The 144,179-nt window shown below is 38.9% G+C and overlaps 1 protein-coding gene across 8 annotated transcripts; it reads right to left on the reverse strand.

Moving 5' to 3' along the window:
- Positions 1-8,018: 8,018 nt before the first annotated feature.
- Positions 8,019-91,665, reverse strand: PUM2 (pumilio RNA binding family member 2). 8 transcript variants are annotated; one of them, XM_037812493.1, is made up of 21 exons: positions 91,543-91,665; positions 73,944-74,012; positions 66,038-66,146; positions 62,668-62,855; positions 61,907-62,076; positions 58,710-58,980; positions 58,380-58,473; positions 52,733-52,855; positions 50,621-50,769; positions 48,946-49,084; positions 35,187-35,330; positions 34,775-35,065; positions 30,919-31,155; positions 20,176-20,443; positions 19,007-19,136; positions 18,172-18,300; positions 12,915-13,052; positions 12,108-12,233; positions 11,740-11,861; positions 11,003-11,195; positions 8,019-9,685 (listed from the first exon to the last, which is right to left on the reverse strand). In XM_037812493.1, exons 2-21 carry the CDS (start codon positions 73,992-73,994, stop codon positions 9,554-9,556), a joined length of 3,204 nt encoding a protein of 1,067 aa, XP_037668421.1. In that variant the 5' UTR covers positions 73,995-74,012; positions 91,543-91,665; the 3' UTR covers positions 8,019-9,553. The 8 variants fall into 8 exon arrangements, with proteins under 8 accessions (XP_037668421.1, XP_037668419.1, XP_037668420.1 ...); XM_037812491.1 differs by having other exon boundaries at positions 18,166-18,300; XM_037812492.1 differs by having other exon boundaries at positions 52,733-52,858.
- Between the last annotated feature and the right edge of the window lie 52,514 nt (positions 91,666-144,179).

Genomic DNA, 144,179 nt, shown 5'->3' on the forward strand with positions numbered 1-144,179 from the left:
AATCCATTTCTGGTATTTTGCATAACAGCAGCATTAGCAAACTGGAACAATGGGTTTACATCATTAGTCAGTTGATTGCACCCACAATCAACAAAATATTGCCCTCAGCCATGAGGGGTGTCTCCTTATCCAATCTTAAAGAGATCTTAAAGCGAAAACTGGGTGTCTCCTTATCCAATCTTAAAGAGATCTTAAAGCAAAAACTGGGAATTTCATAAGTCAGAAAGCAGAATTTCTGCCTGTTTTGCAGCCAGCCAGCTTCTCTTGGGGAATTCAACCTCACTTTCATCAGAGTTTCCAGCTTGTAGCCTGTGCTACAGAATTCAGACTTGCCAATTTGGACCCATGGTCACAAGAGCCAATTCCCATAACAAATCTCTTAATATATCCTATGGGTTATGTTTTTCCGGAGACCCCTAATACACTATTTAAACGTTAACAATTATGCCAGTGGTCAGTGGCTAGAGTTTGGGAAGTGAAGAGAGCCTAAGGAGCCTCTTTTTTAACACACCCACTGTTGTTGGAGCCTGGTTATGTCAAGACTGCAGTTAGGAGCTTGCTCTGTCACCTTTGGCCGAGAAGGGTGACCTCAGCTTAACATCCCGCCGCCACCAAGCCCAGGATGCTGGCCCCTCAGGAGACCTTGAGGGACCCTGGAGGGAAAGGACCAGCCAGCCTGGGAGGTGGGTGAGAAATATGTGACCCTGAACTTCTCACAATATGTTGGTCAGATCTGGAGCTTAGCACTGCTGCCCCCACCCCCATACCATGGGAGCTCAGTGGACTTTGTTGAATGAATGAGTGAGGGATGAGGAAATGGACTGAAAAAGAGTCGTAACTTATCAGGTAATCATTTCTATTTGTCATTTGACCAATAACTGGAGACAACAGGAAAACCAACCACATCATTTATTCATTCATTTACCGATTCTCCCAACAAATATTTACGTGTCCACCACACTGTGAACAAAAGAGCCCCTGTCTTCATGGAGCGCACGTTCTAACTGGGACAGACAATAACAGAACAAAGGAAATAAAATACATAGTCTATCAGAGTGAAAAGTGCTTTGGAAAAAAATAAAGCCAGGAGGATGACAGAGAGGGCTGGGTTGGGGGGCAGGGGTGGCCCTTTTACACGGAGCTGTTTTAGGGGAGGCCTCACTGAGTGGCACTTGGGCAAAGACTTGCAGGAGGGAGGGGGCAGCACATCCCAGGAAGAGGGCACGTCTTGGAGCTGTGCCTGGTGAGCACCAGGGACAGGAAGGAGTCTGCATGGCTGGGGCAGAATGGGGGACAGGAGGACAGCAGGGAGAAGGTCCAAGAGGTAAGGGGCCCAGGGAAAAGTGCCTGGCATGCCCCGGCAGGACTTAGACTCTTTCTCTGGGTGAAACACAGAGCCACTGCAGAATTCTGAGGAGTGTCTCTTTCACAACTTGCAACTTATTTCTATGTCAAAGAAATTGGGTTATCCCCCTAGCTGGATCCTGCTGGTTGCAGCTCTGTGCTTTTTAACTTGTTCTTCTGTCCCCTGGATTTCCTGTAAATTGCTGGGTAGATTGAAAGGCTTTGCCAGTTTCATCAGGCAAATGCCTCAAAGGTGGTATCGTGTACTTCCACCAGAAGGCACGTGAAGTCCATTGTTCTTTCTTTGTGATGTTAGTAGCTGCTGACAGTCATTACTTCAATCCATTATTTCGTTAGGGGTTGCAGAATGGTGATGCTCTAATTCTATTATTTCTTCTTCGTTTATTAACTGGATTACTTCATCAAGAGGGACTTTCCCACATCAACTGTTTGGCTACCCTGAGGCTTATTTTGTACAAGAAAGGCTGGCTGAATGTTTGATTCTTTCCATTGTTTTCTAAATAAGTTACAGTTTCCCTAACACACTTGAAAAGTGATCCAGACATAAGTATCTTGATGACCTTGTGAACTTAAACATATTTGATGTGAATTAATCGGTGCCTGAATTTTCCTATTTTGGGTCAGTGCGTGCTTCTTCCAGGTTATTTCCCAAGTCCGTTTGTCATGATCCCACTAGTTTTTGATAGCTTGCGTTCATCTTATGATTTGTGTGTGCACTATCTTTGTTTTGTTTTCAAGGTTGCATAGTTTTGTAGAATGATTGGGAAGCTTTCATTGTTTTCCATGCTCTGTAAAATCTTATATAAACTAGGAATTATATAGTCTTTAAAAAATTTAGAGTAGAACTTGCCTCAAAACAGTCTAGGCTGGTGCCATTATTTTAACTATATGTATGTCTTTGACTACCTTTTACATTTCTTTTATGGTTATTGGTCTATTCAAGTTTTCTACTCTTCTTGAATCAATTCTGAAAACTTACATTTCCCTAGAAATATATCCATTTCATCTGATTTTTAATTTCTATAATTAGAATTTTTAATATAGTATTCTTTTGTAATTTTTTAAAGCACCATAATATTACATGGTAATACTAATATTTGTGTCTTTCATTCTTTTTTTAAAATTCAGATTTGTCAAAAACATTGTTTTGTTTTTTTTTCTAACTAATCAAGTCTATTATTTTGTGGGAGTTTCAGTTATTAATTCCTCCCCTCTACTTTCTTTGTAATTTGTTATTTTACTGGCTTCTTGAGTTCATTTACCTTCAGATTTTCTTGGCTAACATTTTCCCTGACCCCCTTTCTCATTCTGTTTCACTATATTCAGTGAACACACTTGCATTATTTCAGCTTTTTGGAATTTATTGGGCTTTTCATTATGGCCTAATAAATATGAGGAAAGGGGTCTGTTGCATGATTAACCCCTGAGAGAGGAGTAGGATTGAGGAGGGCAGATGGTGAGGGAGGCTTTTTGTTTATTTGTTTTTACCGTCTATGCTTTTGGTTGGTTGGAAAAAAATTATCCTAAGAATTCATTCAGTTACAAGTTTTTTCAAAAGTAACTCAGTACCTGGCAGGTTAGGGTGCAGAGGGGGTCAGGGAGCCGAATGGAAGAGGAGGAGGAAGCCAGAGAGGGGCAGGGTTGACAAATTTAGCAAACAGAACCACCAAGGATGCCCAGTTAAATCTGAATTTCAGATCACGCACGATTTTTTAGTATAAGTATGTCCCATGCAATATTTTGGATATACTTACACTGACAAGTGACTGTCTCCACCAAGGGCCTTCGAGGCGACCTGTGCTTTCAGAAAGGGGAGAGGACAAGGAAAACAAGGGTTGGAGCGGGAGGGTGGGCTCCGTTTGGGACCCGTTGGGGGAAGGGGCGTGTCGGCCCCGCGGTGGGCGCTGTCGGGGACCGCCTGGTGGGGGCGACCGGCTAGCGGTGGCGGCTGAAGCCACTGGGGGGCGCGGGTAGGGATTCTTTCCTCTGTTGAAGGAGGCAGGGTGTGTTCTGTGCCCGGGGCCGGGCTGAGCGGGAAGGCGGCGGGCGCGACCCCCGGGAGCTTCCCGTCTCGGCGCGGCGCGCAGGGCATCCCCGCGTCCCCTCCAGGCCGTCCTCCCACGGCTCCGTCTGTTTTCCAAGGCTGGCCCTTCCCCTGGGCTTTCCCGAAGTCTTCGACCCCCAGGTCCCTCGGCTCGACCCCACCCTACTCGGGACTCCCCTCCTCCGATGTCGGGGGCCCCCCACGCCCTCACCCCAGAGGCCAGGCCAGAACTGCCTTGGGAAGGAGTCAGGGCGGACGCGTGGCTCTTACGCCCTGGTTTACAGTCGACCACAGGCCCGGAGGGGGAGCGGGGCAAGAGGCCGGGGCTGGCATTCGCAAGGGGGACCCCTGAACCCTGCGGTTTGCAGTATTGTTACCCCTGCTTCCAACGCGCTGCCCCCTGTAGGTGAACCCCCGGAGCGCTGCGCTTGTCGGATCCCGCCCCTGCTCGGGACACCGCGCGCACCCCTGTTCCCGCCGGTGCTGATACCGCAGAGCTCCGCCGGGGCTGGACCCCCGCACAGAGGTGCCCGAGGAGGGCGCCGGGGGAAGACGCTGGCTGCGCGCGGTCTTGCTGCCGACCCTCGGGCGCGCCTGCTCGCCCCGGGTTGTTCCTTCCCCGCGCCCTTTCCCGCCCGGGCGCACATCGCCTCCAGGGCGTCCACCAGGACTTGGCTTTGAAAAGTCGTGTGCAGTTAAAGATATTGAGACAGGAATTGTATTTGTTGTTGTTTTTCTAAGGCTTACACCTTTTCCCAAAAAATAAATAGAATAATGATGCTCTCACCATGATCCTGTTTCATCATTTGCGATGAATTTCTCTCGTTTGCTATTTTTTCCCACAAAAAAATGGTCTTCAGCTGGGTGCTGTGTACACACTAGACCTGGTTCTGGCCTGATCTGAGCCTCCTACTCAAGGGCAGGGGCCCCGGGACTGCTCCCGAACGTGCCCCGCGGGCTGCCGAGGCGCGCGAAGCCGGGTGAGGACGTCCAGGTTTCTGATTTCTAAATACCTGCTGCTTGGGGGAGGCTTTTGTTGTCTTAACTTTGCTGTCCGACCAGATGCTGAGCGAGCGGTTTAGAAGACCGGTAGGCAAAGTTCTCTCAATTCAGCTCTTCCCCGGCTCTAACGAACGAACCCGGTGGAGCTCCTCCCGGGAGCTGCGTGGCCTCCTGCGGGGTTCCCTCCTTGCGCTCTGTCCCCCTCTCAGCTCTCGGTCAACCAGGCCCCTCTCTCTGGCTCTGAACTGTTGCAGGCCCCTTTTACTAAAGCATAACCTGGGGCCAGGCCTCTTCAGCGTGCTTTCCAAACCGAGCAGTGACAATGACGCAGTGATGGGTGTGGAGGGGAGGGAGGCAGAGCAACCAGTCTGATCTTCACAAAAGCTCAGCAGCTTGAGTCTCTCATATGAGGGAGCCACACCTCACTTCCTTCTGTTCCCTGACGCTTCTCTCCATCCTGACACCAGGGCACATATACAGTTCATTTATTAGCACCAAGAAAAAAAGGGCTAAGAACAAAACTGCTGCTAAATTAAATTCCCTAATCATCTTTACTTTTAGTAGTTTCCCTATTGACTTCTTGGGCTATTTATCTGCAATTTGAATCAGTTTTGCTCATTTGGATAAAGAAATGAGCTCCAAACCAAATGTTCTGTGACTACAAGCTAATTTTAAAAGTCTTTAAAACAGCTACTATAACTTTAAATGACACAGGAGTGGCCTTGTCAGCTAACACTGAGTACCTGCTATCCATTTCTCTTCACCCAGTCTCTCATCATGCTCACAATTTTAGGAGGTAGGTATCATTACCCCTCACCTACAAGTGAGGAATCGAGGATGAGAGAAAGAGAAGTTAGGCCAGGGTGTGGAACCTGGGCAGACTAACCCCGGGCCCAAACTGAGTCATAGCTATCTTCCGACGCACAGATAGAATCAATCTGAATTGAGCCAATTTCTTTCCCCGTAAACTACCAAATACAATACAAGACTATCTCATCCAGTTAATTCCTGGTAGACATAAATAACAGTTCTGTGACTGGAATGTGGGTCAAAACATGAGAATTAGAACTGGAGAAATGGTCCACAGGAGCATGCAAGTGGTCAAGTTCACTACAAATCCCACCTAATACTGAGTTTCCTGTAGGGTTTATCCTGTAGTTGTAAGTACTTTGACTCAGGTACTCCTCAGATAAGGACCCAAGACTCCTCGAGGATGAGTGAAGCTCGCCCAGGCCCACCACCCACGGGCCTCGGGCTTGGCCCGGGCCCACACGTCCTCCTGCTCCCTCAGTGCCCTTCCTGTAGCCCTGTCCACGTTCGCAGGTGAATGCTCTCAAGGTCTGGGGTGCTGAAGCCCCATCAGACATGTTAGACCAGGTCCTTTTGAGCTAAGTAGGTAAGGTGGGTGTGGAACGCTGCTTCTTAAGGGTTTCTCCACCCCTCCCCTACTTCCACCTTCTTGGAAAAGCGCTGTCAGAAGGGCAAATAGAACAAATGCTACACTGTTTCTTACACTGGTGAGCTAGGGTGGGAGGAGGTGATGCCTTTCCTTTTTAGGTTCTTTTGTTACCACAAAGCAGGGTAGATCAAGAATTCTAGAAAGGTTGCTTTTAGCTCAGAACCAAACCAAGATAAAACTAAAATTAATGATTAACTATGGGCATGAAGATCTTCATTTTGGATTTTATCAAATTATTTAGCCATTTGGCTTTTTTTTTTTTTTTTTTTACTGCTCACAGGTGAAGGACAGAAAAATGGACACGCAACTAGCATTTGTTGAGGAATAGGTTCCATGTATCTTTCCATTAAGCCTTGATTCTTAAAGCCTCAGAGCAAGGCAATTCTACCCCATGGAGCAGACAGAGGCACTGAGGCCAAGTTCTTAAGGTGTGTGAACAGGGAGGTGAAAAGGAAATCCCAGCTAAACCTTCCTTTAGACAGCACTGCCTCCAAAACACCTGTGGAAGGGAAACAAGCACCTATGGGTAAAGATATGTGATTTAATTTAATCTTCAAAATAATCTTTAAAAAACTATTTTATCAATAAGGAAAGAGGATAAAAAAGTTTCATCCTATGAAGTATGGAATTACTCTCTGGAATGTGACAGAAAAACTGAATATTCATCAACAGATGGAATTAACACCATCCAAGGGATTGGTGGTCCCAGAACAGCTTCCTTGAGATCAAAATATTTTTGTTTTCCTTAAGTCAGAATACACTTGAATGGGCAATCTCAGTTAAAACCGAGGTACAGAGGGGTATTTTATCTAGAGAAAAACACAAGACCAGGTTTATTTCATACAATGTTATTCACACATTTTTTCACTTTCTAATTTATACATAATATACAAAGAAGTGAATATAACATTATTTCATATGAACCAATAAGAGCTAGGACTTAAACTGGTCCAGAAACAATCCATGTCAGAAGGAGACAATCAAAAGTAAAGCCTAAGTGGTTCTGCCCAAATCTATTTCCTTTATTCTGAAATATCATCTTCAGATCTTACCAAAACTCCAGGTCAACTTACTAAAAGGTGGAATTTAGCGGGGGTGGGCACCAAAAACAGCAGACCATAGATTTCTACAGTAACAGTTATTTTTCTAGAATAGGCCTAAAAGTAATGAGACGATTGGGCTGTCAACACTGGGACACATAGGGTATCAGGACCCCGAGGAAAGCATTGTTTCTGCTGTAAGATTCTCTAGGGGAGCAAAAGAGGGTAAAGGATGAAGGCAAACAAGTTGTTCAGCTGCGCAAATAAAGGAAATGCAACAACAATCTCCAACAAGGACAGCTTTGATCCTGACACGTTGGGCTGATATTGTGAAGAAAAGTTCAACATGAGGCCAAGACACTCAGAGGTTGGCAAACCAAAGCAGCAGAGAAGGGTGGAAGACACAAACTTTGTATGGCAAAAAGAAAACAAACAAACAAACAAACAAAAACACCAGCCCCCCCTCCCCCCATCACTGGGACATGCTCATGAAACAATGTAAATAGAAGGGACCAACAACCAGTAGCTGTGTTTAATGGTCTCATCAAGGAATGCTGGGTTAGAAAACTGAACAATTTAACTCCAAACATGAAATTAACTGGCACCCCAAATTTTATGTCATTACTTTAGGTTCATGAGATGAATAGCTAAATGATAAAACCTCTGTATTCCATTTTGTGCTCAGAACAGTCTGCTGTTCTGCAGACTTCTAATAAAAAAAATTCTTGCATGTTCAATTGACCGAGATAGCATGTTTGGTTTTAGTTTTCAGCACTAAACTTAAATGGGTCAACATAAATGTATCATACAAAATACTGACTTCAACAAAATACAAAGCACTTATCTTTATCTTTCAGAAACTGAATATACAAAGCAAGTTTTTTTTTTTCAAAATATTTTCATAGGCAAAGGATTAAAAATGATTTTAATTATACACATATGGTCACATTTTTGCCTTAAAAAGATTGTTGGGAAATGTACATAAGGCCGCTTGTAAATGTACATCATATGTTACTGTTATAATGTCTTATGTCCAGAGAAAAAAATGTTATCATACAGATTTGCTTTTACTTGGGAGTAGGCTATTCAAAAATACAGTACTCTTCTGTACAAAGAAAAAAGTCACATCACATTTAATAAGATGGAAAAAGCATTGGCCTCCATGGTAACCAAAAAATCTCAGTCCAATACTTTCTATTATGCACAATACCCTGACTTCAACTGAAAGCGATCCAAAATCCTAGCTTGTCCATATTAACAGTCAACAACTATGTTATAAAACAAAATGTTTCTCACAATAAAAAGAAAGCTGGTTCATACCTCTGAAACCATATAAAGATAAAAAATTTTTAAAAAATCACTCTCGATTTGGAGAAATCAATTTACATTATACAACACTATATGCCAGGTCAAAGAGGGCAGGGACATAAATGTACACTAAAATGCAAATTTTTCCAAAGAGATAAAACAAATTCCATTTACAGCATGAAGGTTTACAAATGTACACCTGTACAACCAAGGTTAAGTGTCACCACTAAATTAGGAAGGTTTGTGTAATAAAACACTGAAACAAGATTTGCTTTCAAAGTGTAAACTTACATCTATTGCTACACACACAATGCATATATTTATAGGAAGCAAAAAAAGCTATCTGAATATGTAATCATGCTTAAACGTTGAGCTATCAAAATTCACTTTTCAGTGGCCCCTTTTCACCTTTATCTCATTCCCACTTTCTGCATCTACTATGAGAAAGCAAAGTAAAGCTCAACACTTCCTCAATCTGTCTTTGTAATTCTATAAGCAAAACATAATACAAATTTCCACTCTTTCTCACTGCAAACCAAACTGAAAAGTTAACATGGGACTTAACTCTTCATTTAGTGCACTTAACTGGATGGAATTGTCACCATGATTTTGTTTTTTTCCTACCTCTTACAACTACTTATGTAGTATATACATTTTTGTACATTACCAGAGACATTTTAGGGCAGTATTTGTATTAAAACCACATCCACTGTAAATAGTGTAAGTTTTCTTCTCAAATCATTTAATTCTTGTCTTACTTGCTGAGTTTTTCTTTGCATGATATTGTGAATTACCAAAATACAACTTAACTCTCTCTTTTAAAATATTAATATTTATGCAGTTGATTGTTAATCTGTTATAAAAGGCTTCACACAAAGGAAAAAAACCAAAGGACAATTATTCTATATACATCTCTATAAACCTGTTGTGCTATGGGGTCATAGACCTACCAGACTGCAAGCCAGTTTATTAAAATACTGTACTTTCCCCTTTAAAAACTATTTTTGTGACTTTACAAGGTAAAAATTTACAAAATATGTGACAGCATTTTTTTTTTTTTTTTTTAAAGTTACATCATATACACGCATTCTGTGCTTTGCCAGCAATCCAATCTGATAGGTCTCTGTTCAGGGCTGGATATAATTTATAATTCACCTCACCCCCCCAAATATACACAAAAACCTTAAAAAATTTACAAATGGATGAATAAAGTCAATAAATAGTTTTGCTTTAAAAAAAATTTGAAGATTCATGGTTGAGTTGTGTTTTGATAATTCACAAAAAAAACTTTTTTTTTTCCCATGTGGTTAAATCTTCTCCTTTCTCTTTTCCCCTTTACAGCATTCCATTTGGTGGTCCTCCAATAGGCCCTAGATCTGGGCTATTTTTCAAATAATATTTTTCCAACTTGGCCAGTATATGCTTCCCATATGTGTATTTGCGCAAAGTAGTAATGTGAGGTCGAATCTGAAAAAGAAATAATCGGTTTAGAAAATAAAATCCATTTTAGTTATTTTACTTTCTGATTTCCTATTAAGCAACCCAAACCTGGGTAATCTAAAAGAAGGAAAATTGCAATTTTAAATTTCAAATCCAAAGAAAGCTACTGTTCACAAAAGCCATTCAGTTCCACTCAGTCTCTGCAAACCTCTGCTTTCAAAATCGTTCAATGAATAAACAAACCACTACTTCTAAAGTATTTTATACGCTAGTAGTAGAGAGGCTCCAAAGAGTACTGAGGTATCACTAGTGAGCCACTAAACTCAAACTGTTTAGAGGCAGAATTTTATATCCTGGGGCGGTTGGACAAGAATTGGATGCAGAAAGTCTGAGAAAAGTCTTTAAGTCTGAGAAAAGACTTAAAGAACACTGAGATGTACTGAAGGCTAATAATTTTAAGACGCTCAATATCTCAACAATTTTTAAAATGCTTACTAAAAGAACCCTATCAGTTTCTTTCCATCCAGAATGGCAAAGATTTAACAACAAAAAAAAATAATAACTTGTGTTGGTGAGGCACTCTTCTCATACATACTGGATGGATGTGTAAAGTTGTGCAAGATTTTTTTAGAGCAATTTGGCAATATATATTAAAATGTAAAATGTTCACACACTTTGACTCAGCAATTCCATATCTAAGAATGTATTCTACAAAAACACTTGCCTAATTATGCAAAGACATTAATACAAAGCATTAACCATAATCGTTAAAAAAATTGTAAACAATCCAAATGTCATAACATGATACTGGTAACGTGGCTGTTAAAAAAAAGATCAAGAATGAGTATTCAAATATTACTCGTTCCAGTGTTCTTCTCAACAATCTTACTATGGCCAATTAATAATCTTTTAAAGAATCATTAGATTCTAGGAAGAGGGTACAGAGAGAACGGCATAAAGACAAAAGTATTAAGAGTTACTGCTACCTGAAAAATCAATAGTATCAACATAAACTCTTTTTAAATTCTGTATTAAACTCGTGGAAAAATCTGATTTTTTCGTTGCTCAACCCATGGCAAATAAAAGTACACTTGAATAAGAAGGGAAAAGAACAATGCTAAAGGTAAGTAAGCAGATAAGAAATGAAGGTAATTTTACTGAGTAGATTACCTAATAAATTTAATAAAAGTGGAAACCATTCTAACATCTGCCAAAGGTTATCAATTTTAGATTTTTTCTTGTTATAATATATATGAGGAAATTATAAAGTCTATGAAAGTTGCTTAGCCTAAAGGGAAACCGACAAGTTGGAGCTGCCTACTAAAGTGCTGTAAGTGGCATCACCTTGTGCATGATTATCTTTCTCTGGGCAGGCTCGGCCACGTCGATCATCTTCTGGACCACGTAGTTGGCGTACTGGTCCTTCATCATGGTGTATAAGGCACTGTGAGGACCATCGTTCTGGCAGCAGACCTCGTCGATCAGCAATGCTCTCTCGGCACGGGAGGCATGAGTAACGCACTTTTCTACCACATTGCTAAAAATTACAGTACATCAACAAATCTTTGTTTTAATTTGTAGCAAAACTGCCTTGGTTTCTGAATGAAAGCTCACTTATTAGAAAACAGGAGAAGAGTCAAGATGGGATTCTCTTGTCTTTGTAATTACTGGTATCACAAAAGTGAGGATCATGGAACCCACATTTTGACATCTTCAAGCTTAATGCCAGGTCTCTTAAAACCATAAAACCATTAAAGAAAAAAAAAGAAGAAGGAAATAAGGTCTGGGATTTCAAGAACATGCATTAAAATAAAATTGGCATTTCCTCATAGGTCTTGGGACAAAAAACCTTTTAAATAGAGTTTTTTAAAATGGAATAAATGTGGGTAAAATCAATTTGTCATGCAGAGTTTTAAGGAATAAAAACAATGTTCTGTATGCTTTTTTTGCCACAAGTAAAAAAGATTCTAGTCCACTGTTACATTCTACACACATTTCTGTGCTTCCTAGAATAATGAGCTTACTAATAAAAGCCAAGGAATTGAAAGAATTGGTCCCTGGAATGGCAAAATATTGAATACCTGGCAAATTTGTGTTGACTTAGGGCTAAGACTTTTCCTCTGATTTCAGAAACAATTTTGCTCTTGTCTTCAGGTCGACCATGTTCCAGTACATGCTGAATAACATAATTGCCATACTGATCCTAAGGACAGATATTTAAAAATTACTTTCCGTAAGAGAAGAGCAGAATGATTATTCTTTAAAAATATGCTAACCAATTTGTTTAAAAATCCAGTAGTGTACTCAGGAGAAAAGTTTTTGTCCACTGGGCTATTCTTTATACTTTTTAGAGTGTGTGTTCATTTAATGATAAATTATGTTTCCTTAAAAAAATCAGAACAATTAAAAAAAAGTTATAAACATTTCAAATGATTAGGGAATTTTATACCTGAACCAACTGCTCTGTATGTTGATGGAGTTCTTCTAAGATAGATAAAGTCTGTTCTGCAGTGCAGTGCTCTAGGATGCGCTGAATTACTCTGCAGCCGTAAGGATGAGTTGAAAGCACATATACCTTAAAACAATAAGAAAAATTAAAATTCCCATTTCCTGACTTTTTGGAAAGGTAATACGAAGCAGACAAGATTTTTTACCACATACTGAATTAGATGAAAACAGGAGGGTGTTGGATTCTCATTTAATATGACTAGGACCATGTTAGCAAAGACTGGGAGCAAGAGGTGGGGGAGATGTGGCTCAATTTAGGAGCTACAGGTATTCTGAGCAAAGGGAACCTACCAGAAGAACAAGGGCATGTAATAACAGAAATGAATGGATTCAGGGAAGGTAGTGTAGCATGGTAATTAAGAGCTATTAAGTACCATGTATTGGTTACTAATTGCTCTTTATTTTTTGGTCTTTTTTAGTCTTTTATCTTCTTCCCTCCTCCCCTTCTCCCAGGAAATTTGGAAAACATTATCGTTGGGTTTATAATTCTAATAGTGGTGACCTTCTTAAAGTAATTGCTTTAAATCATACAATCTAAGTTTTTAGCTTCAGAAAAGAAAAAAAATAAATAAACCCTTCTATTGCCTTACCCTATGAGAGAAGTAGAAATCAATGCACACTTATTATTTTATACCCTATTTCTTATGAAAGTGCAGGGAATTATCTTGTAATTTATGAAATGTGTGCTAACACTCAAATTCTAAAATAATGTCTTGCTAACTAATCAGAAGCCAAAAATCAATCTTACTTGTCCTTTGAAAGCATCAATGATGAACTGTAGTGACTGCGGCTGAACACACTCAATACATTTTTGTACAACATGGTTTCCATTCTGATCTTTTACACATTTGAGTACATGACCATCTAGCTCCTTTACCATTTCACTCTGCAAAAGATACGATGCCATTTAAATAATTAACTCACTTAAAAACATAATTAAAAATACTGAGAGAGGAACTAAAGCATATTAAAAAATAGTAGTTTGCAAATTTTTAAATATATGAATGTTTAAATTTTTTCCCCTAAAGTATAATTAGCAGAAGCAACTGAAGTTGAGAATTACTAAAACATTTTACAGGATTATACTGTAAATTATACTTTGTGACAACATAAACTAGTTATACTGAATTTGCCATACTTAAACTATCTTCTCAGTATACATCTTCCACTCATTTTTTTTTTCAGCTAAGTAATATAATGAATTCAGAATTTCATACCTTTTACCTACTTAGTATTTTCAAAGTTTAAAAAAAAAAATTATTCTTTAATGGCTGCATAAATCTACTAAATAAATGGAAAAGAAAAAGGAATTGAGATGTTATAGGCTATGGGATTTTCACGTATCTCAATCATTGGCAGGAATTATTGTTGGGCGTTTTTTGTTCTTCCTTTTTAATGCTCTTATAATAAAGAAATCTGCTTTCTATAGCTTTTCTTTATCTTTGATATCTTCCTCCAGAATAGATTCCCAGATTTAAAACTTTTGCTCATTTAACAGGCAAAATGACCCTTCACTTTCAATTTATATTTCTTTGATTATTAACAAGGTTAAACTTATAGTAAGGTCTATTTACCAACTGCATTTTCCCTCTTACAGATTCTCATGTCTTTTAGTCTTTTAACTAACGATTTTAATATTTTTCTTATATATTTGCATTAACTTGTTAAATGTATTAATCCTTTGGGGAAAATATCTGCTTGCCTTATTAGAGCAACAGGGAACAGTATTGTGGAGAAATGGAATATACTTAAGTTTAAAGGCATTCATATTTAAAGACATTTAACTGGTTCAGCTAAGACTTATTCCCAATACTTTATATATTTTCAAATATTAAGGACATTTAGAATATCTTAATGATATTCTACCAGTTTGAGACTTCTAGTAGAGAACTTCTAAGTGCTTATATAACCAAATTTATTGATCTTTCTTCAATTACTCCAAAATTCAGGATCTCTTCCAGGGGATAATACTATTTTCTTAGAGATTTCCAATGACGTGATTAAAGCACAGGCATTTATTTCCCATCCACCCATACGCAAATTATTATTGTTGTTTTTAAATCTGGAATTTAGTTTAGTAAGTATGTGTGTCAACCAACAGTGAAAGCTGACCTCGTGCAAAATTCCTTACTAATTACCTATACCTCTTAAGAAATAACTATTTCCTTCACCCTTATTATGTTTTCACTGTAAAAAAAAAAAATCCGTTATACAGAAAATAGTAGGGTTATCAAGTCCATATAAAAAGTCTGTTTAATCTCATATGAGAAACACAATAATTAGCGTTACTTCACAATGTCTTAAAATCAAAAGGATCAGGACTCAGGCAAGATGGTGGCATAGAGAGGAGTGGAAGCTAAGTAGTCCCCCTGGAACAACCACAAAAAACCAGAAACAACTAGTAAATAATCCAGAATAACTGCAGGGGGACAAACGGGACCATCCATTCATCATACACCAACCTGAATTGGGAGGAAGGCCTGAGAACACAGCACAAAATCTGTAAGTAAAACCTGCAGAACCAGGTTGGGAGAGCCCCTCCCTCATAGCCCGAGCTGTGGAGCCTCGTGGTGCCAGAGAGAAGCTCTCTCCCAGCAAGCGAATACAGCTCAGCTGAGCTCCAACTGGGGTTTTAAGTAGCGAGTGTGAACTGCTCACTACAGGTACGCAGCCCCAAAAAACAGACAGAGGCTTTGGGTGACGACTGACCTGGGAGAGCCGGAGGATTGTCTTGGACTGGGTCTGAAGGGGACTATCTGTTTCTTTTTTGGCTCAGTGGAGAAAGCCCCAGTCATTTTCAGTTTCCAGGGCTGTGACTCTGGGAAGGGTGGAGACACCACAAGCAGAGAGAGAGACCATTGAAATGCTAATGACCTCCACCTGGGGGGTCTGTCTTCTCTAGGAGGAAAGGGGTGGGGCCCTTTCCATTCAGAACCAGACCCCAGAGCCTGGGGGAACACGGCCATACCTCCTCACACCAGGCAAGAATTATAGGCTAACAGGCGTCACCTGCTGGGCAGAAAAGCACAGTGACCCGAGACATCAAAGGGTGGAGCAATTTTCTAAGACACACCCACAGGGAAACCAGATACTGAATATTTTTTCCCTCTGGGACCTGAGCCTCTTCTGGTCTGGGAAAACCTGATTTGGATAACCAAGGAAACCATGCCTAGACAACATAAAATTACAACCTACACTAAGAAAAACAAAGTTATGGCCCAGTCAAAGGAACAAAGTACACTTCAACTGAGATACAGGAATTTAAACAACTAATGCTAAATCCATTCAAAAAGTTTAGAGAAGATATTGCAAAAGAGATAGAGGCTGTAAAGGAAGCACTGGGCATGTATACGGCAGAAATCAAAAGTTCAAAAAACCTACTAGTAGAAACTATGGAAATGAAAGGCACAACACGAGATGAAAGACACAATGGAAACATACAACAGCAGATCTCAAGAGGCAGAAGAAAACACTCAGGAACTGGAGAACAAAAAACCTGAAAGCCTACACGCAAAGGAGCAGATGGAGAAAAGAATGAAAAAATATGAGCAACGTCTCCGGGAACTCAAGGATGAAACAAAGTGCAATAATGTACGTATCATTGGTGTCCCAGAAGGAGAAGAGAAGGGAAAGGGGGCAGAAGCAATAATAAGAGGAAATAATTAATGAAAATTTCCCATCTCTTATGAAAGACATAAAATTACAGATCCAAGAAGCGCAGCGTACTCCAAACAGAAGAGATATGAAGAGGCCTACGCCAAGACACTTAATAATCAGATTATCAAATGTCAAAGACAAAGAGAGAATCCTGAAAGCAGCAAGAGAAAAGCGATCCATTACATACAAAGGAAGCTTAATAAGACTATGTGTGGATCTCTCAGCAGAAACCATGGAGGCAAGAAGGAAGTGGTGTGATATATTTAAGATACTGAAAGAGAAAAACCACCAACCAAGAATCCTGTATCCAGCAAAGCTGTCCTTCAAATATGAGGGAGAGCTCAAAATATTTTCTGACAAACAGACAATGAGAGACTGTGTGACCAAGACACCTGCCCTACAGGAAATACTAAAGGGAGCACTACAGGGTGATAGAAGACAGGAGTGTGTGGTTTGGAACACAATTTTGGGAGATGGTAGCACAACAATGTAAGTACACTGAACAAAGGTAACTATGAATACGATTGAGAGAGGAAGATGGGGAGCATGTGAGACACAAGAAAGGAGGAAAGATAACGACTGGGACTGTGTAACTTGGTGAAATCTAGTGTATTCAACAATTGTGATAAAATGTACAAATATGTTCTTTTACGAGGGAGAGCAAGCAAATGTCAACCTTGCAAGCTGTTAAAAATGGGGAGGCATTGGGGGAGGGATGCAATCAGCATAAACTAGAGACTGTAACTAATAGAATCATTGTATTGTGCTTCCTTTAATGTAACAAAGGTGATATACCAAGGTGAATGCAGATAAGAGGGGGGGATAGGGGAGGCATGTTAGACACTTGACATTGGTGGTATTGTCTGATTCTTTATTCTACTTTGATTTAAGGTTATTTTTCCTTTTGCTGCTTCCTAGCTGTCATTTTTTTGTTTCCTCTTTCTTTTGCCTCTCTACCTTCTTTGACTCTCCCTCCTGCCTTGTGGAAGAAATGTAGATGCTCTTGCTTAGTATGAGCAGAATGTTCAATTAGGATGAACTTAAATGTTTGGAAATGAATAGAGGTGTTGGTAGCAAGATGTGAGAATAACTAAGAGCGCCGAATGGTGTGTGGATGAGGTGGAAAGGGGAGGCTCAGAGTCATATATGTCACCAGAAGGAAAGCTGGAGGTCAAAAGACGGAAATGTATAAAACTGAATCCTATGGTGGGCAATGTCCATGATCAACTGTACAAATACTAGAAATCACTTCATGAACCAGAACAAATGTATGACAATACAATTAGAAGTTAATAATAGAGGGGCATATAGGGAAGAACTTTATACCTATTACAAACTATATACTACAGTTAGTAGTATTTCAACATTTTTTCATAAACAGTAACAAACGTACTATATCAATACTAGGAGTCAACAATTGAAGGGGGTTGGTTAGGGATAGGGGAGGTTTAGAGTTTCCTTTTCTTTTTTTCTCTTTTCATCTTTCACTTTATTTTCTTGTCTGGAGTAATGAAAAGTTTCTAAAAATTGAACAAAAATTAAGTGGTGATGGATGCCACAGCTGTATGAGGGTACCCAGGCGCAAGTGATTGTACACTTTGGATCTTTGGATAATTGTATGGTATCTGAACAATCTCAATAAAAATGAAAAAAAAAAAAAATCAAAAGGATCAGCATTTTTCCTTGTCTCCTACTCTCCTTAATGTTCTCATCTATTTAAAATAATTTAAAAAATTATTTTGATTAGTTACAAGAAAATTCTCAAGAGTACACGCTTGGAATCACATTAATACTTTATTAACTTAAAAATATTGAGATTTCCATCCAGAAACATGGTATATCTCCCATTTAACTTATGTGTTCTCTTTTCTTTTTCTTAATGAACTGTAAATCTGTTCAGAAGATTCTTAGGTTACTTTTCCTGTTGACTGAGAGTTTAAGAAGAGAGATATTTTTAAACTGGTACATATGAATACTATTGGTTAAAGAAAATTATTCTTATAGGAAAACAGGACATTTCAAATAAACATTGTTAACGGTAAAATACATTGCTGATATTACAAAAAATAAAAAAAGCAGGTGATAGCACTCTGCCTGCCACATGGTACACCCTCAAATGTCTTCATTTAGAGATGAAAAGATGTCGAAGAGAATGGATATGGTAGAACAAATTTTAATTATATAATTATAAAGTAAATAATGTGCTATTTGAAACAGTTAAAAAATATTTTAGTCTAAGTGCAGAAATATTTACATCATTTCACTTCAAGATCATTGTAAGATAAAAAAGTAAGTAATGTTTAAAAAATTTTTAAAAATACAAAAATTTTGTCTTAACTTACAATTACCTGCTGGTCAGATGAAATAGATTCTAATGCTTTTTGAATAACACGGCAGCCATACATCTGCAAGGCTAAAGGTAGAACATGACCACGAATACGAGTAGCCAGGGCTAATTTTTGATCCAAACTCCCAAACTGACAGAAAAGAAAATAATATTAATAGAAAGTGATAACAATATTACTTTAACTTGTGTAAGACACTGTTCAGCCTATTGAACTATTTTTAAAATATCGCATTTAATAATTATGGTCGGGAGGAGCATTTAAGTAAAGCCAATTAAGAGGGACCAGGAGATGCCTGAAATGACAATTTTATTGCCTTTATTTTTGGTGATTCTACCTAACATTTCCTTGTTGCTAATATATTAACCACCAATACTGGTATTCTTTTTAAATAAACATCTTTATTCTTCATTTCACAGAAACAAAAATAATTCATCTTATAATATACAACTTCTGAACCATACATTCAGACCACGAAAACACTCTCATCCGGATAATTCTCAACCATATTCTGATATAATTATGGAGGAAACCTGTTAAGTCAAGCTACAATACAGATGTTTAGTTATAAACAAAAAATTAGCTAAATTTGCAAAATTACAAAAAATACCTAAGAAAACAAACTAAAGACTATAAAAATTAAGTGGCTTTTAAGACTTGCTTCCAATGCTTTACATTTCTAAATATTAATCAAGACTAACAGTAACAATAAACTTATTTAAAAGTAGATTCATGTATTTTTTATATGAGAATGAATATTGCTAACCAAATGTTTAAAGCACTCCTCAGCCTTAAGCCCATCTGTTGAATGGATATACAGATAGGCATGCACGCTTACCTCAAAAAATTTCTGTATAACATAGTTGCCGAAAACATCTGTCATTAACTGATAGGCTGCTTGGAGAATTTCATTAAATACCATCTGACGCTCAGCTGGAGTAGCTCTTTCTAGTTTTTGCTGTATGAATCTATACAGGGAAAATTTTTTAAATGACATGACAGTAAGTTGAAAGCAAGTTCCTGAAAAATCTAATACTGACTTGAGTGTAACACACACACAGACACCCACATTTATACACACAAAAAATCTGGACATAAAGGTATTTAATCCTTCTTAGGTTAATTCTGTTGCATTACAATCAATGAAACAAAAACCTACAAATGTTTTGCTGATTATTCATTTATTTTTCATACTACACACTACACACACACACACACACACACACACACACACACACACACACACGTATTTAGAATATAAAAGAAAGAAATCCTTAGATATAAAATTTATCAAACACTACTGAATTCCTAACTAACCTAGCCATTAAGGGTGATAAGATTCATTTGCTAATCTTAGGGAACTTTCAACTATAGAGAGAAAATCTGTATGCAACTACCAAATCTAATTTTTTTTTTTTTTAAATTTCAGGTTTACTTTAAAATAAGGCTATAAAAAGAGAAACATCTCAAGTTCAATCAATATGCTAGAATTCTATTCCTCCTTCTATGCTCCATCTTGAGAACACAAATTCACATGTACCTCTTAAGCATTAAAGCACATTTAATGTGTTTAGTATATAAAGGCGCCAACTATTTAATCTGAACCAAGTCACATTAAATACTAACCTATAAAGCAACACAAAAACCTATTACTTTGCTTTTTGTTATTTTTTGAAGACACATTATATATCAAGGACACTTAGGTTTACAAATGTAATTCAGAGCCAATATAATAAAAATAACCCAATAAAAAGGCATTACTATATTTTCATTGTAAAAATATTCTCAGCAGAACCCTGGGCAAGCACTAAAAAAATACACAAACCCATATTTTTTATATTTATCCTAATATGAAGGAGAAAAATACAGAACTCATATTAGCTGTTATTTTTTAAAAGCTTCCAATTTTTATGTTTATTAGCTGATTTTAGTCAAGAAAATTTAGGCTTTTAAGAGGTGGCAATTTTCAAAACAAAAATGAAGTGGAAAGTAATCACGAGTACCTACCTAGAACCATGCTGGTCTTGAGAGAACTCAACTATGTGTCCAATCAAGTCTCTAAGTTGAAGGTTTGGGAAGCGGTTGTTTCTGAAATCTTCCAATAATCTACTGCGGCCAGAAGGCATAATATCAGACCTATTATAGCGAAGCCGAGAAGGAGGAAAGAGCTGGCTGCTGGAGCTAAACAGACTGGAAGTGCTTGAAGCACTTCGATATTTTGCTTCTGCTCCGGGTGCTGCGGAGATATAGCGACCACTACCATTTGTCAGTCCTCCTACAACAAAGCAGCTATGGTCAGCAAGTATTTTTTCAGCCATTCCTCAAATAAAAGCTACTTAATATATAAATTCAGTCAATAAAGAAGTATATCCCCCACTAATTTCTTCCCTAACTCATTTCTGTGATAGAAAACAAAAACTGGAGGTGGAAATTTCACACATTTACTTAGTATGTGGCTGCATGAAAAAGACTAGAAAACATGAGAAAAATAAACCTGTAACTGTTCTTGGCAACTTAGTCTAAAATGTAATTTTAAGATCTAATACCATATACACTAGTATCAATACCAGAATACTGAAAAAAACCAACAAAATTTTCAGTTATGTTAACAAGCAAGTTCTTACGCTGTTAAATTTGTACTTTTTGGGATACATAAAAAATATACTAAGTCATTTACATTTTAATGTAAAATAAACCTTTCCTTAAGCCACTGATTAATGTGTAAAGCAAAAAAAAAAAAACAAAAAAAAAAACAAAACAAAAAACCACAAGAGTAAATAATAAATCTAAATTATACACCAATTTAAAGTTTTTTAAAAAATTTTAATTAAAAATACACTCCATAACAAATACGATTATTTTACAGACACAAAATAGTAATAATAAACAGCAGTTATTATTCCTAGAGCCTTAATATATTAATTACTGATTTAAGACAAATGAATAAAAAGCTTCATTAATTTATATCCTGTTCCAAACGAGAAAATGAAAGGGCGGTCAACAGAACCAAAAATACATACAAGCAGGAAACTTTTTTTATTACAAATAATTTAAAAGTACTTGACAGTGTCCTTTTAAACAAGAAAGATGTATGGCAAATTGTAAAATGCACATTTAGTAGTTCAAATAAAATCCACCATTAGCCATATGCTATTTTGTATCCCATCTCTATGGAGAGTAGTGCTATGTATTCAACCTTAGCCACAGGGTAGAGATGATCCCAAGGACACACTGTCAGTGCAAAGTGAATGCAGAGGCATTAAAAGCCCAATGAAGCTGCAGAAATAGGGAGCAGGGGCCCAGTCACAATCCCCATGAGTGAACTGAGCTAGTTAGCACTTCACTTTCTGTTCCCATTGCTCTAGATTTATTTTTCATCACTGTACTCCCATCATCCAGCATATTGTATACTTATGTCTTTGAATCCCCAACCCCTTCTCCAATGCAAGTACCATAAAAGTACATTCGTCTACATGCTATATCCCACGGGCCCAGAACAAAGCCAGCCAGCCAGTGGATGCACAATAAATATTTACTGAATGACGAGGAGAGAGCATGAGCATTCTACGCAGCCTCAACTGCCTAAGGTTCAGTTATGGAAGAGCCTTCTAAAAACTTAACAAGTGTAAATTAACAAGTCATTTCATACACTGAAATCACCAACACCAAATTCTTATGTTCTTTCCCGGTCTACATAACCATCTCAGTATGAATTATCCAAAATGTGTAACAGTTTCAGTGTTTTAACACTGTCTCAATTTCTGTACTACTACCAAATGTTTTCATCCTCTCTGATTGTATAGTTCCACCAACTGTTTGCACCAATAACTGATCACTAGCCCATTCAGTTCTTTCCTTCACAAAATAAATAAATAAATCTTTAAAACCCAATTTATAACGTACATTAAACATTTAAAATTTGATCATCTAACCACTGCAAGCAGGTCATCCAAAACCTGTTTTGAGATTGACGGACATGCTATAAAAACACTTCAAAAAACATCAAGGTCATAAAAGACAAAGACTGAGAAACAGTTCAAGAAGAAAGAAGAATGAGGACAAATGTGCAGTCCTTATCTGGACTCTGGGCCCAGAAATCAATCTCCCTACCAAATCCTCAGTCCTCTCTCTTTCTTTGTAAGACAATAGGCCAAGTCTGAAGTGTCTGCTGATTTCACAGTAGTGTTGTAAGTGTTAATTTCCTGACTCTGATACTTGTGGTTATGTAAAAGAATGTCCTTGCTTTTAGGAAACACACCGAAATGGGAGTAAGGGACATCATACCTGCAACTTCCCCCCAAAAAATCTCAGAAAAAAATAGTGTGTGGGGGGCGGGGTGGGGAGGGAAGTGAATGAAAAAGTTAATGTGGTAAAATAGTAATATTTGAGGAATCTGGGTAAAGGGTATCCTGGAATTTTTTTGTTCCAATTTTGCAACTTTCCCACAAGCCTAAAAATGTTCAAAATACGTTAAAAACAAACACACACAAAAACAAGTAACCCATATTCATAATACTGCTGCTCATAGTCTACAAGTTCAGTAGGACTGTACTTGAAATCAGCTGTATGACAGATTTTGAGGTTATCGGAAGCTCTAATTACATAGTCTTTGAAACTTTTTAAGATCAGTATAACTCTTAGCAGTTATACTTCTACAAGCAATTTCAGTGATCTGGTTTTTTTTTTTTTTTTTTTTTTTCCCTTCATTTTTCCTACATATTGACTATAGTTGTCAACTTTAACAGTTACAATAATTATTAGGTCATCACCTTTGCTTGGAAATCTTTGTGGCCGCAGAAATATGGAGGCTTCTAGTTAACCTAAGGAGAGTTTACATAAATATAGAATTTTAATGTGTAGGGATATCAAGCATTTTCCTCTTAAAATTTATAAGGGATGATTTTGCTGCACCTTACAAGTTCATTTTTTTTGTCTCTCTACATTTCTAATTCAAGCTCTGCCCAGTTACTTTTTTTTGGCACTGCTTAGTGTAGAGGAGGCCAAGCTTGGATGAAGTCACTACGGTCTGAAAGTGACATGCCCTGCAGCTTGAGAGTTATATTTAAATAGGTATCTTTCAAGGTTCCCTCATGACAACTGAATGAAGGCAAACATCTTAAAATTATCCTAACGGGAAAAGGATTTTACAACCTGTCATTAATTTCTCTGATTAGCCATTGTTTTAGAATCCTTTCCTTTTGAATATGAGAACTCAAAAACATTATTTAAAAATACTGGGAAAGGAGTGGTTGCTTACTATGAGCAGAATGTTCAACTAGGGTGAACTTAAACATTTGGAAATGGACAGAGGTGATGGTAGCACATTATGAGAATAACTAACAGTGCTGAATGGCATGTGAAGGTGGTGGAAAGGGCAAGCTCAGAGTCACATATGTCACCAGAAGGAAAGTTGGAGGTTAAAAGATGGGAATATATAAAACAGTGAATCTTGTGGTGGACAATGTCTGTGATTAACTGCACAAATATTAGAAATCCCTCTCATGAACTAGAACAAATGTATGACACTATAACTAGAAGTTAATAATAGAGGGGCATATAAGAAAAAACATATACACCTATTGCAAACTATATACTACAGTAACAAATGTACTATACCAAAACTATGACTCAATAATGAGGGGAGATGGCTAGGAATATGGGAAGATTGGAATGTCCTTTTTGTCTTTCTTTTCTGGAGTTATGAAAATATTCTAAAAATTGAAAAAAAAATTAATTGTGGTGGTGGATGCACAGCTGTATGATGGTACCATGGGCAACTGATTGTACACTTTGGATCTTTGGATCGTTGTATAGTATGTGAACAATCTCAATAAAAAACAAAACAAAACAAAAATACTGGGAAAAACATGGGGAGAAAAACAACGGAACTACAGAACCACCACAAAATAAATAATAAATCTGTCCAGCCTTTACTTTTCATTACTTTCTACCCCTCTTGGATATGGAACGACAGCTCCCAAACCTGAATTTGTATCATACCTGTGTTTTCTTTTGAAAACAGATTCCTGGGCCCTACTCAAAATCTATAAATTACCTAAATTGCTACCTCCAGATAAATTTTATTTTTGAAAAGCTCCCTGAAGGAGTATTTGTGAACCAATAAATCAAAACCAAAATAATTTAAGGCTTCATTTCATAGCAGACTGACAGCCATTAATTTTAAATAGAAATGGTAATAAAAGGGAATTTTAGGTCCTGAAAAGTGTATAATTACATATAAGCCACCAGGCAGAATCTGTTTCAGAGGACAAGGTTCTGGGAAAGCTCAAGAAATGGGAAGATGATAATGGAAGATGGCTAGTTAACTAGTGAAGTGAGGATAACCAATCAATAACATACACTGGATAGCTGGAAAATAAAATGAGGGCAGTCTATTTTATGACATAAACTTTAGTTATTTCTAGCCCATTAAACAGGCCTCCTTTAGAGCTTTTTGTTCAGTAGTTTCTTTCTGATCACTTTTAGGAAGAAATATTTGTAATGCTCAGAGTAGACTGGCAAGGACAATGAATAATCTGACTTATTACTATACTATATTTACTTGCATGTAGCTTGGCTATAGTGGGAAAAACCCAACCGTGAGATGAGGAAAAAACAGCTCGGAGCAGTACTTCCCAATGTACACACAAATCACCTTGGGCTCTTGCTAAAAATGCAGATCCCGAAAAGTATGGGTGGGCCTAAGATTCTGAATTTCTAACAAGCTTCCGGGTGATGCTGATGCTCTTGGTCTGCACACCACACTTCGCGTGGCAAGGATAGAGTTTATAAATTTTAGAAAACACTGAAAATATTATAGCAATGGTTACATATTTCTAATAACTGATTTTTCACAGGGCAATACTGGTTGTATTTTTGTTCTACGTTCTGGTATCTAATTTTAAACAGGCTTTATATGTTCAACTTAATCAGTATCTTTTCATGACTTGATATTCATAGATTTTACTATTTGCTAAACCTTAAGGGTCCACAGCACATAGTCATTTATTATTTTGTCGAGAAACCAAATGGAAACAGAAAGGCAACTATCAGGGAGCCTCACTCAAACTACCATCTGCACATTACTATGGCCATGTTATCCTTCTGTACACAGTAACAGTTTAAAAAATTATTGAACACCTATTCTGTATCAGACATTATGACAGGCAAATTTTTAATAATATGCCACCTCCTTCACAGCCCTACAATATAAAGATATTATATCTCCATTTACCTGTGAGAAATTAGGGTTAGAGAACTAAACTCAAGAATGCACAGCTAATAATTAACCTGGGTTATGATGGTGATGGGAAGGGGGCTGATCTGGGGAGGACCGTGTGAAGGATGTTATTTAATCCAGATAAACCTGGGTTAATGGTATTAAAAAACAAAATAAAACCAAAAAACAGCGCCCACAACTGTAATAAAACTTTTCAAAGTGCAGTATTCTAAAGAGTATGATTCTAACACGCTGAACAGAGAGCACACTGTGTGTAAAGATAATGCTTTTGGGCAGGAATCTCCGTAGGAAAACAAAAATTTTTTTAAATGCCCATTGTCCTTGATCAAGGATACATTCATCAATAAAACAAAAGGAAACGAAACAAAATGTTCAATTACCAAATACTTACTGTGACGTGAATACTTTTAAAGCTGTGGAGGAAGGTCTGGGCTCTCTTGCTCCTAATCTAGTGGGGAAAATAAACCCAGAAACAACTCTAAAATAGCCCAGCCTGTGGTAAAATTTGGTACAAAAACCATGAAGGAAAGACAATAATTCCAAGAGAGAGACTATGTTTTTAGGGAACGAAATTATTAAATAAAGTACAAGAAGGCAATAGCATTATAATCATTGTATTGTAGCTTCTGGTTTACTTGTCTGTATTCAACACAAGATTATAAACTTGAGGATGGTAGACAGGAATGGTGTTTATTTTTCTCAACACTATCTCTAGCCAAGCAAAGAGCTGACTTGTGAGCATTCAATAAATACTGGTTGAATGAATTATAAATAAAAATTTTGATCAAACAATAATTCTTAAAAAAGAGGGTAATAAAACTACGCATAAAAAACAGAATATAACAACTGGTTTCAGTAATTTTAAGTTAGACTTACTTATATTGTTTTAAAATATCATATTAAAAAGATCCTTATCTGCTGTTTTAATTAAAAATCAGTATTAAAATATTTTAAGAGATCTTTGAGGTAATAAGTAATTAATCTAAAATTAAAGGCCAATTGTTAGCAACTGAAAAATATCTTAAGAAGCTCAATTCACTGACATTCAAAATCCACTTTTTCTACCAAATCACAAAAGCTTAAATTATAGTTCACCATTATCCTATAAAAAAGTTTACAAAGGTACTAAACCGAAAAGGTCTTTTTAATTCACTCAGACACTGGGTGGAAACAAAAAACATCATTTGGGAGGCAGATACACTTGGGCTCAAAATTTCTGTTCTGCCCCTTACCAACTTCGGAACTATAAGCATTTACTTCATTTCTCTGAGAACGGAAATTTGTGTGTGTATAGCCTGAAATAGAAGTCAACGTTTATTTCCCCAAATTTGGTTATACAACTGCTCCAGCCCAATTTGCTGAAAAGACCATTCTTTCCTCTGCACCGGAGTGACCCCTTGGTCACAAATCAGGTGAAAGAAGTGGGTCTATGCTGGCTCCTCTTTGCTGTTCCAGTGACCCACCTGTCAATCCTGGTGTCAGTACCATACCTTTATCACTGCAAGTTCCCAAGTTTTGATACCTGTTAAGTGTTAAGCTTTCTAACTTTGTTCAAGATTGTCTTCACTATTCTTGGCTCTGCTTTTCCTCATACATTTTAAAAAATCACCTTCTCAATTTACTTTTAAAAATCTGAAGGATTTTGGTGGAGAATGTGTTAAATCTATAGAGCAATGTGAAGACAGTTGCTTTCTTTTTAAACTGAGTCTTTGGATCCACAAACATGGCATATCCTTCCATTTATTTAGGTCTTCCTTAATTTCTGTCACCATTTTATAGTTCACAGTGGAAAGATCCTGACCTTCTTCCACTGGGACATTCCAAGGGAAGAGCCTCACAGGAAAATATCTTCCACATGTAAAACAAAAGTCAATTTTCAATGTCCTCCCATGAGATACATGCTGCTCCTCCCACATTTCCAAGTTATTCAGCTAAAGCTAAAGATCTCTCATGAGGCATGGCTGTCTCTGTTTTAAAAGCTATTACTTGGTGTAACTCACAAACATAGTATCATGATGTAAATTCCAGGTGAATGCTTGTTAGATTAAAAGAATTTTTAGGGAGATGAGGAGGGAGGACAAAATCAAAGGTTCATATGAACACACAAGAAATTCTAGAATTAGGAGTTAAAAAGCAAGTGTGACACTGGAGTAAAGCTGTCTATAAATTATAAGTTCTTTCTTTCCATTCAGAGTCTCTCCTCACGTGGGTGTTACTAAAAATTTCAGTGGGACAATCCTTTTTTTGTGTGCTGAGTACAGGTTTAGCATTAGGCCCTTCAGCATTTACTATCAATAGAATCCCCACAACCATTGTGAAGCAAAAACTCTTGCAACACATTTCCAAAATGTTCACTTCCTTATGAAGCCCAGTGCTAGGTATTTTGAACAAGTGCCCCAAGTAATTCTGATGCCAAACCAGTGGATCAGATCACCAAGTATTTTCCAGTTATAAAACCATGATTATCTAAATTAACTGGTGAAAGCATTCTCAGTCATCAGAACCACAAAGTCAGAGATGACTTTTACTCATTAGTATTGAAGAATCATTACTATTAAAGAGGAATGAATAGAAGCTAAGTGTAAAATTAATCACCATGACCAAAACTAGCACAACTAAGATCAACAAACGTGCATACAGAAACCCAATATAATAAATTCCTCCGTAACAATGTGGGAAATTCAATAAGAAAAAGTTTTTTTGACAAATAAATGGAAAGAACAAAAAAGAGGAAGGGGAAATTGCTACAGATTAAAATACATTTCAAACAAATTAATGTATACCCTTATCAGAGGCAAACAAAACTGTAAAAAGGCATTTGAAACAATTAGGGAAAGTAGAATGATAATGAGAAATTATTAATTTTGAAAGGTACAATGATGATAGTTAAAATTTAACAGGGTTGCAAATCTGAAAACATTTTAGATTATAATAAATAAACAAAATGCTCAAAACCTATAAATTGAAATTCTTTTGATCTTCAACCAAAAAGTGACTAGTCATATCCTGTTGAAAATATATACACACCGATCAAATGCCTACAATTTTAAAATTCAAAAGATCTTTTTGGAAAGCCGGAAGTAAATAATGCTGCTATCACACTTTCTCTGTGAATTCCAAATGATCAACACAAGCAAAGAGAGCAGGTAAAAAAAAGGTTAATGTTGCATCAAATACTTTGGGAATCTAGATCTCAAGTTCAACTGATAATCATAATGGATATAATGTCCATGTCATAAATAAAATCTCAAAAGAAAATAACTTGGAATAAATTAATTCCGACCAATTTTTATAAGGAAGAGAACGTATGTCTACCTCATGATTTTATATTCTTAATATCTGAGCTGGGAAAAATCATTTTTAGAAAAGAATATGCAAATTCCATTTCAAAGTATATTATATACCAGTAGTCTTCCAAACGTGATTCATGAAGAAATCCATTTCAACATTAACAATTTAAAATATTTCTTAAAACAGAAAGCATGTAAGCCTGGCATCATGATTCAATCACCGGAAAGAGCAGGACAGAGTATTTCCACGACCACTACAAAAGAGAATATTTATGAAATCTGCTGAATTATCTCAACCTGGTGGTGTCTATTCATTGTTAACAATGTTGCCAGTGGTAAACTAAAACTAGAGGAAACTAAAACTAGAGGAAATTAGGGATTACAAAAGAAAATAATCTACAGATAAATTCAATTTGGACATACTATAAGCCATTTTACAATCAGAGAGGTGTATAAAAATTTCAGATTTCAACCCGAAGCTAAACTAAGGAGTTTTAACTATGGGTGCAAAAGTATCAGGGCATAATGTTAAACTGTTGCTCCAAATGACAATTTTATCTCCTGACAACAATTCCTTCCCTAAGCTTCTATTAGGCTGGATTCTTGACAGTCTAAAGAAAAGTAGAGATACACATACTTAGATTTCTGTTTAATTATAGAGACATCTAAAAAGTCGTTTATATCCAGTTTCTAAGGAAGCTATATAGAACAATAATTAATGCCAGTTTACACAGGCTCTAAAGGACAACACAAGCAATAACAGGCTGAAAAGGAATCTGATCTCAAACTTACCTATGAAAAAATGACAAGACATGACAAATGTAATCTTAACGAATAAAACACAAAGCTATTATAAATGTCTATTCTTAGGTCTGTTTTGTTTCAAGTTTCAGTGTCCATTTCAAAGTTTCAAAGGCATGTCTTAGGTAGGGTTTGAGCTGTAGCAATAGAAACGAGGAACTGAGTAGCTCCTGTGACTAAGAAAAGATGATAAATGAAAGATATTAGGCTAAAAACTGGTAAGTCTACATGAATAGTGCCACAAAGCAGATCTTAGGACTCCACCCAAAGAAATTAATTTTGTTGTACATATTCAATAAACAAATCCCAAATAGAGCAAAGGCCAAGAACTGGGGTGGAAGACCAGGATCTTTAAAAAAAGAAAAGCTAGCCCACCTTGCAAAAACATAAATCTATATGACAATCATTACAAAAGACAACTCTGTGTTAATGGACATTTACTCCATTAATGAGCTTTAGGAAAAAAAACATATGATTGAGGGTCAAACACAATCACTGACTTGTATATCTGCTTAATGAAAGCTACGTTACCTTTTAAATCACAAGCTGATTTAAATCTTTCCAAGCACATAAAAGTCAGCGACAGAATCCCTCAGTTTTAGTTTAGGCCATTAGGATTACAAACACTTAAAATCAGCTTTTAATGAAATAATTTATTTGAAGAGAGAGGGACTCTTCATGGCCTCTGATACTTAAAAACCCTTAAAAATATACTGTTATCTATATGGATAAATACACCAGGAGTGGGGAAAAAGGTAACCACCAATTTAATAATTGGGGATGGGACAATTTTGAATATACAGATAAAAACAAAAGTCCTGAACGTTCCCATTTCAGGATATCACAAGCCTAACCATTTTTCCTCAAACTATGTGACATTCAAAATTTGGAGAAGTATTTGGACAAAACCCACAAGCTTCTCTTACTCAAAAACGTACTGAATTCATATTTCCTAATACAACCCTTTGGTAAGATGGCCAGGCGTTCAAAGGCCAAAGCAAAAACCATTGTTTTAAACTAAATGATTTAAGTTCAATAACTGGATGACTAATGTTTTTCTTCTGGTGTGTAAAAAACTTTTGATAATCAAATTCCTTTTTTACTATCAGGTATAAATAGTTCACTTTTCAGATGATCTAAAAAACACACAAATCAAAAGCAGAGACAAGAAAAAACACACCATTGCATTTCATAAAAGAAACATAAGATACAACAGGGGATCTTTACTGCACATTAGACCCTCACTTTGAATTTTCAAAAAAGTAGAACTTTTTCAAAAGGCTAGTATCTAAAGACAAGTAACTTGGCATGTTTTATCCAACATTAAATATTTTACATATATTATAAACACACACACATACACACAAACACACATACATGTATACATACAAAAAAAGGGTTGTTGTTGGGTTTTTTTACCTAAATGCAAACTGGATGAGGATCCATGTGATGAAAGTGATGGCGGTGGCGTAAGTGAATGTCCTGGCGTTTGGCTTGGCAGAGGCATGCCTATTGGACTTGGAGAGGAGGAAAATCCCAGACTATTGTAAAATGGTTGCCCTATGGGTGCTAGGCTGCTACTAGATCTTTTGTACAAGTCAGAGCTAGTAGATAGAGACTCTCTCCTTGTGGCACTACTACTTGCAGAACTGCCAACTGAAGAAGAAATAAAAAAAACCCTAATTACATACAGTGTTAACTGAATAAAACCTATCCCCAACTCTTGCTGGGCAATAACAGAAGTGATCACAATAATTATTTTTAGAAACATTATGGGGAAGATAATTACTGTGATAACTATATATACTAACTTACTAATCATAAAAGGGTATAAATGCACCCCAATAAAGTAACTAATACTTAACAGAGCAGTCATGTGTTTCATTATTTCACACATATTTACCATTGACACATATGATTACTGTGCTTTAATACCCTGGTATGATTATAAACCCTGGAATTGCCAAGTTGTCAGCTTTAGGACATACTAGTGATTAAATTCCAGTAAGGTTGGCTGTTGGTAGTGTCCTAATCTCTGGAACCTGATTCTTAGACTTCAACTCAATGCCAAAATAAAGATTATATTGATTAACAGAATATTGATACATTTCCTTCACCATTCACTTTGATTTGGCTTCTGACTTGTGTTCAAACCACAGCCCATATTGGCCCAAATATTAGAGACGGTTGTGAAACAGAGATGGCAACTAACTCCTCAGTAAGTTACTCACTGCAAATTTCTCCATATTCTCCAATAACTAAATACAAAAGTACTTTCTTTTAGAAAATTAATACCTCTCATTACTGTTATCACAGCAAAGACATGCTTTCACCCACTCCTCAGGGCTCCTCCATTCCTAATATTCTATTACTGGCCTCCTGTGTCTCTTATTCAAAGGAAGAGTGATCAGTTTTTTTTTTCTCTTAGGTAATAAAACAATTTATCTTATCTCATATCCCTTAATGCACTACATACTAAATTCTTTTGATTTAATCCCAAACTTAACCTTCTAATCCCTTTTTCCTTTTTGTACTCCAGAAAGTCATAAAAGAATTTAAGGATCACATTATCATGTAGGCCTTGGTGAGCTATGCCTGCTCAGCAGAGCTACCCACATTCTGGCTAACTGACATACTTCTGGATAATCACATTCTTTACCAATGTGATTCAGGGCTGTCCAAAATCTCCAATTCTCAATTCTCACATAGAGCAAGTATGCTTTTTTCCTATTTCTAAGCACTATCCACTTTTAACTAAATGCCTTTTACATCCAAGGGAATTTCACTTTACATTTTTTTAACCCATCAAATTTTTTAACAACAAGCTCTATATTCGGACCAATATGGCTATTCTTCTCAAGAGAATTTAAAAATTTCTATTAAGTCGTGGTTTTTAAATTAACAAGTCTACCATAAGTAGGTCATATAGGATTACAGATTAGAGAAAAATTAAGCAGTTTGCATGGTGGGTAAACCCAAGTTAAACTTATAATACGGATGGGAAACTTGAAAGTTTATTACATTTTTTTTTCAAATTCAAAATTCTATAGAGGAAAAAACAAAACAAAACAGGCTCATACTACTCTATTAGGGAAAAGGTTACGCTAGTCAACCTTTACACCAGCCACTGCTGTTTCTGATAGACTGATCATATGATTTAGCGACAACTGCACATTTTAAAATATCATATAATTGGAAAATAGTAAACAGCAATATGTACTTTAATAGCAAAAACAAACAAACACTAATAAATAGCTCTTCTAGTTTTGGTTCTGGCAAAACTGTCAATGTATGCTACATTTAACTATGTTAATTTAAAAGGACACTGTCAAAGTGATTTTTTCCTAAAACATGGCTGCATTTAAAATTCCTATTTAATTCAGAAAACAACTGACCAGGAAAAGGACAACAGCTCTCTAATGAGAGCAGTAGCACTATCAGTCCCCTGGCAAGTAACCAAAGAAACCTGAGTTTTGACATGTGCAATACTGTTTTACTCCAAAAAGGAAAAGCCAAGCCAAACATTTAAAATAATTCAGAAATAGCTATACTTTCAAACACAAACAAGTTGGCTCTTTAAGTCTTACTACATGCCTATATTATCTGCAACAATGACTAAGAAATGTAAAACAAAGTATATCTAAAATATCTAAGGGACTAGTCACTAATCATTCATCAACAGCATACAAAATGTTAAATTACCATTTTCAATTACAACACCATTTTCTAAATGGGCCATACAAAAGATGATTTAATTACTATGTTACAATGGCTAAGCTTCCTGGTCAACTGTATTATGCTGTGGTACCTACCACCTTTAAACATTAATGATTTCATCATATAGGTAAGAGAGTGACTATGTGTTTGCTAATTGTGTACATATGTACACAACTATATTTAAGAGATCATAGAGGTATGCATTTGCCATGGAAAAAGGCAATGGGATAGACTTTTTGTAAGAGTACATATATATAACACTTGAATGAACTCCCACAAAATGTCCAGGAGAAGGAAGAAGACGACAGACTATCCATACTGGCATTCAGGGATGGCAATGACTAATGCCTTTTGAAGCATGGTAAAACAGAGGCACCCCAGGTGCAAATAAGAACTGAATAAGTGGTGCTTACTGATAAGGGAGGCATGAAAAAGTAAAGATCAGTTTTGGGGAAAGAAGCATCTGGAGGTGACATTTGCAGGGGATTAATGTTCATGCCAACCAGTTCCTGAATGCTGGGGAAAAGGTCCTAACAACTAAGAAGCAAACGGTAATCTGAAAGAAGAATCAAAGCTACATCAGATCGACTTTTTTTTTTTTAAAGAAAAGGTTACATGGGGTTTATCAATGCTCTTTTCTGTTTTTCTTGAATTACTGAGCATCTGCAATCTATACTTAAGAAAATAGTTATTCCCACAAATTTTTTTTTTTTTTTTCTTTCAAAGTTATATGTTCTTTTGGTTTTCCTCTGAATATCCAGGATTCTTTGGGAAAATTCTTGTCTCAATTGTGTTGAAGCTAAAAATGAGTACTGTACGAGCGCTTGAGCTGGAGATAAAAACACTAAATTCCAAAAGGAATGAAAAAACTCAAGCAGGAGAATTAAAAGATTAAACGGTCTCCACATTCACTACATTTTCCTTCAGAAGTTCTTGTGCCCATGCTTTAGGTCACTGTGTTAGGCAAGTATGACATTTCCCTATTGTATTTCTTTATAATCAAGAAGCATCTAACAGTTTACAGCTGTTCTAGACTATTAGTGTTATAAATATAAATGCTAAAAGTTCAGAAGATACTTTATTAGGAAACTGGTAAGCATAGTTAAAAAGTGGCAAATGTTAATTTTGCCATTTCCACACCAGAAAAGAATATAATTTGATATGGTGGGTAAAAAGATCAGAAGCAGATATTAAGGATTCTAGGGTGTTATAGAAATAGAAAATTCCTTGAGGCCTACCTAAATAAATAGCCCTGCCCTCATGAAGAAAAGGCCACCAGTTGTACCAACAAAACTAGGGTAAGCCAGTTTCACTCATGTTTCTGAATACTCTGGAAACCATGTGTGTCAACATGGAGTCAACTTGAGCCTCTGCTGACTTTGCTTAGTTATTACTCAATCAAAAATCTAGGGATGAGTTTGTGAAGGTGAAGTATTATTTTTGGAAGGTATTTATAATTGGATTTCTTAAGTGTTATAAAGTTAGGTTACTTTAATTTTCTAAAAGAAATATATTTAAATATTTAATAATACATACAATTAGCAAAGTGCAAACTTACCTGATGAGCCAAATCCACTGAGGGCTGAGCCTAAAGCAGCACCCAAAGAGCTGCTACTTCCAAAGCCAAGAGATGTATTTCCAGGTTGACCAGGTCCATGAGAAAATAAGGAACTGCTCTGGGAGCTATTAGTCAAAGAACTGCTCCCATAAAATGAATTAGACTGCAGATTAGTGCTTGGCTGTTGCTGCTGCTGCTGCTGCTGTGGCGGCTGAGTGCCAATCGGCCGAAACAGACCATTTGTGGTGCCTGTGAGACTATTTGCAGTTCCTCCAGCTGCTGCTGCTGCTGCTATTAAAATATAAATTTGAGAAACTTCTTAAAACTACCCAGAAAACTATTCTGTATTTTAAAAGTGGTATTTCAAACAATACTAGAAAAACTAATCCCTGAAAATGTCAGTTATACTTACCAGCTTGTGCTGCTGCTGAACTAATTAAAACAGGTGTTGGAGCCATTAATCGAACTGGAGCTCCCAGGCCCGTTCTTGCTCCAGGGCCAACCACTAAGGCACCGGTCTGATCATAATAGGCAGTTGGGGCTAGTACCTGATAGCCTGGATAAAAGTGAATGTTTACTAGTGAAAACATTTATTATAGAAAACATGGATCATTATTTGTATTTCTGTGTCAACCAGAAAAGTTATTTATTTATTTATTTTTTAAATTCAGTTTTATTGAAATACATTCATACACCATACAATCATCCATGGTATACAATCAACTGTCTACAGTATGATCACTTAATTATGCATTCATCACCACAATCTATCTCTGAACATTTTCCTTACATCAGAAAGAACCAGAACAAGAAAAATAAAAGTGAAAAAAGAACACCCAAACCATCCCCCCATCCCACCCCATTTGTCCTTTAGTTTTTTTTTATCTTCATTTTATTGAGATATATTCACATACCACGCAGTCATACAAAACAAATCGTACTTTCGATTGTTTACAGTACCATTACAGAAAAGTTATTTTATACCACTAATATAAAACACTTAAATAGTTACCATATGAAAAGCCAACATACTTAATACATGAAAACGTAATAGAACATAAAGTTGATTTTTTTCCTCTAAATTTTAACAGATACATTAAACAAAAATGTCTTTTACTCATAGACCACAATATGAGGAGGTATTTTCCTTGGTATAGAAACTATAGGCTATCATGCTTGATATAGGGGAAGTGAAGTAAGATACTAAAAGAAATGGCTATTGTGCAATTTTAATAAATTTCTAAATCAAGTGCCTCATCACCATCATTCCCTTAGATTTTCACTTTTAGCAAATCTTAAAAGCTAGTCTACTTGCAAAGGACCTCAAGCTAGAGTTTGAATGAAAATCATACAGGCATTAGTTTTATTATAGCCTTCAGCATAAAACAAATAACAAATGGCATTCTTCAGAACTACAGCAGAGTAAAGTTTCTTTAGATTTTAGCAGCCTTTCTCAATGGGGAGTTCTCATCCGAACCACATAATATAGAAAATGATTCTAGTGACTATTTTTTTCAATTCTTCCAAGGATGGTACGTAACTAGTACCAATCTAGATACATAAGGGAGACGTTAACTACATATTTAAGATGCTTAAGGGTGACACAGCTTAATTAAGGTTAGAAAGGCTGCTTTTTAGTGTGCCAAGGACTCAGGCTCACTAGCCTGACAACCACCTACAAAAATGTACTGGCAGGATTACGAATACTGAATCTTTATATAAATGTGTTTATTTTATTTTCACTTTATTTTTTTAGTTGCTAGGGTTTTAAAATAGCTAGAAGAACTGAAATGGTGGAACCACAACCTATAACATTCTTTGAAATTTGCTCTATAGCTACTGATTAAATTGTACTTTTACAGTTATCACCTTTCTGTATATATGTTATATTTCACAATAAGGAAATGGCTGAAACTGTAGAACTGTAACCCATAACATTCTTTGAAATTAGTTATATAACTACTTGTTAAATCATACTTTGGAAGTTATCACCTTTCTGGTTTTTTGTAATATTTCACAATGAGGAAATAAATGAAATTGTGGAACTGTAACCCATAACAATCTTTGAAATCTGCTCTCTAACCACCTGTTAAACTGTACTTCGAAAGGTGTCACTTTTCTGTATATGTTATTTTTCACAATAAAAAAATACTAAAAAAATGTACTGGCAACTTCTGATATTTAAAAAAAAAATTAAAGATAATATAATAAAATATATTCCAATGATAAACTGTGGGTTTTATTTGTTAAGAATCATATAGAAGTAAAAATCACAGTAAAATCACAGTTATAAAAGAGCATGCAAATTTTACTGCTTTTAAACTCAGGTTAAATTCAGTTCAAGCATAATAAGCTGCAGGGGTAAACACTTAACATCATCATTAAGACATTTTCACATGCAAAGGTTACTTTTAAATAAATACAGTAATTCTTGACTAAGAATAAGCACTGGCATCTTGCTAATGAAACATCCACATGACTGGCAAACCTCAAGCTATAGATGCTCTTCAGTGCTTTTAACCAGTGTGTGCAGTACAATCCTGAGAACAAGACATGCCGAAAACACTCTTGCTTAAAAGCATTATTATCTACCTAATATCTGAATCTGAATTAAGAAATAACGTTAAGCCATTTGGACATATGGCAGTAAACATCCAACTAAAGAATCATACAGAACTAAACTGCTATCCAACTAAGTAGCCTAATAAATTCCCAAAAAGAATTACCCCACAGTCAATTCATCCCCTAAGACTTGTCCATTTCACCTTCTAAATATATCTCAAATACATCTATTCTCTTGATTGTCACTATCCTGTCCAATCGGATCTAAATTATCTGCCCACACTCTCGTCTCACTCCTTAGTCTATTCTCCAGAATGATCTTTTAATATCCAATCTAATACTACCTTCCCACCCCCCCCCCAAAAAAAGAAAACCTCCCAAAGGGTTAAAAATGAAAACCAAACCTCTTAATAGTGGTCTACAATGGTCTACAATGTGATCTGGTTGGTACCTGGCCATTTTTCCAATTCATCTGGTTAGCCCCTCTTCTTAAGCATCATGCTTTCTCTCAGCACAGGGCTTTGGTGTATTGTTTTCTTGACAAAAGACTGTTTTCTTTTCCTCTCCCATCTGCTACATATTTTGGTTTGCGAACTTACTCACATGTGCATTCATTCATTCAGCAAATATTTGTCAAGTGGCTACTACATGCCAGGCACTATTCTAGGTATTGGAATACAGCAGGAAACAATAAGGAGAAAAATCTTTACTCTCAAGGGATTATTTTCTACTGCAAATAGAGACAAACAAAAAAAGTAAAACAGAGTATGTCAGATAGTACTAAAAGGTGAGAAAATTAGGCAGGGAATGTGAATAGGGAGTATTGAGATGGTGATAATTTTAAGTTGGGAGTCAAGAAGAGCCTCTTGACTCCCAACTTAAGGTGACATATAAGGGAAATATATATAAGAGAATAAGTCAAGCAGGTATCTACAGAAAGGTATCTACAGGTATCAACAGCTAACAGAAACTAAGGCACTGTGGCTGAAAAAAGAGTAATCAAGACAGGCAATGAGCACCTAGATCCTCCAGGGCTTTACAGGCCACTATAAGGACTTGGGCTTTTACTCTGAGCAGGTGAGAAACCATTAGTAGGTTTTGAGAAGAGTGAGGTAATCTGATAACCTTTCTAGCCATGGAGAATGGATTCCATGGAGAGAAAGGAGAAGACAAGATGCAACATGGAAACCCAGCTGAAAAGCTATTCCACACTCATGTGAGATATAATGGTGACTAGGTTCAAGGGAGAAACAGGAGAGGTAGAAAGAGGTAGTTGGATTCTGAGAGCCAACAGGATATTTGGAGATTGAAAGTGGGATGTGAGAGAAAGAGAAATCAAGAATTGCTTCTATTTTTGACTTGAGCACTGCAAGAATGGATCTGCCATTTAATGCTGGGTAAGAACTGCAAGAGAAACATAGCTGTGGGAATTCAGTTTGGGACCTGATTTGAGATGACTATTAGATATCCCACTGGAGAGGTCAAATAGGTAGCTGGATATACAAGTCTGGAGTTTAGGGGAGAAGGCCAGGCAGGAATTACAAATGTGAGAGTTGTCAGCACAAAGATGGTATTTAAAGCCAAGAGAGGATGAAATTAAGAAAACAAAAAAAGAGGTCTAAATACTGAGGGTATTTCACATTACAAGGCTGGAAAGAGATGGAACCAGAAAAGAAATTGAGAAAGAATAGCCACTGAGAATAACAGAATACTGGAACAATGTGGCATTATGGAGGCCAAGAGAAAAAAGAATTTCAATGAAGAGTGAGTAATTAGTAATGTCGTATGCTGCTAAAAGTTTTTAAGGATTGAGAACTGACCAATGGATTTAATAATTATGCTAGACATTGTTTTAAGAAGTAAGAGCCAAACTGTGGGTTTGGTATTGAATGGAAGGTACAGACAATGTTTCTGAACAGTTTTGCTGTAAAAAGGACCAGAAAGAAAAAAGATGGGAGCTAGAGGAAAAGTCGTGTTCTGACTATTTTCTTCTAAACTAGAAAAGGCACTTCAATAGCAAAACATGTTACTTTATAATAAATTTTTAAAATTTTATTTTGATAAATGGCACATACAAGTGAGCAAAAAAAAAGTACAAGATGATAACTATAACACAAAAAAGTGTAACAATACAAGAAACAAAAAACTGCTCAGCACCCCAAGAAACCTTCTTCCATATTCCCTGCTCTACCCACAATCTTTTCCTTCCCTTAAGAGTTATGTACTGTGTACTACTATACATAAATGCATTTCTCTAAACTATCTTTTGGTCTGGATTATTTAAAAGTTTTGCATGTGACTCATCCATATTGCTCTATGTAGATCCTTTCTAGTTCATTTTCCAGCACACAGCACCTCATTGGGTGGGCACCATAATGCATTTATCCATTTTATATTTGCATTGTTGCCAGTCTGGGGGCATTTCCAAAAGTACTGCTACAAACATTCTTGTACATGTATCCTCCTGCATCATGCACATATTTCCCTAATTTAAGGGTATAAACACCCTTGACACTGAGTCATAGGTTAGGCATATTTTCAACTTCGGTAAATGTCAATCTGTTTCAGGCTGCTATCAGAACTCCCACTGTGTCATAATCCCAACAGTGGTACTGTCAGGCTTTTAAATTTTTGCCAATTTGGAAGATACATAAAAGTATTTTGTTGTGGTTTTGATTATTTGCTATCCCTGATTATTAAGGAGGATGAGCACTTTTTCATGTGCTAAATGGGCATTTGCATCTCCTCCTGTAAAAGGCCCACTCCAGTCTTTTTGCCCACTGTTCTACTGAGCTCCTTTTTCTTATTGATTTCTAGTTCTTTATGTATGCAAAACATTTACTGCAACATCTTCTCCCATTCCTAGCTTTGGTCTTCCATTCTCTTCATGGTGACTTTTGGGGTAATGTGGGCAAATTTATCATTTCCTATATTTTCACGACACAATTTCCCTATATTATCTACTAAGAGTTTTAAAATTTCACTTTTCACGTTGAGGTCTAAAATCCAAATGGAGTTGACCACTGAACACAGGGTTGATTCCCATAGAGACCGTCAATTTTCTACACTCCATTTTGTTTATAAAACAAGCCATCCCCTCCTACTGCTTTGCAGTACTTCTTTTGCTATCTATCAATCACGTGTTTGTTTCTTTTGAGATCTTTCTGTTGAGGTCTCTATTCTGTTGTCTGTCTCTCTGTGCAGTAAATTAACTGAAGCTTTGGAGTAATCTTACTACACAGTAGAGCGAGTCCTTCTAAATTCTTAACTCTTTTTTACATTTCGGTTTAAATTTTAGCATCGCTGTCAAAATACAACAAAAAGACCCCATTAGGAATTTTGATTAGGAGTTCACTGCAATTACAGATTAATTTGAGGAAAACTGATGTGTTTAAAATACTGAGTTGCCCAAGGGTATCTCTCTTTCAGGCCTCCCCTAATGTCTAAATAAAGCTTCAGAATTTCTCCCAAAGAAATCATTCCCAATGTCTTATACTTCTAAGTACTTGATATTATTTTAAATAGAATTTGTTAATAATAGCTTTGTTTACTGATTTTTGTATGCAGTACACATGAAACCTTGTTAAAACCCTTATTAATACTGTTAATTTAACTGTAGAATCATTTAATGCATACTCAATCACATTTTCTGCAAGTGACGGTTTTGTTTTTTCCTTTACAAATTTTTTCATTTTATTTTTATCGCTCTTATTACGGCACTGGCAGGACCTCAACCAGAAAGTTGAAGAAAAGCAATGTTAATGGGAATCTCTGTTTTGTTCCACTATCATAAGTTTTCAACATTTGCTAGAAGTATGAAGTTTGCTGTGGACTTTTTTTTTTTTTTTGGTCAATTCCCCCTCAGCAGATTAAGGAAGTAAGGAGTTTTAGTTCATCAGTATATGACTGTATTATGCTTTTCCTACATCTGCGAAGAAGTTATGTGATTATTGTTTTTTCATCCTTCAGTGTTGCAAATTATACAGTGATTTTTCTAGTGTCCACCTTGCAATCCTGGGATAAAATCAGCTTATAAATGATATATATTACTTATACATTGCTGGATTTGGTTTGCTAACATGTCGCTTAGGATTTCAAAACCCATGCTTTTAAGTGCAAACAGCCTATAATTTTCCTTTTCTGTACTGAATGCCTTTGACAAGTTTTACAAGACTATACTAGCATCATAAAATGAGTTGGAGAGTATATTCTCTTTTTTTCTGGAAAACTTACTCTTTATTCTCCAGAGTAACTAACTTATTTAACACTGTAATTATGTCTTCTTTGAATGCCTGGTATCATTTACCATGAAGCTACCCGCCTGGAGTTTTCTTGGTGGAAAGATTTTTTGATCATCCAACTGATTACTTTAACGGTAACAGGACTTCAGATTTCCTATACATTCTTTTCTAGTTACGTCCATTTAGTTTTCATTTTCCAATTTATTAACATGAAATCATTCCTAACAGCTTTTATGACTGTTTGATTTTCCAGGTATTGGTTTTTTTTAATGCCTTCTTTCTCTTTCTGTTTTTCATGAGCTGCCTAGAGGTTTATCAATTTTATTAGTCTTCTCAAAGAAGTAACTTTTGAGATACTGGATCCTTTTAAATATACGTTTGCTAGTGTATTTCATTCACATCAGCTCCTATCTTTATTATTTGCTTCCTTCTACATTCTTCAAATTAATTTTCTTCTTTTTATAGTTTCCAGATGGATGCTTAGCTCATTAAATTCAGGCCTTTCTTACTTTCTAACATATGCACCTGAGCCTTGTATTACTCCTCTAGGTTCTGCTTTAGCTGTAATCAGCAACTTTAAATATGTAACGTTTTCACTATCATTCAGTTTGAAAATTTCTAATTTCCATGGTATTATCTTTTTATCACTGAGTTTGTGAGTGCTTTGGTGAGCATATGGGGATTGGGGGAAGGAAGGAGGAGTGGTGGAGGTAGAAAAGAATGGTATAGAGAGGTAAGAGATAAGGAAGCTGAAACAAAACTCTACCATCTTAGTTTTAAAATACCACCTACCTTCAAACATAAAGTAAGGGTGGTAGAATCAAAAAAATAACCCACAAATAGCTCAAAATGCAAGGCAGACAGAAGTACTAAAGAAAGGTACAAGTAATATGCCACTGGAAAGCAGAACAGGTATTATTAGTGAACAAGCACTGGGAAAGGGAGATCAGAGAAGGGATGATACCAACTACCTTAGGAAAGATAATCACAAAATGTTACAAAAAAGCAAAATGTAAAACTATACACTCCAATTTTGTTGGAAATTTATAAAAGGGTATTCTAAGCTAAAGAAAGAACATTACCTAGGGCTAGAGGCAGAAAAGTATATGGAATATTTGGGGAAGCATATGTGGTCTAAAGTGTTAAAGCATGGACTATGGAGGGTTACAACAAATTAGGCTGAAAAGGCAGTTTGGGTATAAGACCACAAAAAATGGTATAAACTAACCTGTATTTCTGAAACTATGAAATGAACAGAACAGTTAGTAGGAGGAGAAGAGGCCAAACGAGCAGTAGATATGAAAAGAAATAAACAAGATAGAATGATCAAGCCTTGCTAAATTATTGAAAAGTGGGATATTGAAGGAAAACAAGAGTTAAAGATGACCATGAGATTCATCCAAGAGGTTCTAGATCAAGGGGACAGTGGTGCTAATAAGTGAAATAAGGTAAACAAAAAAATAAGCAGATTTGGGGAGATGAGTTCATTTTTGATATGTTCAGTTTGAGGAATGGCTGCAACATAAACATGGTAATGTACAGGGCATAAGTAGAGATTTGTTGGGTATTTAGAAAAGAATCCAAGATGCAGATGTAAACCCATTAGTTTCCTGGCATCGGGATGATAGCTGAAATGATGAAAGTAGATAGACTCTCTCCCAAGCAATAAATGTAAAGTGAAAACAGGAATAAAGAAACAATAGTAGGGGATTCCAGACAATATAGCCACATTAATTTAATTCTACACCTATTTTGACAAGAACTGTTCTCTCATAATTTAATCCTTATTAACAACCCTACAAAGCAGGCATTATCTCCCTTTTACCAGTATTGAAGTTCTAAGTTCAAACAGCAAAGTATCTTCATGTGGCCAAGGTCACATAACTGATAAGTGGTAGAGTAACAATGTAAATCTAACTCTATAAAGCATGGGCACAAAGCCAGGCTGTCTTCTATATTAATAATGTACAAAGAGGAAACAGAAACTGCTAAGAAGCAATCAGGAAGGTAGAAAAGCCAGGAAGTGCAAAATATCATAGACATGACAGCAGAAAGGAGTTACTGAGTTACTATACATCATCAGTACGGTAAATAACGGAGAAAAATAAGGATAATGGAGAGGAGGTCATACTTCACAATCATCACCAATTAATATTAGAAGTACCACAAACGAATGAACGAGGAAGGGCATTAAAATATGTCAGAATATAAAGTTAGACAGTGTACTCCATGAGGGCATCTCAACTGAGAGAAATCTTTTTAGGATTCAGCAAAATGGCTGGGTAAGGAAAGAGGTAGCAGAGGGGAAAGACTGAAGATAACAGACTAAAAACCTACAGGTGGCACATAGGATTCTAAAGGGTTAAAAGTCTATAATCAATATAGCACAATCACCAGGAATTTGAAGGGACACAAAGGTGAAGAGGTATAGAAGGAAGAGTTAAGAGGTATGAGACTTGAAGGAAGAGCAATTCTTTATAGCTATGTAACTATCTGAATTAGGAAAGTGAGAATTATTTCATCACAGTCCAGGGCAAAGTGAAGAAGAGAAGACAGATAGTTTTAGAGTGAGGGAACCACGTGAAAGACTAACCAATCAAGTCACTTTTACGTTTATATTCCAAAGGGGTAAAATGTTATAGCTCAAAAGGTTAAGTAAAATAGTCTTTTAAAACTTTCTTGAAAGTTTTCTTTATTTTTAATTTTATCACGACTACGAAAAATGTTTTTCAATAACTATAGTATAAAAAGGATGCTTTCCTTTAGAATTTACGTCTGCAAAGTTCATGGCTAGGCAAAATGAAAAAAAGAAAGCAATAAAGAACCTTCTCATAGAATGGACAAAAGAAATGAGTAAATAAATTCCGAGTAAAGTTGATAAAATAGGAAAAGAAATAATAAGGTAAGAAATAAGAAATAAGAAATAATAATGTAAGAAATAAGAACATAAACTGAATATGAATAAAGGGATCAAAGGCTTCTGTAAAAAATGAATAATAAGGCCAAGATCAACACTATGTAACATGACAGGCAATAATGAATACACTCAGATAAGAAGCACTGTCATAACACCAGGTTACACTGAGACTCTAATAGGGCGGACAGTGATGTTTCCATGATGGTAGAATAGGATGCTCCAGGGTTCCACCACCCCCCACAGAATCTTTAAACAACTAGCAAAAACTGGCAGAACCAGTTAAAGGGCAGGTAAAGGCAAGAGTTAAAGGGTTGCAGTAACTGGGTAAACATTGAATTAAGAAAAAGGCAACGTAAGAACAGTAGAAAAACCCTGTGGCACAATTGCAGGCCCTTCCCCCAACTCCTCCCCACCTTGGTGCAGAGCCAGCCTGTGCTCTAGGTGCCAGGTCTCTGGTCCCAGTTCCAGAAAGAACAGAATAACCCTTAGGTGCATTCTGGGATGCATGTATGTCTGTACCAATTTATCTGTCTGAAGGACTGAAACAGGACTCCTATCTCTGGTTGGTGTCCCAGAACTTGCCTGCAACAGAAGCAATTTGCAGACACCAAAGTCAGTGTAAGGAACAACTGAATTACAGTGGCCTGAGGCAAAGGATTACCAGCTTTAAGGCATACAACAGAGTGCTGTAAAGACCATTTCATAAGGAAAATAAGGGGCAATCAGATACCCATAAAAGAAGGGATTCCTAAGGCCATGAGCCCATGACCAGGACAAGAAGCATGCTTAGAAAAGACCAGGGAGGACAGTGTGCTTTCACCCCAGGATGACATACAGATTCTCTGTTAGGAGGGCTAAGCTCTGAAGGAGAGGACTGGCCAACATAGAGCCCACCTGCAAAGACTGTGAAAAAAAAAAAACTTTGTTTTTTTATTAGCTCCCAGCATTTGAGGAATATCTGCATATCACTAGCAGGATACAAACTTAAGGAACAGACATCTCAGGGAATAAATCCCAGAGTTATCACAACATTAAAATGCACAGTATAGAACAAAAGATTACAAGACACAGGAAAAGAAAGATTGTTCATCCAAAGGAGTAAGATAAAACATCTGAAGCTATCAACAAAGACCAAACTTTGAACATTCCAGATAAAGATGTAAAAAAAGATAGAAATTATAAAAAGGAACCAAACAGAAATATTGGAACTGAAGACCACGATAGCTGAAATAAAAAATTCCCTAGAGGTGCAGCAGCGGATTGGAGTTGGCAGAAGAAACTGAGGGTATGACAAATGAAATTATACAGGCTGGAAGAGCAGAAAGGAAAATGAATGAAGAAAAGTGAACAGAGTCTAAGAGACCTATGGGACACCATGAAACATACCAATATACACATTACAGGAGTCCCAGAAGAAGAAAAAGTCAGAAGGAATATTTGAAGAAATAATGGCTGAAAAATTCCCTAATGTAATGAAAGACATGAATATACACTCATGTCCAAGAAGCTCAAAAAACCCCAAACAGGAGATCAACACTCAGATGTGTTATAATCAAGCCATCAAATGCCAAGATTCAAATGCCAGACTATATGGCTAAGCTAGAAACTGCTACGGTGAACAATACTCCTAGGTTTAGGTTGATAAGTGAATCCTAGTAGCTACAAAAGAGAACCTATGTGTCATGTACAAGGGCACCTCAATAAGATTAAATGCCAATGTCTCATCCGAAATCATGGAGGCAAGAAGGCAGCTGGATGACATATTCAAAGTGCTGAAAGAAGATAACTGACAACTGAGAATTCTTTATCCACCAACATTGTCTTTCAAAAATCAGGGAGTGAATAAGACATTCCTAGATTAAAAAAAAGTTGAGGGAGTTCCTCACCACTAGACCTTCCCTATAAGCAACACTAAAGGAAGTTCTTGAGTGAAAGGAACGGACACTGGACAGCAGATTGAAACAGCATAAAGAAAGAAAGATCTCCAACAAATCTAATCATACAGAAATTATAAACCCCAGTACCGTTGTATTTTTGTTTTGTAACTCCGTATTTTACTCCTTACAGGATCTAAAATGCAAAAGTATAGAAAGCAAGGATAAACTTATGGGTTTGGATACATAAGGCATAAAGACGTAAATTATGACAAGAACATCATAAAAATGTGGGGGACAAGAAGTATATGAATACAGTCTTTGTATGCTACAGAAGTTAGGTTGGTATCAAATCAAATGAGACTGTTATAGATTTAGGTTGTTAAATTTAAGAACCATGATAAACACAAAGAAAATATCTGAAAAACACTCACAAAAGGAAATACAAGACTCTAAATGGTTCACTACAAAGAGCAAGTAAATACAAAAGTAATTAATAATCGAAGAACTGAGGGACAAAAAAGGAACAAGACTTACAAAAACCAATAACGAGACGGCAGAACAAAGTCCTGCATTATCAGCAGTTACTTTAAATGTAAGTGGACTAAACCTTCCAGTCAAAAGGCAATGACTGGCCAAATGGATTGAAGTGCATGACTCAACTGTGTCCTGTTTACAATAGAGACTCAACATAAATTCAAAGACACAGCAGGCTGAAAGAGAAAGGAAGGAAAAAAATATTCCATGTAAGCAGTAATCAGAAGAGAGCTGGGACAGCTATACAAAAACTGTTACAAGGGACAAAAGACTCTCTGTAATGATAAAAGGGTCAATTCATCAAAAACATATAACAATTATAAATATATATGCACCTAAGAGCAGAGCTCCAAAATATAGGAAGTAAATACTGACAGATTTGAAGGGAGAAACAGACAATTCTCCATTAATTGTTATATTAACAGGAGACATCAATATAGCAGTTTCAATAATGGCTAGAGCATCTAAACAGAAAAATCAATAAGGAAATAGAAGACTTTAACAATAGTATAAATCAACTGTAACTAACAGAAATTATGCTACACAGAACACTTCACCCAACAATAGCAGAATACACATTCTTCTCAAGTGTGCCTGTATCATTTTCTAGGCAAGCCTCCAAAAAGGCAAGACTTAATACTATAGTATTATTTGACTCCTCTCCCTCTTCTAGCTGCAGCTAAAATCTAAGAGGTATCCAGAGTGGTCTTAGGAGTGGAGCCATAAACTCCCAGCTCACCTTCTTTTAGGATATGCCTCTATGTACCTACAACAACGTCAACTTTAGGGTCTATTTCTCAGAGGGATGCTTTTGCCAAGGTCTCTAATCCACAATGGCTCCAGGATAGTGGCTTCTAGGAAGCAAGTACATGGCTGGGATTGAGAAAGAGAGAGAGAGAGGGACAAAGGAAGAGAGAGACAAAGGGAGAGAGAGAAAGAAAATAGTCCCCACTCTATCATTTTGTACTTCAGGGACAGCAATATTAAAATCTTCTCTTCATCTATGAAATAGGCAAGGTGATAAATCCAGATCTTAGAATTCCAGAGAGACCAGAATGAATGCAATTAACACATAAATCCTCAAAAAGTATTTATCAAGGCTTTAACACATAAAAGAAACCCTTAATCATGTAGCCACACACTTTTCCAATATACAAAACATGTTTCCTAATGTTTCTATTCTATCTGAATAGAAAACTACATTATAATTAAATTGATACTGGAACTTGCGTCTCATTAAAAAAATAATCTACACAGTTACAGGAAAAAAGTTAGTCTTCCATGTGGACAGAATGAGGAAGCAGAATGGATTATCTACTGATATTCAAATGTGGCCTTAAATCTCATTTTAAAAACAATACAAGTGCTGTGTGTTACAGTTTAAGTAAAATACCTTCCTTTCACCTTCATTCTTTTTTATTAAAACAGTAATTTTACATCTAGTTCCATAATCTATTTTGTTGGCTCATTCTAAAAGTTGTACAGTGGCAATGACCAGAGATTTTATAGAACAATTTTCTGCTTTTTGGGTTTTCATAGGAATATTATAGACACAGCTGCTAATAATTTATAAATATCAATAGTTTAAAATGCCCACAAATAGGCTAAACAAGTCTGAACAATGTTAAAGTAGAAAACGTTAGCTGCAACTTCTCAATAGTAACTAAACAACTATTCTAATAAAAAGGCAAATAATTTTGTCTTGCACACCAACTCTAACCAACTGGTTTTATTTCTAGAATCACTGTGTAGAGGCTTCTGGGCCAGTTTCAGCTAGAATGATGCTATGATTTATTTGTGTCTAAGAAAAACTGGACATGTTGAGAATTCTACATGCACCGTGTATTTGTCATCCCTGTCAAAGTGAGTCTCACAAAGTACTGGTTTTGATTATCAGCATTCAAGTTCTCGGTAACTTAGTACAAAGTAGGAAAGATTTTAAAGAGATTTCTTGAATTTTTTTTTTCCACTTTTCAGTGTGAGAATTCACATATAACATTTTCAATTTATTCAAATCTCTACAATTAACCAACAATATACCTGGCATGCCAGTGGCAAGACCCTGACCAAAAGCCAAAGTTGGATTTGCTGCTGCAGCTGCTGCAAGTGATTCTGCTTGCTGCCCTTGCTGACCCTGACTGGGAGTAAGAGGGCGCTGACCCGCTCCAGCACGGAGAACCTAAAAAGACAAATGATACTCTTTCTTTAAAAACGAAATTATAAAATAATAGATAAATAAGTTTATCTTGGACAACTTTGTATTATAAAGAAGGTTAGCCTCTGAAAACTCTCTGAACATAGCTGCAAGCAATGAAATGTAGATTTAGCATAAAAAAACACAAAATAACATCAAAAACACAACACACAGTTGAATGGCTCGACAACTAGAACTACCTATACAGCAACATGAAGCTTCTAGAAGGTGTCTGGAAAAGAAAAAGTATTCTAACATTTGTGCTCTTTAACTTACCAAAATAATACTTTTAAAAGGGCTATGCTTGGGACTGAGTCGGGAACGGAAAATATTAGCCAAAAATAACACAGACTTAATTTAGATTTTGTTAAATTGTTTTCTGAGGCTGAAAACTGAAATACAGAAGGCTTAAGGGAACAAATTAAGCATGACCATCGAGTAAGTCGTAATGAATCTAGTGCAGAGTGAAAACTTCAGGTTTACAGAATTCAGATGATATAAGAAAGGGGGGTAAAATCTACTTTCTAACTTAAAACCTCATGGTAAAAAACAACACAATATTATATTAAAACAAGTGAAAACTCTTGAAGCCAGTCAAATTTTACTACTTTGTAATACACAGCTGTTGCTACAACATGGTAAACATTAATTTCACAAAGACAAAAATTTATACATTTCAGGACAAGGTGGAGTCATTGTAAGTCCCATCTATGTACATAAGTATCAGATGCAGGTGTGGGTGTAGCTAACACAGGGTGATATTTTTATGTTTCCCCCCAAAAAATATAGGTTAAAAAATAATAATTTATTTAAAAATACTATGGCATGATCTCCAAGGTCTGAGGCAAAGGAGCGCTTCAACAAAGCATCAATAAAGCATTAAACTAAAGTAAAGGGAAATTGAGAATAACATTTTACTCCCAACTAAGTACATCATACGTGTCATTATATTGCTTTGTTGGTGTAAATACAATGAATATGGCAGCAAGGATTGAGATATTTTTCAGCAGTGTTTTTACAACTTTATCAACATAATTCTATGAAAGCAGCTGAAATTTAAAAAAAAAAAAAAAAACTTCACAATAAGTATTTTTCATCCTGTTTTAAGAACTTAAGGTAAACTTTAGTGAAAATATTTCATCTTTTCTCGGTTAAAAATACATAGTAATCTCCTTTATCTGGTCAAAAACATTAGTATTTAAAATAGTAATTTAAATATCCAGAAGAAAATGAAGTGGTATTTATTTTGATAAGAACATTAGTCTACCTTAAGAAATGACGAAAGAAATTTCAAAACTGCTAGAGACTTCAAGACAGCAAACCAACAAACACAGAAATGGAATAAAAACAAATTTAAAAAACATGGCCATGCAATAAATACTTGTGTACCAACCATATGCCAGCTACTATGCTACATACTGAGGAAACAAAAGAGAACAGACACAGACCTTGAACTCGAAGAGCTCATAGAATTTCAAAAATTCAATATTCAGACATTATTTAATGAAGGAAGGACTATACCTGTTGCTGTCCAGGCTGAGCCTGTGAGGCTGCTTGCTGATTAGCTGTGTTGTTTACCGCAGCTGCAGCTGCAGCTTGTTGCTGAAATAAATTGGCGGGATACACCCCCCATGGAACACCATAATACTGAGGTGGAACCACTGCTGGACCTAAATACCACCACCACCAAGAACAAAAGAAAAGAGTCACTAGATTTTATAGACACATGAGATCAGTTACCATGAGACTGAAAAAGGGGACAGTGCATGAGACTCAGCAGAACTACCCAAGCCTGCTATAACTGTATTTGAACTGCAAATCCTGAATTTAAAAATCTTGTTCATATTTGAAACAGAATTATGTCACAAAGTCTCACAAAGCAACTGAAAATCACACAAAAACAAACGAAACAACAGTGTATATGTGGTTAGGAAAATAGGACTAGTGAGTCTAGACAATAAAGAACTAGATAATTTAGCATAGAGGGAAAAAGTCTTGGTTTCACTTTGTTTTGGAAGAAAACAATACCCAGTATGACTGACTGAATTACTAAAAGGAAAATCTCTAAAATGTTTAAAGACAAAATATTACATTTCTAAAGATAATAAGGCATATACAACCTTGTATTTCTTCTACCTAAAAGTGCACTAATACAATGAAGCCAGGAACCACAGGTGGCCTACTGAACATTTAAAATGTGGGTCGACCAAATTAAGATGTGCTTTAAGTACACAACACACTGCATTCTGAAGACTTGGCTTGGAAAAAAAAAATACAAAAATCTATTAATTTTTAAAATATTGATTAGATGAAATAATATTTTGGATAGGTTGGGTTAAATCAAATATATTATTGAAATTTATTTCATGGTTATTTTCTTTTTACTTTGATGTGCCTACTAGAAAATTTAAAATTACATAGCTGGTTCACATTGTATTTCTACTGAACAGTAATGGCCTAGAAAGCCTAAGTGCAGAATGCCTAGAATGCTTATTCCCAAACTAAATAACCTTTTAATGTTATTCCTTTCAGTCCCATAATTAATGACTCTCTGTATGCACAATGTATCAGCATTTTACATTCTAACATCCAGTTAAATGGCACCAAGAAAGCTCACATCCTTAGAGAACCACATGCAGATCTATACTCCAAAGCTACTTAATGTGTTGGGTTATTGTCAGTCTGCAAGCTAAGATATCAAACAACAATTTGAAATTAGTATATTTTTTTCACTTTCTAAAACAAAGTTCCCATACTCCTAGGAAAAGACGGACTATTCTATAGTCATGATAATAAATAACTACCAGAACTGGTAAACTAGTCTAGTGGATCAGTGACAATTCACTTCAGCAGACATATCTCTGAAAGCCAAAATCTTAGTGACAGCCTCAAAGCTGTGTAAGTCAGCCAATGAGGAGACTAACTCTGGTATATACCCCTCTAAGGCTCTTCCATCAACCTATTCCACGCTTAAGACTTAACTCATTTCTGCTCCTGTAACCAACTCACCCTAAAACAAATCGTATGTCAGGTCGGCAAACTGCTTTGCTTTAATGACATTGGGCCCGACCAACACAACTCTCCCTTACTTTAGTAATAAATTCAGACTTGGTTTTTATTTCAGATTCTGAGTGGTGGTCTCATCCTTTGACAGTTTTACCATATTGTCTCTCAGCTTGCTTTGTACTTTGAACACTGATGTACACATTTGACTTTTTAAATACTTAACTCTCTCAAGTTTGCTGAAGCTCTTTACCTTACACTCGCCCTGACCTGGGTTTCACACTAGCCACCCCAGCTTATTTTCTTTACTTTGCATTGTTTCTGTGGGTAACAGGTATGGTCACAAGAATGGAGATATGGGGTTGACAATTCAAGATTCGCAAACGTGCAAAACTGAAATGTAAACTATGTATACAAGAAAAAGTGTTACTGCTTAGGCTTTCTCTTGTAGCATTACAGTTGAAAATAAACTAACCCTTCTGGAAATTTCACATCATTCTGGAGAAATGTTTCTATTTTTCCTAGGAATTTCAAATTGTACAAATAGACCAAAAAAACAAAACAAAACAAAACAAACACCAAAATTAAAACCAAATCCATAATAACCACAAGGGATGAACAGTAAGTTACCTGCTAATGTAGCTGCTGCAGCCAATCCTGCTGCAGTATAAGGGTCAGTCCCTGGAGGAGCAGCACTAATAATGTAAGGATTTGGCACAAATGCAGCTGGAGCAAGGCCTGCTGAGAACACACCTGCTGTATTTAAAAAGGGTAGAAACAGTGAACAAAAAGATAAAGCATGGCTTTCTTTATTAGATAAAAAAACATTTCTACTCTGAATCTGGGGAGAGGTGGGGTGGAAAGTGCATCACACTGGGTAGGCATTTTCAAACTGAGGGCTCATCTTTTCTTAAATTATGGAAAATTCCCAGCTATTCTTCCTTTTTCTTACATTCTCTCTGTTGTCTCCTTCAGGTACTCTTGTTATATATATGTTGGTGTTTCTCAATCTCTACTCTAGTCCATAGCTTTTAATTTCTATTTCCCATCTCCTTATTACCATGAGCTATTTCAGTGTTCTGGGAGACTTCCTCAGTTTTATCTTCCATTCATTTAACTACAGATGATATCCAGTCAATTATGCAGCCCACCTATGATGATTTTTCAATGACTTTCATTTACAAGACTCTGAAATGGTTTGTTTTTGCATCATTTTGTTGTTTCAAGAGCTCTGATCTTTCGTGGCTAAGACCTTTATCTGTTAAGATTCCAAATACACTGATTTTAAAGTTCTTCCAGGTTGTTCTCTTGTTTCTACCTCTTGGGTATAATCTCTACTGTATGTCATATATGACTTTTCTGGCTGATCATTCTGATTTGCATTGTAATTTTTGTTCATATAAGATACCATCTTATATGAAACTTTCTCCTATACTCACCTCTCTAGCAGGTGGTATTACAACTGCCTCAACTACATAAGGTCAAGACTCCAAAGTAAATCTTTTATTAGTTACTTGGGGGCTGTTACCCTGCATGGTTAGCATAACTGTAAACCCCAATCCTAGTAGTGTGTAGGCTCTTTATTTGTTTATCCCACTCTTAGCCCTCTGCAGTCCACATGGCTTTATTCCTAATTTACTTATATGTATTTTGCCTAAATCTCCTGGACTGCAGAAATTCTCCATCCAGGTCAGCACTTCTGCCCTCTTCTTTCTTTCTTTGAGTGTGGATGTATATTTTAAAACATTAAAAAAACATATTGTATCTATTATCTCTTTCAGTTTGGTTTCAATGTGAGCTCATTCCACCATTCCAACTTTTATCTACTTACATTTTAAATGAGAAAACATGAACCAATACTCTTTCATCTATACTCAACGAAAGAGATGAACAAAAATAAAAAATTCAGTAAATAAACACATGTATGTGTACAAAGACAGGCTAGTCTCATTTCTTTGGCTGAGAGGCTTCAGGTGGGATTGAACAACCAGAAGTCCCTTATGCTATATTGTTGTTTTCTTACCAAGTAGACTGGGGAATTTTGTACGCCGAGATTAAGCCTTGCCTTATGTATAAGCTAACACACAGGGTTGGGCACAAGAGGCAATGATCAATAATTGCTGAATTACATGTATTATTACATAGGATTTAACTTTGTTTTGGGATTTGAAGGCAGACAATCAGGTGAAGGATTGCCTCATGGCCCAACACTGTAGATATTCACCTCTAAAATGAGTCCACCATAAGTTTCTCTCTACTCCAATATGATGGTTCCGCTTGAATGAAACTTCAAACTCCCCACAAGACCATAAACTTGAGAAAATAATCATCTTTGTAACATAGTGCATTGCATAAAAAGATGACTAACAGATAAATGAATGCAGAACGAATGTGAAATTATAGGAAAGATATAAGTAAAAAAAAAAATTAAGAGACTATTTCAGATATTTTAAGTTCAATGGATTGATAAGCTTAGTCTTCTCCATCAAATAACAAGCCTGTTCTACTATAACTGGTTAGCTGTTTTCTTTACAAAACATAGCTGGTCAAAATAATGGCTTTGAAAGTAGAAAAAGATGTTAGGAGACACTTAGTTATTGCTCCTATAAGAATTTCTATAATAAATGTGGTTTTCACTCTTTTAAAATATGTACAGCTATTAAAATCTACTGAGAAAATCCAACAAGAACTGCAAGTAGGAAGATACTTGTGCTGGTTTGAATGTATTATGACCCCCAAAATGTGATATCTTTGATGCAATCTTGTGTGGGCAGAAGTATCAGTGTTGATTAGATTGTAATTCTTTGATTGACTGTTTTCAAGGAGCTGTGACCCACCCAACCATAGGTGATAACCCTGATTAGATAACTTCCATGGAGGCGTGGCCCCACCCAGTGTGGGCCTTGATTAGTTCACTGGGGCCCTATAAAAGCTCAGACAGAAGGCGCAAGCTTGCTACAGCCATGAAGGACACTTTGAAGAAAGCATAGGAGCTGCAGATGAGGGACATTTTGAAGACAGCCACTGGAAGCTGACACTGACATTTTGGAGAATGCCATTTTGAAATGCAATCTGGGAGCCAGGAGACACCAGCCACATGCCTTCCCATCTGACAGAGGTTTCTGGACACCATCGACCATCCTTCAATGAAGTACTCTGACACTTTATGGCCTTAAGACTATAACTCGGTAACCAAATAAACCCCCTTTATAAAAGCCAATTCATTTCTGTTGTTTTGCATTCCGGCAACATTAGCAAACCAGAATAATACTCAAGAAAACGAATTGAGAACCAGGAATTTTATAACCAGTCAGGGCTATGACTTGAAATACAAATACTACAGACAGTTTTGAACATGAGAGAACTCAGCGAATATTGTTCCCATAACTTTCTAGAAAAGGGGTTGGTAAACTTCAGCCCATAGGCCAATTCCTGCCTGCCACATTTTTGTATGACCTGTGAGTTAAATAGTTTTTACATTTTTAAATGGTTGGAAAAAAATACCAAAACAATAATTTGTAACACATGAAAATATATATGAAATTCAAATTTCAATGTCCATAAGTAAAGTTTTATTGGAATATAGCCACACTCATTTATGTATCGTCTATGGCTGCTTCCATGCTATAACCTGCAGAATTGAATAGCTTTGACTGAAATCATATGTCCCGCAAAGATAAAAATGTTTATTATCTGGTCCTTTTCTATGGAAGAATGTGCCAAATACCTTCTAGAATTCTGGAGAGTTGCACTGTCAAATACGGTAGTCAATACTACTGTAGGTACTACATGCACCTACTAAATAACTTGAAATGATTGGTTTGAATTGAGATGTGCTACAAGTGGGAAAATATAATAGCTGATTTCAAAGACTTAACATGAAGAAAAAAGGGTAACATTTCTCACGAGTAAGCTTCATATTGATTACATTTTGAAATGTTAATATTTTGGATATATGAGATTAAATAAAATAAAGGCAATTTTACCTGTTCATTTTTACTTTTTAAAAATGTAGCTACTAAATCATTTGAAATTATATGCAGCTTGCATTATACACCTTATGGACAATGCTATTCCAGAGGACTGATGATGAAACAATGAATTTATTTAACTGTGGAGTTAAGACTGAAAAGCGGGGCAATTTTGGTAAATTATATTTTAAAAATATTTCCATTTTATTAAAGCTTTTGATTTTATTTGCATAGAGCTGTACACAGTAGCTATTTAAAAAGTTTCTCCTGCTTGTAAATGAGTTTCCATTGTCTTTTCCATATAGGAAATGATTAAAACAAAACAAAACAAAACAAAACAAAAACATGTATTCCCTCTCCCCTCCAAAAAAGAGGCAGGTGTAACTGGCTTCACAGTGATGGTCTGATAAATCTTTACAGATCGCGTGAGTTCAATGTTCTCTAAAATATTCTGAGGTATAAAGAAGGAGTATCTCTAAATTCTTCTTTCTGTCAATTCTTTTTTCTGAAGCAAGTAAAATGATACAAAACCTGACAAAAACTGCACACACACATACACACAAACCTAGAGCCTAATTCTCACTTACACAAATCAGGGCAAGAAGAAATAAAACATAAGCAAATTGAATCTAAGAGCACATCAAAAAGAATAACAGTATATATAAATACAAGTCTTTTTTTATTCCAAGATGCAAGGATGATTCAATTATCACAAAATCAAGAGTCTTAACGGATACCAATTAAAAGATATAATAAAAGAGAAGTTATTTACACTAGTAACAAAAGATAAAATACCTAAGAACAAAGTTATCAAGAAATATGCAAACGTGAAATAAACTTTAGAGTGTCATAAACAACACAAAAGTAGACCCAAACAAAAGTAAAGCTACACCATGTCCTGGGATAAGAATACTTTGTCATAAATATGTCAACTTCCCTTAAGTTAATTTGAAAACGTAACTTCATCTTCTCAAAGTAGATAGGTTTATTCAAAAATTCACATGAGAAAGCAAACAGGAAAGAACGGGGGGAAAAAAACCATAAAGGGAGAAATAACGGATGGACTAGTCTGAAAAATATTTAAACATACCACAAATCCTCAATAAACAAAGTGTTGTACTAGCCCATGAAAGGCAGGACTCGGTACACTTCTAACAGTGAGAGAGGAAGGATTAAGTAGAGGGATAAGGAGAGTTTAGGAGAAAGTAGAAAGAAATAGATCTGGAACACATGCTGCTATTAGAGATCATCTAGAAATGTGAACTTCTTTGATTAAAACCAAAGATCAAATTAAGGACCTGGGAAATCTTACTGGATAGATACACAACAATACAAAGTTAAGGGAAGAGAATCAATTTAGTACATAGCCCCTTCTGCAGATTCTGGTAAGAGTATTCTCAACTTTTCCTATCAACATACATTCAAATTTAGCTGAAATCAGATAGACATAAAAATGGATAAACAAATCTACACGTGTGACAAAATGGCACGAACTATAACACACATTGTACCAATGAAGTATTTCTGATTTTAATAGTACAGTATAATTATGTAAGATGCAGTCAGTAGGTGAAACTGGGTGAAGGGTATAGGGAACCTCTGTACTTTCTTCGCAACTTCACAACAATCTATAATTATCTCAAAATAAAGTTTTAAAAATTGCCATTCAATTCATTTTACTCCACACTCTACTACAGGAAGGGGAAGAACCACAAAGGTAGAGATAGGAAGGAAAAAAACGAATACAACTAATCATGAAATGGCAACCAGCAAGACTTATTTGTATGACACTAAACAGAAAGATTCCTAATTGATAGGGGAAATAAAAAGCAAAAAACAAACAAGAAATCCCAACACTGATACCAAGCATCAATGCTTGGACTCGAACAGTAACAAATTTAGTCTTTCTTGTAATGTGAATTATTAATTAGAAAGATCAGAGGCCACATGCCTTAAGGAAGTAAGGAAGAAAATATATTTTAAGAATTTTCCTTGGAATTCCTATATCTAAACAATTTTTAAAACAAACATTCTGACCTGATAATGGACACAAATAACCACATATGAATTTCCAACTGTTTTACTCCCTCAACTTCACACTGGAAAAAGGTAACACTTTTTTATCAAGTTATAATTTTACCCAGGTATAATTTTTTAACTTAACCAACAACGCAAATAATCAGGAACAATTTTTTCCTATTTCATCTTTACCCGTCATGTCATCTATTACTCTTTGAGAACATTTTCAACACTGGAACACAAGATTTTCTAATAGTCTAGTCAAAAGAAAACTTATAATGACTCACCTATATGTGGCTGCTGAGCTGCAGCCAGTGCATATTGCTGCTGTTGAGCTGCAGTTAACTGCTGAACTGTGAGTGCATTAGTCCTCTGAAAGAGCTATTAAGGAAAATATTTAATACAAAGATTAGTCTCAAAACATGTGACTTCTAATTAAAAAGCTGGGAATAAATATTTTAAACACTTATGTGAATCACTTTCTTAACTACAGGATGTTTTCTTCAATAAGACATTAGTGCTCAAGAATCCCTACCATTAATGTCATTGCCTCATGGCACTTCAGGTTACCCCAGTGTCAGACAGGAGGAGCCTCTTACAGAAGGAGCATGCTTTACCTGCTGCTGAGAATTGTAGTCGAAAAGGCCTACAGTGGCTCCTGAAGAGTCCATTGGTACTTGATTACCAGGATAGTCAAACTGTAAGGAATCCAGACCAACTTGTTCCATGGCATCCAGATTCTGGGTTTCAGGATTTGAAAATTCTTCAACAAGTGGTTTGTTAGCTGTAGGATTAGGAAGAGGCCCCAATCCTTCTGGAGGATTAGTACTGGGGCCCAGGCGCTCAACTACTTCAGTTGGAGAGGCTTGACGACTTCCAGGAGTACGACTACATAGAGCAAACAGAAAAGCATTATAAATAAAAGTAACAAATAACGAAAAAGTAAAATGGAGAAGTACAAAAATCATGAAAAACAAATGGCTGTAAAATCCAGGCAGCAAATTAGGCACCCTGGGTAACTAACCATTCAACCTTATCACATTTTTTTTCTAATTAATATAACTTTCTCTTAAGTGCTGACATGGTTTCATTTTTTCCCCACATTATTAATAATCATCTCTCCAATCTGAAAAACCTAAAAACATAACTCAATTTTACATAAAAGAAAACTGGTGAACAGTACAACTTAGAGCTATACTACCTGAAATCTTTGTCTCAAATCAGAAGCAAAATGAATTGTAGGTTTGGAAAGCAGACTATCAAGTGACAAATATGAAAAAGTGTCAAAGAAACAAAATCACCCACCATACCCCTTGTTCTGCCCATGAGCATATAAATTATTTTGCTGTAACATCTTACTTTATAATATTTATGGAAAAAATTGGCCATAAGGGATCTTAATGACTTAAGGGAGTAAAATGTGAGCTACAACAAAGGCGTTGAACTAAGACCAGGCTGACTCCTGGTTCAGTCTTTTAAATACTATTTTGAGCAAGTCATTTCATACCCCAGGTTCCTTACTGAGGGAGCCTGAAGAGATGATTTTGTGGCTCCAATTAATAAGAACAGAAGAAACTATTTGGGAAAACCCTCTATAATAGCTTTCCAGCTTTTCTTTATCATACCAAATTGTTTCAGTTTGAATCATCAGAAAGAGATGGAAATGTATAACACATTCATCAAAAATCAAGTATCACAGCAATGAAAAGTATAACCTTACATTTAAAAAAAAACTTTATTATATGGTCTCAATTTTCTCAACAAATTCACTGACAGTGGACTAAATTTTAAGTATTGGCTTTTATCTTTTTATCAACATCCTTCATGGTCTAAATTTTATTTTTACCTTTTTTCTAGACTTAACCAGTTCTCATTTACAGTCTATTCTTTTCTTCTACATAAATATTTTAATGGGATCCTTTCCCTCCCCAGAAAGAAGTAGTACAATATTCTGAGGAGCCATGTGTTCACAGTACAATCAAATGTGAGTACATTAAGAAATGGCAATAACTGTTTTACCTGGCTTTTGATACCAATTGTTACCAGTATGTAACTGTTCCCAATTCAGGCCCTTCACACTGGGTTAAACTTGCTACATGTACAAAGCATTGAGAAAAACATTTCCTAATAACAAGAACTGTTCTTTACATTCTATTTAAAAATTAACCATTGTCCTTTCAAAACTAGAAAAATTTCTAACTCCTTTCTCCTTTAACAATACCTACTTTTGCATGTGAACATTCCAAAGGTTCATTTTTCATGCGGAATATATGGGAAGAAAAAATAAAACTGAAGGGATATACTTTAAAAACAACCAGTTTGAGAAAAAAAGAAGATAGGCCTGTAGTTATTCCACTCCTTTCAGGTCTACTCCAGGATTGTATACTGATGAGGTATCTATTATTAATGCACATACTAAATGATACACAGGCATAGTGATCATATGGCCACAATTCTTCTTTTCAAATCTTTTTATGTTAAGTAGTAACTAATGCTGAATATCTAAAATAATTCATAAATAACAGAACAAAATTAAAATGCTGATAAGGTTCATATATCAATATTTTCTGGGGGTATGTATAGCCTTTCACATAAAACAACTCTAATATAGCAATAAGTAGAGGATACAATAGAAAAACATTATTGTGCTATCAGTGGTGCTATTTTCTTGCTATAGTTAATGGTGTATTAACACTTCAATTATAAATGTATAATGTGAAAGGTTTATAATCAAGTCAGCTTTAAACACATATGCCCTTGACTAAAACTTAGATTAGGTAATAGCAGAAAGGAAAAACAGGATAAGGTTCTAAAACTAACTGAATATTCTTAAATTTACTTCTTGTCAAGAGGTTTACTGGTTTTGGATGCTTTTTTGCACTTAGAACAGATAGAAATGGCACTGATTTTCAGGACAATTGTTACTCTGCTTCTGATACTTGAAGGCAATAAATGTAAACGTATACACCCACCATGTACCTATATTCTATTAATTGGAATTCCATGATTCACAAACATTCAAAATAAACTCTTTTGATCCAAAAAAAAAAAAAAGCTGATTTTCAGGTATAGACTCCAAAGCAGCTATCAAAATACAATAGACAGGTAAGTAGTATGAAGAAACAACTCCCTAATATTAAGATAAATATGTGCTGTCTAACCTAAGCCCAAAGGTAGAGGAAAATATTTAATTACCATAAACAGATAACTAAACTGCAGCAACTAAAGAATTCTGAGCTTAAAGCTATCTTTTTGAAGTATCTAATATGCTTCCCACTTCCAAATTGTAGGAACTATTATAAGTATCAGCACAAACTCATGTATGTAAGAAAAGATACTGCTTTTCAAGCTAGTTATGTCTCCTCATTCCCAAAATTAAAAGTTAAATGGGGAGTGGAACAATCAGGGACAGAAGAAGAGAGCTCCATAGAAAGGTGCTCAAATGCAATACCAAGAGTTTGTCAAGAAAAATCACAGATTAAACTTAAAATTCACTAAATTTTTAATGGTAAAAAAAAGTTAAATTAATTTAAACTACCATATTAGCAGAAAGGTAATAGCAGCTTCTAACATTATTCCTTCAACAGAACGCACTATTTTAAGAACTGTTTTTAAGAATTACTTTTTAAAAAATGGGTCAGAATTATTAACTAATTCTCTTTACCAAAACAAACAAAAATCTTTGTCCAGATTAACACAAGGTACAAAGGAATTAAAATAAACCTAAGGTGGAAAAATGCCTAAATCAATCACATCAACTAGTAGCAGTAATCCCTAAAGAGATATGCTTTTCTTAAGAAAGTTAAAATCTTACTTAAAATCTTTGCAATCGGCATCCATTCCATTTGGCAAACCTCTGCCATTTATTTTAGAATCATCATCTCCTCCTTGTTTAAGATCTCTGTTTTGGTCCTCCTCAAATGGAGAAGCCTTGCCTTTTTGATCTCCTTTCTCAGGTCCATCTGTTTCAGCATCTCTAGTGCCCTGAGGAAAAAGAATCTGTTTGATTCTGAGTATTTAATAGAACACAAAAAAGGCACCATAGGTGACCTAAAACTACACTTTAGTGCATGTAAATAATAAATGCATTGAATCTTAGTTTAATTTTGTAGTCAACTCATTTATTAAAGGCCAAAAAATTGCGTACAAACCAGTGATTTATAACAGAAGGGCTAAGGCAACCTTAACTATAGCGGTGCTGGAAAAGTAGTAACACCACAAACTAAATTAGAGCCCTGTTTAATGCATAGAAAATCTTGTGGAACATACCCCAGAACTTTAGACTTATGTTTAGTTCTTTTCAGATCAAGCACTACCATGAATAAGCATTTTTAATCTTTAAAATTATCTGCTTTTAAATTAATATGTTTTTTTTTTTTTTAACATGGCTAAGATCATAAACTTCCTAAATTATGCCATCATTTTATGTATTCAAGAAGTGGCCAAACAGAGAAAATGAGAGCAGCAACAGCTACAAAACCTCCTTTAGCTCTAGGAAGCAAAGGGAAAGTGAACTGGCTTAAAAATAACACCCATCAAGAAAATATTGAATATTTCTTCATTCAAAATACTTACAAAAGTTCCCTTCCTAAATCGAGAATCCAATTTATCAGCAGGAGAGGAACTTAATACATATTCTACCATGCTCACACCAAGGCCTCCACTTTCTGATCGTGGAGACAGTATTGCATTTACTTCACTGTTTCCATGAAAACCCTGTCCAGATCTTCTCTGTACCATAATAGGCTGGGACATTGAATGGTCTGTCAGGAAGAAAACAATACAATTATATATCTGTACCTTTATCCTAAACAATGTATTTACACAAATTAATCTACTAAATTAGGAAAAATCAGCACATTGTTTTATTTTGAAAGTTGTTATAATCTTTATAAAAAGTTTTCATTCTGTCAAGACTCACTGGCCTGGACACATTTTTGAAAATACAGATGGGAAAAGCCGTTTGTAATAAACAGGCAAAATGCCTATGTAAAGAAGCAAAACAAAAAAGTCAATAGAGGTAGAAAAATTAGAAGGCTCAGCTACCTATAAGCATCATACCACAAAGTTACAGTTCTTTTGCTGAAACAGAGTCATAACAAAAACCTTCAAGGATAAGTCCTTAAAGAATAAAAATAACACTTCAAATGGCAGAGGCACTTCTCAAGCTAACAGTTATGTTACTGAAAAAATTCAGAACACATGACTATAGTGCTATAAAAACAAATGAATGAGTTTGGAAAACCAGTATTAACACAAATTTTCTATTCTTGGTGAAAAAACTAAGTATCATCTAAAGATTTTTTCCAAACTCACTTCTAGCATAAAAAAAAGTTTTCCTTTCATTTTTGTTTGTTTAAAACAAAATGATTCATCTGGTACACATACCTTTACTACATATTTTTATAACAAAAAGAAGCAACATTTAAAATCTGAGTGCTAATGGAATACAAATACAATATATGAGGCAAAATTCACAATTTCTGCTTAAAAATTTTTTAAAGGAACCAGTAAGTTACCAGCTACCTCCAGTTCATTTGTGAAAAGGTACAATACTGAGCATCAGGACTAGCTCTTAATGGGCTAAACTATCATATACCTATTTAGTCATTATTAAGACATTTCTGTTATAGCACCTCTACACATAAGAGATTAGTCATTATATCTTTCCATCCAATCACTTAATCCATTCATTAACACAGTTCAAATGCTGACTTACCACCTCCTACATTCTAGGTTTTGTGCTATGTGTGGGGAAAGCAAGAACAAACAAGACCATCCCTGCCTCAGATTTAAAAGGAAGAAATCCCAATGGAGTGAAAGTGCTTCAATAAAAATAATCTAGGATAATATGGGAACAGAAAGAAGGGGGATCAACCCTTCCCAATCTTAGTGAATCAACTGCAAGTGAAGTGATGCATAAATTAAATATGAGGGCTAAACATGGGTTAAAAAGTGAGTACACCGTGAAGAGCTGATTGTACACCACGGATGATTGTATGATGTGTGAATATATCCCAATAAAGCTGCACTTCTTTAAAAAAGTGAGTACAAAATTGGTGGACAGTAGGGCAAAGAGCACTTCGGTTAGAGAAACCACATATTCAAAAGCCTGGAAGTACCAGGAGAACATAATGTAGTTGACAATCACAAGTGGCTTAGTTCAGCAAGGGAGTATAATATATGATAAAGTCTCCTGGAGTTACAGAAAGAATCTCCCTTAGGATGACAATTCCTTCAGGACAAGGAATGCAATATTCATTTTGTTCATGCTTGGCATTGAATATTCTCAGAAAACAAATATAATCCTGTTCATTTCCAATATTCTCACGTTTCCTGGTAAAGCACTAATATTTAACTTTAAAATTTTACCTATACAACTAAAAAACGTTAAGCTTGGAACAGTGGTAACACAGAATTGACTAAAGTTATAAACTTGACATTAAAAAGAAACAGAAACATATAAACATGTCGCTTAAATATTTGGCTGCTGGTACTGGTTATGCTTCAAATATAACATACCAACAACATTTCCCAGGCATCTATCCATCTTGAAAATAAACTCTTATTACCATGCTGTGCTCAAGATACCTTGCTTTTGATCACCTTAAAAAATACTTGGTGCTGGTAAATAAAGTAATTAACCATTCTGCTATCAACACAAAAATCAAAATATGTCCACCTACAAAGCTATCAAAACACATGTGATTTTAGCAATGAATGTATTTTTTTTTTGTAGAAAAAAAAGTAGGCTGAACCAAATTACTGAATAATGTAAATTGTGAGTCCAACCTAACACAGGTTAATTCTAATCCAGAAAATGAACAACCCTTGAGGACAAGGATCATATCTCATTACTTTTGTATCCTCCAAAACTGGCATACACAGGCATTACGTATTGGCTGAACTCAAAGAAAATTTCCAACATTTTAAGGAAATTTTGTTCTAAGTTAGATGTTACCAAAGTTTTCAATCTTTTTAGATTACAAAAAGTATTATCACTAAAACAGTCTAGAACTTCTGAACCTTTTGGGTTTTAGCTTTTTGGCAATTATTTCAGTTTAACAATGAGTGTTAGTTTTAAAACCACAGAGGAGTTCAAAAATCTTTAAATATATTTTAATGATTTGGAGAATAAAGAAACAACTGACATTATATACTCAAAATATAAGGTTAATTTAAGAATTACCATCCTGAAATTAGTTTTTAAAAAATCGTTAATTTGGTCATTTGGCATAACTTAAGCAAACTGCATTAAACTCAGCTATAAAAAGAAAACCTATATATAAAATACACGTTGGTAGTTCCATCTGTACACCTCTCAGATTTACCTAGTCAAAAACATCTTAACAATCATTAGTAAAATGATATGCTATTTTAAGAATATAACTATGTTCTTTAATTTACCAATATACAGTCACTCCTGTGAGTTACACTCCTTATATGACACTTCATTTCCCCTTTTAAAAGATTCTCAGACCTAAGTCACTCCCACTACTTATTTCCAGAAATCAAAAAATTCAAAGCTCCGCTCTTTTTCTGGGAGTTCTATGTTACTAAGAAGTTACTTCCTTTCCAGGTGTGGTGAATGTCTAATAAAGCTACAACACTGAGTTGAAATTAGATAAATCAGTCTTTGCCACCTAACACAATTTAAGGTCGAAAATTTCTATGGTTATATTAACATGTCATCTATTTTAATGGAAATTCAGAATCAGAGTTCATTTCAAATAAAACTTAATAAAATCTTACTATGACAAAAATGTCTAACCAGCGGTTGCACTGTCAAATAAGGGTTAAGTGCCCTAAGAAAATGTGCATTGTAGTGCCATAGGAAATCCTCCACAACAGAAAATTTTCTTCCAATATAGTGTGGGGTATGTAGGGTTTGTTGGAAAAAAAAATGAATAAATTCATAATTTTCACAGATATACCAATAACTTACGAGAAGTTCCCCATGCAGTCTCTCTCCATTCATCATCCCCAAGAAATATGCCTTTTTGTCCATCTTTTGTTGAATCATCAGGTTCCCAAAACTTTTTGGTAGGCAAAAGCTATTTGGAGGAAAAAAGGAAAACAAATAATTATTTAAATTTATTCTAATTACCAAATAGGTAGGGGAAAGCAAACATATACCACTGATATATACTAGTTACTTTTCAATACTAATGAAAATGTTCCTAATTTGTCTTGTTAGTAATAATATAATCTCCAATCTATGTTTAGGTACTGGCTCTAATAATTCCAGACATGAATATTAATCAAAGTCCCCGTCTTACTCATCTACACTTTTCAACTCTTTTTGTTACTATGTGATTTTCTTGATACATAAATTTCTTTATAATGCTTACCAAATTTCTTACTCAAGAACCAACAATGTCTATAGGAACAATTAAAACTTTTCTTTCACTTACACATAGTGGAAGTACTGCCCCTGGACTACCTCCTATCCTACAGTTTCCAGGATAGAAAATGTTCCTCATTTTTACTTCAGTTATTCAATGGAAGTGAACTGCACAATCTTACTAGCTCCTGCATACTAGCAATCTGTCAATCCCAAATAGGGATGCTATGGATGGCAGAAATACACAGAAAAGAACCCAAATACTACTGAGATAATCTCAAGTCTCTATGCTCTATCCTATATTGTGATATACACAGCACATAAAAAATTGGGATGATACAACCATTCACTGATTACTCAAAATGCACACTTGGCAAACTCCTAATCATTATTAAATACTCATCCAGGTCTCTTCCTCTCTATATTCTCTGACCACTCAGAGGTGGTGGACTGGGGATATGTTTGATTAAAAAGAGTATACTGGTTTTCTGAAATATGTATTTGGCATTTAAAATGAGCACTCATAAGATGTAGATCCCTCTCAGTCCACAATTATGTACCTGGTGTTTCAGTGCTCACAACCAAACTTTTTATTACTGCAGTGATCCCACTAAATTACCTGTGGGCATGTAATTTATCATCTTTAGAGGGCTCACAAGCAAATTAACTATAATAGAATGTAATTTAGGAATATCTGAATTGGATCTGAAAAACAAGAGAAAAAAAGGAGAGAGGGAGAGAGGGAGAAAGGGAGGAGAGAGGCAAAGAGGAAGAGAGGGAGAGGGGGAGATGGGTAGAGGGGGGAGAGGGGTAGAGGGAGAGAGTGTGTGTGTATTAGGGGTTGAAAGTGAGAGTGAAAGGTGAGGAAGGCACAGGAAAGCATGAACAAAGGTAAAACTCCAGAAAATGCAGTGTGGAGAACAGGGTGTGAAGTGGAGGAACCGATGTGGGAAAATCAGAAGTTGAGGATGGTAAAGCTAACTAGGTCAGATCAAGAAGAACCTTCAAGTCATGCTAAGGAAATAGGATGTTATATGAAAGCCATAGGGAATCAAGAGAGGTTGGCAAGAGTGACATCATTATGTTTCAGAAAACAACTCCAGTGACAGTAAGAATAATGAACAGAAAGGAGGAAAGACCAGGCAAAAACAGATCACTTTAGGAGGATTACAACAGGTTCAAGTTGCAAGAATGAAATGGGGTACTGGCAGAAAAAAACGGAGAAAATAAAATGGCTTTGAGAAACATTTAGAAGAGTCAATAGGATCTGAATACAAATTAGGGGGCAGGGGGATGTGGATGAAAAGATCAAACTTTAAAACTTGCGTAACAAGGTAGATGGTAGTGCTGATGACCAAAAAGAGAAAAACTGGAGAACAGCAAGGTGTTCTGTTTAGCTTTTTGAAAGAAAGGGGGGGAAATTCAATTTTGGCATGCTCCCAAATTATAGATCTTTTGCTAAACTAAATATTTATAATTTCAAGGAAACCAACTTCTGCTATTTTAAAACAGAATAGTTTTTACATATTAGGGTCTTCCTGGGCTGCAAATGATTTGCATTTAAAGTATAGACATTTAATAATAATCTGCTCTAACAGAAATTCCAGTAAGTAAAATGCAACCTGTTCCTTTAATTTAAAAAAAAAATCTCATCTCACCATAAAACTCATATAAATATTCAAACAAAATGTAAAGTTGATAATACAACGTTAAAGCATCATATATGATATATTAACTCAAGTTAATAGATCTTAAAAATACTTTATAAATAAGCCATTTCAAGCAGAAGAAAATAATTCCTGAGAGAATAAAGAAGTGATTTTATCCCATACTTCATAAAGAAAAATGTTTCAATGTAAAAATAATAGTAAGGAACAAGAAATCTAAAATAAAGAGAAGTTGAAACAACTAATTCACTAAATACAGACTCATCTTAAAGCCAGAGTAGACTATTTAAAAAAAAAAAAATCAATCTCAAGCACTTATGAACTGTGTCTACTTTTTGCTAGGCACTGTGCTACATATGAGTATCACTTCATTTCACATTTATATGTTATGGACAGAAATAAAATTCAGTCGTTATTAAATTAACACTTCTTATCAGAGGCCTTCACCAACATTTTTCTGTAACCATTTAGACACTGATATCAAGTACTTTTACAGAAACTACTAGCTCATGACCAAGAATAGGTTAAAATGGACTAAATATAGGGCAAGGCAACAATTTAGGATGCAACAGATAAAAAAAAAAAAAAGTTAAGCAATACACTGATTGGAATTGCAATAAAAATAGAGATTTGCCCCTGGAGACTCTTTCACTTTAGTAGAAATGGGGAAGCATGTTACAGAAAACAAGGGCTGAGAGATCTTGAAGATCTGTAAAGCATAATACCCAATACCATTTCATATTAGTTCCCTGATTCATAAAAGCTCAAAACCAAGGTCAGGCAACTCAGTATTTCTTGTCAACCTGCTTCTCTATGACTGAATGGACATACAAATTTACTTCCCATTTTACTAGTTCTTTCCTTCAGAAGGCATTAATGGCTTGTCCTGTCCATCTCCACAAAGAAATCAGTCAACACGCTACCATACTGCCTTAAAAAAAAAAAAAAAAAAAATCTTGCTATTAGGATTTATGCTATGAAGTGCACTTACACTAAGATTTCTTAGTACAAATTGTTATATAAAATACCCAAACCAAAAAATTAACATACTCCAAAGGATTAAATGGATTTAAAGTCTAAACACCCACATTATGATTTTTAAATTAAGGTGTTCCTATAACTTATCCAAACTGGGATGCTTTTGAATAAGGGGATGCTATTAAAAATTATGCCACGCAACACAGGATATGACTCCCGGGGATGAATCTGGACCCAGCATCGTGGGATTGAGAATATCTTCTTGACCAAAAAAGGGAGATGCAAAATGAAACAAAATAAAGTTTTAATGGCTGAGAGATTTCAAATGGAGTCAAGAAGTCACTCTGATGGACATTCTTGTGTACTATATAGACAGCACCTCTTAGATTTTAATGTATTGGAATAGCTAGAAGTAAATACCTGAAACTACCAAACTCCAACCCAGTAGTCTGGACTCCTGTAGACGATGGTATAACAATGCAGATTACAAGGGGTGACAGTGTGATTGTGAAAACTTTGTGGATCACACTCCCTTTAGCTAGTGTATGGATGGATGAGTAGAAAAATGAGGACAAAAACTAAATGAAAAATAGAGTGGGATGGGGGGGTGATTTGGGTGATCTTTTTTACTTTTATTTTTTATTCTGATTCTTTCTGATGTAAGGAAAATGTTCAGAAATAGATTGTGGTGATGAATGCATAACTATATGATGATACTGTGAACAGCTGATTGTACACAATTGATTGACTATATGGTATGTGAATATATTTCAATAAAACTGAATTTAATTAAAAAAAAAATTATGCCGTGACAACAGGTATCTCTGGACAAATTAGAATGTAAGGGTCACCATATTTATTAAGGAAGCTCAAAAAAGATAGGTATAGAGGCTAATAACTAAACTGTGTAGCGAGCCAAAGCACACAAGGTATGTTCTGGCTCACTACACAGAAATAGTGCTTTTCCAGACCCTATCCTTTCTGTTAATGAAAGATATTACCACTACTTTTTTCAACTCATGCCACCTCTCCAAATGTCTCCATTCCTAATATCCCATAAGATACCCAGGAATTATTAATGTTTGATTACTTCCAATGGGGAGTATTGCAAACAGTCAAGACACTCATGAGTTCAAACTGCTGTTCTGCCACTATCATGTGGCCTCGGGTCAATGAGTTAACCTTTTTTGAGTTTCCTCATCTGTCAAGTAAGGATAATAATAAAGCTCATGTCACAGAGTTCTTACGTGGTTACAATGACATAATGTTAAGTAAACTAGTTGGCACAGCATGTAGCACATAGCAGGCACATAAATTTTAGGTACCTGCACCACCAAAACCATGAATCCTTTATTATTATAAAACATGAATAGCACACTGGCCAGCAACATTTGACTGCCTAATTATTTCAAAGATTCATTAGAAAGATCTCATCTACAGTTGTTTGCCTTCTTTATTCTTGAGTCAGTTTGAGTATCTTGGGGAAATCATGAACCTCTCACCCACTCCTTATGAGGAACAGATGCCTAATATAGAAGCATTTTGCATAAGGAAACTGAATCAGGTTTAATAAACTGGCCAAGGATATATACATAGCTAGTAAATGGCAGCATCAGGATTTGATCCCATATTTGTTTAACTATAAGGCTGATGCTCTTTACATTTAACTACCATAGAAGACAGTCTAATTCAACAATATTTCTGAAGATTTCCAGTATGAAAACACTGCTAGGTATGAGAAATAATACAATTTAAGATATTATCATGCTATTTTCGCATATAAGGTGATCCTTCATTATAGTGGATAAAGACTAAGATAAGATTGTTGCACCTGTTTGAAACACTTGATTTCCTTAAGAGTTCAGATCAGAGCTATAAAACTTGAGAGATATATGTCATTCATACAAAAAGTTATTCTTATCTTCAAAGATGTCCATCTTACTCAAGGTCATAGCACTAGTGACAGATCTGAGAGAAAACAGACATCTCCTTCTCCCTATCCACTCTGTTTTCCCTCTGTATGATCTGGGATCTCAGTATAAAAACATTTTCTTTAAATGTTATCATGTCAGAAAAGAAAGGAGGGAGCATTATTTATCATACCAAGCTATAGACTTAGTTCCATAATACAACATACTAAGCAGTGATTTCAAGTTAAATTCTGAGTTCTCAAGAACTTTAGACAGGGTCCTCTTTGCCCTTTTTAAAAAATAAACATTAACCTAGTTACAGATACCCCAGACAACCTGGAGATGATAGGTAGATGCATGTGCCTCTGCAGTGTAGTGCACTAAAACATTACACCAATGAATCTGAGTTCACCATCCCATGGATTAGCTTTGCTCTTTTTAAACCACATGACAACTCAAATCAGTAGGCCTTTCGACAAAAAACATGCTGTTAGTGAAAAAAGTAAAGGATGAGTTTATGCATAGAAAAATACAAAAATACAATTCTGTTCCTATTTCTGGATGAACACTAGAAGAGACTGCCCTCTCTGATGATGGGTTAGTAAAGTCATCACAATCTACCAAAAACAAAACACAAAAACAAAAAACAGTACATTTGCAATTAGTTCTTACATAAATGCAGTGCTTTGGACATTAGAGATCTACAACTAAACACATAATAAGCAAAAACTATATTTTTTAAAAAGTCAAGATTAGGGCAATCCATTAAAAAAAGATTTTTGCATTAAAAAAAAATAAGCAATTTTAGAAAATTCAAGAGCCCAAAACTCAAGGCTACTTTTAATTTAATCCAAAGAATGAATTCTGGGATAAAACAAAAAACCTCACCTGTCAGGAAAGGAGGAGAAGACTGGTGAGAGAGAGAGAGAGGCAAAGAAGGAAATCCCAGAAGGTTCCCTGCTGCCTGTGAGATGAGGAAAGATAGAAAGGCTTGTGGGAGAGAGAACCCAGTGACAGAAATCTGAGTAGGTTTCTTAGCTAACTGTTAGAGATAGCAGTATTAATTGGTGAACTGTTAAGGCAAAAATTTTAGTGAATAACAGCATATTTAAAAATACATTTTTACTGGATGAAGATCAAAAATGCACTACTACCTGCAGCCATTCACCAGGCAGGAAACACTGAACCCCAGTCACTTTCACTCTGCGCATCTAACACCTCCATTAACAAAGCCTGGATTTAAGCTTATTTGGTTTAACATACTATCCCAACCAGCTCCTCTTTTTCTGAATCCTCAGACACCTTCCTCCACCCCCAAACAACTACCAAATAAAAACCCTTTCAACCACCATTTTTGACCATTTCATCTACTCAAACTGCAAAAATATCTTTGGATGTGTCAAATGCTCTATTTAGAAAGGGAGAAGGAAAGAGCCAATTTAAAAATACATACAAAATGCAGATGTGGGAAGTAGTGTAGGGAGTCTAACTAGAATTAAGGTAGGGGTGTATGACTTTACCTGCTCTTAAAGGAATCAGCAAATTTACGTTTGTCACAGATCAGAAGGCTGAAACACTGCTCAAACTCACTTTTAAGATAGGTTATTCTGCTTTCTAAAGACCAAAGAAAACAAGTGGCAGGGAAAAAAAGGAAAGCCCTTTTCAATGACCTCTTTTTATTCCCCAGTAGTGAAAATGCCTAAGCAGCCAAAGCACTGCAGTGGAGCTGTCATTTTTGTTTCGTTTAATAAAAAAATTATTCCCTCTCTCAAATTTTTCTTAGGGCCCAGAATTTTACCTTATGCACTGGACTAACAAGTTTATGTTGGCAATACTTAGGCTTAAGCACCTTCACTCACCCTTAAATCAGTCCTCTGAAAATGACAAACTCTTTGGAAAACGCTGTTCTGGAGAAGGGGAGGGTTAGCTAGCTGCAGGGTGCCCTCTTGTGGCCCAGAGGAGTGACTGGACTCTCTTTCTGCATCTGAAGAGCACAGCATTGGATGGAGTGAGTCTCATGAAGGTCTCTAATCTACCAAAGTAAAATAATCTCCAGGAGCAAGCAGTTAATTACATCTTAGGTCTGTTCACCGTTACTTTCTATTACCAGTCCACACCAAGTTAGGTATTACAGAACACGACAAAGTTAAGATGTGACCACAAGGGTTTTCATAATTAATTAAAGTTTTTAAAATATTCATTAGTATATGGAAGTATTTTTGATGTCTTAAAAATATAACAAAGAGGTTAAATGGGGTACCCCCAACAAAAATTACAGATTAACAGGAGTGATAAAATCCATTAAAAATTTGGGGAGTACCTACTAGGTATTCAAAGCTAACAATCTACAAGGGAAAGAGACAAAAAACAAACTGACTAGCAATAAAATAAAAAAGTTTGCATAAAGAACTATGAGAAGTCAGATGAGGAAGTAATTAATTCAAATGCAGATAGCAATGGGACAATAGATAAAAGAGTCAACTTTTCAGTAGCATCTTGCAGAAGATTAGTTTATTAAGCCAACAGCTGTGGGTGAAAAAGAGCAATTTGGGGAGGGAGAATAATGAAATTCAAGTGTGCCTAAAGCAAACACAGCATACATATATAAAACAGCAGGACAAGGGTAAAGAAAGTGTTTTCTTCTGAGGAAAGCTAATTCAGGTTCATTACCAAAAATATAAGACATTCTCTAACCAATTCAGTCAATCCCCTAAACACAAATAATCATACTAAAAATTACTGCTAAACGTGAAAGAAAAAAGAAAAAAAAAAGCTTAAAATCATTAACTACAGAAGTGTATGATCTAAGATTAAACCGAACATCATTTGGAAGATACAACCACCATTTTCAAGAAGATTCCTGGTTAAAAAAAATAATTCTCACTGGCTGAAATAATCAAAGTATGGTATAAATATTTACCTCTCCCATTCATAATATTCATAAATATTTACCTCTCCCATTCCCCGAGATTCTAATGCAAGAGCTTGAAAATCATGATTCATTTCATCCACAGATCAAACCTGTTGAATAACAAGAACAAAAATTAATAGAAAGATATCTTTAGACAATAGACAATATCAACTCTTTTTATATAATACTACTACCGATGTTAGGATGATCTGAGAGGGGCAAGAATGGTTCTCTCTAAGAAGACTGGCTTTCCTAAATAGAGTGCAGGATAATTTACATTAAAATTTGCAGGAAAAACCTGAGATTGAGTCTTTGTTGGATTATTCTGTATGCCAACAGAACCCCCTACTGGTTTCTGAGCAAAAGAACTGAAGGAACGTAAAGATTAGGGAGCAAAGACATTAAAATATAGCTATCTTTTTATTATGTATTTTGTATTATAAAATTATTTTCCATTACTTAATTTTTTCAGTCAAGATTTTTCAAAAGTTCTTGGTATTTCTTTATTTGTAGTTCTTACACCAATAAATAGAAATTTTTCACTGAAAATATTTAAGTAGTAATATAAACTTAATCAATAAGATGGTGATCCAGTTCTACCTCAAAGCATCATATAAATTAATCTGCTGTGAGGGTAATTACATTATTCAGAGTAAGTTTTCCTCAAGAACAATTCTTTTCCCTTCTCTTCAAACTAAAACTAAATCATATTTTTCTATCTTTCCATTCCTAACAAACAGTTTAAATTGCTTTATCTCTTTTGTGACAGCATGTTTTTGATTTAATGGCCCTTTGCTTCCCATTGTAACCACTACAGAGAAAACTCTTCTAGATTGAAGTCACTAGATTCATAGTCTTCAAACTCAACAGGGCTTTAAAATATGTTCCTATTATTTTCCCCAATCAGTTCTCTCTAAAACTCCACAGCATATGACATAAAGCACCCCTCCCCTCCTGTAATAATTCTCTGTTCTTATTTTGTCCTCTTATAATAATTTTTTTCTCATTATTTTCCTGTGTCTCCAGTTGCTACTTCTCAGGTTTCTTCGCATATTGCTATTTCTCTCCCATCCTTTGAATGTTAAAATTCTGTCCAAGGCACTCTTTTTTCTACCCTTTATCCTGAGCAATCGCATCTATTCATTATGCTTTAAGAACTGTCTGCTTAGGACCCCCCATATTTGTATTTACAAACCAAATCTCTCTCCTATTCAAAATTTCCAATTATAGCCTCCCCCCACCCCCAATCTACCACAGGAAAGTCCAACTTTACCCTTCTTTCCCACTTCTGACTTTAATTCTTTCCTCTCTTATGTCCAATAACCAATCACTTACCAAGTCCTGCCAAATCGACCTGCCAACCTCACTTAAATCCATCCATATCACTCAGTTCCAATTATTTGATTGTTCAGATCAATCCTCTCCTGTCTTTCCAACCTGCAATCTAAACTTCGAAATGCAATCAAGACATCTTTCTGAATGATGTTGATTATATCTCATTTCCATATTTGAATCCTTGCCATCAGCCTTAAAGATAAAAAGCTCAAACTCCTGGATTCAAATTATAGAACTCAAATTCTACAAATCTAGACAAGGAACCTAAGCTATTTTTCTCAATTTCCTCATGTGAGGATAAGAGCGGAACCTGCCACATGGACTTATTGTGAAAACCAAATTACATAATAGAACAGCAGCAGAAGCATTCAAAATTCAGCTGTTAAAAATCTCTTCAATCTTTTCACCAAATGGTGCTGGAACAACTGGACAACCATACGCAAAAAATGACTCTCAACACATACCTCACACCTTACTGTAAAAATTAATGGATCATACACCTAATGTAAAAATCATAAAACCTGTAGGAATGCAGAGGAGAAAATCTGTATGGCCTTGTGTTTGGCAATGTTTTTTAGACCAACATCAAAAGCACGATCCATAAAAGAAAATCTTGATAAACTGGACTTCAACAGCAAAAGACATTGTTAAGAAATGAAAAAACAAACCACACATTAGGAGAAAATATTTGCAAATCACATATCCAATAATATACAAAGAACCCTTAAACGAAAATCAACATGAGAACAAACCACCCAATTTTAAAAATGGGCAAAAGATCTAAACAGATACTGCACATCAAAGAAGATACATGGATTGCCACAAAGCATATGAAAAAATGTTCCACATCATTAACCTTTAGGGAAATACAAATTTAACACAACAATAAGATACCACCACATTTATGAGAATAGCTAAAAGACAAAAAAAAAAGCCTGATGATACCAAGTAGTGATGAGAACGTGGAGCAACAGGACCTCTCATTGATTGCTAGTACTAATGTAAAATGATACAGCCACGTTGCAGTGTGGCAACTTCTTACCAAGTTAAAAACACACTCACCATAAAATTCACTTACCCCAAAATTCTACTCCTAAGTACCCAAGTGAAATGAAAATTTGTTTATACAAATCTTGTACTCACATATTTATAGCAGCCTTATTCATAACTGCCCCAAACTGGAAACAACCCAGATGTCCTTCAACAAACTGCTACACCCATACAATGGAATAGTACTCAGCAATATAAAAACATTGGTTCTCACACGACACAGAAAAATCTTAAATGCAGTTTGCCAAGAAGCCCAACCCAAAACGCTTGCATTGTTATTCCATATATATGATATTTGGGAAAAGGCATTACTATAGGTGAAAAATCAGTGACTGCCAGGAATTAAGGGTGAAAGAAGGTGCTGGCTACAAAGGGGCCATATACAGGAATTTTTAGGGTGAAACCATCTCTATGGTATTCAGGTTGTAGACACATGACTCTATGAAACTGTTTAAACCCACGGAACTTTACAGCACAAAGAGTGCCTTCTTCTGTATGCAAAACCCAGCTAAAGTACTCAAATCAGAAACTAAAACATGGAATCAGATGCAAGAATTTGAAGGAGGAAAAGTATGACTAGAGGATTCCAAGCTATTCTTTCTCGTTAACACGCTAGAAAAGCTGGATTCGTTAACAGTTGTCAAAAAGTAAGCGCTATTAAGACTAAAAAAACACAGAACAAAAGTTTCTGCTGTTGACGGAGTTTGTGTCCCATGAAAACAAAATAAAACAAATGAAAACCCGACATTCATCATAAGAGCATAACAGAATCTACAATATCTTAAATATACCCAGCATAAAATCTGGAATACAATCCAAAATTACTAGACATGAAGAAATAGGAAAATGTCACCTACACAAAGGGTAAGTCAATCAATAGAGACTGCCCTGCAAAAAAACCCAGAGGTTAGAATTGCAAACAAGGATCTTAAAGTAACTATTATAACTATGCTCAAAAATTAAAAGAAAAATACACTCCTAATGAATGAAAACAAAAAAAATGAAAAATTCAGGAGGGAAAATAAACTACAAAAGAAAACAAATGAAAATTCTAAATCTGAAAAAATTTTACTGGATGCACTTAATAGCAGATTGGAGATAAATAAAAAACAAGGATCTTAAAGTAACTATTGTAACTATGCTCAAAAATTAAAAGAAAAATACACTCTTAATGAATGAAAAAAAAAATGAAAAATTCATGAGGGAAAAAGAAACTACAAAAATAACCAAATGAAAATTCTAAATCTGAAAAAATTTTACTGGATGTACATAATAGCAGATTGGAGATAAAGAAAAAATTTTACTGCATGCACTTAACAGGAGATTGGTGATAAAGAAAGATGGGTGACAGCAATAGAAACCTCCAATCTGAAGAACAGGGAAAACAAAACAAAACAAAACAAAACAAAAAACCTTAATGACCTATGGGACAATACCAAAAGTCTAAAATGCATGTAACCGGAGCCTCAGGAGGAAAGTATCTGAAGAAATAATGGCAAAAATTTCCTGTACTTAGTGAAAGTCAAACTTACAGATTTAAGAAGTTAATATAAAGACATTAACAAAGAAAGGTATTACCCAAGAAAGGTAAATGCAAAGAAAACCACACCTGTACCCATGACAATTAGAATGCTAAAAACCAAAGATAAAGAGAAAAAGCCTGAAAGGAGCCACAGCAAAATGACTCATTATACATAGGGGAACAAAGATATGAATCACGACTGACTTCTAAAAAGAAACAAGGGAGAACAGAAGATAGTGCAATGACACCTGTAAAGTGGTGAAAGACAAAAAAAAAAATACCAACTCAATGTTATATCCGATGAAAATATCCTTCAAGGATAAAAGCTAAAGAAAGACATTTTTAGATACAAGAAAACCACGAAAATTCATGCAACAGACCTCCACCTCAAGAAACGCTTAAAAAAAAAAAGTTCTTCAGGATGGAGGAAAATGATACAAGATGGAAATTCAGATCTTCAGGAAGGAATGAAGAGCAACAGAAATTATAAATATGTGCACAAATAAAAAGAACTAGTTTTTCTCTCAGTTTCTTCAAAAAACACGACTGCTTAGAGCAAAACTTCTAACACTGTATTGTGGGGTATATCACACATACAGATAAGACAATTTACCTCTACACCCAACACCTATAAACATCTCTAGCCACACTTTCATGACACTTTGGGTTTTTAAAAAGCAGAATTGTCTGTAGGACCAAATATTCTCACATCACAGGAACACACACATAAACACACACACAAACACTCCAATTATCAATATAAGTAAAAGAATCCTGGTCTAGATGTGTCCTACACTTCTAAGTCATCCAACCAATATTCTCAGTTTGAATATGACAGAAACCCATTCTAATGTCTCATATACTCTGCTCAAACTCTACTGTTTCTTTACAATTTCCTAAATTTGGACATCCGATTATTCTATAAGTACTTCATAGAATTTTCCATATTGCCCTAGATCCTATGTCCTTCATACTTTTTCTCAGATTTAAATTTGTGATGTCATCTTCTCTTAAACCTTTATTTTTTAGATTTCCCATTGTATAATGGTCCCAAATGAATCTTCATTATAAGAAAGACAGTAAGAAGGTTTATGTTGACTAGCATTAACTATTTTCCCAAATCTAATAGCCAATCCTATGTAAACTTCAGGATATTACTCACATGTTATCAGGGATTACTTCTTTTCAATCACTTACGAGACTTTAAATTTGTATTGGGGGAACACTTTATCATTCCCTGATAGCTATGCAACTTTCTAATTTGTTGAGAATGCTTCAAATTTAAATCCTACGAGCATGATAAAGCACCCGTCACACACATAATTTTGACTTTGTGATTTAATTTGCAAATACGTATTAACTAATATTAAGTCCTAAACCCTGGGCTCAAAGTACAAAGATCCACTAGTTCATCATTTAAAAAAAAAAAAAAAAACACTTTCCAGTAAGTAAAATTTTATTTATCAATATCCTCTGGGAATAGATTGTCCTTATTAGGTGAACATTCCAGTCAAAAACTTAACATTCTTCTTACTGAAAATGGAAACGGTTCTAAAATTATCATTCTGCTATCCTAAAAAAGGCACAATGAAAATAATTTGATTTGTAATACAATGTGGTAGTGCAGAAATAGTGATTTAGACTCTAAAAATAAGAGTTAAGTTTTGGCTTTATAAGTCACCTAATCTCTAAATTTTAGTTTACTTTTCTGTTGTAAGATCAACTGAGATAATACATCCAAAATTGTTCTGTGAACTATTAATAAGTGCTTAACAAATACTACCTTTCATCATTAAGGACATCATCACCACAGTTCTTACAAAGAGCTGACATTTTCTCAGTCTTTTGGATGCCCAATGCTTCCGTGTCTGCTTCTGATAGCATTTTAGCATTTGATAGTATTCCTGTCAGGTTAAGTGTCACTTGACTTAAACATAAGGGTGCCACTTCTGACCTTTCTTATTAGTTGCTTTTAAATTGCAGCAACCCGTAGCCTCAGATATCTTACAAGACTTGCAAGAGTAAACAGGCTCTAAGAAGAAAACTACCTCTAACTATCGTCTCTTTAAGAAGGCAATTTGGTTTCATGCATAGGTTCCTATCTCTTGAACCAATATTTCCAACCTTGGGAATCTAATCTAAGAACAAAAATATAAAAAAGCTTTATGTTCAAAGACATTCATAATACTGTTATTTACAGATCCTAAAATTATAAACTGCATAACTGTCCAATAGGTAAGTAATATAGCACATCTATTAAAAAAAAAAAAAAAGGAACAGAGTAACAAACCTAAGAAAATTTCTCGAGTAAAGCACTGGAGAACATGGAACCCTATTTTGCTTAACTTTCAGGTTCAACTAGATGAGGTCGTAAGCTAAAGGACCTGTGAACAAACTCATTTTTTTTTCCTGTAAAGGGCCAGATGATAAATGTTTTAGACTTTGAAGGCAATTCTGCCTTGGTAGCATGAAGCAACCCTAGACAATAACTAAAAGAATGGGTATGGCTGTGTCCCAATACAACTTCATTTATGAACAGTAAAATGTGAATTTCATATACTTTTCAATAAAAAATATTATTCTTTTGATTTTAACTATTTAAAAATGCAAAAAGCATTCTTAGTAAGTGGACCACACAAAAACAGGTGGTAAGAGCCAGATTTAGCCTGAAAGCCATTGTTTGTCAACCTCTGTTCTAGAGTATTTACTCTTTTAACTGCTCCACAAAAACCAAATGCAGATAATACATTCCCAAATATGAGAAAACTAAAAAATAAGCATCAGGATTTTGTTTTCAACTTCTTCATTTACACTATCCCCACCCATATTTTTTCTTATAATGAATGGGGATTTGGATGGTATCTAAATGGAAGTTTAGATTTTATTATCTTCCAATGGCCAGGGTAGGTTACAGGGAAAAGACTTAGACACACATGCGCACACACGCACGCGCACACACACACACGCAGCAGGACTCAAGCTCAACTTTTCAGTTTAGGGTGTTACTATTTATTTTAATCAGGAGGGAGAGAAAGGGGGAGGAAGTGGGTAAAACAATAGAATAGAAATAGAACAAAAGAATAAAGCAATAGTTCAACTCTCCTACAGTAACCTCAATGACAAAGTTGGAAGGGAAGGGGGTCATACCTATGCCATTACATGGGACTTCAAAATTTTTGCCAATCTACCATCTCCTAGGCAGCTACAAATTCTGGTGTCATCTGACGGCAAAGGAGAACCTGAAAATCAATTTAATGACTTTACCTTGAATGGTTAGATAATAGAGGAACAAAACAATCTTTTATTCTAACAAGCAACAGAATCTACCTAGCATCCAGTTATATAACACTTTATTAACTATGTTCATTTGAAAATGTATTCAGCAGTTACAGCATATCACTGATCCAGATATAAATTCTGCCTTTAACTTTTTGGTCTGTGTTATTACGATGTGAAACCTCCCAATGCTGTTACTTCTAATGAACAATTAGAATTTGCTAATATTTGTAGAAACTTTTCTATGACCAAGATCCAAAGTAATCTTGAGGTAAATCTGAATAACATAATAAAAGTTAGTCTTTAAAGTTATGATTCTTTAGTTGTTTCCTAACAAAAGAAATAAGCATTCTGACTAAAGTTTAGTATTAGCTAACTTTTTCTGTAGGTGGCATTATGACTGATTATGTGGGAAAAACAGATAAAGCACCTCAAATACAAATAATTTAAGTTCTTTGATGGTTTCCAAATTTATAATATCTAATCCAAAAAGTTCATAGTTTCTTTATAGTAAAGAACCAAGAATATGCATTAATATCGTACATTTATATCATCATAGTACTAACTTTTCTCAGACATCTGATCCAATTCCTAACCATATGCCTACCATAAAAATAAAAGGAGGAAACATTTAGAGCTACAATAAATGGAATCAAAGCACTTTCTACCACCATATGTAACTAATCACATTTTCATAATATTATAATTAGTTGTATTTTTAAGGCCATAGTAGAAATTAAACCCTGGGATCAAAGGGACTAGGGACTATGTCTTAGCCATCTAAAGGTGCAATCTATTGAATAAAAAAAATTATTTTCCTGAAATGTGATTCAATAGCTAGATAGTGACTATTTATAAATACTTTCATATATAACTATAATGTTCATTTTTACAGAGACAATTAACAAGGCTTTTCCTCAGATGGTTTGTACAAAGACATTTACCAACACAAAATGAGTAATGAGGGCAACTTTCCCCTGGTACTACACTACTCCAAATTGGCCCTCTATAAAGGCTGTTGTTATCGTTTCTATCAATTTCAAAAACAACAAAATAACACGGAAACTTAATTAATTCATATAAACATAGGTCAATACACACTGAGAATGATTTAAGGTGCTTATGAAATATTCTTGGTAGTCATCCTTCCTGGACTGTTTCTATTGAACATAATCATTGAATATTAGAGGCGCCCATTGCAAACAAACATGTGCTATAATCCTTAAGAATACCTTCCTCCCTTCAGCATATTAAATCACTTCTGAAAATTTGCCAACAAAATAAATTTGTTTAGCAACATCTTTTCCTTTCCATATACAAAAGTTAAACCTAAATCCACGTTTAGGGAATTATTTAGGCCTTCTCCTAATCACCATCAACACTTAGTAATTTGTTTTTCTGGGTCATGAATTGAAACACACACTTCTTGAGTGGGGCTGGATATATTACTACAGTTTTTTTTATATTTTCTACTTATTTGCCTATGTACTTCATGGGTAGATTGTACACACTCATTTTACTAGCAAGCCAAAAACTCTAACTATGGTGAAGAACAGTTTTACTGATTCAGTTATATTAAAGAGAAGTTTTATGTTTTGAATTAAATTTGGCATAAAAATTAGTGTTATCAACTTACAGATTTTTAGCCACCAGAAGTTTCCTTCAAAGGCTCTATTAGCTCAAATCTAATTAAAGTGTTTTATTCTACCTCAAGTAAAAAAATAGTAAATAAACAAAAATTTACCGAATTTATTTCTTTGAACAATGCTTTATTTAGCTCTGTGAGGATAAATCTATTTGGGAGATCCTATTCCCAAAGAGGCAAGAGTATTAAGTATATGCACACATATATAGGCAAACATAAGGCAAGATTATTTTCCCAAAAAATTCTCTCAAAGGAGAATCACATGTATTTGAGTCCCTACAAAGTATCTCTTATTCCCAGGCAGACTCTCGATTGCTTTATATTGAAAAACAAAGTACTACTTAGGGAAGATCCACAGCCTAAAGCAGCCTCAATCAATGCTAGTTCTTGATGCCTTTCAATATCACCAGAGAGAGCAGGTCAAATAACTCAGATGGAAATGAAGATGACATGCTTTAGAAAACTCTTAGATAATGCCAAAAGTGGCTCTACTGATGATGTCCAAGATACATGTGAAGTGTGAAAGATATACCAAGGTAAGCCTCCAAAAGCAGTATTTCTAAATTATCGTTTTTTATTAGTATGGGTTAATCACCCTAAAAGTCGAACAAGCAAACATTACAGCCCTTATGATGTAATGTAACAGGAAACAGCACCATCACCTATGAAGGATTCTTGCCTAAAAAACAAAACAAAACAAAAAACCTAAACCAAATTTCAATCTACCTAATCAAGCCACTATATCTAAACAACGATTTACTGGAAATATGAGAGATAAAAGAACAAAGTCAACAAATACCACAAAAGAAAGTAATAGCTTAATCCAGAACACGGGATGTTTAAAAGGAAAAAAAAAAATCACCTGGTTTAAAGGAAAAATCATGTATCTATGACACGAAATTTTAAAGGGGAGGAGAAGGGGAGGAGGAGGGAAGGAGGACTATTGCAGACTAAGAGGATATATACTGTATAAACCTCCTCTGAATCTCGATTCTAACAACCAATTATAAAAAGACTTCTATGACACAGTCAGGGATATCTAAATACAAAACCAGTATTAGACATATTAAGGAATCATGTTAGTCTGATAATAGCAAGAAGATTGTATTTTTTAAAAAAGTCCTCATCAGTAAGAGATTTATGCTTGAAATGGCATGCTGCTTGAGATTTGCTTTGGAATACTCTTTAAAGTTTAACAAAATACACATAACAAAATCAATAAATTGAATGCAAAATTATTTCATTTAGATGCCTTGAAGTTGATATAAACAAGCTGGCCAAAACACTAATTAGGGAAAAAAAGGTATCAATATACATGGCATTTCTTTATGGGCAGACACAGATGTAAAAAGGAAAGTGACGACTGCCACAGCCATATAGATCAGATTTTAGAAGAACATATGGTCTTCACAACAATATGGCAGAAAGCCCTGTGGAGCAGGAAGCATTTAAGCTGGGCTTGAAGGATACATACAACTTGGACAACCCCCCCCCCTTTTTTTTTTACAACTACTTGTAAGCTACAGCTTGTAAAAGAGGTTACTCTCCATGATGTTCATCATTTAGGGTCCAAGCTGTCAAATGAACGTAATTTCAACAATTACTTCCTAAATCCTATTTTCATGTACACATAGTCCATGAAAAGTTCTTTTCCACACCAATCAAGCACAAACCATCACTCAACTATGTTGATTGCATGACTCTAAAAGTGCTTCTTAGCCCTTCATCTTCCTTTTGCTCACAGTACTCCACAGCCCCCTGGACAGGTCTTCACCATCTTCTCTTCCAACTGCAAATTCTACAAATCCTTCAATATTTGGCTCAAATGCCACTTACTGTATAAAACTAACCCCCAGCAACTCTTTTTAGTTCCACAACAACCAAACGGTATTTTTCAATGTATTGATAATATCATCTTACTCATTAAACTTTAAAAATCTAAATCAGAATTAGAATTAAAAAACAAAAACAAAACTAACACGACATCACAGACTTCTGGTTACATCCGTGTGCCATGAGATGTTAATAGCTGTGAGGAACGAGGACCAAAAGGGAGGATATGAAGGGTACTGTGTAATAGGGAGGAAGGGAAACTGATTCAATCATCAAATATGCATCCATTAAATAGCATGAGATAGAATTATTACAGCTTCTATGGAAAAAATATCCCAGGATTTTAAATGAAAGTCAAAGTGGAAAAGTCTGTGTCTCTATCATTCCATTTTGTAAAAACAGGATACAAGCATATGTATATAAACATACATAGAAAACAATCAGAAAGAGTAACACAACTATTATAGTGCATAGATCTGGGAAGAAAGTATGCATGACTTTTATAGTTCTTTACTGCTTGACTATTTACTGCTTGACTATTTCCCACTCATTACATATATATTTGAAAATATTTAAAATATATACTTGCTAAAAAAATCACTCACACATTTACCTAGTTCTGAGGACTCAAATATTTAGTAAGTGAATTAGTCACTAGTATGCCAGATCAAAATAACCCCTAAAAAAGTGATTCTTATAGCTTACCTTTAAAGAATTTGTTTATTACAATGTTTTTAAAAATAAGCAAGACTAAAAAAAAGAGCAAGACTAGACTTTTCCCAAGATAAATACACCTATACACAGACTATATATCAAAACTTACAACAAAAAATATCTTTTCAATACACTAGGCTCCACTTAAAAGAAAAATATTCCCACTTTAGTCTTGTTTATAAGCTTCCAAAGGTTTTAGAGGCAATATAAAAGAATTTACCCGTACACTTAATACCTACCATAGTAAATATCTGTAGCCACACCTCATGACACTTTGGGTTTTATAAAAGCAACTTCCAGATTGTAGATCTAAATATGCTCTCAACACCCTTAAAGGAATAACAATTATGTGATAATTACACATGCCATTTCGTTTGGTTAGCTCTTCCCTCCTTTTTAGCATTTTCGATCAAGTGTAAAAATGGAGCCAACCAAATCATACATTTATCTCCTCAATATGTGACAGTATATACTGTAATAAACATATTTATTTATTTCTAACTTTCAAAATATTTCTTAGCATTATTCTTTGCTTTATAATGCATTCATTGACATCAGCCTAGGGAAGGAAGGGGTGAACTGGTTTTTTAAAAAAAACGTCATTACTCTTACTACACAAGACTATCACTGATCTGAATTCAGAAAATCCCAACAGAGGCCACAATACCCCAGCTCTAAAGCCATGTTTCACTCCTAACTGCATATGAATATGAGAGGAAGCTATGATTAATCATTTAAGGACGCTTCCACAGCTTCCTCCGGTGTCCTGAAGGTCTAAAGCCCCGGGATAAAAGAACCACAATAAGATTTGGGACAAATGCTTTTTTTAATACACACAGTGAGGACCCATTAATTGATTTCTGGAAAACTAAATGTGTTCAGACACTTTGGTAACTCTTTGTGTACCTCTCAGGGATATGAGCACTCCAACTTTAAGGTCACAGTTCTTAAACCTTCATAGGGGATCAGTAGCTAGGAAGCTGGCTTTTGAACACTACAGATGCTCAGACACCAACCCCAGGCTTGTTAAATAAGTCTGGGCTGGCAGACAAGCACAGACTTTCTGGTATTTTGTTAAACTCTCCACATGATGCTTCCTGTGCAGATAGGGTTGAGATCCTTATATATCACCACATCACCTACAGCTAAGGAATATAGCCACAAAGCCCCTAGTGGTTTTCTCATTAAAAATTTTTGTTAGTACCATTCATTGTGGTTTGATAGAAACTAGAATCAAAAGACCTAAAATACAGTTTCAGGTTAGTCTCTAACTAGCTGAACGAACTCACACCACTAAGACTCTCTGAACTTGTTTCCCCTCTTATAAAATGGGAATAACAATGACTCCCTCACCGGGTTATTGTGAAAACTAACTGATGTAACATGAAATATGGTGCTTTCTAGAGTATTAATGCTCCCCCCCACCGGAGTGAACAAATTATTTTGTTTGTTTAAAAGTCAATATAAAGTCATCTGACCCAGTGATCTCTCTTCTGGGAACTGACTTCACATCAGCAATGGCATTGATATGAAAGAATAACTGCGTAAGGGTCTTCACTGCAGCACCGCTTGTGATTCAAACACACAGTGAACAACTTAAACTGAAGAAGAGCAGCAAAATGGTTTAAGAACCTGGTAAAACCTGCACTAAAAATCTGCAAGTTATTTTATAAATGGGTTAAAGTTACATGTACTAACATAGTAAAATGTCTATGACACAAAATAAAAATACCATGGTGCATAACGTATCTCATAAAATCGCATTTTTGCTTAAAAAGGGGGTGAAGGATATATGACTATATACGTTTGTGTGAAGTATGAAAAAATAAAACTTAACTTTGTAAGTGAGGAGGTACTGTTGGCTTTATCTAGGCTGAAAAACTTGCTGATGTTAACAAAATGAAATGTTTTAAAAAGGTACCATATTAAATAAATTATAGTTGAGAGGCTTTATCATGGAATAGAGAACAAGAGATCTTGTGCTATTTTCAATTCACATTAGTACTAAGCTGAACAACTGAGCCTTGCCTCTAACAGCTATCTAGTAATTTTTGACTGTTACATTTTACCAATTAGAATCAAAACAGCACCAATAGGAAATGTAAGAAATATTCATTTGAATGAATACTCAGCTTAACCTCTTCTAGAAAGCTCTTCCTAACCTGGAGTCTATCACATACCTACCTACCAGAGTTGGTAGCACTTTTATAACACCATCTCCATGGCATTTGGTACATTGTATTGTATTCATCAGTTTAATCAGTCTTCTCTCCTCTTTGCCATAAATTTCTTACGGACAAGGACTGTGCCTTATTGATCTTACTATCACTAAGCACAAAATGGGCCTGTAACTCTCAGGGATGTTCTTAAAACAGTACTCCATGAATATCCTCTCAAACCAGACTCCTGGTAAGAATTAGCAAACAATTCATCTTTGGCAAAAGCCTGGAGAACTCTGATTTCTCGTGGTCCAGGACTGACTAAATTTTGAGATTAAGACAGCTAAGACTTTCCCTTGGATGAAAAGCAATCTTCAATTGGAAGATGGTTCAAGAAAACATCTGTAGGCAACACCTGGAGCTATCATCTCTTTATGTTGAATTGGTTTTAAAGATTAGGGTTTTACCATAGAAAACTTGCAATGTTTGCATTCAATCATTCTAAAAGTGTGGATAAAATATTAAGAGATACTCTTAATAAAAAAATGATCTGGCAACCAAAATGGAAGATACACATGGCTCTACTGGTATAGCAAGTTCTTTTACTCATATAGTGTTCTTTATACAATGTCCTTTATAAATAAGCTTCATGGGAAGCGTTTTCCCCATCTTACGTGCGGTTTAAGTCTTATATCCCAACTACCCTTTCTCCCTTCACACTTCATAATTCCGTTTTTTGTTAGTTTTTTGTTTTGTACTTGGTAGCTACAGTAAAGCCTAGGACATGCACATAAGATGTGCACATTTGGATGATTTCCAGTACTCTACTCTAAAATCTTTTATCCCTCCACAAGAGAACAGTAAATAAGAAGTGAAAATCAGTGATACATAAACTAAAAATGGATGGGATTACAGTAGGGGAGACATAATACAGAAACTATCCTTTTGCCAACATGGTTAAATCCTTGTTAATTCTTTAAAGCACTTAGAATATAAAAAAAGAGCCATGTAAGGGTCAAAAAAAACCTCTTTGTTAAAAAAAAATTCAACAAAAGACATAAACTTCCTCAATTTCATTAAGAATTAAAATATTCTCTGGAACATGACACGTGTTTAATTGGGCAAGTCTTAATTTTTTTCTTTAAATAAAGAAGTTGGATCCTTGAGTAATTGGAAGAAAAAGACACTAAGGGAAGAATATTTTAACCTTATGTCTCTAAACATACTGCTATCTAAAACTCAGAAGAAGAAGCATTTATCAGGCACCCTACCTCTATAATCAATTCTAAATGGTTTTTCCATCACTGGTCAAGTTTGAAAATATTATCTCTCTGCAAATTCAATTTTTCAACTACAAAAGTAATACATTTTAAATGAAATCTTTCTTCTATGTATATTACCAAGTATAAAAATCACCATTAAAATGTTAGCTTCTAAATTACAAGTTTTTCCCTTAACACCACAATTCAGAAGCAAGTGAGAGGACACAGGAGCTAGGCTGATGGCAATCCAAATATCACCTTTATTACTGATAAAGCTACACTGGAAGACATAATTTAGATCTAGGCCAAGTGGGCTTCCTAACACCATACCATAATTATCCAAACTCAGTCACAAGGAACCCTACACAACCACCGTTCTCCTGAAAGGGGCAGGCAGCATCTAGCCCCGGTGGCCTCCTGAAGCAGCACAGCAGATTAAGTGCTTTCTGCAGGGTCAGACTCTCAAAAGAGAAAAAGAGGAAGGGGCTGAGCCAGCATGCTCCATCAGTTTCCTCTTACAAAGTGAAGAGTGAGGAGGTGGGACAATAGGTACAAGTAAGGCTATTATTGTGCCTTCTTAAAAACAGAATGAAATCTGTCACAGACCAATTTACTTAGAGTTTTAAGTACAATTTTTATCTTAATCACACATCAGTAAAATGGCCTTAAACACTGGATGCAAGTCGGACAAAACCATGCAAGATACAAACATACTGTTAATTTAAATACCTGTAAATTTTAAGAATATGAAAAAATACCGAATTCAATCAAGTTCAAAGGTCTTTAAAGTTAAATGGCAAAAAATATTTTCATTATCTTAGAATCCCATCAAGTTCAAAGGTCTTTGAATTAGGAAGCAAGTATAACTTGAGTCCAGGATCCAGGAACCAACTTCCACTGAAAAGTGTAAGTTCCTGTCACAGTGTTCACAGAGTCTGGCCACTGAGAAGACTGGCTTTGGACGCCACGCTTGGGCCCAATCTCTTACTAGAAATACTTCCGCTACCTGGGATAGGTACCTACTCAGGAAGACAAATTATCTTTCAACACCAAAAACATTTATAAAACAAGTATGAAAAGAGAAACAAAATCATAATATTAATATCTGTGTTAAAACTCTGCATTATTTTATACACTTTTAATGTTTAAGAGAATTGGCCCATTAAAGTTGACAACCTTATAAGACCAATTTAAAATGTTAGTAATTAGTTTAGACTTTTTTTAGTTCAAATCTTACTGCGTAATGAAACATCTTAAGAGAACTTTAGTATCAAAGTTAAGGAGACTACGTAAATTAAATGCAGTTTAAATTTACTTGAAGTTTATGTTTGTTAATGGCAAATCTAACTTGAAGATAAAACACCTAGACTTTTGCACAGAATAAGAAAACTGAACACAAAAGCCTAAGAATCAAGCTTCTTTAATTATAACTAATTTTAAAAAATTGGTGTAAACCTTATCTATGTACAAAAACCACCCTTAAGGACACCAAAAAAAGAAAAAACAAAAAAACAAAAAACAAAAACAATTCTACACAACTCAATTTCTTCAAAAATTGAAATTTTAAAGACATTTTTGCTGTAAGGGAAACACGATCTGTTTATAACTGCACATAAAATATATATAAGTAATTTAAAACAGCAAGATATTAAAAGACTGAGAACAGAAACTTACCCAATTTAAAATATTCCTCCCTATATTTTTAACAGGATAACTAGCTGGAATTCTTTAAATCATAGCACAATACTCTAGGTCACATGGTGAAGAGCCACCTATTAAACGCAAATCTAAGCAGTAAACAAATTTTCAAAATCCTTAGCTAACAATTCCCTTTATTAAAATTGGTTTTCCTGACATACAATCCTTTTACAGGTATTACATTTCTCTTAAGCGTTTAAAAGCATTTTTCTAATAAAGCTTTTAGAGGTTTTATCAAAAAAAACCCTGTCACCAGTTTTCTTCACAAGTAAAAGATGCTCATAAAGTATTAAGTCCTGATTTTAACTGGCTTGACTGTCCCACTCCACCTAGTACATCAGCAATACATTTTCCCCCAAATGTTTAAAGATTTGTGAGAATGCAAAGCTAAGCTGAGAAGAGTGGTTTTCTCTGGCTATGTTGGCAGAAGTAGCGCTAACTTTTTACACCCGTGTTTGGGCGGAAACTTTCTTATATAAACATCTCCCCCAAATTTGACACAATTCAGACACAAAATTATAACCAAAATATTTGGAGTCCCCAACCTTTTCTTTGGTTTTAACTTCTATATTTTTCAGAGTATCCATCTGATAAAAAAAACACAACGTTCTTTCCTAAAGGCACCTGGCAAGTCGACCCCAAGTCACAGCTGCTTTCATGCCCCCAACCTGCCTACCGCAAGCTTTTCCTGCACACACGCGGGCCTCCAGGATCCCCACACTTGTTTTCCTAAGCCCACTCGCCCCTCTGCACCCTTTTCCAACTCGCACGCTTCTCGGGATCCTCCCAGCCTCTCGTCCCCACTTTCCCACCCCAAGGGTTGGGGCGGACGGAGAGCTGTGTACTCCGTCCCAAGCGCGCTGTCTGCGGGAACTGGGTCAGCCCCCAGCCCCGCGAGGCCGCATCGTGCGGAGGTGGGGGGAGACGAGGCGGGAAAGCCGAGGCGCAGCAAGGGAGCCCCCCCACGCGCGCACACCCCTTCCGGCACCCCTCCCCCTGCATTGTGCGAGTGGGCCGCGGCCGCCGCCTTCCCGGCCCCCCTCAAGGCCCGCCCGCCCTCCCGGCCGAGGCCGCCACACAAAGCCCGGGGGGCCCGGCCCCTGCGGCGCCCAAGGACGGGGAGCGGGAGCGCGCTGACTGACTTACGGGGCTGCCGCGGCCGCGCTGCCTCAGCCGGGGACACCGACCGTTGGGCACACGGCGGCGTCGCTCTTGGCCGTCTCCCCCTCCTCCGCCTCCGGTGGCGGCAAGCTCTTCTTTCTCCACCTGCCTCCCTCCCCCCCACCCCACCTCCTCCTTCTCCTCCCCCTCCTCCTCCGAACCACCGAAGTACCGAGGGTGAGACACAGAGACTCACAACAACATGGCTGCCGCCGCCGCCGCCTCCCCTCCCCGCCCCTGCCCCCCGCCCACCGAGCTCGCGCGGTGCACCCCGGGAGACAGGGGAGGGCGAGCCACTCACCGAGGTACGACTCCGCTCAGTGCTTTCCGCCCCTTCTCGCGCGCCCGGGGAGCGGGCGGGCGGGAGCTCTGCGCCTGCGCACGTCGCCGGCGCCTTCACGTTCCCGGCCGTCCGTCCAGCGCGCACGCTCGGGCCCTCGGCATGCGGGCTCGCGGGCTCCGGGGCTTCGGGGCTCTGCGGCTCGCACTCCCTGTCTAGGGCCGCGGCGGCGGGAGCGCGCGCGGAGCTCGGACGGCGCAGGCGTGGGGCGTGCGAACGCCGCATGGGGCCCCGACTTCCGAATTCGCTGACCTCCGCGTCCTCCCGCGGGGCTCATTGTTCTCCCCCGGCGGCCTGTGCGGGGGTCGGCGCCGCGCCCGGCTCCGTGGGGTGCTCCTCCCACCTCGTTTCCGGGGTGCTGGCACCGACAGGAGCCGGGCGTTAGGCCAGGCCTCTGGGCCTCAGCCTCACCCTCTCCCTTCAACAAGACGATGCGGGCGCATCTTGAGAGATTGTAGCCCTAAAGTGGACGGGCCCCCAGTCCTTCCTCCCTGGGCGGGTGGGGCCCGCTCTCAGCAAACTGCCGACCCCCAGTGCTTGGACGGGGGAGGTACAAAGGGAACTCACGTCGGTGTCGAGGCCGGCGGGTGACCTTCCCTCGCTGCCGTTTTTCCTCCCCGGCAGCCCGCCTTCGCTGAGCCTGCTCCCCTCCCGGATCACAGGGCCGCCGGAGACTCCGAAGGGCACCGCAGAGGCGCAGCGGTCTCCCGGCCCCGTCCCTCTGGCGGTGGTAATTTCAGAGCTGTGACCCAGCTGGGACGTCCCCCTCCTGTCACACAGCTGTAATGTAGTAGTCTTTCCTGTACTCAGTGGTCTTGCACAGACCCTGGCTCTCCTCACGTTTTGCACTTTGTAAACATTCTGTGCCTCGTAGTTACTTTGCTGAATGTGTATGTCTTCCCTGGGCGAGTGTAAACCCCTTGAGGGCAGGGACCTTGTGTGTTTTGTTCCGCACCGCTCTAACCCAGCTCTTGGAGGGCTTGGGTCGGTGCAGCCCTGAAACAAGAACACTCCAGGTACAGAGTGGGACATGGGTTTATTAGGAGGAACAGGAGAGGGTTCCCGGTGGTGGCTGTGGCAGGAAAATGGAAGTAGCGCTGAGCAAGGGTTGGGGGTGTGAAGGGACTGCTTATAAGAGTTTAGGACAAAGACATTCCATAGGGTGTGAGAACAGAGTTTTAGCAGAGTCTCCTGACAACGAGAGATTTGTCCGGAGATTTGTTATCGACAGTGATCAGGGGAGAGGAGTTTCAGTGCTTTGTTTAAGATACCATCTGTACATACTTTCTTCCTGAAGAGGGCTGATGACCTTCAACTTTTGTCCCCATCACACAGGCTGCTAGGTGCTGTAGGGCCTCATTCCTCTTTAGGGAGGGGGAGCCATGTACCACCCCCACCCCCCACTGCCTGCACCTTCATGCACTATTTATTGATCGCTTGTTGAACAGATGTGCTCTTTGATTTTTAATTATTACCAAAAAGCTTATGACATCGAAATCCATCTCAAGCCTTTGCCTCCTGCCCAAGTCTCAGGCTTCTAGATATTTCCACTTGAATAGTCTTCCTGGCACCAAATGGTAAAGACTGAACTCACACCCACCCCCAACTCCTGCATTATCTCACAGTGGTGGTGCGAACCACCTATTCAGTGCCCCAAATTAGTCCTTGGAACCATCTTTGTCTCTCTGTCCTACGCCCACTGCCCCTCTCGATAATTTGCCAAGCCTTGCAGAGTTTTACTTCCTAAATATTTCTGGAGACCGTTTCTTCCTCTGCTTCCCACTAATACTAGACTTATTAGATCTGAATGTTTGTTTGAAAATATGTGGGCCCATCAAGGTCCTCCCTCCAAGTACAGAGCTGTAACTAAGAGACTTCAGTCTCTTCCTGGGAAGTCTCTTGAATCTGGGGTCTCTGGGCTGACTTTCATATATGGGCAGGGAACTCAGAGAGGAGAGTGGAGTTGAGAGGAAAGAAGTCCCGGCAGTTCCTGTGTCTGGCTGGCTGCCTCTGCCCTGGGATCTGGATCCTTACAATAAATTCTGCTTTTTGGCTTACATTAGATGAAGTGAGTTTCTCTTACGACCCAGAGCCCTAACTAAAAGTTGCGTGTGTACTATTATAGTTGTTATTTACTCAGAGCTTACAATATGCGGGCCCCAAAGCACTTTCCATACATTGTCTCATTTAATTTAACCGATGTTTCCCTAAGCGGGGCCAGCTTCATGGGGCCCCACGCTTAGTATTCCACTCTTGTTTTAATGTTGTGTTGTTGCTATCTCAAGTCTTAATGGTTTTGGATAAAGGTACACTGTTTCATTTTGCGCTGGGCTCCCCAAATTATGTAGCCTGTCCCACCTATAAGGTTTTATCCCTAATTGACAAGAAATTTCTTATTAGCTGTTACTTGACACCTTTAAAATCAAAATAGCCATTTGTCTATTTTGATTTTGTTCAAAATCAAATAGATTTGTATATTTTGATCCAAGTGAGGGTCATAGTATGCCACACTTTCCAAACAAATTTGACCACAGAAGACTTTTTTCCTGGAGAATCTCTTACAGGTTTTGTGCCTTGCAGAACACAGAATGAAGCTCAACCCTTTACTGATCTGTTTCTACCTCTCCCTGTCCCCTCTCTAGCAACTGCTCGCAGTCCCCTCTGCACAGTGAACATTTCTTGCTTCTGCACCTACACATATGCTTTGCAATCTGGCCATGCTCATTAAGCACTTCTGATTATAATTGGCTTCTCCTTTAGATTTACCTACAAGGAAAACATGTACTCCTCAGCTAATATGTCTGCTTGATATCTGAGGTGGACATTGTAATTGAAGCCTCAACAGCCACTCTAATCACCTCAGAGCTTGTTAGAAATACAGAATCTTGGCCCCACTCCAAGTATACTGAATCAGAACCTGCATCTTAACAAGATTCCTGGGTAATTCTTAGGCACAATAAAGTTTGAGAAGCATTGGTAAACCAATCACGATAATTCCAACCAGCTTGGTTGTGTAATGGGTGTACCTTATGCATTTTGAGCCAGTGAGACACAAAGAAGTGCCAGCTCAGAGAAGCCAGTCTCTCTCTCCTTTTGGATGTCAACAAGAAAACATGTTGCCCCGGTTCCTGTGGACAGGCATCTTAAGACCCCAGGGGAAAGCAGAATGAGCTGAGATTCCTAGTCACCCAGCCAGAATTCATTCTCCCCTCTTCCTTAGTAGCAGGGCCTGTCGTGGATGCTCCTGAGGGGCTGGTGGAGAATCCCCTGACTTTGCAACCACAGGCATTGCATTCTGCGAATGTGTCTGCATGGTCTGTTGAGACAAATGGTTCTCAACTAGAGTTACACATGACAGTCACCTGGAGAGCATTTGAAATATATCAGTCCCCAGATAGCACCTCAGAGATTTTGATTCCATGGGTGTGGTCTGAAGCCTGGACATCAGTGTTTCTAAAAAGCTCCTCAATGGTTGTAAGGAAGAGCCATGATTGAGAATCACCAATTTGGACAGATCACATCCTAGAGCATAATCCCATTTTGATTTTCCCTACGCAAATGCCACCTTCTCACTGGGACTGTTTGTGGAACATCTTGTAAACTCCTTTTATAGCTTTGTTTTTTTAAAATACAAACAAGACAACCCTTTTAGAAAAAGTTCAAAAATTTCAGGAAAGTTTGAATCATCCCAATTTTAAAATCACAGAAGTACACCATTATGTGCATAAATATACATTGCAGAATGGAGAGAGAGAAAGATGTAGCTAGAATAACAGTTAAAGGAATAGGCTCATGCTGTACATGCTACTTTAAAGTATTTTTGAAATACTGTATTGAGTTCATTCGTACTTGAATTTAACAACAACAAAAAAAAATGGAAAGAACTGCTCAGATGCATATTTCTTCATTGCAAGAAATTTTGATTCACAAAAGGTTTCTCTTAAGTTTAAACAAAATTATGAAATAATAGGACAGTAACTTTTCCAAACTACATGTTTCAACATTGGTCATTGTGATCAGTTGAAGTTTGTACCCTAGGGGGAAAAAGCCCTAATTTAATCCCATTCCTCTAGGTATAAACCCATTGTAAATAGGATCTTTTGAAGATTCTATTTTTAATTAAGTTATGGCCCAAATGAATGAGACTGGGTCTTAATCTTGTTTATTGGAGTACTTTATAAGCAGAAATAATTCAGAAATAGAGAAAGCCACAGAGAAGAACCGGAAGCTGGAAGCCAATGGAATGGGGAAGAAAAGGAAGTTATCACCATGTGACAAGAAAACCAAGGACCCAAAGATTGCCAGCCAGCCAGAATGCCACCAATCCTGGGAAGAAGCAAGTCTCCCAGACTCTGAAACTGTGAGCCAGTAAATTCCTGTTGTTAAGCCAACCCACTGTGGGATATTTGTCAGCAGCTGGGAAATTAAGACAGTCAATACTGTATTCCCTGTTGGGAAAGAAAGGTTATCACTCCTCTACTTCCTTCCCCGCACCTCTTAATTTTTTGCTTATATTATTTTTTACTTTGTCAGGGTTCCTAATATTTCCACTCTATTTTTATCCATCACCTCCTCTGTTGACTTGTTTTACTTTGGATATTCAAGTGTATTCATTGTTCACTGCTTTCCCATTTCTGACTTCATTTTGATTCAGTCATGTGGGTTCTGTCTTGTATCAGTCAGCCTTTACTGATGCTACAAACCACTCCTAAAACTTACTGGCTTCTAACCACCATCGTTTAGTAGATCACAGTTCTGTGGGTTGGTAAGTTGGGCTGGTCTCAACTGGGAATTTCTGCTGATCTCTCCTAGACTCACATATGTGAGCACAATCAACTGGTGACTTGGCCAGGGCAGGTTAGTTTAGGGTGGCTCAGCCATGTCAGGCTGTTGGCAGGCTCTCTGCCAAGGTACTTTGGAGCCCCTCCAGCAGGCCAGCTCGGGCTTGTTCTCACGGTGGCAGACAGTGAGAATGGAAGCTGCAAGGCCTCTTGAGACCTAGGCTCAGAACTCAGATAGTGTGTCTCCCGCCACAGTTTCTTGGTTAAAGCAAATCATTAGGCGAGCCCATCTTCAAAAGATGAAGAAACACAGTGTCTGTTGATGGGAGGAGCTACAAAGAATCTGTGTGCATTTTCAGTCTCTCACAATAGCTTCATATTTCCTAAGTAATTTTATGTTTGAAAACAGCTTCCTGCTTCCTTTAAACTTAAACAGCTATTCTTGGACCTCATTTTTTTTTTCCTCCTCAGAACTTTGTAGACATTGCTCCCTTATGTTACGGAAAAGTCTGAGGCTAGTTGGATTTTAAACTCCTTAAGAATTTTTTCTCTACTTTTGAAGTTCACTATCTTAATCATGATGTGTCTCAATGCCAATCATTCTCTAACAGATTATCCTGGGTTAAGTCTTTTATAATTCCAGGGAAAAAATTTCTGTCTCTAAATATTTTTTTCTCTGACCTTTGGTTGATTTCCTACATGTCCTCTGCATGTATAATCTTGTTAACTGCTTTAATATCTTTGTCTTTTTCTTCTGAATTTACTATGATTAAAGCAAACTTTTCCTCCAGGTTGTTAATTCAGTTGTCAGGCAAATTGTACAAGGTGAAATGTAACAGTATTGTTTTGGTTTCATTGTTTCTGTGGCGCTGCAATCCTTCATTTAATCTCATTTTGATGTTTTTATTCAGATCGTCTGAACTGATTTTTAATCTACTGTTTCTCAGCCCCAACTCTGTGATGCTGAGGATTCTGCAAACTGCATATTTTAGTTTCCTGGCTGCTAAAGCAAATATCATACAATTGGTTGGCTTAAATAGTGGGAATTGATCAACTCACAGTTTCAGAGTCTAGAAGGCTTGCTTCTGCCTGGGTTTGGTATCTTCTGGTTAGCTGGCTGTGTTGGAGTAGCTTGGCTTTTCCATCATATGACTGCACATGGCAGCATCTTCTTTCTCTTCTGGGTTCTGTTCCAGCTTCTGGCTGTTCCCCATGGCTTCTCTCTCACATCCAATTTCCTTTGTTTGTAAGGACTTCAGCCATATTGGAGTAAGACCCACTGTTTTAGTTTCCTGCTACTAAAACAGATACCATACAATAGGTTTGCTTAAACCATGGGAACTTAATGCACAGTTTTTAAAGGAGGAGAAGTCCAAAATCAAGGCATCAGCAAGGTGATGCTTTCTTCCCAAAGACTGTGGCATTCTGGAACTGGCTGCCAGCAATTGCGGGACACTGATTACGTGCTTCAACTTGGCGGGCCTGGGCTGGGGGACCTGATCAGCCCCTGGGGAGGGTGGTGGGCACGGGCGACAGCACCCTCCGCAGCCCCCCGGGCCTGGGAAAGTGAGGCCGGAGGCAGGCCCCATTTCCTCACCCAAAATAACACTGTTAGGGGAGGCTTGCCGGAGGGAACCGCCTTTTCCCCACCCCCTTATCTTGCCCGGACACTCCCCGTTGCCAGTGCAACTCCCATCACCACCAGTGCGCATACATTGTTGCCAGACACCGTTATCGGAGCAACTCTCGCCCCTTTTCAATCAACCTCCGCGCCCTCTCAGAACCAATCCAAGCCTTTAACCTCTACAGCTACCCCGCCCTCTAAACGCCCGATATAAGCTTGTACTCTCCCCTAATAAAGCTCTCTCTCTCTTGGTTTCTTCACCCTAAAAGAACCGTGTCCCGCCTGTTCCTTTCTCGCCACCCTCCATACTTTGCACGCCTCCGCCGGGGACCTGGCCAAGTCCCCCGCCTCGCCCTCGCCTCTGGGAAAGAGCCCCCGCCGCCGGTACCCTCCGAGCAATCCTGGGAGCCTAGGATTTAGCAACCGGCCGCCACCCCCCCCCCCCAGACGAATCAACTGCGACCGCAAGCAATCCTTGGTCCTTGGCTTTTCTGTCACATGACATGGCAGCATCTTCTCATTTCTTTTCTGGGTTCCATTGACTTCCAACTTCTGGCTGCTCTCCATGGCTTCTCTCTCCATCTGATTTTCAGTCTGCTTATAAAGGGCTCCAGTAATCCAGATTACAACCCACCCGATTCAGTGGGGCCACACCTCAATTGAAGTAACATCTTGAAGAGATATTATTTATAATGCGTCCACACCCACCAGAAGGCAGACCAAGAACATGTCCAAACTGGGGTGCACAGTTCGATCCACCACACCTACCTTCATTAAGTTTGGGCACACCTTAAGTACCCGCATCTTCAAAGGGCCTATTCACAGGTGCGTTTATACCCACAGGGTTGAGACCTGAACTTGCCTTCTGCGGGGGGTACGTGATTCAACCCCCAACACTGCACTTCTTCTTTACCAGCCAGCGTCCTGTTTGGCTGTGCCAGCAGTGGGCACCGGAGAGAAGCTGGGAGGCAGGAGAGAGGAGGAGCCTCTTGCTCCTTCCTGTTTGCATATCATTCCGATCGGGATAAACCCCCAAACAGCACTTCTGCCCAACTGCAGCCGTTGGTTCCACTTTCTAACTTCTTTGCACAGTCCCAGAACTAGCCTTATCACACACACACACACACACACACACACACACACACACACACACACACACACACAGAGTTATAAGCAGCAGTGAGCAGGGCCACTTCTGAGGGATCTAGGGCCCTGTTTCACACTCCCGAGGTATCAGCGGCAACCATGTCCACTGAGGTCCACGCCCCAACTCCGGGGGCCCCTCCAAAGTTCACATAAGGTCAACCTCTTTCCTTAATTTCCCCAGCCCGAGGGGTGGGAGCATACTGCAGTTACTGCCTGTGTGTTACCTCACTAAGGTTTTTGGTTTTGTTTTATTTTGTTTTTTTGTCAGATCAGGAATGCCCATTTTTACCAATTCCATATGTTAATTATCTCTGTTAAAATAATAAACGTGGTTTCTATTTTCCTGACTGGACCTTACTTAACTGATGCATTGTCTTCTAGAACTTGTTTTATTGAAATCATGTTATTAAATTCTTTTGTAGCCTCAGCATTTGCAGATGTGCCTTTCTTTTCTTCTTCTTTTTAAAAAGCTTTTCCATGACTTTAGTATCAATTTTTCAGCATCTTATTGTTTTTTAAATGAATCTCTTTTAGGCAACCTTGCCAGTTCTTAGTTTTTAACAGCTTTATTGAGAAATATATCCCTTCACATACCATATAATTCACCCATTTAAAGTGTTCAGTTCAATAGTTTTTAATATAGTTACAGATATGTGTGAACACCGTCAGAGTCATTTCAAAAAGAAACCCCATGCCTTTAGGCTATCACCCCCCACCCCCATTCACCCACTCCTCCTCACCCCCCACCCCCCAGCCCTAAGCAACCACAAATCTACTTCCTGTCTCTATAGATTTGCCTAATCTGGATGTTTTCTATAGATGGAAACATGCAACATGTGGCCTGGTGTGTCTGGGTTCTTTCACTCAGCATGCTGTTTCTAAGGTTCACCCGTGTCGGAGCTTGTACCCGAACTTCAATCCTTTTTCTGTCTGAATAAGATTCCAATTTTCTGCATATACCACCGTGTGCTTCTCCCTTCATCCACTGATGGGCCCGTGGGTCGTTACCACCTCCTGGCCGTGTGAAAGTGCTGCCATGAACATTCCCACATGAGCCTCTGGCTGCAGTGTCTTGGTTTCCTGGCTCATGGTTGCCCTCAGACTGAGATCTTTGTCTTTTGTGTGACGCTTCCCTCCCGTCCCCATAGTATGTTTGCCTAATGGTAAAGACAATTTTTTTTTTTATTCCTTCCAGCTTAAGGTTAACCTGGGTAGACCTGGCTGACTTTCTATCAGCTCTGAGCTAGTTGAGTGAAATCGGAGCTTTCTCATTCATGTGGGACCTTATTGTCTTCCCTTAACAGCTCTGGTCTGCATCCCGGGTATCGTCTTAAGCCACTTTCCTGTAGCCTCAGGAAACCATGGTTGGGGAGGGAAAGAGCTTGGTTAGTCAGGACGAAGTTGAATTCTTGCTGGAGAACCTAGACATCCTCATAAACATCCCGGCCAAGGTTCGTGCTACCCAGTCAGGCGTCTGTTCAGCTCCCGGTGTCTTGAGCTCGTCCTGTCCTCTAAGAGTGCCCTGGAAGACCGCAAGCTGTGGCGACTTCTACTTTGCTTCCTGGCGTGTCCCACGGTGGCAACCTGGTTTCTTAGAGCACTGTCTCAGAGCTCACACACAGCAAGAGCTCCGAGCCAGCCTACCTCCTCCTCCCCTTTCCAGGCCGGAGTCCAATTTCCTAAGAATTATAGGTTTGTGGAGGCAGGGTTTATGCCAATTTCCCATTTTCAAAATCATGAAGAAATTTCTTAGATGTTCTTAGTCTGATGAATTTACGTAATACTCAACTGACACCAAAGCTTTTATTTCCAATCTCAGAGTAGTTTTCACCATTTCCCTGCATCCTTCAGGTGATATTCTGGGAAACGGCATGGCTCATGCAGGCTTGAGTTCTGCTCCCTTGCTCAAAGCATGTGCATAAGAAAAACCCCATTTCATTTTGACGACCTGTTGTTCTTCCATGACAGGCCATAAAACAATAGGGATCTGGGTGTGTTTTCAGTTCTGGGGACAATTTTTCTGGCTTGGATAAGTGACTAAAGCACCTAGACTATAAACTGCTCTGGTGGCCCCGGGTTTGCTTGCATTCTCTACTTGCCATGCATGAGGGGAAGTGCTGTGATAACCTTATATTTCTATTGACCCTCAAAGGAGAGGCAGACTGAAGGTTAGAGGCAGGGCTGGCAGCATCTGCCCGAGTGTGAACATGCCTGGCTAGGGTGGGACTCTTCTAGTTTAATGTGATTTCTCAGAGGGAAATCCTGGCTAGTCGTCACACTTGGGCAGAGTGGAGAATAGGGCTTTCCTTGGCTTAAAGATAAGAAAGTCCTAGAGACAAGGAGATCTATGACTTTGTCCAATGTCCCTGACCAAGGCAAGGGCCAGACTGACCCGAGAGACCCTGTACCATCTCAGACATACACAATTCACAGAGTTTGGCTTGCATACCATTGGGGTGACTCTGAGCCTAGGGGAGGGTGAGTCAGGGAGTCAAATTCTGCTTATAAATTCAAAACTAATTTACTGTCAGCCCATGGTGTCAAGGAAAATCTACTGGTATCTTCTACTTTATAGACTGCCAGGAATGGAGATTTTGAAAGCAGGTTGTAACTTCTCATTTTGTCATTAAACTAGAGATACATTCTGATGGGGGAAATATGCAAAACTTGTACTGAAAACATCCTGTCTGGGAGCAGGCTCACCCTCTGTTAATGGTCCCCTGTGTGCTGGGCATAAGACGACCCTTCTCTAAAGGGGTGTAAAATATCCCTCCCAGCGCCAAAGCTCACAGAGAAGGCTTATTCCAGAGAGAAAACCCAGCATGGCAAGGGAAACAGAACTGCCACATCATGTGGCCCTTTTCTGGGTTGACAAGTAGAGCAGACAGCCAGCATTTTATAGCACATATTAGAGAGAATCAACCCATCCTTTGAAATACAGAGAGAAGCAAAAATTATGAATCCTGGACCAGGAGTAGTGACAATAGTTTGAAGCAAACATCCCAGAGCAAATGACACCATGGGTGGTAGTCTCTGCATGGGACCCCAAAGGAGGGTAAGGGGACTCCTCGGACAGAGGGGACTTGCAAGGACAGAGGAAGATTGGAAGGAAGAGTGAATTCCCTCAGATTTTCACCAACTTCTAGGAGAAGAGAAGCTGGAAGCTGAGACCAGAATCTTCTGTACGGCATTTGTCATCTACGTCTTTTAGAATTTAGAGTAATCTGATTGCGGCTCTCATTCCGGGGTATGGACTCATCAGTCTCAACTAATCCTTCTGATGAAACCCTGCATTTTGCCATAGAAGACATTAGGGCTTGATAAATCTTTGCAGCCTCTTCAAGCCAAGACTGTCGTACATACACCAGTCAACACAAGGTAAGAACTGCCATTTAACAAGATTCTGTTTGGGGGCACTGCATGGTGCCCACGCATCCAAACTCACACCTGCCGTGTCAGCCTCTGCACATGCTGTGGGCACATCTGCACCTACGGGCACTCCCCCAGTGACACAGCCCCCACTGCGTCCCTTGCATGCTCGTGGGCCCATCAGTGAGAGCATTTGCAGGACCATCATCTCCACGGGACTACGATTGTTGTGCTCGAGCCCTTGGCACGTCCCTTTCTTGGTTGCTGGTTTTCATTTTTGATTCAGAGACACATACGTTTTTTGGGTTGGAAGCATTTTGTCATGGCAGCTTCATTCTGACTTGCTTACTTCAAAAGTCTGAGTCATTCCTGGAGTCGTCCTTGCCTTTTGTCTTTCTCTAATGTCTCCCATGAAGTCCACCTGGATGTGGTGTTGGCTCTACCTTCGAGACCTTTCTGGATTCCATCTCCACCATCCTCCCACCAGCACCATCACCCCTCACAGGGTCACTGCAAAGCCTTCTGTCTCCCTGCGTCCACCCTGGCCCCGCTGGCGTCTGCACTGCATCCAGCAGCCGGTGTGTTCGTTTCATAACTCGAATCGGATCATGTTGCTCCTCTTCTCAAAACCACCCGTGTCCCTTGGAATAAATCCAAAATCTTTCCCGTGGCCTGCGTGATCTGGTTCCCTGCTGCGTCTCAAATCTCCTACCCCTGCCACCCGCTCTCCAGCTGCACTGGAAACCGCTGTTCCCCAAACACACCAGCCGCTCTTGCTTCGGGGCCTCCGCCTTTTTAATTCCTCTGCTCAGATCATCTCCGCCCAGATACACACACAGCTCACTTCCTCACTTCTCTCAGATTTCTGCTGAAATTCACTTTATCAGGAAGACTTTCTTTGAATATGATTCCTCAGATAACACATAAACATTCACAGCCATCCTGGCCACTCTCTATCCCCTTACTCTCATTTTTCTTCGTAGCAGTTATCACCACCTGAGATGCTATTTGTTTGTCTTTTGTCTGTCTTCCCATGCTAGAATGCCTGCTCCACGAGGGCAGGAGCTTTGTTTTGTTCACTGCTATACCCCAGCTTCTAGAACAGTGCTTCACAAGGGTGTATTGGTCAGGGTTCTCCAGAGAAGCATAACCAACAAAATGAATATTTATATGTTTATATCCATAACATACATAAAGCAGATATAACACATAAAAACATACATAATACATATTATATAAATATAAATATTAAGAGATTTTTATTATAGAAATTGCATCACGTGACTGTGGGGATTGGCAAGTCTGAATTCCATAAGGCAAGCCGCAAACTACAAACTCCTATAAAGGTGAAGTTGTGTTCCCTAGAGGAAGTTGCTGGTTGAAGAAGAGGCAGATATACTTCTTTCTGACTTATGAAATCCTTGGTTCTGGCTTTAAGATCTCCCACGAATTGAATGAAGAGACTCACCTCATTACTGAGGTCAGTCTCCTTTGTTGATTGTCGATGCAGTCAGCTATAGATGCAACAACTGACTTTATGCTATGAATCCATTTACAAAATACCTTCACACTAATAACCAGGCCAGTGCTTGCTTGACCAAACAACTGGACACCATAACCTAGCCAAGATGACACATGAGCTCAACTATCATATGGGGTAAGCAATTAAGAAATAGGTGTGGACTCACCATGGGACGGTGGCTACTCACTCTTGCCTAAGCATCTCTGGGGTCAGAATCTTTTATAGGACTTCCCTCCAGACTCACGGTCAAGTCGAACTCAGCCCCTTGCACAGAGTCATCTGGCTCTGCTTCTGTCCCTACCACAGAGGCAGCTGCTCCGGGAAAGCGAGCTGGAGCTGCGGGAGAGCTGACACTGGCAGGCATTTGCGCTGCTGTGTTCAGGAGTGTAGGCTCTGTGAAATGGAGTCACCCAAGCCCGTCTCACAGGCATGAGGGCAGGACTCCAGGCAGACTGGGAAATAAGAAGGAGGGCCTTGTGGGGGACTTCCAGGCCCTGGTCTGTCTCCCTGCTGGGTGAGACCTCAAAGAAGGCCTTGTAGTGGGCCCAGCAAGTCTGTGATAAAGGGGGAAGCCGTGAAGGGCACCGGGGACTTCATAATACAGAAAAGATTTGCAACGATGACCTGTTTCTCCAAAAAACCAGCAGCTACCTGTAAAGCAAGACTTACTTTCAGAGCCATTCATTTATTCAGCAATTATTTATGTGCATCTGTTTTGGGCCCAGCAGCCTGTCCTGGAAGCTGGAGGCTCCTGGACCCCAGGCACCACAGGGGAGGGGCCCTAGGTGGCCCAGGAGAGGGACCAGACCCCCTTCTCTTCTGAGTTGCCCCTTTACCTTCCTGGGGGGGCAGCGTCAGGTCCAGGGAGAGCACGGCAGTCTCTCTGCCGCCAGCAGAGGTCAGGCTGCGGGGCACTGGGCAGCCCCCCTGAGGTTCCTGCCACCACTACCACCGCTGGCACCCCTGCCCCATCCTCCCCGTGGTGCAAACACCCTGAGGGCTGCACCCCTGTCCTCTGGGCCCAGAGCTCTATCTGTTGACTTGTCTGCCCCTGCAGGCTAGTCTGCACCTGTCTGGCCCTGGCTTTGTGGCTTGCTGGGGGCAAGGAGGGCTGTGGCAAGTGGGAAAAAAGAGAATGGGGCAGGGTATGCTCCTTTAGGGCAGGTTCTTTGGGGATGCTGGCCAGGGGTGTGGTTGAGCAGGTCTCAGATAGAGATGACGTGGGCCCAGTAAAAAGCCAGGCTCGCTGGGAGTTTTGGAACGGAGCTCAGCCCCTGAACCCGGGAGCCTAGCCACTGACCCCCAGGGCCCCATCTTGACTCTGGTGGAGGTGTTCCTGGGTGCCTGCCTGGAAGGGAAAGGGAAATCCACAGAATCTTCACAGAGGCATGATGACTCCAAGTCATTCGCCCCACCCACAGAGGCAACAGGGCCATCTCGGACCTCGAGTGGGGCCCTGGCAGTGACTGGATTTCTAGGGAGTGAGGGAGTCTGCCTGGCAGCTGAGCAGGTGGGATCACCTGTGAACACCTGGGTGTCCACTGGAAACAGCTGGGTATGGCTAAGAGCATTTGGAGGCTGACTATGTCTGGGTTCCAGGTTTTGACCACTCCTGGCTGGTCCACTTAACCCCTATGGAGTCCTGGGCTGGGGGTGTCCTCACACATTGAAGGGGATCACCAGCACTGCTCTTCTGTGGCTCCAAGGAGGAGTGAGATATCTTATGGGCTTTTGGAGAAGCAGGTTTTATATAAGAACGCTGTGCACTGTGAGTACAACACCTCACATTTTTTAAGGCAAATTATGTACATAACACTTGGAAGAGAACCCAGAGCAGCCACCAGCTGTCTGGAGGTGGGTGTTTGCCAAGTCTGGGTGCCAGGGATGTGACAGCATGTCAGTTTCCCCGTTGGGGGGCAGCCGCCAAGCAATAGGGGATACCAGATCGCAGACAGCCAAAACTTCCCCAAGGACCTCAGAATACCCTAAGAGAGCAAGTACCCAACTGGGGTCTCCTTCAGAAAGAGGGAGGTGGGAGGCAGAGGAGGCCCTCGGGGTCACTTGTGTGTGTTTTTTAAATGGCCTTGTTTGGTAGCCGTGCGTTGCTGAGGTCCGGCCATGCGGGTGGCACGGGGAGGGTTGCCTGGGTTGAGACAGTAAAGTATTTCACACAATCCAGGAGGAGCCCTTCTCTCCATTTCTGCCTGGAACCCGGTGTCCCTGGCAGCTTTGGAACCGTGAGGACAGATGTCGGCGTCTTCACAAGGGACAGCACCAATGCAGGCCCCCACCGCAAGGTCATCAGCAAGGTCGTTGACCAAAAGGAGCAGGGGGTGGGGCAGGGTGGAGACAACCGGCCCTGGCTGATGTTGGCAGACTGGTTTGTAGATCCACATGCGGCGCCTCTGAGAACACCCCAGAATACCCGAGGGGAACCTGCTGGGCCCTGGAGTCTGTGCAGTGAGCAAGTGAGGACAAGAGCAGGACGTCCGACATGTTGATGTTCACGTCACTTTATCTGTGGGCTACTGGGACGTGGCGACATCGGGCTTGTTCTTTTTTTTTTTTTAAATTTTATTTTATTTTCAAATAAATTCAAAGTTATAGGTAACAGTTGCAAAAAGAATACAAACCCCATACACAGAACTCCAGCATACCCTGAGCCCCTCCCCTGATACCCCAATCCACCAACTTTAACATGCTGTCACACCGGTATTTCTTTCCCTCCCTATCTATCATCCATCATCTATTACTCTGTCTTCTGAACATATGAGAGCTAGCTGCACACATCCTTGAACAAACACTATAATTCACATATACAATTCCCATGAACATGAACATTCTTTTATGCAATCCCATTAAATGCAGCTAAGAAGTATTAGAGATTCAACATTGATACAAAGCATACATTCTATATTTCCTTTTTTTTTTCTCCCCTATATCTCAACTGTGTCCCTTTGAGCCTCCTGTCCTCCATCCTCACATCCCATCCAGGGTCATCCTTGGCATTCAATTGTCATCTATTTAGACTGTCTTTTTTTTTTTTTCTCAATTGTGGAAACATATATACAACCTAAATCTTCCCATTCTACCCCCTCCCTAGCCTTCCATTAGTGGGATTAATCACATTTAGAATGTTGTAATGCTATCTCTTTCCCACCATCCATTACTAGAAATTTCCCTTCACCTCAAACAGCAACTCCACCCTCATTTCTTAACTCCCCATTGCCCCTTCCCCCATTTCTCTTAACCCATACTCTACTTTTCATCTGTATGGTCATATTCTCTTATAATTTCTTTGTGTTTACCGTGGGGCTTAAAATTGAACTCTTAAATCCATAACAATCTTGTTTTTCTTTGATACCAACTTAACTTCAATAGGACACATAAACTATGCTCCTATTCTCCTCCATTCCCCCACCTTTATATAGTTCTTGTCAAAACTTACATATTTTACATTGAGTTCAAAACCACTGATTTGTCATTAGAGTTTGTGTATTTTATATCATGTAGGAAGTAAATAGTGGAGTTGCAATTCACAGATTATTGACTTCTATTTGTATTCCACTGTGGTCAGAGAATGTGCTTTGAGTATATCCAATTTTTTTTTAATTTATTGAGGCTTGTTTTATGTCCCAGCATATTAGTCCATTCTGCAGAAAGATCCATGATCACTAGAGAAAAATGAGTGTCTTGGTAATTTGGGATGTAAGGTTCTATATATGTCTGTTAAAATTCTCTATATCTCTTTCTCCTTTCTTTGTTTCTCCCTTTAGTATCTGAAGTAGGGCAGGTCTTTTATTAGCAAAATCTCTCAGCATTTGTTTGTCTGTGAAAAATTTAAGCTCTCCCTCAAATCTGAAGGAGAGTTTTGCTGGATAAAGCATTCTTGGTTGGAAATTTTTCTCTCTCGGTATTTTAAATATGTCATGCCACTGCCTTCTTGCCTCCATGGTGGCTGCTGAGTAGTCACAACTTAGTCTTATGTTGTTTCCTTTGTATGTGGTGAATTGCTTTTCTCTTGCTGCTTTCAGAACTTGCTCCTTCTCTTCAGTATTTGAGAGTCTGATCAGAATATGTCTCAGAGTGGGTTTATTTGGATTTATTCTATTTGGAGTTCGCTGGGCATTTATGCTTTGTGTATTTATATCGTGTAGAAGGTTTGGGAAGTTTTCTCCAACAATTTCTTTGAATACTCTTTCTAGACTTTTACCCTTCTCTTCCCCTTCTGGGACACCAGTGAGTCTTAAGTTTGGATGTTTTATTTTATCTATTGTATCCCTGAGATCCATTTAAATTTTTTCGATTTTTTTCTCCATTCTTTCTTTTGTTCTTTCATTTTCTGTTCTGTGGATTTCTAGGACACTGAGTCGTTGTTCAACTTCCTCTAGTCTTGTATTATGAGTATCCAGAGTCTTTTTAATTTGGCCAACAGTTTCTTTTATTTCCATAAGATCTTCTATTTTTTTATTTACTCTTGTAATGTCTTCTTTATTCTCGTCTAGGGTCTTCTTTATGTCCCTTATATCCTGTTCCATGCTCTTTTTCATGTCCTTTATATCCTTTGCCATGTTTTCGTTCCTTGATTGTAGTTCTTTGATTAATTGTTCCAAGTACTGTGTCTCTTCTGGTATTTTGATTTGGATCTTTGGGATTGCGTTCTCCATATCATCTGGTTTTATCATATGCATTAAGATTTTCTGTTGTTTTTGGCCTCTTGGCATTTGCTTTGCTTGATAAGTTTCTTTCAAGTTGTAAAAAAAAAAAATACCAATCTAATTTTTCAGAAATACAAGTTGGTGGCGTACACTTTCTCTAACAAACCAGCAGATGGTGTCTGCAAGTCACCTAGACCCCTCAAGTCAGTTCTCAACTTTGTTCTTGTGGTGTGTGGGGAGATGATTCTTGTGGGGTTCAGCTGGTGAACTCAATTTGGGTGTGTGGCTGGAGCCATCTGCCCTAAATGTGGGGCGTGTGTCCCGGTGGCTAGGGAGGAAGGGCAGCTTTAATATTCAAACCTCCCAGGTGTTCCTGGAGATTCAAGGCTGTTGCGAGAGTCTCAGACTTCATTTCAGTTCTGCCCCCGATCCTCTCTGAGCTGACCCACAAACCACTGGCACTGACATAGCATCCCTGGGTTTTCCGAGCAGGCTCCTCTTCTCAGCTGTGATCTTCCAAGACCTCTGCTGAAGGAAGGCTGTGCTAAGTCACAAGTGCGCACCGTCCCTCAAGGGAAGCCCCGGGCTGCCGGGCCCTGCAGGGGCGCTCTCAGCCTGATGCAAAGATGGCTGAATGGGGCGTCTCCATTCCTACCCTCTCCTCACACAGTTCCTCCTTCCCAGCTCAGGGACAACTGGCGCTGCTCTGGCCTGCGGGCACGGCCCTGGGCAGGAGTGTCTCCAGCCCGCCGGGAGCGGCTGCAAGCAGCAGGGTTTCTTTCTCCTTCTGGCTCTCCCCTCTGCTCCCCTGGCCTTGAGGGAATCTGCAGCGGGCTATCCTCCATGCCAGACACCGAGAGGCCGGCTCAGACTGCTTCTGCTGTGCTTCCACTGCGCGGTTTTCACCATCGCAAATGCAGCCGCTCCTGGGTTTTTCCCTTTTTTTTTCTTTTTAAAAGAACCAGTCCATCTCCAAATGCCAACCCCTGGCTTCCCCCCACTGCAGCGCGGCTGCGGGTCTTCCAGCCGGCTCACTCACTCGTTTCAGAATGCAGACTCCCGTTTTCACCAAGTGTACGGCCCCTGTGGTTCTAGCAGACCTTGTCCAGCTGGTGCATCGCTGAAACCGGTATTCTGGGTCACCTTCTGGTTTTTATCTAGTATTTTTCACAGAGGTGTTATTTTGCCCTGTCTCACCTAGCTGCCATCTTAGGTTCTCTCCGGGCTCATTCTTACAAGATTCCTGGGAGGCACGGAGGAGTCTGTTTCACAGACAGCAAGGCAGCCCACAGGGGTCCTAGTAAAGCACGACGTCCAAAACGAAGTGTCCCTGTCCCGAGGTGCTCCACTTCATAACCCCTGGCACCCATGGGGACCAGCCAGAGGCAGCTCACAGGCCCTGCTGATGCTGCGGACATGCGAGGCTGGTGAGCAGGAGAAGGGCTGTGAGGATGGGCAGGGGCGGTCAGAGCCAGCGGCCTTGGCCCACTCCCTTCCTGGTATTTGCTGGGCAGTTGGTTCTAAGCCCTGTGACCCTTCTGCCTCCCTGTCTCCTCGGGGCATAGACCTGGTGACCTGTGGGGTCACCCCCATCACAGCCCCATCTTCCCAGAGCTTTATGGGCCGCAGAAGACTTCTGAGCCTTTTTAAAATAATAATAATAATAATAAAAAACTTTATTTATTGAAAAATTAAACAACAAAACTCCACAAAATTTCAAACAAAACAAAGGATTAAGAAAAACAAATAACCTAAAATAACTACATTGCTTCCAACACATTCCTACCATACCCCAAGAAAATTAACAAACCATAATCAAACAAAGGCATAAGAAAAACCAAATAACTTATAATAACAACATTGAAGTTAAATTTTTAAAATGCAATGGCTTTTTTTTTACTTTATTAAAAAATTAAAAAAAAAAAACAATTCAAACAAAACAAAACAAAGGAATGAGAAAAACAAATAACCTAAAATAACTGCATTGCTTCCAATATGTCCCTACCATACCCCAAGAAAACTAACAAACCCTAACAAAACAAAGGAGAAAGAAAAACACCGAGCCTTTTCTATCCCTGTGTATGGAGTGAAAGGCGAGCCTGCTGGTTATTAATAAAGTCTCACAAGGGGGGAGATTTAGAAATTGCTGGTTGACCTCAGACTCCAGACCATTTTCCTTTCCTGTTCACTCCGTTCCACCACTGCCATCTGCTCTCTGCTTTCCCCATCTTCACTTCCTTCTCTCTCTCACTCGCCATGTGCTAAGACACCCCACGAGGTCAGGTCTCCAGAGTGGGTCTGATGGAGACAAATCTCTTCTTCTTTGGCCTATGCCTAAATGCATGCATATATCTAATCAATTTTGCCATTAAGTATACAGTTCAGTGGCATTAATTATATCTACGATGTTGTGCTACTGTCACCTCCATCCTTTACCAAACAGAAACTGCCCCCACTGAAGCAATAAGTCCCCTCCCTGCAGCACCTGCTAACCTCTAATCTACTTTCTTTCTTTATGGATTTGCTCATCCTAGATATTTCATACAAATGGAATCACACAATATTGGTCCTTTTGTGTCTGGCTTATTTCACTCAGCATACTGTTTGCAATGTTCATCCATGTTACAGCATGCATTAAAACTTCATTCCTTTTTACGGCTGAGCAGTATTCCATTGTATGGACATACCACATTTTGTTTATCCATTCATCACTGATGGACACTTGGGTGCCTCCAACTTTTGGATATTGTGAATAATGCTGCTATGAATATTGGGGTACTCAAATAGGCTTTTTATTTTTTAACTTTTTATTGTGAAGTAATTTCAAACTTACAGGACAGTTACAAAAATAATACAAAGCCCTTATAAAGAACTCTAACATGCTTTCACCACCAGATATCCAGATCTACCAACTTTTAAATTTTGCTACATTTGCTGTATCATTCTATCCATCTATCTATTTCCAAACATTTGAGAGAGGGTTGCATACATCCCGCTCCTTGAACACATAATACTTCCTTGTACATTTCTAAGAACAAGGGAATTCACTTGTTATGATGGTTTGAAGCTGTATGTACCCCAGAAAAGATCATATTCTTAAAGCTAATCCTTTCCTGTGGGTGTGGAGCCATTGTAAGTTGGATCTTTCCAGTGACTAGGATCTTAAGATGGGACTCGCCTCATTCAGGGTGGGTCTTAATCCTCTTACTGGACTCCTTTATGAGAGAAGCTGAGACAGCACCCACAGAAAACAGAGAGAAACCACAGAAACAGAGAGGAAGCCACTGAGGCCAGAAGCTGGAAGCAACGAAACCCGGGAGAGAAGGGCGAGACCAGCAGACGTCGCTATGTGCCTGGTCATGTGACAAGGAGCTCAGGGTCCCTGGTAGCTGATCTTTGCGGAGAAAGCATCACCCACCGATGCCTCGATTTGGACGTTTTCACGGCCTCAGCACTGTATGCCTTTAAGTTAATAAATCCCCATTGTAAAAGCCAACCCATTTCTGGTATATTGTATTTTGGCAATTTTAGCAAACTAAAACAAGTTATCGAGTTTGAGAGATTTAACACTGGTATAAAGCTTACAGTCCATATTCCAATTTTTTCATTTGTCCCAACAAAATCCTTTTGAGCCTTTTCTCCTTCATTATTAAATCCAGTCCAGGATCAAGTATTGCATTTAGTTGCTCTCTTTTTGTTGAACTGTGGGAACATATATACAACATAAACTTTCCCATCTCAACCCCTCCCAAGCACACTATTCATTGGGATTAATCAGATTCATGATGTTGCAGTGCCTTCACCACCTTCCATTACTAAAACTTTCCCATCTCCTCAAAGAGACACCCCATACCCATTATGCATTAACTCCCCTTTCCCCCTGCCCTCCACCACTGGCAACCTGTACTCTAATTTCTGTCTCTATGAGCTTGCACATTCTGCAATATTTTGTTTGTAGTTACCATGGAGCTTAAATTAAAAATTGAGCATCCCAAATCTATAACACTCTTGTTTGCTTTGATACCAACTTAATTTTGATATGTTCCTATACCCCTTTGCCTCCCACCTTTATGTAGCTTTTGTTACAAATTACATGTTTATACATTATGAGTCCAAAACTATTGATCTGTCATTATAATTTATGCTTTTGCCTTTTAGTATCTACAGGAAGTAAAAAGTGGAGTTACAAACCAAAAATACAATAGTACTGGCAATTTTATTTACCCCTGCAGTTACCCTTACCTGAGGTTTTTATTTCTTCATGTGGCTTCGATCTATTGTCTGGTGTCTTTTCCTTTCAACTTGCAGAGCTCTCTTTAGCATCTCTTGTAGGGTGGGTCTTGGGTGATGGATTCCCTCAGCTTTCATTTATCTGGGAATGTCTTAAACTCTCCCTCATTTTTGAAAGACTGTTTTGCTAGATATAGAATTCTTGGTTGGCAATTTTTTCCTTTCAGGACTTTAAATATGTCATTCCACTGCCTTCTTGTCTCCATGGTTTCCGATGAGAAATTGGCGCTTAATCTTATTGAGGTTCCCTTGTCTGTGACATGTCACTTCTATCTCGCGACTTTCAGGATTTTCCCTTTATCTTTGGCATTTGACAGTTTGATTGTACTATGTCTTTAGTGTGTGCCTATTTGGGCTTATCCTGTTTGGAGTTCATTGAGTGTCTTGGATGTGTATATTCATGTCTTTTGTTGGGGAAGTTTTCAGCCCCTCTTTGGCTATTCTCTCTGCCTCTTTCTCTCTTCTCCTTCTTGGTCTCCCACAATGTGTATATTGAAATGCTTGATGGTGTCCCACAGGTCCCTCAGGCTCTGTTCACTTTTCTTCATTATTTTTTCTTTCCGTTCCTCAGACTGGACAATTTCAATTGTCTTGTCTTCAAGTTCTCTTTATTTCTTCTGCCAGCTCCAGTCTGCTGTTGAACCTCTTTAGGCTGTTTTAAATTTCTGTTACTGTGGTCCTCAGCTCTGTTTGGTTCCTTTTCATAATTTTCATTTCTCTATTAATATTTTCTTTGTGGCCATCTATCATTTTCTTGGTTTCCTTTAGTTTTTTTTTTTTTTTTAAATTCAGTTTTATTGAAATATATTCACAAACCATACAGTCATCCATGGTATACAATCAACTGTTTACAGTATGATCATATAGTTATGCGTTCATCACCACAATCTATTTCTGAACATTTTCCTTACATCAGAAAGAATCAGAATAAGAATAAAAAATAAAAGTGAAAAGAGAATACCCAAACCATCCCCCCATCCCACCCTATTTGTCATTTAGTTTTTACTTCCATTTTTCTACTGATTTTTTTTCAATTTTTTAACTTTGTTTATCAAAAAATTAAAAACAAACAGGCAAACAACAACCAAAAAAAACCCACAACATTTCAAACAAAGCAATGGATTAAGGAAAACAAATAACCTAAAATAACTACTTTGTTTCCAATATGTTCCTACCATACCCCAAGAAAATTAATAAACCATGTCCAAACAGAGGAGTAAGAAGAACAAATAATCTAAAATAACTACATTGCTTCCAACATGTTCCTACCATACCCCAAGAAAATTAACAACCCCTAAGAAAACAAAGGAATAAGAGAAAAAAAGAACCTAAAATAACTCTATTGCTTCCAACATGATCTTACTATATCCAGGAAAGTTTACAAACCATAATCATTCCTGAGCATTCCCATAACATTGAGATTACCCTCCATAGTTTATCTGTTCTTATTAGATTATCATTCCCCCTCCACTAATTGGTATCTCTAGGTCCCCTACATTCTACAGTATAAAACATTGTACATTTTTCACAGAATTCACATTAGTGGTAACATACAATATCTCTCTTTTTGTGCCTGGCTTATTTTGCTCAGCATTATGTCTTTTTTTTTTTTAATCTTCATTTTATTGAGATATATTCATATACCACGCAGTCATACAAAACAAATCGTACTTTCGATTGTTCACAGTACCATTACATAGTTGTACATTCATCACCCAAATCAATCCCTGACACCTTCATTAGCACACACACACAAGAATAACAAGAATAATAATTAGAGTGAAAAAGAGCAATGAAGGTAAAAAAGAACACTGGGTACCTTTGTCTGTTTGTTTCCTTCCCCTATTTTTCTACTCATCCATCCATAAACTAGACAAAGTGGAGTGTGGTCCTTATGGCTTTCCCAATCCCCATTGTCACCCCTCATAAGCTACATTTTTATACAACTGTCTTCGAGATTCATGGGTTCTGGGTTGTAGTTTTGATAGTTTCAGGTATCCACCACCAGCTACCCCAATTCTTTAGAACCTAAAAAGGGTTGTCTAAAGTGTGCGTAAGAGTGCCCACCAGAGTGACCTCTCGGCTCCTTTTGGATTCTCTCTGCCACTGAAGCTTATTTCATTTCCTTTCACATCCCCCTTTTGGTCAAGAAAATGTTCTCCGTCCCATGATGCCAGGTCTACATTCCTCCCCGGGAGTCATATCCACGTTGCCAGGGAGATTCACTCCCCTGGGTGTCTGATCCCACGTAGGGGGGGGAGGGCAGTGATTTCACCTTTCAAGTTGGCTTAGCCAGAGAGAGAGGGCCACATCTGAGCAACAAAGAGGCATTCAGGAGGAGACTCTTAGGCACAAATACAGGGAGGCCTAGCCTCTCCTTTGCAGCAACCGTCTTCCCAAGGGTAAAACTTATGGTAGAGGGCTCAACCCATCAAACCACCAGTCCTCTATGTCTGTGGTCATGTTAGCAACCATGGAGGTGGGGTAGGCGAATACCCCTGCATTCTCCACAGGCTCCTCAAGGGGGCACTACATCTTTTTTTTTCCTTGTTTTTTTTTTTTTTTTAACTTTCCCTTCTTTTTTAAATCAACTGTATGAAAAAAAAGTTAAAAAGAAAACAAACATACAATAAAAGAACATTTCAAAGAGACCATAACAAGGGAGTAAGAAAAAGACAACTAACCTAAGATAACTGCTTAACTTCCAACATGTTCCTACTTTACCCTAAGAAAGTTACCTAATATAGCAACATTTCTGTGAACTTGCTCCTACTATATCCATCAGAAATTAACAGACCATAGTCATTCCTGGGCATCCCCAGAACGTTAAATAGCTTATCTGTTCTTCTTGGATTATTGTTCCCCCTTCCTTAATTGCTCTCCATTGCTAGTTCCCCTACATTCTACATTATAAACCATTTGTTTTACATTTTTCAAAGTTCACATTAGTGGTAGCATATAATATTTCTCTTTTTGTGCCTGGCTTATTTCGCTTAGCATTATGTCTTCAAGGTTCATCCATGTTGTCATATGTTTCATGAGATCGTTCCTTCTTACTGCCGCATAGTATTCCATCGTGTGTATATACCACATTTTATTTATCCACTCATCTGTTGAAGGACATTTGGGTTGTTTCCATCTTTTGGCAATTGTGAATAATGCTGCTATGAACATTGGCGTGCAGATATCTGTTCGTGTCACTGCTTTCCGATCTTCCGGGTATATACCGAGAAGTGCAATCGCTGGATCGAATGGTAACTCTATATCTAGTTTTCTAAGGAGCTGCCAGACTGACTTCCAGAGTGGCTGAACCATTATACAGTCCCACCAACAGTGAATAAGAGTTCCAATTTCTCCACATCCCCTCCAGCATTTGTAGTTTCCTGTTTGTTTAATGGCAGCCATTCTAACCGGTGTTAGATGGTATCTCATTGTGGTCTTAATTTGCATCTCTCTAATAGCTAGTGAAGCTGAACATTTTTTCATGTGTTTCTTGGCCATTTGTATTTCCTCTTCAGAGAACTGTCTTTTCATATCTTTTGCCCATTTTATAATGGGGCCGACTGTACTATTGTCATTGAGTTGTAGAATTTCTTTATATATGCAAGATATCAGTCTTTTGTCAGATACATGGTTTCCAAAAATTTTTTCCCATTGAGTTGGCTGCCTCTTTACCTTTTTGAGAAATTCCTTTGAGGTGCAGAAACTTCTAAGCTTGAGGAGTTCCCATTTATCTATTTTCTCTTTTGTTGCTTGTGCTTTGGGTGTAAAGTCTAGGAAGTGGCCGCCTAATACAAGGTCTTGAAGATGTTTTCCTACATTATCTTCTAGGAGTTTTATGGTACTTTCTTTTATATTGAGATCTTTGGTCCATTTTGAGTTAATTTTTGTGTAGGGGGTGAGGTAGGGGTCCTCTTTCATTCTTTTGGATATGGATATCCAACTCTCCCAGCCCCATTTGTTGAAAAGACCATTATGACTCAGTTCAGTGACTTTGGGGGCCTTATCAAAGATCAGTCGGCCATAGATCTGAGGGTCTATCTCCGAATTCTCAATTCGATTCCATTGATCTATATGTCTATCTTTGTGCCAGTACCATGCTGTTTTGGCAACTGTGACTTTATAATAAGCTTCAGAGTCAGGAAGTGTAAGTCCTCCCACTTCGTTTTTCTTTTTTAGAGTGTCTTTAGCAATTCGAGGCATCTTCCCTTTCCAAATAAATTTGATAACTAGCTTTTCCAAGTCTGCAAAGTAGGTTGTTGGAATTTTGATTGGGATTGCATTGAATCTGTAGATGAGTTTGGGTAGAATTGACATCTTAATGACATTTAGTCTTCCTATCCATGAACATGGAATATTTTTCCATCTTTTAAGGTCCCCTTCTATTTCTTTTAGTAGAGTTATGTAGTTTTCTTTGTATAGGTCTTTTACATCTTTGGTTAAGTTGATTCCTAGGTACTTGATTTTTTTAGTTGCTATTGAAAATGGTATCTTTTTCTTGAGTGTCTCTTCAGTTTGTTCATTTCTAGCATATAGAAACATTACTGACTTATGTGCATTAACCTTGTATCCCGCTACTTTGCTAAATTTGTTTATTAGCTCTAGTAGCTGTATCGTCGATTTCTCAGGGTTTTCTAGATATAAGATCATATCATCTGCAAACAATGACAGTTTTACTTCTTCTTTTCCAATTTGGATGCCTTTTATTTCTTTGTCTTCCCGGATTGCCCTGGCTAGCACTTCCAGCACAATGTTGAATAACAGTGGTGATAGCGGGCATCCTTGTCTTGTTCCTGATCTTAGAGAGAAGGCTTTCAGTCTCTCACCATTGAGTACTATGCTGGCTGTGGGTTTTTCATATATGCTCTTTATCATGTTGAGGAAGTTTCCTTCAATTCCTACCTTTTGAAGTGTTTTTATCAAAAAGGGATGTTGGATTTTGTCAAATGCTTTTTCAGCATCTATTGAGATAATCATTTGATTTTTCCCTTTTGACTTGTTAATGTGTTGTAATACATTGATTGATTTTCTTATGTTGAACCATCCTTGCATGCCTGGAATAAACCCCACTTGGTCATGGTGTATGATTTTTTTAATGTGTCTTTGGATTCGATTTGCAAGTATTTTGTTGAGGATTTTTGCATCTATATTCATTAGGGAGATTGGCCGGTAGTTTTCCTTTTTTGTAACATCTTTGCCTGGTTTTGGTATTAGATTGATGTTAGCTTCATAAAATGAGTTAGGTAGTGTTCCATTTTCTTCAATGTTTTGAAAGAGTTTGAGTAAGATTGGTGTCAGTTCTTTCTGGAAAGTTTGGTAGAATTCCCCTGTGAAGCCATCTGGCCCTGGGCATTTATTTGTGGGAAGATTTTTGATGACTGATTGGATCTCTTTACTTGTGATGGGTTGGTTGAGGTCTTCTATTTCTTCTCTGGTCAGTCTAGGTTGTTCATATGTTTCCAGGAAATTGTCCATTTCCTCTACATTATCCAGTTTGTTGCCATACAGTTGTTCATAGTATCCTCTTATAATTTTTTTAATTTCTTCAGGATCTGCAGTTACGTCACCGTTTTCATTCATTATTTTGTTTATATGGGTCTTCTCTCTTTTTGATTTTGTCAGTCTAGCTAGGGGCTTGTCAATCTTGTTGATCTTCTCAAAGAACCAACTTTTGGTGATATTTATCCTCTCTATTGTTTTTTTGTTCTCTATGTCATTTATTTCTGCTTTAATCCTTGTTATTTCTTTTCTTGTACTTGGTTTAGGATTGGTTTGCTGTTCATTTTCTAGCTTCTTCAGTTGATCCATTAGTTCTTTGATTTTGGCTCTTTCTTCCTTTTTAATATATGCATTTAGTGCTATAAATTTCCCCCTTAGCACTGCTTTTGCTGCATCCCATAGGTTTTGGTATGTTGTGTTCTCATTTTCATTCGTCTCTATATATTTAGCAATTTCTCTTGCTATTTCTTCTTTAACCCACTGATTGTTTAGGAGTGTGTTGTTTTAACCTCCAGGTATTTGTGAATTTTCTAAGTCTCTGATGGTTATTGACTTCTAATTGTATTCCATTGTGGTCAGAGAATGTGCTTTGAATAATTTCAATCTTTTTAAATTTATTGAGGCTTGTTTTATGTCCCAGCATATGATCTATTCTGGAGAAAGTTCCATGAGCACTAGAAAAGTATGTGTATCCTGGTGATTTGGGATGTAATGTCCTGTATATGTCTGTTAAATCTAATTCATTTATCAGATTGTTTAGGTTTTCAATTTCCTTATTGGTCTTCTGTCTGGTTGATCTATCTATAGGAGAGAGTGATGTGTTGAAGTCTCCACACAATTATTGTGGAAACATCAATTGCTTCCTTTAGTTTTGCCAGTGTTTCTCTCATGTATTTTGTGGCACCTTGGTTGGGTGCATAGACATTTACGATTGTTATTTCTTCTTGCTGAATTGCCCCTTTTATTAGTACGTAGTGGCCTTCTTTGTCTCTCAAAACATCCCTGCATTTGAAGTCTATTTTATCTGAGATTAATATTGCTACAACCTGCTTTCTTTTGGCTGTAGCTTGCATGAAATATTTTTTTCCATCCTTTCACTTTCAGTTTCTTTGTGTCCCTGTGTCTAAGATGAGTCTCTTGTATGCAACATATTGATGGTTCATTTTTTTTTGATCCATTCTGCGAATCTATATCTTTTAATTGGGGAGTTTAATCCATTTACATTCAACGTTATAACCGTGAAGGCATTTCTTGAATCAGCCGTCTTATCCTTTGGTTTATGTTTGTTATATTTTTCCCCTCTGTCTATTAATATCCTTTATTGTACCCAAACCGAATCTCTTTAGTACTGAACCTTTCTCCAAGTCTCTCTGTCCTTTCTTTGTTTCTCTGTCTGTAGGGCTCCCTTTAGTATCTCCAGTAGGGCAGGTCTCTTGTTAGCAAATTCTCTCAGCATTTGTTTGTCTGTGAAAAATTTAAGCTCTCCCTCAAATTTGAAGGAGAGCTTTGCTGGATAAAGTATTCTTGGCTGGAAATTTTTCTCACTCAGAATTTTAAATATATCGTGCCACTGCCTTCTTGCCTCCATGGTGGCTGCTGAGTAGTCACTACTTAGTCTTATGCTGTTTCCTTTGTATGTGGTGAATTGCTTTTCTCTTGCTGCTTTCAGGACTTGCTCCTTCTCTTCTGTGTTTGATAGTGTGATCAGTATATGTCTTGGAGTGGGTTTATTTGGATTTATTCTATTTGTAGTTCGCTGAGCATTTATGATTTGTGTATTTATGTTGTTTAGAAGATTTGGGAAGTTTTCCCCAACAATTTCTTTGAATACTCTTCCTAGACCTTTACCCTTTTCTTCCCCTTCTGAGACACCAATGAGTCTTATATTTGGACGTTTCATATTATCTATCATATCCCTGAGGTCCATTTCGATTTTTTCAATTTTTTTCCCCATTCTTTCTTTTATGCTTTCATTTTCCATTCTGTCATCTTCGAGGTCACTGATTCATTGTTCAACTTCCTCTAGTCTTGTACTATGAGTGTCCAGAATCTTTTTAATTTGGTCAACAGTTTCTTTAATTTCCATAAGATCATCCATTTTTTTATTTAGTCTTGCAATGACTTCTTTATGCTCTTCTAGGGTCTTCTTGATTTCCTTTATCTCCCGTACTATGGTCTCATTGTTCATCTTTAGTTCTTTGAGTAGCTGCTCTATGTGCTGTGTCTCTTCTGGTATTTTGATTTGGGTGCTTGGGCTTGGGTTATCCATATCGTCTGGTTTTTTCATATGCTTTATAATTTTCTGTTGTTTTTGGCCTCGTGGCATTTGCTGAACTTGATAGGGTTCTTTTAGGATTTGTAGACCAATTGAAGTCCTTATCTCTAATTTATCAGATCTACAGCTTCGTGGAGTACACTTTCTCTAACTAACCAGCAGGTGGCGTCCACGAGCCACCTGTTCTCCACAAGCCAGTTCTCCCCTGCTTAGCCTTTTTGGTGAGTGGGGGAGTGAGTCTTGTGGGGTCCAATTGGTGTACCAAGCTTGCCGTGTGTAGTTGGTGTTGCCTGCCCTGTATATGGGGCGTGTTTCTGGGCAGTCAGGGGAGGGGGGGGGTTGGCTCTAACAATCAAATATCCCTGGTGATCCTAGAGTTTTAAAGCTGCTGGCAATAGTCTAATCCTTCAGTTCAGTCCTGCCACAGTTTGTCTCTGCCACTGACCCACAAGTCCTTGGTATTGGCGTATGGCTCCTGAGACTTGCAAGTGGGCCCCTCTTCCAGGCCGTGCACCCCGGGTCCTCTGTTGAGGGATGACTGTGCTATGTCACAGGTGAGTGCCGTCACCCCAGGGCAGTTTTGGGCTGCTGGGCTGTGTAGGGAGGCTCCCAGTCTGCTGAAATGATGGCTGAATGAGGCTTTGTTAATTCACACTGCTCTACCTTCCCAACTCTGGGACAATCAGCTGAGGTTGCAGGGAAGGCTAATGACCACGCCCAGTTTTGTGGTGTGTGCCTGTTATTTGAAGCACTTCTGTCACATTGGGTTGTCTGGGGCAGTTCTGGGCTATGGGGCTGGCGATGGGCAGGAGTGTTTCCTGTCCACCAGGATGATGGCTGTGAGCGGACACCCCCCTTTTCTTGGGAAGTTGTGGTGTTTAGTGAATTTTCTCAGCCACTGGATTATTGCGTTTTGTCTCAGAGCTCTCCTAGTTCTGTTCTTGACTTGACCTGCCCAAATAGCAAGTCTTTGAAGCTTTCTGTATTGGGCTTCTTAGAGTAATTGTTTTAGAAAAAGAAAAAAGGATTAAAAAAAAAAAAAAAAAAAAAGGCCCTCCTCAGAGATCTAATGGGTTATTGAAATGCTAAGAGACAAAGCAACCAGGGCCATTAAGGAAAGGTCCACAGGGCAGAGAGATCAGCTTTTCTTCGGGATTTGCATATGCGCCTCAGGGCCCTTCCCCTTTCTATGTTCACCAGAACTCCAAAAATCCTCCGCTTTTATTTTGGAGTTTTTCGTGTTGTTTTTTTTCTATGCCTGTCTCCTCTCTGCTGGGCTGGCTGCTCTCAGATTCTCTGGTGTCTGGTCTCAGTCTATCTATGGTTGGAGTTTGGATCAGTAGAATGAGTTTCCGATAAGGGCTGCCACTGCAATTCTCCCTTCTCCTTCCCGGAGCTGACAGCCCCTCCTCCCCCAGGACTGAGCCTGGCAGGGAGGGGCGCGGGTCCCCTGGCCGCAAAAACTTACAGATTTCGCTGATCTCAGCAGTTCCACGTTTTCATGAGTGTTGTATGAAGTATGCCCAAAGTCAGATTGCTCTGTGGTGTCCAGTCCACGCAGTTCCTGGCTTTCTACCTACTTTCCTGGAGGAGTAACTAAAACATACAGCTCACCAGTCTGCCATCTTGCCCCGCCTCTCTCCCTTTAGTTTTTTGTTCATGTTTTCCTTTAGCACTTTGAGCATATTTAGGACCATTTAAAAAAATGTGTTTTTCTGCAATGTCTTCCTCATTCATGGTTTCTAATGCTTTAATCTTCTTTCCCTGGGAAATCTCTTCTTGTTTCTTTGTTTTGTAATCTTTTGGTGAAACCTGGACATTTTGATATTTTAATGACTTGTTGTCACTGGAATTTAGAGTCTGAGGCTTCTGTTCCTTAAGCTTGTATCCAGCTAGTGTTATGACAGAGCTTTCCTTGATTGCCAGGAGCCAACAGAAGGAGAAGGAGGAGGAGGAAGAGAAGAGGAGGAAGAAAAAAAGAAAACACCTTTCCCAGTCTTTGCAGATAGACCTGTGTGAGTGCTTTCCTTCCGAGCTGATCTGTACAGTGAGTTTGGAGAATAGCTCATAGGGGCTTTGTCCTTTCTGTGCCTGCATCTGGTCCTGGGCATGCACATGTGGCTCTGGCAATTCCCCCATTTACACATTCCAAATGTCCCCTCTTCCCTAGGAAGCAGTTTCCTCATGGTTCCAGGCACTGCACTGTCTGTCCTCCAGCCAGCCAGCCCTTGCTCCAGGCAGCACGACTTGACTGCTCTCCCAGAGCATTTTGTAGGAAAGCTCAGTGAACCCCTTTCTATGTGCAGGGCAAGTCTTGGGACAGCCAGCGCCTTGGGCCACCTCCAGACAGACTGGGTCAGAAATACACGCTCTCAGAATGTACACGAGGGCTCCCTCTGGAACCAAGATCAGGGATCCACACTGGGAGCGTGGGCTCGCTCTGCACTGAGCTAGTGAGGGGTAATAGGGGCCCGTCAGGACCACAGGATCCTACTGCCTGAGTCAGCTCTCGCCCTGTTACTGAAATCCCTAACTGTTTTCTGGAGCTTCGAGAAGGATGTTTCTGACAGTTCTTTCTGGTTGTTTAAAGCTTCGGTGGGGGACGGAGCCCTGAAACATCTCACTCCGTCATCTTTGTCAGGGCAGGCCACTTCTGTGCATTTTTTTGTTTGCTTGTTTCTTTGTTTTTTTTAGCAGCACACATTTAATGAGTTCCAATTTGCAACAGGCTTTATGTTCACCCAATGAGAAAATGGGTGCAGAGTATGTGGCCCCATGTCGGGCACAAAACAAGCATTCAGTACATGTTAGCATTTACAAGGACACATTCCCTACCAAAGCCCTCAGGGCCAGGTGTGCTTGAGACTCTCTCTCTCTGTCTACCTTGTCATTCATTTTGCAGCTATCAGAAAGGTAATGTGGTATCTGTACTGTAAATGAACAGAAAACCCTCAGTTGAGTCTGGGGCAGCATGCTCTAATCAAATGCATTAATATTTCTATTTAAGAAGAATAGCCTGACCTCAGGTCAGGTCAGGTTTTGCAACCAAATAAATTTGCACCAAACCTACAATAGAACTTATTTTCAGAGCTTTTTGGATTTGGGGTTGTTATAGGCAATTGCATTGTTTTTGGTCTTCTAATAACCCATGGGAAACTGATGGGGGAGATGGCGAGATTCCTGCAGCTCATGACAGGGCTGGGATACAAACTTGGATTTTTCTGAAGGCAGAGCCCTCACTCTTCCCAGCTGCTCTCCTCCCCTCCAGCTGGCCCAGCCTTCTCCCCAGCTTTGTGTCTAGATCCCACCACTCTAACTCTGGTACATTTCCGCACCTGTCCAGGATAGGTGGGTTTTGAAGTCCTTAGACCGTGAGCCAGTACGTGGGCTTAGCCACCCTGCTGACTTCTGTAGTCCTGCTTTAAAAGCACATTCTCTCAAGAGGTGGCCAGGATATTCAAAGCTGCTTTGTACACTTCCCCAGGGAAACAAAAAGCCCAAAGGGGCTCATCTCCACAATTTCTTTTTAAAGTAAGCAAATTCCCTGCTCCAGCCTGTGGTCAACTTTCCCTCTTAGTGCCTCATTCTGGGCTCCTCTGAGGCATCTGGAATGGACCAGAACTGGTCAGGATGCCACTGGCCAGGCGGGTGTGCAAAGGGCCAACTGGGAGCCGGGGGTAGGGTGGGGGAGGTTGTGGGTGTGTGGTTGGGGGGGGAGGGAGAGGCAGGGATGCTAGGTTTTGTTTGTTTTGGTGTTTAAGTCCTACTTATATGCACAAATGTAATACATATTCATTGTGGAAACTTTCAAATATGCAGAAAATGCAAAGAAGAAACATTTGAAAATTCTTTTTAAGTCTACTACCCAGGGAGAGCTTTCTGGTTTTTTGGAATTATATTGTATATACTGTTATTTGGTTTGTTTGCTTGTTATAGGCTTTTTTTTTTTTAAGTAGAGAAGTTATAGGTTTACAGAAAAATCATGCATAAAATACAGACTTCCAATATACCCCCCCTTTTTTAACACTGCTGTAAGTTTTTGGAGATTTACTTTATCAGGTTAAAGCAGATCTCTTCAATTCTCTTCAGTTTTTATCATGAATTATTGTTAAACTAGCAAATACCTTTTCTGTAGCTGTTGAGATAACATTTTTTCTTCTTTAATTTGTTAATGTGATAAATGATTTATATTAATAGATTTTCTAAAGTTTAGATATCGTTGCCTTCATGAGATAAACCAACTTTGTCATTATAAACTTTTTAAATACATTGTTCAGTTCTGTTTTCTTATATTATATTCAGAAATTTTGCAGATAGATTCATAAATGAGATGAGTCTATCTGGATTTTTTTCTTAGGGTCTGAAACGAGGAAACTAGCTTTTCTCTCTCTCATGGACAGCCAATTGTACTGATATCATGTATTGATTAGCCCCTTCTCTCTGAAATCCACCTCTGCGTTTCTGCTGAGACTGTGCTTTTCATAGACTGCTCCCGGCCAATCCCTGAGTGTGGCCAGGATGCTAAGGCAGACCCGTTCCTGGGAGACATGGGCCTCCTTCGATGGGTGACCCCAAGTCCTCACTGATCTCCTTACAACTGCACCGCAAACAAGAGACTTCCACCCAAGTTCCTTCCTGCCTGCCCGCTCTCCTTCACTCAAGGTCAGACTTGCATCATGACCTGAATCCCTTCCAGCCTTTCCCGGCTCCCTCCCCTTCTTCACTCCTCAGTGTTTCCCCAATACGTTTCTTGCTCATTTAACCTTGTCTTGGCATCTGCTCCTTGGAGGACCCGCACTAACACAGACGTGGTGGGGTGTGTGTATGTACTGGGATAGGAGTCAAGTAGAGATAAGCAAACGTCCAAATACATTCAGCGATCCGAGGGCCTGGGAGCTGTGCTCACTTCCAAGGCGGGAGGGGTAGGGTAGCGCAGGGAAACATGGATGGTCTTGGGATTCACCTAGTGCAAGCCAGCCTGAGGCAGCATAGAAATGTGGAAATGTTGGCACAGAATGTTTAGGCAGAGTGTCTTAAGAAGGCTCTCTGCTCTCCTGTGGCCCCAGGATGGGGCTCAGGGTGTCAAAACCCTCCCCGTGTTTCTTATAATAGCAGGTGGGCCAGACCCCAGCAGTGGCCCAGCCAAAGTGGCTCATTTGAAATTTAGTAAGTAGATTTGCACATTATAATTCCTGTTCAGCAGGATATGGTATTGTTCTGGTTTGCTAATGCTGCCATTATGCAAAACACCAAAATGGATTGGCTTTTAAAAGGGGGTTTATTTGATTACAAAGCTACAGTCTGAAGGCCATGAAAGTGTCCAAGGTAAGGCATCAACAATAGGGTACCTTCACTGGAGAAAGGCGGATGGTGTCCAGAAAACCTGTTAGCTCAGAAGGTGTGTGGCTGGCGTCTGCTTGCTCCTAGGTTGTGTTTCAAAATGGGGTTTTCCAAAACGTCAGCTTCAGCTTTTAATGGACACCTTCAAAATGTCTCTCTAAGCTGCAGCAAGCGTCCGCGCCTGTGTGGCTCTTTTTAAAGTACTCAAGACCCAGACTGAATGGGTGGGGCCACACCTCCATGGAAATAATCTAATCAAAGATATTTCATTAAAGAACATGGAGTTTTGGGGGGGGACATAATACATCTAAACCAGCACAGGTATCAATTCAAGACTGGTGAAATTTGTGCCAGGCAGTATACTTTAGTGGCAAGCCACGGAAACAGGCTGGTTGATTTAGGTAGAAAATTAATACAATATTAGGCAATAATAAGAACAAATAACATTTACACTTATGTGAATAGCAATATTCACATTCTGACCGGACCAGCATCCTTCTAAATTCTTTGCATGGATTAAACTCTAAAATCGATACCATTATTAACCCCATATTTTGGATGGGGAAGTGGCTCAGAGAGGTTAAAGAACTTGCCCAGGATCACACAGCTGAGTGCTAGTAAAGCTAGAGATTAAACCCAGGCAGCTGGATGCCAGAGCTTGTCTGTTTCTGTCACCCACTGCACCCTGCAGGGCTGCGGTAGGGCAGTATCTATGTGTGTGGAAGGCTAAAATGCTAGGCCTGCAGGAGAGGAAGCTAAAAATATTCCCAATCATAACATAAAAATTACTTGGTGGAGACACCACTGTCATACCCACTGGGAGAACCCCTAATGATTGCACTGCCAGCATTGCTGGACACTGTCCCTGGAAAGGGCTGCCACTGCCATGGCCACTACTCACCACCCAAGTGGGTTTTGGGGGCCCCGCTTGCTACGTCACATTTCCTGATTCAAAATGTAAGTGAATTCGATTGGCAGAATTCAGGCTATGTGCTCATAGCTGAGCTGCCAGGGAGTCAGAGGAATATTTTCTAGCTTCTATCATGGGATGTAGGCTCTGCTTCAAAAGGTGAGAGACTCCTCAAACATGAAAAGGAGTTCAGCCAAAAATAATGCTAAATGTCATTATACTAGATATTTTCCTTTCCTCTTTCTCTTTTCTGAAAAGGACTTTTTGTTCCCTTGGGTTTCCTCCACCATTTGGAAATGATTGCGTTTATCATCTAATCTATGGATTGCAATATGATGATGCTGAACTGTATCTTAAACTTCCAGAGAAGAACAGGGATCACTTAGATCCCGGACTGAGCTGAATGCAGTAGCTGGATATTATTCTTGGTTGTTTCCCTTCAGGAGTAGGATTAAGTGTATCAGTTAGTGTTTGCTGTATAACAAATTACCTCACAATTTATGACTTGAAACAGCCATCATTGATTGGTGAATGAATCTGTGGATCAGCAATTTGAACTGGTTCCACTGGACATTTCTGCTGGTTGCTGCTGGGCTGGCTCGGTGGCTGGGCTCGATCAAGCTTCTGTGGCCTTCAGTTGATGATCTGTCTCACATTTCTGACTGTTGGCTGGGTGACAAGGGTAGTGGGCCTATGTGTCTCTCACCATCCAGTTGACTAATACTGACTCATTCATGTAGTTGATGTCAGGGTTCCAAGTGGAGTGAGAGAGGATATGCTTCAACAGGCAAGTCTATGATGGCTTCATATTTGCGATCATCACATGAACTGACGTGAGGCTAAACCCAGGGTCAGTATGAAAGGGGAAAGTGGCCTGAGAGCTTGAGAGCTGGTTGTTCAATTTCCAGGAATTTTGTGAGCCAGTTGTTAAACTGCTGGTTGCTTGGAATTGGCCATGGTGGGAGTCTTCATGCTACAGAAATTGGCAAATGCTATAAACTGGAGCTTTCTTCCTCCAGAGAATAGTTTCCCAGTATAGCACGTAGGCTGTTTGAGGAAATGGATCCTGGAGAGGAATTATTGCAGCTGTTTTTGCAATCGATCATATTAATGGTATTTGAAAGTCCCAGCTTTGAAGCAGAACTGTGATTAGAATTGCAGATATGTAAAGATGGGGTTGGATATGAGTTGAGCAGTTGAAGGGCACTTTAGCATGGTCATCTGTTTGTTTGTTTTTTTTTTTTTATCTCCTTTAGCGCCTCCTGGTAACAGGTCTTGCTTAACCCAAGCTAAGCCACTTCCATGTCTAGTGATTTATCCAAAGAATGAACACATGAGCCAAGCTGATTCAATTTGTCATTCCCCAAGATTTTCCTTCCAAACTGAAGTTGGAAGAGGAAAGCCCCTCTCTTCTCTGTTCTGAGACAGAACATCACGCAGTCCTCATTACACTTTCATGGGGGCAGCGAGTCTAACAGAGGAAAGCCAGCATGTAGGGATTTGCAGAAGGAAGACTCAAAGGGAGAAAAAGAGTGAGAAAAAGAGTGAGGGAGGGAAAAAGAGGGACCCACCCCAGTCCTTCCTGCTGGGAGGTTGTAATCAAATACAATCTATTCTTTTCCCAAAGTCTGATGAACAGTTTCTGCCACTTGCAACCAACAGTCCTAATACATGAACACAGATATTTTGCAGGAGAGGTGGAGAATGTAGGACGAGGAAAGGCTGAACATTGCTGTGCAGAGAACAGGGTCTGGTTCAGCCGTCAGTGCTCATGCCTGGAGGGAAAATTTCTTTAAATGTTGAATGAAGAACTTCTCCAAGAATTAGGATTTTCTTCTGCATCCCCCATCCCCTCAGGGTGGTTACAGATAATGGAAATGACCCCAGACAATTTAAGTAGAAAGAGACCTAGGATGGGAGTTGTTGGCAGGGCTGGAGGAGCCGACTCAGGCTGCACTTCCAGAAAGGACTCCCTGATAAGACCACCGCGACCTGGCTGCCAAGGAGATCACTACCCCAGCTGCTGAGGATCCTCCCACCTCAGCTGCAACCCTCATCAAAAGTGCGGAAGCCCCATTCTCTGTCTCTGAGTAGCCACAAAGCCAGGACCAGCCCCTGCGACCTCTTCTTCTGCAACCATAGAAAACCCAAATGCCCCCCTGACCATGTGCTTTCAGCAGACACCAGCAGCTCAGAAGTGGAAGCGGGCACTTCATCTTGCTCCCCAATATCGCTCCTTGGAGACAATGACCATTAACCTTTCCTTCTGTATCCTGCCAGAAACTTCCTAAGCACACACATATATGCATGTGTGTGCATGTGTGTGCGTGTATGTGTGTGTAACAAGGGATCACACTGAGTATTGATCTGCTTGCCAAACTGATTTACAGGACCGCCTTTGGATGCCTTTCCTAAGTGAAGAACCATAGAATATAGCTGGTTTCTTAAGTAGATCACCCCCAATCCCTATTTTTAACGTGGAACCAGGGTCCCTGGGAATATAGTGTATTTAGGAAGAACGTTAATAAATAAATACTGGAAAAGGCACATAACCCTGGTAATCACTTCAAAGGAAAGTGTTCTTCTGGGAGTAAAGTTTGGATTTTTATATACACATCTGTTTCATTTACAAAACAAAAACTTCTATAATTTATGCAGGTGAAAAATGATATTTATTCATTTTTAAAACGGTAGAATTTTATAGTTTTGTCTAAGTGCCATTTCAAACCTCACAAAGCAAAGAGCAAATTCATTTTAAAACACCGCGTAAAGAGCAAAACTAAAAATCAAACAAAACAACGAACTAAAAAAAACTAAAAAATACTAGAAGAAAAAATTCTGAGTCTTAAGAGTAAGTGGCATCCACGTGCCTGACTTCGCATTAGGAGTAACTGGATCAATATATCACCCAGTCTGTGTCACTGAATCAGTTCCTCGGTGGAAGACAAAGAAAAGTCTAGATGTGAGAGAAAACCTGGCGGAGGGACAGCCCCTCCCGCGGAGAGCCAGGCCCGCGCCCTCCGTGGGAGCCCCCAGGCCGGCCCCACCCGGACAGACCCGTTCCCCCCGACCCCGTCCAGGGCGGCGCGGCCTCCGTCCCCCAGGCGGGGGCTCTGGCGCCACTGGCACTGTCACTCCACTCCCAGACGGTGGGCAACGGGCCTCCCGCGGTGACACAAAGGTCCCAGGGGGCCCGGCGTCCAGCTCCATCCCGGGGAGCTCCCCCCGGATCTCCTCCTCAGTGGGACGCTCCGCTGGTCCCACGGGGGGCGGTAAACCGGGGATGCCCCTGCCGAGCTGCGCCAAACTGGGCGAGTGGGTCCGGACCCCTCTGTTCCCACACTGACCACCGCTGGCGGGGGCCCCCGGGCGGCTCTCCCAGCAGCGGGGGAGAAGCCCCCCACTCCGAGGGGGAGCGAGCATCTGCCCCGCGACAGGAACGTGGTGCGGCTCCGGGAGAGACGGAAGGAGGAGTGGAGGACGGCGGAGTGGAGGAGGCAGGAGTGGGTTGCGGGAGGGCATGAGTTCCCTTTGGGGGGTGTCAGGTCGGGGTGTCTAAGGGTCTCGAGGCGGGGGTATCTAGGGGGCACCTGCATATACAGGCCCGAAGCTCGGGACGGGGGTAGAGGACGGAGATCCAGCTTCACCGAGACGGAAGGGTGGAGCCGGCGCCGCGGAAGGGATGGGACAGCCGGAGCCAGAGGGCGGGGACACCTGAGCGGCCCCATGGGCAGCCCCTCACCGAGAAGAACGCCCCGCGGGCCTCGCAGCTCGGCGGAGTCGGGGGTCTCCAACCCGCCCAGATGCCTCGGGGTTGAGGGAGAGCCGGGTCAGGCGCAGCGCGGGGAGCGCGGGGTGGCGACGGCCACGTGGACCGCGGGGGCGCACAGCTGCCCGGGGCCTGGGAGGCTCCCGTGGGGGTGCGGCGGCCCCTGCGTCCCCACCTCCCCGCCGTGGCCGGGAGCCCTTCCGGCCCTCTCCCCCTCTCCTCCCCCTCCTCCCCGGGTCTTCCTCCGCCTGCGCCCTCCAGGCCCCCTGAGGGCGGCAGCTCCAGGTCCGGCCCCCGCGTTGCGCCTGTCCCCGCGGGGCGCGGGTGCCCGGGAACTGCCCGACACCAAGAGCGGGGGCGCCGCCTTGAATGGGGGCCTGGGAAGCGCCCCGACTCCCCAGTCCTGCCCCCTCTCGGGGCCTCGGGGCCACAGGGCGTTAGGAAACGGGGCAGGGCCGCGCTCTCACTGGGTCTGTCCCAGGTTGTTTTTGGATGGATTTTGCCTGGAAAGAGTAGGCTCCAGTGCTGTCCAGGGGGTGAGAACCCCATCCTCGGTCCTGGGCTGCTCCATCCCACCTCACCTAGCACCCGTGCCTGGGCCCCATGATGCCGGAAAAGCCCCTTGTGACCAGGGGTCAGAGAGGCCGCGTCCGAGACCCCTTCATGTTCCTGAGGGCACACTCAGGCCAAGAGAAACTACATTTTCCCAAGTGAAGGAAGGGAAAATGGAACCACCTGGCTGGGGAGGGGACACCTGGAAGGGAACCCCTGCAAGGGCAGTTTGGGGTCAGGCCCCGGCAGCACCCAGCCACCCCTACTTCCCATCACCATCCCCGAATAAAGCTCTCCTTGCCTGTTTGCAAGATCCAGTGCAGATTTCTCTTTGACGCCTGGAGTCAGGCCCCAGCAGCACCCTATGCCCTCCCCTGAACCCCCACCCATGCCAGCTTCACAACTGGAAACTTTGGGTGGGCTCAGCAACTTTGGGCTCAGAAAATAACCCCAGTCAAGGAGGACAGGGCACAGGGGTCCAGGGACCTGAAGAGCAAGTGTTCTGCAGACCTCGTGACACAGGAACCCTTTCCCTAAGCTCCTGTAAATGTCCTCATGGTGGGGTTGTTTAGGGACAGGGCCTGAGCCGGACTTCTCTGGGTTTCCTCGTGGAGTGAAAAGATCTAGAAGTTTGTGCTTGCCCACAGCAGACTGTCCTTGACATTTCCGTGGAAGGTCAAGGGGCAATGTGGTGCCACCCCAGAGGCTGGGGGATGACCAGCCCCGGACTCAGGGCCCATGGAGGATGTGGCTGAGACTAGGGGGGTGACTCAGTGACAGAAGAACCACTAGGACCTGCCTGAGTCCATAGACGATAGGGATGGAGAGCACATGACGCTGGGGTGCAGGCAGACCAGGGGCATTGGTGCTGCGTTCGGAGGCTGCAGAGCGGGACCACGTCCTCCAGGCACAGCTCCGAGGTCCTGCAGCCACGTTGCCCTGCAGTCACCTAAGACCCCACGTAGACACAGATGCCATTCGGGGGATAGCAGGGCGAGAGGGAGGAAATGTGAGGAACTTGAGGTTTGTCTGAGGACACTGAGTTATTTAAAGAGACTGTTTTATATAGAAGAGATGGAGAAACCATGCGTGGACAAGTTGAAGTCTTCACCGAACTACCTGGAGGGGCGGGGTTATTGGATATCAGCTAAAGAAAATAAGGAGGCCACCTTGCCTTTGCACAACCGAGTAACAGTCCGAGAGTGCTGGTCTAGCGGAAGATGTGGCACGTCTCTGGCATCTTGTTGCCTGTTCTTTATTGTGTTCATTCTAGGAAGGTCCAAAGCACTGCCGGAGCTGGGCAGGTGGGGGCCGAGTTGAGGCGGGTGCTGGGACAGATGGACAGGGGCTGGGCAGGGAGAAAGGTGAGGACTGTTGCATGAGCCAGAACAACCTTGGGCATCTGTATCTTTGGGGTCAGTTATGAAAGCAGAGAGGATGAGCCACCCATCAGGAGGCCAAGGGAAGCAGGGGTTGGGACCCCTGAAGGGGTGCAAGAGGGGCCTGTGTTGTGTATAGAGATGTAAGCAAGAGTCTCGTTTATAATTCCCCTTGGGTGTGGGCACCTCCAAGCTCATGGACAGGCATGAGGTGTAGGCCGGGGACAAGAGAGGTGGGCCTCGGCTCAGAGCCAGCACCTGGTCAGCTCTCAGGTTAGGCGGTGTCCTCTGGGGCTCTGCCCAGGGGCTCATTCTACTTCTCCTTACCCAGAGATTCTCCTGGACTCTCCTACAGGCCTTTGTAGTGCTAAATGCTCTTCCACATCACCTCCCACTAAGCCCAGGGGACCCGCCTGGTGAAATCCGGCCAGGCCACGGGCACAATCGCTTGGCCCTCAGGCTGATCTCTGGATGCAGAACTTGGTGGAGAGTTTGTTCATTCACACATTGTCTCATTTATTCACTTATCTCTACATTCCTTCATTTATTCACTCACTCACTCACTTACTCATCCAGAAAACATTTCCTGATCGCTCTTGTCCTGGGCTCAACTGCAAGAGGTGTAGAAGCAAATGAGACCTGTTCCCATCTTCCAGGGAAGGAAGGTGAGGGGGGAGAGGGACAAGGACACATAGAATTAGAAAATGAAAGAGAAGGTGATAAATGCCTTAGAGGGGTACAAAAGCAATTGAAGTGCAGAAGAGAGAGAAATCTCTGCATGGCCCACCCAACACAGACACTTTTGCCTTGACCTGCTGTCTTGGGGCCGGAGCTCTCTCATGCGGTGCATGGAGCCTGCAGGGTCACCTCCTGCCGTGCCCGGAGTCCTCAGCTGGCTTTGTGGCCTGGGCAGACTTCCCTCTGACTTTGAGCCTCAGTGTTGCTAGTGGAGAAATGACAAACCTTAGGCTGCATGGCAACAAAGGCGTTGATCTAGGGTCTTGGGTTTGCAATTTGGGGAGCAGAGATTCAGGTAGCAAACCATGTCCTGTCTTGGTGCTTCCAGGCAAGGGTTTTTAAAGAAAGAGAAGAAAACATAAGTTGTTGTGGTCAGTGGGTATTTGGGAGCTCCAGATGTCCTTCAGGTTAGATGGTTTATGGATATCTTATGGATTGTTTATGGTATCCGGATATCCTTGGGGTTTGGAGGAAACTTTTTGCTTGAGGCTTTGCATGCTTTGGCAGTTGGTGATATCTGGCTGAGATGTACTTAAGAGTCACTTCCAGAACGACCTCGCGACTCCACTTTTAATCTCTTAGCCCTGGTGACTCCGTTTGTTTTATTTCTTTTTACAGCGCCCTCCCTGGTGATGGTATTGGATCAGCTCGTCTCTGGAGCCTGCCACGCTGCGCCGTCGGTGCCTTGCAGGAGGCACGTCCCTCAGTGCTCACGGGGAGAGGTCAGTGTTTAGCTAGTTTTAGACTAAAAGTTTCTCTTGAACAGTTCTCCCACGCATCCACTGCTCTGAGTTTCCTGGGCACTTGGGCGTAGGTACGCAATGACGGAAGCCAAAGCCTGCAGATGGGGCTGCCTAGAAGTCACCAATTCCTCAGGTGGTCCCCAGCGGCAGCTGCGCGGCGGTGGCCAGCGAGGAAGACCGAGGGACGCTCGGAGGAGTGTGCGCGCCCCCGGGGCTCTCGGCGCCGTCGGGGATGAGAGCCGCAGGGAAAGATTTCCCTTGAGGCCAACGGAACTCAGGCTTGGGGACCCCAGACCTGCCTGGCTCCTCCCAAGGCCCTGTGGCTAATCTTTTAAAAAAATTTTATCAAGATAAAATTTAAATAACCAAAAAGTCATCATTTTAACCATTTTAAAGTGTACGATTAAGTGGTATATCATATATTCATAATGTGAGGCAACCATCACCACTAAGTCCAGAATATTTTTAGCTACACACAAAGAAACTCCGTGTCCATTAAGCAGTCACTCCCCATTTCTCTCTCACCGCAGCCCTTGGGAACCATAATCTACTTTCATCTCTGTGGATTAGCCTATTCTGACATTTCATATCAATGGAGTCTTACTTCATGTGGTCTTTTGTGACTGACTTCTTCCATTTATACTGTTTTCAAGGTTCATACAAGTTATAGCATGTATCAGTACTTCATTCCTTTTCATGGCTGAATAATATTGCATTGTATAGATGTATCATGTTTTGTTTATCCATTCATTTATTGACGGACACTTGGGTTGTTTTCACCTTTTGGCAATTGTGAATAACGCTGCTATGAGCACTGGTGTGCAAGGATCTATTTGAGTCCCTGTTTTCACTTCTTTCAGGTTTATAACTAGGAGTGGAATTGCTGGGCCATACGGTAACTCTATGTTTAACCTTTTGAGGAAATGCCAAACCATTTTCCAGAGTGGCTGCACCATTTTACATTCCTACCAGTGGTGTATGAGAGTTCCAATATCCCACATCCTCAGCAACATTTCTTCACTTTTCTTTTTTTTAATTATAGCCATCCTGGTGGGTGTGAAGTGGTATCTCATTGTGGTTTTGATTTGCATTTCCCTGATGAATAATGATGTTGAGCATCTTTTCATGTGTTCGTGGTCATTTGTATATCTTCTTTGGAGAAATGTCTATTCAAATCCTCTGCCCACTTTTTAATTTGGGTTGTTTCTCTTTTTGTTGTTGAATTGTAAGTGTTCTTTATATATTCTGGATATTTGACCCTTACAGCTATATGATAAGGTCTGGGTGAGCTTCCCTGGTTGGCATTATTCCATGCATATTGTCACACATGGATACCAGGAGAGTAATGCTGTCCTGACCCCACGGACCCCCTGGACTCGGCCCTATATGCTTCTTCCCTTGCCTAATTTTAATCTGCATCCTTTAGCTGTAATAAGTTGTAAATGGTGGGTACAACTTCCAGTGAGTTCTGCAGGTTCTCCTGGTGAATTATAGAACCCAGGGGTGGTCTTGGGGACTCCCAAACTTGCAGTTGGTGTCAGAAGCAACAGCAGTCCTGTGGGCTATTTTGAACTTCACAGTTGGCTAACTTTCACAACATCCGTCAGCAAGAGAAGGCGAGGGCTGAAAACTGAGTGTCTTTATTCAATATTAGTAGGTTAAATCTGACTAGGGGCTGCTGCCTGGAAGCAGCTGATTCTCTTCCCTGCACCTCCGGGACTCTCTCCTTTCTTATCCTCTCTTTACCTGCCAATTCTTCTACCTGTTAAGAATTGGCTTCTCTGCCTTCTCCCTTTTCCTACTGTGTAAGACTCTTAGAGGACCTCTTCTGAATCTTGGAGGGCCCCCTCTCCAGAGATTTTCTGAGGAAGTTGGTCCCACATTTTCTGAGGACCTGTGCTCAGTAGGTTTCAGGGGACCAAGGGGTGGGAGGCAGGAATGAGCACCCCAAGAACCAGTGACAACGAAGCCCCTAGCATCTATCAAGAGCTCTCCTGATGACATGTGGACATGAGATCCACGTTGTCCATGAGGCTGGCTTGAGCTAGGCCAACCTGTTTGAGAGACTACAAGTACTCTCTGCCCACTTTGGGTGACAGCATCTTTTTTTCCCCAGTTGCCAATGGGTTCCATTGACCTTCTAACAATACTAGTAAATTCTGTAACTCAAGATTTTATAAATATAAGGATCAACAACAACAAAAAAAAAACGAAATGACACACTATGGCCTGAAGAGAGCATAATTTACAGATCAATAAAATGGAGGACTAAATTAAATACATAATTATTATTATATATGTGTGCATATATTACATATGTATATAAAATATATGCTATTTATAATATGTACATTCCTCCAGTCTTGTTCTTCTTCTGGTACTAATTGCAACTCCTCTTCCTTACTCAAACTAACAAAACTCTTAGCCAGATAGTAAAGGCTAACATCTATGGAAAGAGTCCATGTGTCATATACTCCTCTAACTACTTTGCGTAGGTTATCCTGGTTAATCCTTAGAGCCAGCCTATGTGGTGAGTGGTATTATTAATTGACATATAAATAAAATGAGTTTAAGAGATGTTGTCCAAGGGCACGTGACTATGGAGTATGGAGCTGGGATTTGAACTTGGGCAGTCTCTCTCTAGAACCTGAGCTCTTAACCGCGTACTCTTGGGGGATCAAACTCTGACCCAGCCTGTTTGGAGCCTCTCCTCTGATGGTCTCCATTCTTCTCTAAGGTAGGGCTCAAGGAGGTTTTTTGTTTGTTTGTTTGTTTGTTTTGTTTTTTAATTAATAGCTTTCATTTTTAGAGCTGTTTCAATTTTACAGAAAGATGTGCAGAATGCAGAGTTCCCATGTATCCTTTCTCCCCTTGACAAACTGTTTCCCTTCTTATTAGCCTCTTGCATTGGTGTGGTAGATTTGATACAATTGTTGAACCAGTAGAGATACATTATTAGTAAATAAAGCCCAAGGTTTACATTAGAGCTCATTCTTTGTGCTAAACAGTTCTATGGGTTTTGACAAATGCATAACGTCCTACCATTACAGCATCAGACAGAATAGCTTCATTGCCCCCAAAATGCCCTGGGCTCCACCTGGTCATCCCTGCTCACCTCAACCCCCAACCCCCCAAAAACAAGCCACTGGCAAACACTGACCTTTCTACTGTCTCTATAGTTTTGCCTTTTTTAGAACATCATGTAGTTGGAATCATACAGTATGTAGCCTTTTCAGACGGGCTTCTTTCACTTAGCAATATGCTCTTAAGTTTCCTCCGTGTCTTTTTGTAGCTTGATTGCTCATTTCTTCTTATTGCTGAATAATACTCCCTTGCATCAATGCACCACAGTTTCTTTATCCATCCACCTATTGAAGGACATCTTGGCTGCTTCCAAGGTTTGACAACTATGAATAAAGCCACAATAAACATTCATGTGTGGACATCAGTTTTCGACTCATTTGGGTAAATACTAGGAGTGCAATTGCTGGATCATATGGTAAGTGTATATTTAGTCTTGTAACAAACTGCTAGACTGCCTTCAAAGTGGTTTTGCCATTTTGCATTCCCATCAGCAAAAATAAGAGTTCCTGTTGTCCTGTTTTTTTACTGTTGAGTTCTAAGAATTCTTTTCATATTTTGGATCTGAGTCCTTTATCAGATACAGGTTTTAGAAATATTTTCTCCCAGTAGGCTCCTGCAATTTTTTTTATCATCATTTTATTGAGATATATTCACATACCACGCAGTCATACAAAACAAATTGTACTTTCGATTGTTTACAGTACCATTACATAGTTGTACATTCATCACCTAAATCAATCCCTGACACCTTCATTAGCACACACACAAAAATAACAAGAATAATAATTAGAGTGAAAAAGAGCAATTGAAGTAAAAAAGAACACTGGGTACCTTTGTCTGTTTGTTTCCTTCCCCTACTTTTCTACACATCCATCCATAAACTAGACAAAGTGGAGTTTGGTCCTTATGGCTTTCCCAATCCCATTGTCACCCCTCATAAGCTACATTTTTATACAACTGTCTTCGAGATTCATGGGTTCTGGGTTGTAGCTTGATAGTTTCAGGTATCCACCACCAGCTACCCCAATTCTTTAGAACCTAAAAAGGGTTGTCTAAAGTGTGCGTAAGAGTGCCCAACAGAGTGATCTCTCGGCTCGTTTTGGAATCTCTCTGCCACTGAAGCTTATTTCATTTCCTTTCACATCCCCCTTTTGGTCAAGAAGATGTTCTCCGTCCCACGATGCCGGGTCTACATTCCTCCCAGGGAGTCATATTCCATGTTGCCAGGGAGATTCACTCCCCTGGGTGTCTGATCCCACGTAGGGGGGAGGGCAGTGATTTCACCTTTCAAGTTGGCTTAGCCAGAGAGAGAGGGCCACATCTGAGCAACAAAGAGGCATTCAGGAAGAGACTCTTAGGCGCAAATATAGGGAGGCCTAGCCTCTCCTTTGCAGCAACCGTCTTCCCAAGGGTAAAACTTACGGTAGAGGGCTCAACCCATCAAACCACCAGTCCCCTATGTCTGTGGTCATGTTAGCAACCATGGAGGTGGGGTAGGCGAATACCCCTGCATTCTCCACAGGCTCCTCAAGGGGGCACTACATCTTTTTTTTTTCCTTGTTTTTCTTTTTCTTTTTTTTTTTTTAACTTTCCCTTCTTTTTTAAATCAACTGTATGAAAAAAAAAGTTAAAAAGAAAACAAACATACAATAAAAGAACATTTCAAAGAGACCATAACAAGGGAGTAAGAAAAAGACAACTAACCTAAGATAACTGCTTAACTTCCAACATGTTCCTACTTTACCCCAAGAAAGTTACATAATATAGCAACATTTCTGTGAACTTGTTCCTACTATATCCATCAGAAATTAACAGACCATAGTCATTTCTGGGCATCCCCAGAACGTTAAATAGCTTATCTGTTCTTCTTGGATTATTGTTCCCCCTTCCTTAATTGCTCTCTACTGCTAGTTCCCCTACATTCTACATTATAAACCATTTGTTTTACATTTTTCAAAGTTCACATTAGTGGTAGCATATAATATTTCTCTTTTTGTGCCTGGCTTATTTTGCTCAGCATTATGTCTTCAAGGTTCATCCACGTTGTCATATGTTTCACCAGATCGTTCCTTCTTACTGCCGCGTAGTATTCCATCGTGTGTATATACCACATTTTATTTATCCACTCATCTGTTGAAGGACATTTGGGTTGTTTCCATCTCTTGGCAATTGTGAATAATGCTGCTATGAACATTGGCGTGCAGATATCTGTTCGTGTCACTGCTTTCCGATCTTCCGGGTATATACCGAGAAGTGCAATCGCTGGATCGAATGGTAGCTCTATATCTAGTTTTCTAAGGAACTGCCAGACTGACTTCCAGAGTGGCTGAACCATTATACAGTCCCACCAACAGTGAATAAGAGTTCCAATTTCTCCACATCCCCTCCAACATTTGTAGTTTCCTGTTTGTTTAATGGCAGCCATTCTAACCGGTGTTAGATGGTATCTCATTGTGGTCTTAATTTGCATCTCTCTAATAGCTAGTGAAGCTGAACATTTTTTCATGTGTTTCTTGGCCATTTGTATTTCCTCTTCAGAGAACTGTCTTTTCATATCTTTTGCCCATTTTATAATTGGGCTGTCTGTACTATTGTCATTGAGTTGTAGGATTTCTTTGTATATGCAAGATATCAGTCTTTTGTCAGATACATGGTTTCCAAAAATTTTTTCCCATTGAGTTGGCTGCCTCTTTACCTTTTTGAGAAATTCCTTTGAGGTGCAGAAACTTCTAAGCTTGAGGAGTTCCCATTTATCTATTTTCTCTTTTGTTGCTTGTGCTTTGGGTGTAAAGTCTAGGAAGTGGCCGCCTAATACAAGGTCTTGAAGATGTTTTCCTACATTATCTTCTAGGAGTTTTATGGTACTTTCTTTTATATTGAGATCTTTGGTCCATTTTGAGTTAATTTTTGTGTAGGGGGTGAGGTAGGGGTCCTCTTTCATTCTTTTGGATATGGATATCCAACTCTCCCAGCCCCATTTGTTGAAAAGACCATTATGGCTCAGTTCGGTGACTTTGGGGGCCTTATCAAAGATCAGTCGGCCATAGATCTGAGGGTCTATCTCTGAATTCTCAATTCGATTCCATTGATCTATATGTCTATCTTTGTGCCAGTACCATGCTGTTTTGGCAACTGTGGCTTTATAATAAGCTTCAAAGTCAGGGAGTGTAAGTCCTCCCACTTCGTTTTTCTTTTTTAGAGTGTCTTTAGCAATTCGAGGCATCTTCCCTTTCCAAATAAATTTGATAACTAGCTTTTCCAAGTCTGCAAAGTAGGTTGTTGGAATTTTGATTGGGATTGCATTGAATCTGTAGATGAGTTTGGGTAGAATTGACATCTTAATGACATTTAGCCTTCCTATCCATGAACATGGAATATTTTTCCATCTTTTAAGGTCCCCTTCTATTTCTTTTAGTAGAGTTATGTAGTTTTCTTTGTATAGGTCTTTTACATCTTTGGTTAAGTTGATTCCTAGGTACTTGATTTTTTTTAGTTGCTATTGAAAATGGTATCTTTTTCTTGAGTGTCTCTTCAGTTTGTTCATTTCTAGCATATAGAAACATTACTGACTTATGTGCATTAATCTTGTATCCCGCTACTTTGCTAAATTTGTTTATTAGCTCTAGTAGGTGTATCGTTGATTTCTCAGGGTTTTCTAGATATAAGATCATATCATCTGCAAACAATGACAGTTTTACTTCTTCTTTTCCAATTTGGATGCCTTTTATTTCTTTGTCTTGCTGGATTGCCCTGGCTAGCACTTCCAGCACAATGTTGAATAACAGTGGTGACAGCGGGCATCCTTGTCTTGTTCCTGATCTTAGAGGGAAGGCTTTCAGTCTCTCACCATTGAGTACTATGCTGGCTGTGGGTTTTTCATATATGCTCTTTATCATGTTGAGGAAGTCTCCTTCAATTCCTACCTTTTGAAGTGTTTTTATCAAAAAGGGATGTTGGATTTTGTCAAATGCTTTTTCAGCATCTATTGAGATGATCAATTGATTTTTCCCTTTCGAGTTTTTAATGTGTTGTAATACATTGATTGTTTTCTTATGTTGAACCATCCTTGCATGCCTGGAATGAACCCCACTTGGTCATGGTGTATGATTTTTTTAATGTGTCTTTGGATTCGATTTGCAAGTATTTTGTTGAGGATTTTTGCATCTATATTCATTAGGGAGATTGGCCGGTAGTTTTCCTTTTTTGTAGCATCTTTGCCTGGTTTTGGTATTAGATTGATGTTAGCTTCATAAAATGAGTTAGGTAGTGTTCCATCTTTTTCAATGTTTTGAAAGAGTTTGAGTAAGATTGGTATCAGTTCTTTCTGGAAAGTTTGGTAGAATTCCCCTGTGAAGCCATCTGGCCCTGGGCATTTATTTGTGGGAAGATTTTTGATGACTGATTGGATCTCTTTGCTTGTGATGGGTTGGTTGAGGTCTTCTATTTCTTCTCTGGTCAGTCTAGGTTGTTCATATGTTTCCAGGAAATTGTCCATTTCCTCTACATTATCCAGTTTGTTGCCATACAGTTGTTCATAGTATCCTCTTATGATTTTTTTAATTTCTTCAGGATCTGCAGTTATGTCACCTTTTTCATTCATTATTTTGTTTTTATGGGTCTTCTCTCTTTTTGATTTTGTCAGTCTAGCTAGGGGCTTGTCAATCTTGTTGATCTTCTCAAAGAACCAACTTTTGGTGATATTTATCCTCTCTATTGTTTTTTTGTTCTCTATGTCATTTATTTCTGCTTTAATCCTTGTTATTTCCTTTATTCTACTTGGTTTAGGATTGGTTTGCTGTTCATTTTCTAGCTTCTTCAGTTGATCCATTAGTTCTTTGATTTTGGCTCTTTCTTCGTTTTTAATATATGCATTTAGTGCTATAAATTTCCCCCTTAGCACTGCTTTTGCTGCATCCCATAGGTTTTGGTATGTTGTGTTCTCATTTTCATTCGTCTCTATATATTTAGCAATTTCTCTTGCTATTTCTTCTTTAACCCACTGATTGTTTAGGAGTGTGTTGTTTAACCTCCAGGTATTTGTGAATTTTCTAAGTCTCTGATGGTTATTGACTTCTAATTGTATTCCATTGTGGTCAGAGAATGTGCTTTGAATAATTTCAATCTTTTTAAATTTATTGAGGCTTGTTTTATATCCCAGCATATGACCTATTCTGGAGAAAGTTCCATGAGCACTAGAAAAGTATGTGTATCCTGGTGATTTGGGATGTAATGTCCTGTATATGTCTGTTAAATCTAATTCATTTATCAGATTGTTTAGGTTTTCAATTTCCTTATTGGTCTTCTGTCTGGTTGATCTATCTATAGGAGAGAATGATGTGTTGAAGTCTCCCACAATTATTGTGGAAACATCAATTGCTTCTTTTAGTTTTTCCAGTGTTTCTCTCATGTATTTTGTGGCACCTTGATTGGGTGCATAGACATTTACGATTGTTATTTCTTCTTGCTGAATTGCCCCTTTTATTAGTATGTAGTGGCCTTCTTTGTCTTTCAAAACATCCCTGCATTTGAAGTCTATTTTATCTGAGATTAATATTGCTACACCTGCTTTCTTTTGGCTGTGGCTTGCATGAAATATTTTTTTCCATCCTTTCACTTTCAGTTTCTTTGTGTCCCTGTGTCTAAGATGAGTCTCTTGTATGCAACATATTGATGGTTCTTTTTTTTTGATCCATTCTGCGAATCTATATCTTTTAATTGGGGAGTTTAATCCATTTACATTCAACGTTATAACCGTGAAGGCATTTCTTGAATCGGCCATCTTATCCTTTGGTTTATGTTTGTCATATTTTTCCCTCTCTCTATTAATATCCTTTATTGTACCCATACCGAATCTCTTTAGTACTGAACCTTTCTCCAAGTCTCTCTGTCCTGTCTTTGTTTCTCTGTCTGTCGGGCTCCCTTTAGTATCTCCAGTAGGGCAGATCTCTTGTTAGCAAATTCTCTCAGCATTTGTTTGTCTGTGAAAAATTTAAGCTCTCCCTCAAATTTGAAGGAGAGCTTTGCTGGATAAAGTATTCTTAGCTGGAAATTTTTCTCACTCAGAATTTTAAATATATCGTGCCACTGCCTTCTCGCCTCCATGGTGGCTGCTGAGTAGTCACTACTTAGTCTTATGCTGTTTCCTTTGTATGTGGTGAATTGCTTTTCTCTTGCTGCTTTCAGAACTTGCTCCTTCTCTTCTGTGTTTGACAGTGTGATCAGTATATGTCTCGGAGTGGGTTTATTTGGATTTATTCTATTTGGAGTTCGCTGAGCATTTATGATTTGTGTATTTATGTTGTTTTGAAGATTTGGGAAGTTTTCCCCAACAATTTCTTTGAATACTCTTCCTAGACCTTTACCCTTTTCTTCCTCTTCTGGGACACCAATGAGTCTTGTATTTGGACGTTTCATATTATCTATCATATCCCTGAGGTCCATTTCGATTTTTTCAATTTTTTTCCCCATTCTTTCTTTTATGCTTTCATTTTCCATTCTGTCATCTTCCAGGTCACTGATTCGTTGTTCAACTTCCTCTAGTCTTGTACTATGAGTGTCCAGAATCTTTTTAATTTGGTCAACAGTTTCTTTAATTTCCATAAG

The sequence above is a fragment of the Choloepus didactylus genome, chromosome 20 (assembly GCF_015220235.1).
Source record: "Choloepus didactylus isolate mChoDid1 chromosome 20, mChoDid1.pri, whole genome shotgun sequence".
In the NCBI taxonomy this organism is placed as follows: Eukaryota; Metazoa; Chordata; class Mammalia; order Pilosa; family Megalonychidae; genus Choloepus; species Choloepus didactylus.

What these genes read in the sequence shown, in the direction of transcription:
- PUM2 (XM_037812489.1), bottom strand. Translation starts at nt 73,994, where the DNA reads ATGAATCATGATTTTCAAGCTCTTGCATTAGAATCTCGGGGAATGGGA. An exon ending in GATTTAGGAAGGGAACTTTT is followed by an intron (nt 62,077 to 62,667) that starts GTAAGTATTTTG and finishes CTTTTTCCTCAG; the next exon opens with GGCACTAGAGATGCTGAAAC. An exon ending in CTCAGCCTGGACAGCAACAG is followed by an intron (nt 49,085 to 50,620) that starts GTATAGTCCTTC and finishes TTGTCTTTTTAG; the next exon opens with GTTCTCCGTGCTGGAGCGGG.